The sequence below is a fragment of the Anomaloglossus baeobatrachus genome, chromosome 4 (genome assembly GCF_048569485.1).
Source record: "Anomaloglossus baeobatrachus isolate aAnoBae1 chromosome 4, aAnoBae1.hap1, whole genome shotgun sequence".
Classification (NCBI taxonomy): domain Eukaryota; kingdom Metazoa; phylum Chordata; class Amphibia; order Anura; family Aromobatidae; genus Anomaloglossus; species Anomaloglossus baeobatrachus.
Window position 1 is genome coordinate 702,611,655 of NC_134356.1, and position 144,179 is coordinate 702,755,833.

General features: G+C 49.2%; 1 protein-coding gene across 2 annotated transcripts; it reads right to left on the reverse strand.

Annotated features, from left to right (window-relative positions):
- Nucleotides 1–28,929: 28,929 nt before the first annotated feature.
- On the reverse strand, nt 28,930–92,676 carry LOC142302197 (lysosome-associated membrane glycoprotein 1-like). Of its 2 annotated transcripts, none has more exons than XM_075343288.1 (7): nt 92,576–92,676; nt 88,936–89,087; nt 37,763–38,385; nt 32,226–32,336; nt 31,985–32,042; nt 29,540–29,704; nt 28,930–29,360 (listed from the first exon to the last, which is right to left on the reverse strand). In XM_075343288.1, the coding sequence occupies exons 1-7, from the start codon at nt 92,659–92,661 to the stop codon at nt 29,221–29,223; spliced, it is 1,335 nt and encodes a 444-aa protein (XP_075199403.1). In that variant the 5' UTR covers nt 92,662–92,676; the 3' UTR covers nt 28,930–29,220. The 2 variants fall into 2 exon arrangements, with proteins under 2 accessions (XP_075199403.1, XP_075199404.1); XM_075343289.1 differs by having other exon boundaries at nt 92,533–92,635.
- Nucleotides 92,677–144,179: the final 51,503 nt, after the last annotated feature.

Sequence of the window (144,179 nt, forward strand, 5' to 3'; positions counted from 1 at the left end):
CTATAATGCTCAGGTAACGTAATATACACCTGGTTATATGGCATATGCGTTCATTTTCCTATTATCTACAGATATTTCATCATCATTCCACACCTATAATGCTCAGGTAACATAATATACACCTGGTTATATGGGATATGTGTTCATTCTTCTATTATCTACAGATATTTCATCATCATTCCACACCTATAATGCTCAGGTAACATAATATACACCTGGTTATATGGGATATGTGTTCATTTTCCTATTATATACATATATTTCATGTTCATTCCACACCTATAATGCTCAGGTAACATAATATACACCTGGTTATATGGGATATGTGTTCATTTTCCTATTATCTACATATATTTCCTGGTTATTCCACACCTATAATGCTCAGGTAACATAATATACACCTGGTTATATGCCATATGCGTTCATTCTCCTATTATCTACATATATTTCATGTTCATTCCACACCTATAATAATGCTCAGGTAACGTAATATACACCTGGTTATATGGGATATGTGTTCATTTTCCTATTATCTACATATATTTCATGTTCATTCCACACCTATAATGCTCAGGTAACATAATATACACCTGGTTATATGGCATATGCGTTCATTCTCCTATTATCTACATATATTTCATGTTCATTCCACACCTATAATGCTCAGGTAACATAATATACACCTGGTTATATGCCATATGCGTTCATTCTCCTATTATCTACATATATTTCATGTTCATTCCACACCTATAATAATGCTCAGGTAACGTAATATACACCTGGTTATATGGGATATGTGTTCATTTTCCTATTATCTACAGATATTTCATGTTCATTCCACACCTATAATGCTCAGGTAACATAAAATACACCTGGTTATATGGCATATGTGTTCATTTTCCTGTAATCTACATATATTTCCTGATCATTCCACACCTAAAATGCTCAGGTAACGTAATATACACCTGGTTATATGGCATATGTGTTCATTCTCCTATTATCTACAGATATTTCATGATCATTCCACACCTATAATGCTCAGGTAACTTAATATACACCTGGTTATATGGGATATGTGTTCATTTTCCTATTATCTATATATATTTCATGTTCATTCCACACCTATAATGCTCAGGTAACATAATATACACCTGGTTATATGGGATATGCATTCATTCTTCTATTATCTACATATATTTCATGTTCATTCCACACCTATAATGCTCAGGTAACGTAATATACACCTGGTTATATGGGATATGTGTTCATTTTCCTATTATTTACATATAATTCCTGATTATTCCACACCTATAATGCTCAGGTAACATAATATACACCTGGTTATATGCCATATGCGTTCATTCTCCTATTATCTACATATATTTCATGTTCTTTCCACACCTATAATGCTCAGGTAACGTAATATACACCTGGTTATATGGCATATGTGTTCATTTTCCTGTAATCTACATATATTTCCTGATTATTCCACACCTAAAATGCTCAGGTAACATAATATACACCTGGTTATATGGGATATGTGTTCATTCTCCTATTATCTACAGATATTTCATGATCATTCCACAGCTATAATGCTCAGGTAACTTAATATACACCTGGTTATATGGGATATGTGTTCATTTTCCTATTATCTACATATATTTCATGTTCATTCCACACCTATAATGCTCAGGTAACATAATATACACCTGGTTATATGCCATATGCGTTCATTCTCCTATTATCTACATATATTTCATGTTCTTTCCACACCTATAATGCTCAGGTAACATAATATACACCTGGTTATATGGCATATGTGTTCATTTTCCTGTAATCTACATTTATTTCCTGATTATTCCACACCTATAATGCTCAGGTAACATAATATACACCTGGTTATATGCCATATGCGTTCATTCTCCTATTATATACATATATTTCATGTTCTTTCCACACCTATAATGCTCAGGTAACGTAATATACACCTGGTTATATGGGATATGCGTTCATTTTCCTATTATCTACATATATTTCCTGATTATTCCACACCTATAATGCTCAGGTAACATAATATACACCTGGTTATATGGGATATGTGTTCATGAAATATATGTAGATAATAGGAGAATGAACACATATCCCATATAACCAGGTGTATAATATGTTACCTGAGCATTATAGGTTTGGAATGATCATGAAATATCTGTAGATAATAGGAAAATGATCATTCCACACCTATAATGCTCAGGTAACATATTATACACCTGGTTATATGGGATATGTGTTCATTCTCCTATTATCTACAGATATTTCCTGATCATTCCACACCTATAATGCTCAGGTAACGTAATATACACCTGGTTATATGGCATATGCGTTCATTCTCCTATTATCTACATATATTTCATGTTCATTCCACACCTATAATGCTCAGGTAACATAATATACACCTGGTTATATGGGATATGTGTTCATTTTCCTATTATTTACAGATATTTCCTGATCATTCCACACCTATAATGCTCAGGTAACATAATATACACCTGGTTATATGGCATATGCGTTCATTTTCCTATTATTTACAGATATTTCCTGATCATTCCACACCTATAATGCTCAGGTAACATAATATACACCTGGTTATATGGGATATGTGTTCATTTTCCTATTATTTACAGATATTTCCTGATCATTCCACACCTATAATGCTCAGGTAACATAATATACACCTGGTTATATGCCATATGTGTTCATTTTCCTATTATCTACAGATATTTCATGATCATTCCACACCTATAATGCTCAGGTAACATAATATACACCTGGTTATATGCCATATGCGTTCATTTTCCTATTATCTACAGATATTTCATGATCATTCCACACCTATAATGCTCAGGTAACATAATATACACCTGGTTATATGCCATATGCGTTCATTCTCCTATTATATACATATACATATATTTCATGTTCATTCCAGACCTATAATGCTCAGGTAACATAATATACACCTGGTTATATGGGATATATGTTCATTTTCCTATTATCTACATATATTTCATGTTCATTCCACACCTATAATGCTCAGGTAACATAATATACACCTGGTTTTATGGGATATGCATTCATTTTCCTATTATCTACAGATATTTCATGATCATTCCACACCTATAATGCTCAGGTAACATAATATACACCTGGTTATATGGGATATGTCTTCATTTTCCTATTATCTACATATATTTCATGATCATTCCACACCTATAATGCTCAGGTAACATAATATACACCTGGTTATATGGCATATGCGTTCATTCTCCTATTATCTACATATATTTCCTGATTATTCCACACCTATAATGCTCAGGTAACATAATATACACCTGGTTATATGGGATATGCGTTCATTTTCCTATTATCTACGTATATTTCATGTTCATTCCACACCTATAATGCTCAGGTAACATAATATACACCTGGTTATATGGGATATGTGTTCATTTTCCTATTATCTACGTATATTTCATGTTCATTCCACACCTATAATACTCAAGTAACATAATATACACCTGGTTATATGGGATATGTGTTCATTTTTCTATTATCTACATATATTTCCTGATTATTCCACACCTATAATGATCAGGTAACATAATATACACCTGGTTATATGCCATATGTGTTCATTTTCCTAATATCTACATATATTTCATGTTCATTCTCCACCTATAATGCTCAGGTAACATAATATACACCTGGTTATATGCCATATGCGTTCATTCTCCTATTATCTACATATATTTCATGTTCATTCCACACCTATAATGCTCATGTAACATAATATACACCTGGTTATATGCCATATGCGTTCATTCTCCTATTATCTACATATATTTCATGTTCATTCCACACCTATAATGCTGAAGTAACATAAAATACACCTGGTTATATGCCATATGCGTTCATTTTTCTATTATCTACAGATATTTCCTAATTATTCCACACCTATAATGCTGAAGTAACATAAAATACACCTGGTTATATGCCATATGCGTTCATTCTCCTATTATCTACAGATATTTCATGTTCATTCCACACCTATAATGCTCAGGTAATGTACTATACACCTGGTTATATGGGATATGCGTTCATTCTCCTATTATCTATATATATTTCATGTTCATTTTACACCTATAATGCTCAGGTAACGTAATATACACCTGGTTATATGGGATATGCGTTCATTTTCCTATTATCTACATATATTTCATGTTCATTCCACACCTATAATGCTCAGGTAACAATATACACCTGGTTATATGGGATATGTGTTCATTTTCCTATTATCTACATATATTTCATGTTCATTTCACACCTATAATGCTCAGGTAACATAAAATACACCTGGTTATATGGCATATGTGTTCATTTTCCTGTAATCTACATATATTTCCTGATTATTCCACACCTATAATGCTCAGGTAACATAATATACACCTGGTTATATGGCATATGTGTTCATTCTCCTATTATCTACATATATTTCATGTTCATTCCACACCTATAATGCTCAGGTAACGTAATATACACCTGGTTATATGGCATATGTGTTCATTCTCCTATCTACATATATTTCATGTTCATTCCACACCTATAATGCTCAGGTAACATAATATACACCTGGTTATATGGGATATGCGTTCATTCTCCTATTATCTACATATATTTCATGTTCATTCCACACCTATAATGCTCAGGTAAAGTAATATACACCTGGTTATATGGGATATGTGTTCATTTTCCTATTATCTACAGATATTTCATGATCATTCCACACCTATAATGCTCAGGTAACATAATATACACCTGGTTATATGGGATATGCGTTCATTCTCCTATTATCTACAGATATTTCATGTTCATTCCACACCTATAATGCTCAGGTAACATAATATACACCTGGTTATATGCCATATGCATTCATTCTCCTATTATCTACATATATTTCATGTTCATTCCACACCTATAATGCTCAGGTAACATAATATATACCTGGTTATATGGGATATGCGTTCATTTTCCTAATATCTACATATATTTCATGTTCATTCCACACCTATAATGCTCAGGTAACGTAATATACACCTGGTTATATGGGATATGCGTTCATTTTCCTATTATCTACATATATTTCATGTTCATTCCACACCTATAATGCTCAGGTAACAATATACACCTGGTTATATGGGATATGTGTTCATTCTTCTATTATCTACAGATATTTCATGTTCATTCCACACCTATAATGCTCAGGTAACGTAATATACACCTGGTTATATGCCATATGCATTCATTCTCCTATTATCTACATATATTTCATGTTCATTCCACACCTATAATGCTCAGGTAACAATATACACCTGGTTATATGGGATATGTGTTCATTCTTCTATTATCTACAGATATTTCATGTTCATTCCACACCTATAATGCTCAGGTAACGTAATATACACCTGGTTATATGCCATATGCGTTCATTCTCCTATTATCTACATATATTTCATGTTTATTCCACACCTATAATGCTCAGGTAACATAATATACACCTGGTTATATGGGGTATGTGTTCATTTTCCTATTATCTACATATATTTCATGATCATTCCACACCTATAATGCTCAGGTAACGTACTATACACCTGGTTATATGGGATATGTGTTCATTTTCCTATTATCTACAGATATTTCATGATCATTCCACCTATAATGCTCAGGTAACATAAAATACACCTGGTTATATGGCATATGTGTTCATTTTCCTGTAATCTACATATATTTCCTGATTATTCCACACCTATAATGCTCAGGTAACATAATATACACCTGGTTATATGGCATATGTGTTCATTCTCCTATTATCTACATATATTTCATGTTCATTCCACACCTATAATGCTCAGGTAACATAATATACACCTGGTTATATTGGATATGTTTTCATTTTCCTATTATCTACAGATATTTCATGTTCATTTTCCACCTATAATGCTCAGGTAACATAAAATACACCTGGTTATATGGCATATGTGTTCATTTTCCTGTAATCTACATATATTTCCTGATTATTCCACACCTATAATGCTCAGGTAACATAATATACACCTGGTTATATGGCATATGCATTCATTCTCCTATTATCTACATATATTTCATGTTCATTCCACACCTATAATGCTCAGGTAACGTAATATACACCTGGTTATATGGCATCTGTGTTCATTTTCCTATTATCTACAGATATTTCATGATCATTCCACACCTATAATGCTCAGGTAACTTAATATACACCTGGTTATATGGGATATGTGTTCATTTTTCTATTATCTACATATATTTCATGTTCATTCCACACCTATAATGCTCAGGTAACATAATATACACCTGGTTATATGCCATATGCGTTCATTCTCCTATTATCTACATATATTTCATGATCATTCCACACCTATAATGCTCAGGTAACGTAATATACACCTGGTTATATGCCATATGCGTTCATTCTCCTATTATCTACAGATATTTCATGATCATTCCACACCTATAATGCTCAGGTAACATAATATACACCTGGTTATATGCCATATGCGTTCATTCTCCTATTATCTACAGATATTTCATGATCATTCCACACCTATAATGCTCAGGTAACATAATATACACCTGGTTATATGGCATATGCATTCATTCTCCTATTATCTACAGATATTTCATGATCATTCCACACCTATAATGCTCAGGTAACATAATATACACCTGGTTATATGCCATATGCATTCATTCTCCTATTATCTACAGATATTTCATGATCATTCCACACCTATAATGCTCAGGTAACATAATATACACTGGGTTATATGGGATATGTGTTCATTCTCCTATTATCTACAGATATTTCATGATCATTCCATACCTATAATGCTCAGGTAACGTAATATACACCTGGTTATATGGGATATGTGTTCATTCTCCTATTATCTACAGATATTTCATGATCATTCCATACCTATAATGCTCAGGTAACGTAATATACACCTGGTTATATGGGATATGTGTTCATTTTTCTATTATCTACATATATTTCATGTTCATTCCACACCTATAATGCTCAGGTAACATAATATACACCTGGTTATATGGCATATGTGTTCATTCTCCTATTATCTACATATATTTCATGATTATTCCACACCTAGAATGCTCAGGTAACGTAATATACACCTGGTTATATGGGATATCCGTTCATTTTCCTCTTATCTACATACAGTTAGGTCCAGAAATCTTTGGCCAGTGACACAATTTTGGCGAGTTGGGCTCTGCATGCCACCACATTGGATTTGAAATGAAACCTCTACAACAGAATTCAAGTGCAGATTGTAACGTTTAATTTGAAGGTTTGAACAAAAATATCTGATAGAAATTGTAGGAATTGTACACATTTCTTTACAAACACTCCACATTTTAGGAGGTCAAAAGTAATTGGACAAATAAACCAAACCCAAACAAAATATTTTTATTTTCAGTATTTTGTTGCGAATCCTTTGGAGGCAATCACTGCCTTAAGTCTGGAACCCATGGACATCACCAAACGCTGGGTTTCCTCCTTCTTAATGCTTTGCCAGGCCTTTACAGCCGCAGCCTTCAGGTCTTGCTTGTTTGTGGGTCTTTCCGTCTTAAGTCTGGATTTGAGCAAGTGAAATGCATGCTCAATTGGGTTAAGATCTGGTGATTGACTTGGCCATTGCAGAATGTTCCACTTTTTTGCACTCATGAACTCCTGGGTAGCTTTGGCTGTATGCTTGGGGTCATTGTCCATCTGTACTATGAAGCGCCGTCCGATCAACTTTGCGGCATTTGGCTGAATCTGGGCTGAAAGTATATCCCGGTACACTTCAGAATTCATCCGGCTACTCTTGTCTGCTGTTATGTCATCAATAAACACAAGTGACCCAGTGCCATTGAAAGCCATGCATGCCCATGCCATCACGTTGCCTCCACCATGTTTTACAGAGGATGTGGTGTGCCTTGGATCATGTGCTGTTCCCTTTCTTCTCCAGTCTTTTTTCTTCCCATCATTCTGGTACAGGTTGATCTTTGTCTCATCTGTCCATAGAATACTTTTCCAGAACTGAGCTGGCTTCATGAGGTGTTTTTCAGCAAATGTAACTCTGGCCTGTCTATTTTTGGAATTGATGAATGGTTTGCATCTAGATGTGAACCCTTTGTATTTACTTTAATGGAGTCTTCTCTTTACTGTTGACTTAGAGACAGATACACCTACTTCACTGAGAGTGTTCTGGACTTCAGTTGATGTTGTGAACGGGTTCTTCTTCACCAAAGAAAGTGTGCGGCGATCATCCACCACTGTTGTCATCCGTGGACGCCCAGGCCTTTTTGAGTTCCCAAGCTCACCAGTCAATTCCTTTTTTCTCAGAATGTACCCGACTGTTGATTTTGCTACTCCAAGCATGTCTGCTATCTCTCTGATGGATTTTTTCTTTTGTTTCAGCCTCAGGATGTTCTGCTTCACCTCAATTGAGAGTTCCTTAGACCGCATGTTGTCTGGTCACAGCAACAGCTTCCAAATGCAAAACCACACACCTGTAATCAACCCCAGACCTTTTTAACTACTTCATTGATTACAGGTTAACGAGGGAGACCCCTTCAGAGTTAATTGCAGCCCTTAGAGTCCCTTGTCCAATTACTTTTGGTCCCGTGAAAAAGAGGAGGCTATGCATTACAGAGCTATGATTCCTAAACCCTTTCTCCGATTTGGATGTGAAAACTCTCATATTGCAGCTGGGAGTGTGCACTTTCAGCCCATATTATATATAGAATTGTATTTCTGAACATGTTTTTGTAAACAGCTAAAATAACAAAACTTGTGTCACTGTCCAAATATTTCTGGACCTAACTGTATATTTCATGATCATTCCACACCTATAATGCTCAGGTAACATAATATACACCTGGTTATATGCCATATGCGTTCATTTTCCTATTATCTACATATATTTCATGTTTATTCCACACCTATAATGCTCAGGTAACGTAATATACACCTGGTTATATGCCATATGCGTTCATTTTCCTATTATCTACATATATTTCATGTTTATTCCACACCTATAATGCTCAGGTAACATAATATACACCTGGTTATATGGGATATGCGTTCATTCTCCTATTATCTACAGATATTTCCTGATCATTCCACACCTATAATGCTCAGGTAACATAATATACACCTGGTTATATGCCATATGCGTTCATTCTCCTATTATCTACAGATATTTCATGACCATTCCACACCTATAATGCTCAGGTAACATAATATACACCTGGTTATATGGGATATGCGTTCATTCTCCTATTATCTACAGATATTTCCTGATCATTCCACACCTATAATGCTCAGGTAACGTAATATACACCTGGTTATATGCCATATGCGTTCATTCTCCTATTATCTACAGATATTTCCTGATTATTCCACACCTATAATGCTCAGGTAACATAATATACACCTGGTTATATGGGATATGCGTTCATTCTATTATTATCTACAGATATTTAATGTTCATTCCATGTGTAACTTGCCAAAGAAACCTTTTATACATCTACATAATATACACCTAATAAGTTATTATCCTCATTCTTTTTATTTATTCCTTTACATTATTCTTTTTAGTATATCCCCTTTTAAACACTGGGGGGGAGAACAGCTACTGAAAACAAAATGTAAATCTAGCCTGGATTACAGCTGCAGTAAAGTGGGCAGAATCTGCTCTCCTGTGTGATGTCACTTCCCCCCCTGTTTTGGGTGTTTTCAAAAGTTTAAGGGAGGATGAAATTTAGGATCAGCGCGGAGCCATTTTGTTGGGGCCTGCAAAGTGCTCCTGATATATTTAAAGTGTCATCATGGACAGTTGGCATAGTGCTGCACTGTATACCGCGCCCCAGGATATACCGTGCGCCGCAATGCCATGCCCCAGGATATACCGTGCTCCGCAATGCCGTGGCCCATGATATACCGCGCTCCACAATGCCGTGGCCCAGGATATACCGTGCTCCGCAATGCCGTGGCCCATGATATACCGCGCTCCACAATGCCGTGGCCCATGATATACCGCTCTCCACAATGCTGTGGCCCAGGATATACCGTGCTCCGATGCCCCAGGATATATCGTGCTCCGCAATGCCGTGGCCCATGATATACCGCGCTCCACAATGCCGTGGCCCAGGATATACCGTGCTCCGCAATGCCGTGGCCCATGATATACCGCGCTCCACAATGCCGTGGCCCATGATATACCGCTCTCCACAATGCTGTGGCCCAGGATATACCGTGCTCCGATGCCCCAGGATATATCGTGCTCCGCAATGCCGTGGCCCATGATATACCGCGCTCCGCAATGCCGTGGCCCATGATATACCGCGCTCCACAATGCCATGCCCCAGGATATATCGTGCTCCGCAATGCCGTGGCCCATGATATACCGCGCTCCGCAATGCCGTGGCCCATGATATACCGCGCTCCACAATGCCATGCCCCAGGATATATCGTGCTCCGCAATGCTGTGGCCCATGATATACTGCGCTCCACAACGCCGTGGCCCATGATGTACAGTGCCCCATAATATAGATCTTTGTGTGTTCCGAGCACAGCAGTGTGTGATTTTTCTGCTTTGCTTTGAACACAGCGGCGGGAAGCAGTGGACTGCAGCCAGGTATTGTACTATAGATGTTAGGCCCCGGTACTCATCCCATCCAGGACCTCCGCTCCCATCACCTTCTGTGAGCCTGGTACCTCCAAAGCTACTCCTGTCACCACTGAGTACAGTGACAGGATAAGCTGCTGGGGGTCAAAGCTAATGTACTCCCCTCATTTTTGGATCTCCTGTCAGAGTTGAACCTAGAATATATGTGGTCCTTACTGCAGCCCATACATTCTAGTGTCTTCATTAGTGAGTCTGTTACAATGTATGGGCTGCAGTCAGGACTTGTAAAGAGCCCGTACATTGTAACAGACTCAATAATGAAGACACCTGGAAGGAACCTGTACATTCTAGGCTCAACCCTCCTGTCAGCCCAATGTCACCGCTTGACTAGCGCTGAACACAGCGGTCACAGGGGGAAAGTGGAATGCACAGCATACGCTGTGGGTTCCACAAAGATGGCGGCGGTCTCTTCCCAGACCTGTGATAGGACACTCGAGGGGGCGTGTCCAGGTCACAGCAGGGAGTAGCCACAGTGCAGGAGATAGGGTCGGACGACAACTATTATCTCTTATGTACGGGGACTGTGGTATTTGAGGTGAGTAACGGTCGTTACAGCAAATCCAAGATGGCAGCCCCCAGGGTTTGAGTAAAAAACAAACAACTAAACAATTTAATTCTGTATTAATAATTGATTCCATAATCACTATTATTAATACAAAAATAAAAAGATGCGGCACCTTCCCTTTAGGTCATCGGGTGCTCTTATTTACTAATTCATGCCAAATTACAGATCTGAGTCCCATAAATGGAAACCCGGGCCCGAGATCACAACAAAGCGATCATTGATGCGTCATGTTTTGGCATCTAAGACGACCACCACAGCAGGGTGTGGATTCATGCATCTGACATCTCTAACGCATGGCCGGCTTTAGGCCAGTTTGGACTGTTTTACTTGTTGAGACATTCATAAGTTGGGATGTAATAACTATGCAGACCTTTAGGAAAGTCTTTGGGGTAGGACTGGTGGTGTTGCGTACGGGATCCTTGTCCCATCCAAAGAATAGGCGGTATATTTATTATAGATGCAGGTCCCGCTGCTGGTACCTGCAATATTTTGAGAACGGGGCCCGGTGCACACCGCTGTCACTGAAAATTTTAGAGTAAGGGTGCTTGTCAATTTTTGGAACTTTTAGTTAAATAAATAGACTATTGAGGTCCACTCCTATTGTCACACACGTTCTTGAGATAGTTGATGTGAAAGTACGGTGGGATCTGCACGTATCCTACATTTATGGCATATCTCCAGGATATGATAGAAAGATACAATATGGAAATACCCCTTTAAACACTGGTACTGCTCAATAGTGCTCGTATGTGTGTGCCTGACAAATCTACTCAAACTACAGTCCGAAGAGCAGCTGCTGTGTCTGCGGATAATAAAGAGGACATCCCACTGCCGCCTTCTGATCCTTTTTTTAAGATCCTTACCAATACACATGGGCAGTTAGTGATTGAAGGGCTTGTCACACCATTAAATTACATCTGGAGCAGATTTTTGGCATTTAGGCTGGTTTCACATCAGCGTTTTTTTGGCCTGTAGGTAAATAACCGCAAACCGCATATGACCGGATCCTATAAATTGAATGTACAACGCATGCAACCGCAATTATTTTACCGGATCCTCCTGCAGTGGGGCACAGAATTTATTGTCCGGCACTGGAGTCAGCTGAACTCCTGACCTCACAGCCCACACACTGCAATGGATGAAGCGGGACATAGAACAAGTAATCATCCGACACTGGAGTCAGCTGAACTCCTGACCTCACAGCCCACACTCTGCAATGGATGCAGCGGGACACAGAACAAGTCGGCCGACACTGGAGTCAGCTGATCTGATTACTTGTTCTTCTGCCTGTATGGTCAGGAGTAGGGATGAGTGAGCAGTAAAATGCTCGATGGGCGAATCCCATGTTGATTTTTTATTTATTTTTTTCAATTCATTAAAAAATTAAAAAAAAAAACAAAAAAAACCCCAAACACATAAACCTAACCCTAGTGTTAGAGAAACACGTGATGGTGTCTCCGCAGTGGTGGATGTTGATCTCCCTAAGGTCAACCATCCTTGCTCACATAACCCTAGTGTTAGGGGTAAAAAAAATGCGTGGGCTCCCGCTGCATTTTCTGTTGCTAAGTGTAACCCAAGCAGCCACTGGCTGCTAACCCCCACTTCTTGGTGTTACCTTCACTTGCAATGGAAAATCCAGGGAAGCCCTTTGTTTTTAAGGTTTTTTTGCCAAAAAGACTAAAAAAAAAAAATGACGTGGGCTTCGACATATTTTTGTATGCTAGTCAGGTACAGCAGGCAGGTACAGGCTGCCCCCGACCCCCAGCTGCCTATTTGTACCCGGCTGGGGACCAAAAATATAAGGAAGTCCTCTTTTTAATTATTTCATGAAATAAAAAAAAAAACCATGTGGGCTTCGCCCAATTTTTGTGTCCAGCCAGGTACAACTAGGCAGCTGGAGATTGGAATCCACAGCGCAGGGTGATCCAAGCTTTCTGGGGCCCCCCCCCGCTGCAAATTGCAGTCCACAGCCGCCCCAAAAAATGGCGCTTTCATAGAAGCGCCATCTTCTGGCGCTGTATCCAACTCTTCAAGTGGCTCTGGTGCTGGGTGGCACGCTGGGTAATAAGGGGTTAATACCAGCTTTGTTTTACCAGCTGTTATAAATCTCGAGATTTTTAATGTCAAGCCAAGTTTGACCCAGCTATTAAGAATCTTCAATAAAGGGTTAAAAAAAGACATCACACGGAGAAAAAATACTTTATTAGAAATAAATACACAGACACACTAAAGGGGGCTTTACACGCTATGACATCGCTAATGCAAAGTCGTTGGGGTCACGGAATTTGTAACGCACATCCGGCCGCATTAGCGATGCCGTTGGGTGTGACACCTATGAACGATTTTGCATTGTCGCAAAAACGTGCAAAATCGCTCATCGGTGACATGGGGGTCCATTCTCAAATATCATTACTGCAGCAGTAACGAGGTTGTTCCTCGTTCCTGCGGCAGCACACATCGGTACATGTGTGTCATGATGTATTTTACCTTCTCACTGTATTTGCTGTAATACTATGTCTTGGGATGTAAGTAACCATACCTTCCCCCCCATCTCCTGTGTCTCTGGGCCCATAATGCAATTATCTCTTGTCCACACAGCCAGGGGAACTTCTCATTGTTTCGTAAGCAGTGGATAACGCCAACTACACAAACCTGTAGACATCTCGGAGCCAACCTTCTAGAATCTTCTAGTGGGCCCAACCATTGCAGAGACCCCTACCCTTGAGGGGCGGGCCCACGAGCTCAGACAATTCACTCCTGTTTCTAAATGCAGTTGGGAGCTGAGTTTTGAAGAGGAAGGGAGTGAGATCTGATTCTGCGGACAGATCTCGCCGTCCAGTGGATTGTGTGGGATTTCTGGGACTCTGAAGAGGACTATTTCGTTGTGATCTGGCACTTTGAATTATCGGGAGGTGCCCCCGAATCTGTTTTATTTGGACTTGTCGTGTGCTGTTCCTGTATTCCTGTTAGTAAACCTGTTGGATCATCCTCGGCCTGTTGTCTCTCTTTTCTCTGATGTACACCCCGTCACAAACTGGTGGCAGCGGCGGGATCAGAGCAAAAGAAATGGAGGACAACGGCCAATCAACGTCTGAAACCAGAACCTCAGGATACAGGAACTGGACTGTGGTGAGCCTACAAACAAAGGCCCGTGAATTAGGTGTCGGCTACAAAGGACTCTCTAAGGAGCAACTAATTGAGGCATTGGAAAACGCTTGCCTGCAAGATGGCACCGAGGAACAATTTCCACAGCAAGGGGAGCAAAGACGGGAGCCGGAGGTAAATACCCAAAAAAGTCAATGGGTTGTGTGGTACGAGGAGGAGATGGCCTTGCTGGGAGAGGAGACCACCATAGAATATAAGATGGAGGTCATGCGTGGAGCTAAAGAGAAGGAGCGCAGGATGGAGGAGATGGCACTGCTGGATAAGCAGCTCGCTGTGGAAGCCGCGAGAGGTTCCAGACAGACTGTAACCCCAGCACCCATCATGAGGGAACTTCCCAGGGTGTCCCGCAAAGACTTCAAGTGGTTTAATGAGGCTGCTGGTGACATTGAGGGCTTCTTCCAGGACTTTGAGCATCAGTGTCGATTAATGGAAGTCCCAGAAAGGGAGCACGTCCGGCATCTGGTTGGGCTCTTAGAGGGTGGAGCTGCTGCAGCCTATAGAGCTATGGACCCTCGGTGGAACTGTGAGTATGCGGATATTAAACAGACTATTCTAGAAAATTATGCTCTAACGCCAGACACAGGACTCCGTTCCGTACTTTAGCATGTGATGAGGAAGTGTCCTTCAAGATGTATGCCCACAAACTCAAACATCTGTGGCATCGTTGGCTGGAGGCAGAGGAGGCCTTAACCTTGGAGACCGTCCTCCAGGTCCTCCTAAAAGAGCAGTTTTACTTCAAGTGCCCCGCTGAGATCCGGGAATGGGTGCGTGAAAGGAGACCAGCCACTGTGGAGGAAGCTGCAGCTCTAGCTGATGAGGCTCTCACCATCAAGCCTCAGTGGAAAAAACTACTACCCAGTGAGAAAAAAACCACCAACCCCCCAACGCTGGCGGCCCCTGGTCCTTCTGGCCCCAATGTTCACCATCACCCTAGACCGTCAACTCATGGGGACCTTCGTGTGACTGTGCCTCGCATTACTCATGCTCCACCTTTGGGAATACGACGTGGAGGAAGAATCCCAGAGCGCAGATGTTATGGGTGTGGGCAGCCTGGGCACATGCAATTCCAATGTCCAGGTGTTCGGAGACAGAACAGCTACAGACCGCCTTTGCCTGTTCATTATCTACAGACACCTTCACCAGGAGAAGAGCTGGATTCTGTGCCTGATGACTTGCCAAGTGACTCAGATATCCTGGCTCCCCTACCCGGAGTCTATGAGGTGCGAGCTCCAGCCACCTGTTCTTCTGATCTTCAGGACAAACATCTACAGGAGGTCGTGCTGGATGGCCAAAAAGTTGTTGGCTTCCGTGACACTGGGGCTTTCCTCACCATAGCCGATCCCCAAGTAAGTCAACCACAAGCAATTCAAAAGGGACCAGGAATTGTCATTGAACTGGCAGGAGGTACCCAGAGATATATTCCAAGAGCGAGTGTGACCCTGGATTATGGCTTTGGGGCAAAACAATGTGTGGTCGGTGTGATGAGCGGCCTCCCTGCAGACGTTCTTCTAGGAAATGATGTGGGGAATCTTCATTGCCACTTTGTCGGTGCGGTAACCAGAAGTCAAGCCAAGAGAGCAGCCCATGTGGACGTGTACAACCCATCCATGGAAATGAGGCCACCAGAACTGCCATTACAGCCGGTGAGTGATTCTTCTTGTGGGGATAATATGAATGTTACTTGGGATAAAGTTCAGTTTAGACAAGAAGTAGAGCCAGACCCCAATCTTGCTAGTTTGAGAGCTCGAGCTGAAATAGGGCAGCTAGGGGAGAACGGAGAAAGAATTATCAGAGAAAATGGACTTCTGTATCGGGTTGCCAATGCCGACTCCCTAGATAAGCCCTGGACTTATAGCAAACAGCTGATTGTTCCTCAGAAGTACAGAATTCCCCTATTACACCTGGCTCATGACATTCCTACGGCTGGCCATCAAGGCAAAACCCACACCGAGAGACGATTGACTCAAACTTTTTATTGGCCGGGGATTTCCCAAGCAGTGGCGCATTTCTGCCGAACTTGTGACATATGTCAGCGTAGAGGGCGACCCGGAGATCACCCAAAGGCACCCCTGCAACCGCTCCCTAGAATAGAAGAACCCTTTCAAAGAGTAGCTGTTGATATCATTGGACCTCTGGCTAAACCAAGTAAATCTGGAAAGCAGTACATTCTCACTGCTGTGGACTATGCCACCCGATATCCAGAAGCCGTGGCCTTGTCAAGTATCTCTGCAGCCAAGGTGGCCGAGGCCTTGGTTATTATTTTTACCAGAGTAGGATTCCCCAGTGAGATCTTGTCGGACCAAGGCTCCCAGTTTATGTCAGAGTTGGTCCAGTGTCTGTGGCGCACCTGTGGAGTACGAGCGATCCGAACGACCCCGTATCATCCCCAAACAAATGGACTTTGTGAACGATTCAACGGCACTCTGAAGAATATGCTGAGGGCCTTCACGGACTGAGATTCAGACTGGTAGAAGTACCTACCCCATCTCTTGTTTGCCTATCGGGAAGTTCCCCAGGAATCCACTGGGTTCTCCCCCTTTGAACTACTCTATGGAAGAAAGGTCCGAGGACCCTTAACCCTGCTCAAGGAATACTGGGAGGGACAAGTTGAAGATACAGGAACCCCTGTTGTCCCTTATGTCCTAAAGCTGCGAGAAACCCTGGCCCAACTTGCTAGTTTTGCCCAGAGTCATTTGCGTATGGCTCAAACCAGACAGAAGACATGGTATGACCGTAAAGCACGCTATCGGGAGTTTGTAGAAGGACAACAAGTTTTAATGATTGTTCCCCATCGGCAGAATAAACTGCAGACCACATGGGAGGGTCCCTTCCGGGTTCTCAGAAAACTGAATGATACCAATTACCTTCTTGCTTTAGATGATCAGGGGCTAAGGCAAAAGACTGTCCATGTGAATATGATTAAGGAGTACCATGACCGGAACATTCCAATGATAGCAAGCTGTCGGTTGGCTTCAGAAGATGGTCAAGAGGATGAGGACTCTCTACCTGATCTCGTGGAAGCAGCGAGAGCCCCATCCACTGTGGAACAGGTTCCCCTGGGAGATTACCTGGACTCCTTACAGAAAATCCAGATGCTGGAAGTGCTTCAACAGAGACGGGCTGCTTTCTCATCCCAACCAGGTCGAACTACCGTCACCCAACATCATGTGGACACTCAGGGCATCCGCCCCATACAACTGGCTCCTTACCGGGTACCTGAATCAGTTCGAAACACCATGCAGCACGAACTGGAGGAGATGTTACAGCTTGGGGTAATCCAGGCCTCCCATAGCCCTTGGGCCTCCCCTGTGGTGTTAGTACCCAAGAAGGATGGGAGTACTCGATTTTTTGTGGACTGTCGGCGACTAAACGACCATACCGTCAGCGATCCTTACCCAATGCCTCGTATTGACGAACTTCTAGACCGACTGGCTGGGTCCCGATATGTCACTACCTTGGATCTCAGTAAGGGATACTGGCAGATCCCTCTAACGGATGAAGGGAGAGAACGGTCCGTTTTTATAACCCCCTTTGGTCTGTATGAATTTCTAAGCATGCCTTTTGGAATGAAAAATGCCCCGGCCACCTTCCAGAGAATGGTGGATCAGATCCTCCGGGGATGTGGTAACTTTGCTTGTGCCTACTTGGATGATATCGCCGTCTTCAGCCACACATGGGAGGAACATCTGAATCAAGTAGCCATTATTTTGGACCTGATTCTTGCAGCCGGCCTAACTATTCGACCCGATAAATGCCAATTGGGGATGGGTGAAGTCCAATATCTAGGGCATAGAGTGGGAAGAGGGAAGCTCCATCCTGAGCCTGCCAAAATCCAGGCTAGAGACTGGCCTGTACCCCAAACTAAGAAACAAGTTATGGCTTTTCTGGGCACTGCCAGTTATTACCGAAAATTTGTTTCTCATTTCAGTACTGTGGCCAAGCCTCTTACCGACCTGACCAAGAAAACAATGCCCCGGCTGGTGATCTGGACTCCAGCCTGTGATGAGGCTTTTAACCGGCTGAAGGACACCTTGGTCTGCGATCCTGTCCTGGCTGCTCCAGACTACAAGCGGAGATTTATTGTGCAAATGGACGCCTCTGCTTATGGACTGGGAGCTGTCCTCAGCCAGGTGAATGCAGCTGGGGACGAACACCCCATCGCCTATCTCAGCCGGAAACTGCTGGACCGAGAAGTGGCCTATGTAACTGTTGGGAAGGAATGTCTGGCTGTAGTGTGGGCCCTTAAGAAACTACGGCCGTATCTGTATGGATGGGAATTCACTGTGGTTACTGATCACAATCCCCTCACCTGGCTGAACAGAGTCTCTGGGGACAACGGACGATTACTACGATGGAGCCTGGCTCTGCAGCCCTATAACTTTACCATACAGTATAGAAGAGGCAGCCAACACCAAAATGCAGATGGACTGTCCAGGCAAGAGGAGCCTTGAGTCCTGTCAGCCATGCCTGCGTGTACTTAACCAGCGACCTGTAGAGGTCCCTAGTACGTACACAAGTTGGGAGGGGAAGGAATTGTCATGATGTATTTTACCTTCTCACTGTATTTGCTGTAATACTATGTCTTGGGATGTAAGTAACCATACCTTCCCCCCCATCTCCTGTGTCTCTGGGCCCATAATGCAATTATCTCTTGTCCACACAGCCAGGGGAACTTCTCATTGTTTCGTAAGCAGTGGATAATGCCAACTACACAAACCTGTAGACATCTCGGAGTCAACCTTCTAGAATCTTCTAGTGGGCCCAACCATTGCATAGACCCCTACCCTTGAGGGGCGGGCCCACGAGCTCAGACAATTCACTCCTGTTTCTAAATGCAGTTGGGAGCTGAGTTTTGAAGAGGAAGGGAGCGAGATCTGATTCTGCGGACAGACCTCGCCGTCCAGTGGATTGTGTGGGATTTCTAGGACTCTGAAGAGGACTATTTCGTCGTGATCTGGCACTTTGGATTATCGGGAGGTGCCCCCGAATCTGTTTTATTTGGACTTGTCGTGTGCTGTTCCTGTATTCCTGTTAGTAAACTTGTTGGATCATCCTCGGCCTGTTGTCTCTCTTTGCTCTGATGTACACCCCGTCACAGTGTGACACCACAGGAATGAGGAAGCTCTCCTTATCTGCCTCCCGGCCACAATGCGGAAGGAAGGAGGTGGGCGGGATGTTACGTCCCGCTCATCTCCGCCCCTCCGCTTCTATTGGGCGGCGGTTCAGTGACACTGCTGTGACGTCGCTGTGACGCTGAACGAACCGCCCCCTTAGAAAGGAGGCGGTTCGCCAGTCACAGCGACGTCGCTAGGCAGGTATGTGTGATAGGTTTGGGCGATGTTATGTGACACGGGCAGCGATTTGCCTGTGTCGCACAACCGATGGGGGCGGGAACGCGCGCTAGCGATATCGGTACCGATATCGCAGCGTGTAAAGCGGCCTTTAGGGACTCCATCTTTATTACTCCCTCTCACCCCTCCACGATCAGAAAACAGTATCCGGTCAATCAGGATCCAGCGACTTCCGGTACAGCAGGATCCGGCGCCCAATGAACTACATTGCAGGTACCGCCGCAATCTAACAGATCCATTGACATGCGGTATTTTGCCCAAGGACAAAAACGCTACTTGCAGCGTTTTTGAAAAAAGGTTAAATACCGCAAAGCAACGGATCCAGTGTATGCCGCACGCAACTGCATGTGACCGCATCTTGCCGCGATTCCATTGCAAATGCATGGAAATGACAACGCAAAAAAAAAACGCTGATGTGAAAGTAGACTTACTGAAGTAGTATGGGTCTTCTGGAGTTCACAGTGTACAGCAATGTACATGGCCACCATTGTTTTTGGTAGCACGTTATCCTGTGTAAACAGGACTTGCACTGCTGAGAACAGTGTCAGCCCATGTGCACTGATCAATGCTACAAATGGCTCTGTGTCTCTGAAGCGTGGTCTGCCTGTGTAGACAATGAAACGACGGGTGATCAGCCGGTGGTCTTTTAGTGCCCTGTATTGACTGGTGTAAAAGGATCCATCATTTTGGTTCCACTGTTCGATAACTATTGTGCCGTCACATTCAATTGTGAGATGGCGACCGGCTACATTGGTAATGGCCGGTAAGTACCACATATGTGGTGTGAACCTGGAGTTCTATGCTGGTACTTGTAGTGCCACATGTTTCTGCTAAAGTACTCTCAGGGCATTTTCAATGGTGGCTGAGGAGGTGGGAGGTTGTGGCCACCTTCATACCCCGTCCATGGGTGTGTTTGACGTGTCTGACAGGCCACATGTTTTTTTTGTTTTTTTTTTTAATGGAGGCTGTTGTTTGGCACATGGCAGATGGTGTGGAGTCTGAGCAGTGTGTGGAGCAGCACTGCAGGAGAAGCAGCCTCTAAGAGGAGAGAGGAGTGAATATCTGATAGGCAGGAGCCTCTGGATGGAACACAGCTGAGGGAAGTCAGGCTGTGTGAGAGACTGTCAGGAGTCAGACTGAGAGACTGCCAGGAGGCAGAGTGTGTGCGCGAGGAAGCTGCCAGGAGGCAAAGTGTGTGCGCGAGGAAGCTGCCAGGAGGCAGAGTGTGTGCGCGAGGAAGCTTCCAGGAGGCAGAGTGTGCGCGAGGAAGCTTCCAGGAGGCAGAGTGTGCGCGAGGAAGCTTCCAGGAGGCAGAGTGTGCGCGAGGAAGCTTCCAGGAGGCAGAGTGTGCGCGCGAGGAAGCTGCCAGGAGGCAGAGTGTGCGCGCGAGGAAGCTGCCAGGAGGCAGAGTGTGCGCGCGAGGAAGCTGCCAGGAGGCAGAGTGTGCGCGCGAGGAAGCTTCCAGGAGGCAGAGTGTGCGCGAGGAAGCTGCCAGGAGGCAGAGTGTGCGCGCGAGGAAGCTGCCAGGAGGCAGAGTGTGCGCGCGAGGAAGCTTCCAGGAGGCAGAGTGTGCGCGAGGAAGCTTCCAGGAGGCAGAGTGTGCGCGAGGAAGCTTCCAGGAGGCAGTGTGTGCGCGAGGAAGCTTCCAGGAGGCAGAGTGTGCGCGCGAGGAAGCTTCCAGGAGGCAAAGTGTGTGCGCGAGGAAGCTGCCAGGAGGCAGAGTGTGTGCGCGAGGAAGCTTCCAGGAGGCAGAGTGTGCGCGAGGAAGCTTCCAGGAGGCAGAGTGTGCGCGAGGAAGCTTCCAGGAGGCAGAGTGTGCGCGAGGAAGCTTCCAGGAGGCAGAGTGTGCGCGCGAGGAAGCTGCCAGGAGGCAAAGTGTGTGCGCGAGGAAGCTGCCAGGAGGCAGAGTGTGTGCGCGAGGAAGCTTCCAGGAGGCAGAGTGTGCGCGAGGAAGCTTCCAGGAGGCAGAGTGTGCGCGAGGAAGCTTCCAGGAGGCAGAGTGTGCGCGAGGAAGCTTCCAGGAGGCAGAGTGTGCGCGCGAGGAAGCTTCCAGGAGGCAGAGTGTGCGCGCGAGGAAGCTGCCAGGAGGCAGAGTGTGCGCGCGAGGAAGCTGCCAGGAGGCAGAGTGTGCGCGCGAGGAAGCTGCCAGGAGGCAGAGTGTGCGCGCGAGGAAGCTGCCAGGAGGCATAGTGTGCGCGCGAGGAAGCTGCCAGGAGGCAGAGTGTGCGCGCGAGGAAGCTGCCAGGAGGCAGAGTGTGCGCGCGAGGAAGCTGCCAGGAGGCAGAGTGTGCGCGCGAGGAAGCTGCCTGGCAGGTAAACGGATTGAAAAACTGTATTTGTTTATCGTGCCTGTAAAGCTGAAGAGGCTGATGTTTGGGTTTGAGGAGCAGTTCATGCAACATGTTTTAAAGGGAACCTGTGACCATTTTTTTCCCTATTAAACCAAAAGTCTCCCCTTCTGCAGCTCCTGGGCTGCTTTCTAGGAAGGTGCACCTTGCTGCAGACCCTAAAAAGAACTTTAATCTCGCATCTAATACAGCATCTTCAGACTTTCCGCTCAGGCCCGCGATAGGGGCACAGCGAATTGCGCCTGCGCGAGACTTCAGCAGCGTGGACGATGACGGGGGCATCGTCATCCATGTAAATCATGACGGGGGACGGCTAACAGGGGCAGAGGGAAGGACACGAGCTGAAAATGCCCATCTGGACAACACAAGTCATTTGCATAGGAAATGATGAGGTTTTATAAAGTTCTTTTGGGGGTCTTCAAGGGGGGGCAGCAACAAGGTGCACCTTCATAGAACGCAGCCCAGGAGCTGCAGAAGGGGAGACTTTTGGTTTAATAGGGAAAAAACTGGTGACAGGTTCCCTTTAATAAACTGCTGGACATTTATTGAACTGTGTGTTCCTATGCTACCTCGCATCGCAGCAAAAGCCAGTAAAACCCCCCAGTTGTGGTGTGTGAACTGGGTGCAACCTCCCACCACCCACAAATAGTGTTCTGCTGCATCTCGTACATCACGAGAATGACATAAGATTCCAACAACACATCCTCAGTGTTTCACTACGGAAACCAGGTTGTGAGCTTCTTCTTTGTGTCCCTGAGGACGCAGGGCTATCTGGCGAAACATGGTTGGATATCGTGGGTCTTTCCACCAGCGATCATCAAACAAATTATTCCCACAACCTCCTCCAAGTATCTTACCTGGGATTTGGGTATTCCATTAGGCATGTGTTCACCGTCCTGGACCCTGCTCTCGTGCGTAGCTGCAGGGTGGACAGGAATAGGGATTTCTCTTGGTTATATATTGGCTATTACACACCGTATAGGTGCGGTGTATACAGGATATGGGTGGACACGCTGTATATAGTTGTGATGTATACAGGATATGGGTGGACACACTGTATATAGGTGCGGTGTATACAGGATATGGGTGGACACGCTGTATATAGGTGCGGTGTATACAGGATATGGGTGGACACACTGTATATAGGTGCGGTGTATACAGGATATGGGTGGACACACTGTATATAGGTGCGGTGTATACAGGATATGGGTGGATACACTGTATATAGGTGTGGTGTATACAGGATATGGGTGGAAACGCTGTATATAGGTATGGTGTATACAGGATATGGGTGGACACACTGTATATAGGTGCAGTGTATACTGGATATGGGTTGACACGCTGTATATAGGTGCGGTGTATACAGGATATGGGTGGACACGCTGTATATAGGTGCGGTGTATACAGGATATGGGTGGACACGCTGTATATAGGTGCGGTGTATACAGGATATGGGTGGACACGCTGTATATAGGTGCGGTGTATACAGGATATGGGTGGACACGCTGTATATAGGTGCGGTGTATACAGGATATGGGTGGACACGCTGTATATAGGTACGGTGTATACAGGATATGGGTGGACACACTGTATATAGGTGCGGTGTATACAGGATATGGGTGGACACACTGTATATAGGTGCGGTGTATACAGGATATGGGTGGACACACTGTATATAGGTGCGGTGTATACAGGATATGGGTGGACACACTGTATATAGGTGCGGTGTATACAGGATACGGGTGAACACGCTGTATATAGGTGCGGTGTATACAGGATACGGGTGGACACGCTGTATATAGGTGCGGTGTATACAGGATACGGGTGGACACGCTGTATATAGGTGCGGTGTATACAGGATATGGGTGGACACGCTGTATATAGGTGCGGTGTATACAAGATATGGGTGGACACGCTGTATATAGGTGAGGTGTATACAGGATATGGGTGGACACGCTGTATATAGGTGCGGTGTATACAGGATACGGGTGGACACGCTGTATATAGGTGCGGTGTATACAGGATACGGGTGAACACGCTGTATATAGGTGTGTATACAGGATATGGGTGGACACACTGTATATAGGTGCGGTGTATACAGGATATGGGTGGACACACTGTATATAGGTGCGGTGTATACAAGATATGGGTGGACACGCTGTATATAGGTGAGGTGTATACAGGATATGGGTGGACACGCTGTATATAGGTGCGGTGTATACAGGATACGGGTGGACACGCTGTATATAGGTGCGGTGTATACAGGATACGGGTGAACACGCTGTATATAGGTGTGTATACAGGATATGGGTGGACACGCTGTATATAGGTGCGGTGTATACAGGATATGGGTGGACACACTGTATATAGGTGCGGTGTATACAGGATATGGGTGGACACACTGTATATAGGTGCGGTGTATACAGGATACGGGTGGACACACTGTATATAGGTGTGGTGTATACAGGATACGGGTGGACACACTGTATGTACAGTGTGTATGTATATATATATATATATATATATACATATATATATACACACACACTTTTAAACACTAGGGGGAGCAGATGCTGACATTTAATATGAAAATCTAGCGCACTGCTAGCGCACATATAACGGCAGCAGTAAGGGTGCGCGGCATCTGCTCACTTGTGTCTGATGTCTTCTCTCCTGGCTGTTTGCAAAAGGAATGAGGAGGATGAAGTTTAGGATCACAGGGCAGCACCAATTTGTTGATGACTGCAATATGATACGGAGATACACTGCTCAGTGGACTGTATCACACAAGGTCATTAGATACACAGATCAGGGGACTATCACACTGTGGACTGCATCTCACTTGATAGGATTAGATACATGGCTCATAAGACAATACTGTGATCAGAGCAGAGCCGACATGTCATTGCGGCTGTCAGATCACAGTAATCACAGGTCCATATACTAGTGCTGTGGCAGTGATTTCATCCAGTGATGTGTACTCGCTTCTGGATGAAGTCATCACCGCAGCCCTGGTGCTTCAACCTGGTGAGTGCTTATCAATAATTACAGAGATCTGAGCGGAGCTGTCATGTTATTGCATCTGCTCTGCTCAAGCACAGGTCTAGGCATCAGGTCTATGGCATGACTTCATGTAGTGGTCTGTACACGTCATTGGATGATGTCAGCGCTGGTGCCAGGACCTGTGCTCACCAATAATTACTGTGATGTGAGTGGAGCAGTTGCAATGATGTGATGGCTCTGCTCAGATCACAGTTATTACAGGTAACAGAGGGAATTCGTGGCCAGTTCATTACACTGTGCTGCAATTACATGAGTCTGGGCTCCACCTACAGTTGTGAACTGGCCATGCCAAGGTGTATGCTCAGTACACAGCTGATACGGCCACATCATAGGAGTTAGGGTAAGACCCTGACCGCAATCTCCTATGGCCTGGGGCTGCCGTATTTGCGGTGTATAAATATTGTGCTCTAACACTTGTACACTAAGAAATAAAACTGGCAGCCCACAATTGCTGAGTTAGAAAGTAATTAAAATAAAAAACCTTGCACTATTTAGTTTTTTATACTAACTTTTTAACATAAAGTCCAAAAACTAAAAAAAAATTGTGACCCATTCCCTTTAGATGAGCCTTTCATGCGACTTAGGATAAGAAACTAAACTAAAACTAGACACTGCATTTGCAGACACGTGTTTTAGGGTCTTTGCTCATCATCAGGGCAAATCGGGAGATCTAATTTGACTTGGCGAGAAGCCTCTCACAGGGAGTGCAAGGGAGGTATTTAGCGCACAGGACAGCGTGGCCAGTAGTGATGGGCGGACTCACAGATAACTGGGACCGGCGGCCCTAACCAGATTTGAAATAAAATCCGATTCCGGCCCAGGATTGATCCCGGGTATCTGGCCGGATTCCAGTCTATGGGAACCAGATTAAAAATGGTGGTAAAAGGGATAAGTAGAAAGGAGCAGGCACGCGATCTTTACCGAGGCTCCGGGTCGGCTGTAACTGCTCCTGCGGCCACCCATTCACTTCCAGGGCTGCGCATTAGCATTCATGCATATGCATTGCTTTCCCTGCACACCGGCGTCTGAGATTGGTTAGTCAGTCGCGCCCCGAAACACTGAGTGACAGTGTGTCAACTGACTGCTTCCAATCAAAGGCATGTGGGTTTTTTGTTTTAATTATTTAATTAAATAATTTAAAAAAAAAAACTATGGCGTGCTGTCCCCCCCCCAATTTTGATAACCAGCCATGATAAAGCTCCACAGCTAGGTGCTGGCATTCTCAGGCTGGGGAGACCCATGGTTATTAGGAGCCCCCTAGCCTAAAAATAGCAGCCTGCAGATGCCCAGGATTGACGCATTCATTAGATGCAACAATCCCAGCACTTTACTCGGCTCTTTAGGCCGCTCATTAGGCTCATCTCATATTCACTGCTTCCCTCGCCCACCAGCAAATATGATTGGTTGCCATCAGACATGCCCCCACGCTGAGTGACAGCTGTCAGACTGGGCGGGTCTATATCGTACAGTACAATAAATAATTTAAAAAAAGGCGTGTGATTCCCCCAATTTTAATACCCAGCCAAGATAAAGCCTCACAGCTTGGGGCTGGTATTCTCAGACTTGGTAGACCCACGTTATTGGGAGTCCCTAAGCCTAAAAATATCAGCCAGCAGCCGCCCGGTATTGCCACATCCATTAGATGCGACAGTCCTGGGACTTTACCAAGCTCATCCCGATTGCCCTGGTGCGGTGGCAATCGGGGTAATAAGGAGTTAATGGAAGCCCACAGCAGCCACTAAGTCCTAGCTTAGTGATGGCAGGCATCTATAAGACACACCCCCCATCACTAATCTGTATGTGAAAGTAAATAAACTCAAAGACCGAAAAATTCTTTATTTGAAATAAAAGACAAAAAATCCCCCTCTTTCACCATTTGATTAACCCCCCAAACATCCCTCAAGGTCCGACGTAATCCACATGAGGTCCCACGATGCTTCCAGTACTGCTACATCTGACACAACAAGTGCATAGAACAGGACTGCTCGCTGTGAGGTCCACGCAGCAACTGAAGTGAGCCGCACGATCAGCAGTGACTTCACTCAGGTTATCCGCGGCCACTGCTGGAGTCCTCCACCTGTGACAGCAATTCACCTGAGTGACTGAAGTGAGCTGCGCGACCAGCGGTGCTGTCACTCAGGTGACCTGTGACCGCAAATCAGGCCGCGACACAGAGACAGAGTCGCGCGATGACAGTGAACTCGGGTGAAGCTCTGACATCATAGCTGCGGGCCCCGCACTACTGCCTGTGTCGTGGCACTGACCTCAGAGGTTCACCAGAGCTCATTCTCATCGTGCAGCTCTGTCTGCTGTCAGCGGCCAGTCATGCTCTATGGTGCTGCTGTGACAGAACAGGGATGTAGCAGAGCTGAATCGCCGTGGCACCTTGTGTGGATTACTTTGTAGCTGCAAGGGTGTGTTGGGGTTAATTAAGTGGTGAATGAGTGTATTTTTGTGTATTTTATTCCAAATAAAGCATTTTTTTGGGTGTATGTGTTTGTTTACTTTCATTTACAGATTAGTGATGAGGTGGGGTCTCATAGACGACTGCCATGACTAATCTAGGACTTAGTGGCTGCTGTGGGCTGCCATTAACTCCTTATTACCCTGATTGCAACGGCACCAGGGCAATGGGAAGAGCTGGATCCAGCGCCAGAATTGGAGCATCTTATGGATGGGCCACTTCTGGGGAGGCTGTGGGCTGTTATTGTTAGGCTGGAAAGGGCCAAATAACGATGGGCTTTTCCACCCTAATAATATCAGCCCCAAGGTGTTTGCTGCACCTTGGCTGGTTTTAGAAAAATAGGGAGGGGACCCCATGTCATTTCTTTTTTTTTTTTTTTTTTTAAAAAAGTGTGTGGGATTCCCTCTAATTTTCAGACATCTGAGAGTCTGAGCCTGCAGCTGCTGCTGTACTTGTGCTGGATATGAAAAGTGTAAGGGACCCCACATCATTTTTTTTTACCCTCTATTGAGCTATTCTGTTACTTCTATCTATTCTATATGTTCTTTCTATTTCTATCTATTTATCTATTGTAGCTATCCATCAATTATCCTTTCCTATCATATTTTATTTCTCCTTTAACAAATGCACTGACAAAAACGCATTGAAAATCCATGCGTTTTTACGGCATTTTTTTTGTCAGAGTGTTTACAGCTTTCAAGTCTGCCAGAGGGTGCACTTTTTTGACAAATGTCAGCTGAACGATCGTCCGGCGGACAAACAACTAAAGTGCATGGAGACCTCTAGTCCTTCCCGTACAGATGATGGTTTGTTAGAATCATCCGGTCGCGGCTATCCTACGCCGTCCATGCTGAAGCGGTGTGAGGCGAAGGACAGGAGGGAAGATACAGCTGAAGATACAGATGAAGATACAGTCAGGACAAGGACCGCTGGCACAAACCCCCAGCTGTGAGAAGTCCGGTGAATGGACAGGTTTTCCATCCCCTGAGTGTAAAGAACAGAGTTTTATAACCGAGCTGTAAAGTATGTGACTCTGTACCCCCCCCCCCCTCCCGTCTCCACAACCCCCCCACGTATTGTGTAACTGCTTTTGTGAAACTGGTCACGAGTGAGTCCACTGAGGAAGTGCAAGGGTCGGATCAGCACTTTACTGATGAGTTTGGCATTTCCAGAATTTGTCACACAAAGCCTTATTAAACCGGAAAAAGTCAGATGATTCCCCACAAAAGATAATGTGCCGTGTTTACGAGAAGCACATTGTACACCGTCAGCTGCCCACCATAGCTTCCTCCAGGCTGAGGGATAGTGACCCTACAAATGGCGCCTTGTGGTCAGCCTGTCCTGCAGTGTGTGGATCCAGTGATCGCCCATCGCGCTCTATGGCCGGTAGGTGGGGACGGTATCTGCTCGATGGCACCTCTCATAGCGATTGGTAGCCTCTGTGACTGCGCTGACGGGCAACAAAGTAAGCAATAACCACAATGAGGATCAGCACCACAAGTACGATCCCAACCACGATCGGAACAGTCATATCCTTGGATCCATCGGAGCATTTCATCTCTGTGGAGATACAAACAAGTGACGTATTTTATATTGGGGATTACTATGTACATCTCAACAAGAAGAGGGCCCCCGTGCTAAATGGACCGAACCCCCGGAAGCTCAATGGCTGAGGAGAACTTTCCCATAGTGGAGCTCTCGTTTTTAGGATGAAATCTATGTCTTGGGAGAAAGCTCACCTGTTCCGTAGTTTCCTCCATCCAGTTTAAAGGCCTGAGCCTTGACGTGCATGATGGCTAAGCTCACATTGGAGGTCACTTCAATGTTCACTTTTTCACAAGAGAAGGAGCGTGCGAGAGGAGTGACCATGGCTTTCAGGCTGGAATTACCAAACTTCTCCGGCTCTGAAAAACAAAACTGGAATTTAGAGATTTCATATTCAGTATTCCAGAACTCGGGCAGCATTATTACACGATGATGATACACCCCAGAACACGGGCAGCATTATTACACAATGACGATACACCCCAGAACTCGGGCAGGATTATTACACGATGATGATACACCCCAGAACTCGGGCAGCATTATTACACGATGATGATACACCCCAGAAAAGGGGCAGGATTATTACACGATGACGATATACCCCAGAACACGGGCAGGATTATTACACGATGACGATATACCCCAGAACACGGGCAGGATTATTACACAATGACGATACACCCCAGAACACGGGCAGGATTATTACACAATGACGATACACCCCAGAACACGGGCAGGATTATTACACGATGACGATATACCCCAGAACACGGGCAGGATTATTACACGATGATGATATACCCCAGAACACGGGCAGGATTATTACACGATGACGATATACCCCAGAACACGGGCAGGATTTTTACACGATGACGATATACCCCAGAACACGGGCAGGATTATTACACAATTACGATACACCCCAGAACACGGGCAGGATTATTACACGATGACGATACACCCCAGAACTCGGGCAGGATTATTACACGATGATGATATACCCCAGAACACGGGCAGCATTATTACACGATGATGATACACCCCAGAACACGGGCAGCATTATTACACGATGATGATACACCCCAGAACACGGACAGGATTATTACACGATGACGATACACCCCAGAACATGGGCAGCATTATTACACGATGACGATATACCCCAGAACACGGGCAGGATTATTACACGATGACGATATACCCCAGAACACGGGCAGGATTATTACACGATGACGATATACCCCAGAACACGGGCAGAATTATTACACGATGATGATATACCCCAGAACACGGGCAGGATTATTACACGATGGCGATATACCCCAGAACACGGGCAGGATTATTACACGATGATGATACACCCCAGAACACGGGCAGGATTATTACACGATGACGATACACCCCAGAACACGGGCAGGATTATTACACAATGATGATACACCCCAGAACATGGGCAGCATTATTACACGATGATGATACACCCCAGAACACGGGCAGGATTATTACACGATGACGATACACCCCAGAACACGGGCAGCATTATTACACGATGACGATACACCCCAGAACACGGGCAGCATTATTACACGATGACGATACACCCCAGAACACGGGCAGCATTATTACCCGATGACGATATACCCCAGAACACGGGCAGGATTATTACACGATGACGATACACCCCAGAACACGGGCAGGATTATTACACGATGACGATACACCCCAGAACACGGGCAGGATTATTACACGATGACGATACACCCCAGAACACGGGCAGGATTATTACACGATGATGATATACCCCAGAACACGGGCAGGATTATTACACGATGATGATACACCCCAAAACACGGGCAGCATTATTACATGATGATGATACACCCCAGAACACGGGCAGCATTATTACACGATGATGATACACCCCAGAACACGGGCAGCATTATTACACGATGATGATACACCCCAGAACACGGGCAGAATTATTACACGATGATGATACACCCCAGAACACGGGCAGGATTATTACACGATGATGATACACCCCAGAACAAGGCAGGATTATTACACAATGACGATACACCCCAGAACACGGGCAGGATTATTACACGATGATGATACACCCCAGAACACGGGCAGGATTATTACACGATGATGATACACCACAGAACACGGGCAGGATTATTACACGATGATGATACACCACAGAACACGGGCAGGATTATTACACGATGATGATACACCACAGAACACGGGCAGGATTATTACACGATGATGATACACCCCAGAACACGGGCAGGATTATTACACGATGATGATACACCCCAGAACATGGGCAGGATTATTACACAATGACGATACACCACAGAACATGGGCAGGATTATTACACGATGACGATACACCCCAGAACACGGGCAGGATTATTACACGATGATGATACACCCCAGAACACGGGCAGGATTATTACACGATGATGATACACCCCAGAACACGGGCAGGATTATTACATGATGATGATATACCCCAGAACAGGGGCAGAATTATTACACAATGACGATACACCCCAGAACATGGGCAGGATTATTACATGATGATACACCCCAGAACATGGTGGTCATTTTGGTGGTCATTCATGTTTTACCTAAACTCTTCAGAGTTATATTAACCTCACTCAGGAAGAAGTTGTTGTCCTTGGTATCCTGTGGAGATATAAAATGTCGTTATCAGCAAATTTCTGTGTTGTTTCCGCCCTTCACCCAGTTTGTGTTCTGGATAGCTGCGTATTGCCAGGTAGTGCCTATATGAGATCGCTCTTCCCCCTTTTTTCCCGGTACGTTACCCTGGTGTCCCACCTACCACACCTTGGTCTTTCACCTCCATACCTGGCTGAATGTGATGGTGACTTGTCCTTGTGGGAAGGTCAGGCTCAGCCAGGCTTTCTCTGCAGAGCAGTTTCCAGAAGCTTCTGTGCCCGGCTCCGGGAGGTTCACAATCTGAGTAGGGAATGGTGCAATTACTGGATAGCGCATTACAACCCAAAGGTCCCGTGAAGCTTCTGCTCCTCTGACACTTCAATTTCCATATTTTTCATTTCTGTTTGATTTTTCTCGTGTCACCCTTGTGTTACATCATGTCTTATAGTCTATCTCGAGCTTAGTGTATCCCCTCCACCAGGGCTCCCCTAGTAATGGCGTATCCCCTCCACCAGGGCTCCCCTAGTTATGGCGTATCCCCTCCACCAGGGCTCCCCTAGTGATGGCGTATCCCCTCCACCAGGGCTCCCCTAGTTATGGCGTATCCCCTCCACCAGGGCTCCCCTAGTGATGGCGTATCCCCTCCACCAGGGCTCCCCTAGTGATGGCGTATCCCCTCCACCAGGGCTCCCCTAGTGATGGCGTATCCCCTCCACCAGGGCTCCCCTGGCTCCCCTAGTGATGGCGTATCCCCTCCACCAGGGCTCCCCTAGTGATGGCGTATCCCCTCCACCAGGGCTCCCCTAGTGATGGCGTATCCCCTCCACCAGGGCTCCCCTAGTGATGGCGTATCCCCTCCACCAGGGCTCCCCTAGTGATGGCGTATCCCCTCCACCAGGGCTCTGCTAGTGATGGCGTATCCCCTCCACCAGGGCTCCCCTAGTGATGGCGTATCCCCTCCACCAGGGCTCTGCTAGTGATGGTGTATCCCCTCCACCAGGGTTCCCCTAGTGATGGCGTAGCCCCTCCACCAGGGCTCCCCTAGTGATGGCATATCCCCTCCACCAGGGTTCCCCTAGTGATGGCGTATCCCCTCCACCAGGGCTCCCCTAGTGATGGCGTATCCCCTCCACCAGGGCTCCCCTAGTGATGGCGTATCCCCTCCACCAGGGCTCCCCTAGTGATGACGTATCCCCTCCACCAGGGATCCCCTAGTGATGGCGTATCCCCTCCACCAGGGTTCCCCTAGTGATGGCGTATCCCCTCCACCGGGCTCCCCTAGTGATGGCGTATCCCCTCCACCAGGGCTCCCCTAGTGATGGCGTATCCCCTCCACCAGGGCTCCCCTAGTGATGACGTATCCCCTCCACCAGGGATCCCCTAGTGATGGCGTATCCCCTCCACCAGGGCTCCCCTAGTGATGGCGTATCCCCTCCACCGGGCTCCCCTAGTGATGGCGTATCCCCTCCACCAGGGCTCCCCTAGTGATGACTCGGGAGCGCTGAGGGGCTCACAAGTACCCACCAGCTTTGTGCATTGGTACCAGGTTTAGCAAACTGCTTTGAGGAGGAGGTCTGCAGATGGTGACGTTGGTGAGACGCTTGGAGACCACTTATACCGGGTCATTAGTGGGGGTCTGCAGCAGGTGTAATCGGCCTATAAATCGGTAACGTTTTCCCTGCCTTGTTATCTTCAGTTTGATCCCGACTTCTCCAGTCACATCCAGAGCTGCCAACTGTTCAGCTCCAACTGTGAAACGTCCCCCTGAGCCCCCACAATGGACTGCAGTTTTGTCATAGACAATAAACAGCTTTGGATGTGATTAGAGGACCAGCTACAATGGTACAAGATAAATAATTCCATCAATTTACATATAAAATTAGGTGTAGATTTAAAGTTGTTTTTCATCCCCTTTTCTTAATATATGTAATAGTAAGAGTATAATCAACCTAAATCTGACTTTTCATCCACTGTATGTACATTGCCTTTGTAGGGTGAGGACGTGGAGACGCCCAGTGGAATAGTCTGAGAGCTGTCTGGTCCAGCCACGTCGCCTGAAGTCTGATAGCCTTTGTGTTGTAGTTTGGCGCATGCGCAATGACGATGGGTGGATTTTGCTCTGTGCTTACACTGGTGGGTTGTCCTGGCTTTATCTACACCAGAGCCCGGCATCCTGCACTGGTGGGTTGTCCTGGCTTTATCTACACCCGAGCCCAGCATCCTACACTGGTGGGTTGTCCTGGCTTTATCTACACTAGAGCCCGTCATCCTTCACTGGTGGGTTGCCCTGGCTTTATCTACACCAGAGCCCGGCATCCTGCACTGGTGGGTTGTCCTGGCTTTATCTACACCAGAGCCTGGCATCCTGCACTGGTGGGTTGTCCTGGCTTTATCTACACCAGAGCCCGGCATCCAGCACTGGTGGGTTATCCTGGCTTTATCTACACCAGAGCCTGGCATCCTGCACTGGTGGGTTGTCCTGGCTTTATCTACACCAGAGCCCGGCATCCTGCACTGGTGGGTTGCCCTGGCTTTATCTACACCAGAGCCCACCATCCTTCACTGGTGTGTTGCCCTGGCTTTATCTAAATCTTTATCTGGCTTTTTATAAAAAGATTATTTTTAATCTTCTCAGATTCCTTAATAACAGGGTCGGTACCGCAGGACTGGCGCATAGCAAATGTGGTGCCAATATTCAAAAAGGGGACAAAAACTGAGCCGGGAAATTATAGGCCGGTAAGTTTAACCTCTATGGTTGGTAAAATCCTTGAGGGTTTCTTGAGAGATGCTATACTGGAGTATCTCAAGAAAAATAACCTTATGACAGAGATCAACATGGGTTTATGAGGGATCGATCCTGTCACACTGATCAGCTTCTATGAAGAGGTAAGTTCAAGCCTGGACCAGGGAAATGCAGTGGATGTTGTGTATATGGACTTTTCAAAAGCTTTTGATACGGTGCCACACAAAAGGTTGGTACATAAAATGAGAATAATGGGGATAGGGGAAAATATGTGTAACTGGGTTAAAAACTGGCTCAGTGATAGGAAACAAAGGGTGGTTATTAATGGTACGTACTCGGACTGGGTCTCAGTTCATAGTGGGGTACCACAGGGGTCAGTATTGGGCCCGCTTCTTTTCAACATATTTATAAATGACCTTGTTGGGGGCATGCGGAGTAGAATTTCAATATTTGCAGATGATACTAAACTCTGCAGGGTAATCAATACAGAGGAGGATAATTTTATATTACAGGGAGATTTATGTAAATTGGAGGATTGGGCTGAGAAGTGGCAATTGAAGTTTAATGTAGATAAATGTAGGGTCATGCACTTGGGTAGAGGAAATAACATTTATGATTATGTACTTAATTGTAGAACACTGGGTAAAACAGGCACAGAAAAAGACTTGGGTGTATGGGTGGATGGTAAACTTCACTTTAGTGGCCAGTGTCAGGCAGCTGCTGCCAGGGCTAATAAAATAATGGGATGTATTAAAAGAGGTATAAGTGTTCATGAAAAAAATATAGTTCTACCTCTGTACAAGTCACTAGTGCGACCGCACTTATATACTGTGTACAATTCTGGTCACCGATATATAAGAAGGACATAGCTGAACTGGAGAGGGTGCAGAGAAGACCACCAAGATTATTAGAGGAATGGGGGGGCTGCAATACCAAGACAGGAAAAACGAAGGCTTAGGGGGGATCTAATCACAATGTATAAATATATGAGGGGACAGTACAGAGACCTTTCCAAAGATCTCTTTACACCTAGGCCTGCGACTGGAACACGGGGGCATCCGCTACGTCTTGAGGAAAGAAGGTTTAATCATAATCACAGACGAGGATTCTTTACTGTACGAGCAGTGAGACTATGGAACTCTCTGCTGCATGATGTTGTAATGAGTGATTCACTACTAACATTAAGCAGAGCCTGGACGCCTTTCCTGAAAAATGTAATATTACCAGTTATGTATATTAGATTTTATGACAGGGTGTTGATCCAGGGAACTAGTCTGATGCCGGATGTGGACGAAGGAAGGACATTTTTCCCCATTAGAACTTGTTTGCCACATTGGGGTTTTTTGCCTTCCTCTGGATCAACATGTTAGGCTACGGGTTGAACTAGATGGACTTAGAGTCTCCCTTCAACCTTAAAAACTATGATACTATGATACACCCGGCATCCTGCACTGGTGGGTTGTCCTGGCTTTATCTACACCAGAGCCCGTCATCCTTCACTGGTGGGTTGCCCTGGCTTTATCTACACCAGAGCCCGGCATCCTGCACTGGTGGGTTGTCCTGGCTTTATCTACACCAGAGCCTGGCATCCTGCACTGGTGGGTTGTCCTGGCTTTATCTACACCAGAGCCCGGCATCCAGCACTGGTGGGTTATCCTGGCTTTATCTACACCAGAGCCTGGCATCCTGCACTGGTGGGTTGTCCTGGCTTTATCTACACCAGAGCCCGGCATCCTGCACTGGTGGGTTGTCCTGGCTTTATCTACACCCGAGCCCAGCATCCTGCACTGGTGGGTTGTCCTGGCTTTATCTACACCAGAGCCCGGCATCCTGCACTGGTGGGTTGTCCTGGCTTTATCTACACCAGAGCCTGGCATCCTGCACTGGTGGGTTGTCCTGGCTTTATCTACACCAGAGCCAGGCATCCTGCACTGGTGGGTTGTCCTGGCTTTATCTACACCAGAGCCCGGCATCCTGCACTGGTGTGTTGTCCTGGCATTATCTACACCAGAGCCCACCATCCTACACTGGTGGGTTGCCCTGGCTTTATCTACACCAGAGCCCGGTATCCTGCACTGGTGGGTTGCACTGGCTTTATGTACACCAGAGCCCGGCATCCTGCACTGGTGGGTTGTCCTGGCTTTATCTAAACCAGAGCCCGGCATCCTGCACAGGTGTGTTGTCCTGGCTTTATCTACACCAGAGCCCGGCATCCTGCACTGGTGGGTTGTCCTGGCTTTATCTACATCAGAGCCCACCATCCTACACTGGTGGGTTGCCCTGGCTTTATCTACACCAGAGCTCGGCATCCTGCACTGGTGGGTTGTCCTAGCTTTATCGACACCATAGCCCGGCATCCTGCACTGGTGTGTTGCCCTGGCTTTATCGACACCCGAGCCCACCATCCTGCAAGAAAAGGATTCCTAGTACAAGAAGACACAGCTTCACCGCGCATGCGCCAGGCAGACAACGGTGCATGTCTGAGTTTTCAGATGGGCTGGAGATGTACCCTACCCTCAGTCATGTGGCTCAAGCCAAACTGGGCACATGTGGAGATCAGTCCTCCTTGTAGCAGCTCCACCTTGAATCCTCCGTGGTAATATACTTACGGCGCATGCTGTTCCTATCTTCAGACCTCCTCACTCTTACAATGACACAACATAAAGTGGAGAAGTTGCAGATGTTCTCACGTAGTTCCCCTTTTCTATTGCTATCGCATTGTACACGACATGGAGGTACATTTTTAAAACACGACTGAGGACTGACGTGATGGCGAGCTGCTGATGTCCGAAAGACGTAACAATATTACTCATTTCCAGCACTTTAGAAGTCGCGTGACTTTCCTCCTATTTCATCTGCAACGACTGTCAGATGCCAAAGGAGGAGAAACAACGGCACAAATAAGCAGATTCTCCGATTCACAACTTTACCCTTACTGCAATATTGTATATGATAATGACCAGTAGAAAAGCCCTCAAGTTACCTCTGACTTTCTTGTATCATTATATGATATTTTGAAGGACGCTGTTATCCTCAAGCATACACCTGCGGTGCCATTGACAAAATATTCAGTAGATGGAGGCATCGTGGTGACGGGAAGTGACGTCTGGTTGGTATGGGCGGTGGGATGAGGCGTGGATGTGTGATTGGTATGGGCGGTGGGATGAGGTGTGGATGTGTGATTGGTGTGGGCGGTGGGATGAGGTGTGGATGTGTGATTGGTGTGGGCGGTGGGATGAGGTGTAGTAGTGTGGACAGTAGTATGAGGCATAGTGGTGTGGTTAGTGTGGATAGTGGTATGAGGCATAGTGGTGTGGTTGGTGTGGACAGTGGTATGAGGCATAGTGGTGTGGTTGGTGTGGACAGTGGTATGAGGCATAGTGGTGTGGTTGGTGTGGACAGTGGTATGAGGCATAGTGGTGTGGTTGGTGTGGACAGTGGTATGAGGCATAGTGGTGTGGTTAGTATGGACAGTAGTTTGCGGTGTAGTTGTGTGTGTTGTTGAGTGTGTTGTGGTGCGGCGTGTAGTCGTTTTCCATGGCCACCACCGATATGGTGCAATCGCGTTTCTTCGAGCAGGTGCAGGATCTTGGTCACTACAAGAAGCTGTAAAACAAGCATAGAAGGAGTTGAGGTTAATGACAGACATAACCCTGAAGTCCATATTTCTCCAGTGGTGGCCCATTCCACGTCTCTCTTTATCCCATATCTATATAATACAGTACTATATACTCCAGCTATTCACATAAGCATAGAGAACAAAAATAGAAGAGAAATGTCTGAGGACTTGAGAACCAAAATTGTTGAAAAATATCAACAGTCTCAAAGATACAAGTCCATCGCCAGAGATCTTGATGTTCCTTTGTCCATAGTGCGCAATATAATCAAAAAGTTTACACCCCATGGTGCTGTAGCTAAACTCCCTGGACATGGACATCAGAGAAAAACAAATGAAAGGTTGCAACGCAGGATAGTCCAGACGATGGATAAGGCTCACTCAAGATCGAGAGAAATTCAAGCTGTCCTGCAGGTTTGAGGGCATCAGTGTCAGCGCGGACTATCCGCGATTCAGGAGGATCCCACTGCTGGCACACAGACAAAAAAAGCCAAAATGTACGTGAGTAACCAAAATCCTTTTGGGACAACATCTTGAGGACAGATGAGACCAAGATAGAGCTTTATGGTAAAGCCATCATTCTACTGGTTACTGAAAATGGAATGAGGCCCACAAAGTAAAGAACACAGCACCTACAGTCATACATGGTGGTCAGAGATGTTCGGCTGCCTCTGGCACTGGGTGCGGTGACTGTGTGCAAGACATTGTGAAATCTGAAGATTCGAGGTGGCAGTATAGTGCCCAGTGTCAGAAAGCTGGGTACAGTCCTAGGTCAGGGGTCTCCAGCAGGACAATAACCCCAAACACTTCCAGATACCCCCGAAATGAAAGGAAATAAAGCGCTGGAGAGTCCTGAATTGGCAGCAATGAGTCCGGACCTAAACCCCATTCACACCTGTGGAGAGATCTGAAAAGTGGGAGACAAGAAGGTGCCTTCTGTGAGGATTATGATGAGGGATATTATGAGAAATATGAGGATTATGATATTCACACATGTCACCTAGTTGTCACATTACATTTGCAGACCCCCAAAGCAGTTCCTGAGCCAGCAAGTCCCCCTGCCGAAGGACTTGTCCCGCTCAGAAGATAGGTGGAGAACTTCAAGTTTACAACCAAGCCTCAAAGGACAAGGCCAGACTGGACCGGGTCAATGAGTTACAATATTGGGGAGTGCGTTGCACCCACAAATTAGGCAGGCATATTTCCAGATTCCTGACAGCAAGATGCACGTCACACATATTTCCGTTAAATTGTGAGACGTGCGTATTCATAAATAATAATTGGCTGTAGAAGGCCCACAGACATCCCGTATTTCCTATCTATGGATAGATAAAATCCTGATGGGAACTATAATATTCATATCTTCCGTGTGAGGCGCTCAGTGGTGGAGATATGGGGAAAACTGAAAATGCATATCCTTTTGGAAGCTAAAAAAGGCACACCGATGCCCAGCACAGTCTTAGGTCACAAGAGGGATGGGACATGGTGGGAACGTAGGTTCTTAAAAACCAGAACGGACATCTTGTGGGTGTTCTCTGAGAGGTCACGTGCGATAAACACGCGAGGAGTCCCAGGAAAACCTATGGCTCCAGAGCACCCCCCTGTGCCAGACAACATCAGGCCTATTCATGAGGAACAAGGTCACTGATCCATCTCTGTATCTGTTTGTAACCACGTCTTATCTATAACTGTACTTAATCAGTAAATCCCATCCTGTATATAGTGTATTATCTAGTGTGCCCTCACGGCCATTACATATAAAATTTAATCTTGAGCTGTTGCTTTTATCTTGATTCCCGAACTCCATGTCCGTGAGCTCGGCTTAGTATTACACGCTACTTGGGCTGGTTTCTGGCTCGATATAGTCCTGCTAAGACCAGGCCTATATCTAACGAGGAACTGGTGGCAGTCTACCACACTGTACCCGACTGGCAGAAGTCTGTTCCACTGGGGCTAGTGGAAAGTGCCTGTTGGGGTTTTGGGAAAGCTAGAGGTCGTGCGGACTACTCAGTTCCCCTTCCCGTGCCTCCCTGTGCCAGCGGGAACAGGAGGTATCAGTGCTGTATTGTGCCAAGAGGACCTTACCTACCACTTGGGGGAGCAGAATGTTGTATGTTGGCGGAAGTGACAAGGTCGTATCGCGTGGCTCCGACGCATTAGAGACATCTGGGTGGGGCAGAAAGGTGCGGTTTCGTCACAGATTGACATGGTCGCGACCAAGGGGAGGGACGTCCAAATGACCCCCCGCTTGGTTTGTGACACCTTCAAATATGAGAGACCTGGAGACGTTTATAAAGAAGAGTCCAAGATTCCAGGTGAGAGGAGGAAGAAGCTGTGGACGGGTGAGGAGGCGACTGATGGAAGGGATTTATTCCAGAGGGTAAAGGGTGAGAAAGAAGGGTTAAGAGGAGGGGGCAAATATTGTGTCCGGACCATTTTGGGGGTATTATGTGAAATTCTGTCCAATTTTTCTTTATTTTGTCTTTGCTTTTCCAAGACACACAAAGAAAATAACCATGTGTATAACAAAATGTGGGTAATTGTAATAATATTCTGGGAGAAATACTTCATTTTCTTGAACAATTTCAAGGTTACCAGCACTTTCGGCCATGAATGTATGTTCCTGTGATGGTGACACTTAAAAATTACTCCAAGGAAGGGAGAAGAGAACGTTACCCAATTTTAGTGGTATCTTTACCCCTCTGTGGACTCTTGTACTGGAGTCCTTTTTAGCGAACACCTTCAAACGTCAGCACACAGAAGATGATTTACCCTGGAATGCGAGAAGTTGGGGGAAGACACTTAGAGAAACGATTATGCTCCAAGACATGGACAGCAGCAGCAAAGCCAAGATGATGGGTGGGACGACAGAGTTATGGTAGCCCCTGACTGCTCCACGGCACCATCTTAGGAGTAAGATGTTCCTGGACAACACCATGAGGGGTGTTCAATACCTTATCTAGGCCACCATGTTCTGTCAGTGTTTGTGAGCTTTCTGTGTATGTGCAGACATGTCTGAGCGAGCCTCAGACACAGGAGAGGTTCAGTGGAATGAAAGCAGCACTGCGTGGCTCTAACAAGAAAGTGAGGGGCTGCCGTCTGCGATTATATTCCTTACAAAGTAAGATAAGCAGCCTAAAGAAATCCATGAAAGCATGATTGCAGTGTGTGAGGATGAAGCACCTTCCTACTATCAAGTAAAGTCTGGGGCCAAGCAGTTGAAATGGGGTAGGGAATCAATCTTAATAGAAGATGACCCCGATTCAAGGTCACCTGTCGAAGCATCTTCAGAGGACATGTGCCGTAAAGACACAGTGTCTTATTCGGGGTGAAGTTGATTTCTTATTTGAGTTCTTATTCGGGGTGAAGTTGGTTTCTTATTCGATTTCTTATTCGGGGTGAAGTTGGTTTCTTATTCGATTTCTTATTCGGGGTGAAGTTGGTTTCTTATTTGATTTCTTATTCGGGGTGAAGTTGGTTTCTTATTTGAGTTCTTATTCGGGGTGAAGTTGGTTTCTTATTCGATTTCTTATTCGGGGTGAAGTTGGTTTCTTATTTGATTTCTTATTCGGGGTGAGGTTGGTTTCTTATTCATTCAGTTTCTTATTCGGGGTGAAGTTGGTTTCTTATTCGATTTCTTATTCGGGGTGAAGTTGGTTTCTTATTTGATTTCTTATTCGGGGTGAGGTTGGTTTCTTATTCATTCAGTTTCTTATTCGGGGTGAAGTTGGTTTCTTATTCATTCAGTTTCTTATTCGGGGTGAAGTTGGCTTCTTATTCGATTTCTTATTCGGGATGAAGTTGGTTTCTTATTCAATTTCTTATTCGGGATGAAGTTGGTTACTAATTCGATTTCTTATTCGGGGTGAAGTTGGTTTCTTATTCGATTTCTTATTCGGGGTGAAGTTGGTTTCTTATTCAATTTCTTATTCGGGATGAAGTTGGTTACTAATTCGATTTCTTATTCGGGGTGAAGTTGGCTTCTTATTCGATTTCTTATTCGGGGTGAAGTTGGCTTCTTATTCGATTTCTTATTCGGGGTGAAGTTGGTTTCTTATTTGATTTCTTATTCGGGGTGAAGTTGGTTTCTTATTCGATTTCTTATTCGGGGTGAAGTTGGTTTCTTATTCATTCAGTTTCTTATTTGGGGTGAAGTTGGTTTCTTATTCGTTCAGTTTCTTATTCGCGGTGAAGTTGGTTTCTTATTTGATTTCTTATTTGGGGTGAAGTTGGTTTCTTATTTGATTTCTTATTTGGGGTGAAGTTGGTTTCTTATTCATTCAGTTTCTTATTCGGGGTGAAGTTGGTTTCTTATTCATTCAGTTTCTTATTCGGGGTGAAGTTGGTTTCTTATTCGTTCAGTTTCTTATTCGGGGTGAAGTTGGTTTCTTATTCGTTCAGTTTCTTATTCGGGGTGAAGTTGGTTTCTTATTCGATTTCTTATTCGGGATGAAGTTGGTTTCTTATTCAATTTCTTATTCGGGATGAAGTTGGTTACTAATTCGATTTCTTATTCGGGGTGAAGTTGGTTTCTTATTCGATTTCTTATTCGGGGTGAAGTTGGTTTCTTATTCAATTTCTTATTCGGGATGAAGTTGGTTACTAATTCGATTTCTTATTCGGGGTGAAGTTGGCTTCTTATTCGATTTCTTATTCGGGGTGAAGTTGGTTTCTTATTCATTCAGTTTCTTATTTGGGGTGAAGTTGGCTTCTTATTCGATTTCTTATTCGGGGTGAAGTTGGTTTCTTATTCGATTTCTTATTCGGGGTGAAGTTGGTTTCTTATTCAATTTCTTATTCGGGGTGAAGTTGGTTTCTTATTTGATTTCTTATTCGGGGTGAAGTTGGTTTCTTATTCGATTTCTTATTCGGGGTGAAGTTGGTTTCTTATTCATTCAGTTTCTTATTTGGGGTGAAGTTGGTTTCTTATTCGTTCAGTTTCTTATTCGCGGTGAAGTTGGTTTCTTATTTGATTTCTTATTTGGGGTGAAGTTGGTTACTAATTCGATTTCTTATTCGGGGTGAAGTTGGCTTCTTATTCGATTTCTTATTCGGGGTGAAGTTGGCTTCTTATTCGATTTCTTATTCGGGGTGAAGTTGGTTTCTTATTTGATTTCTTATTCGGGGTGAAGTTGGTTTCTTATTCGATTTCTTATTCGGGGTGAAGTTGGTTTCTTATTCATTCAGTTTCTTATTTGGGGTGAAGTTGGTTTCTTATTCGTTCAGTTTCTTATTCGCGGTGAAGTTGGTTTCTTATTTGATTTCTTATTCGGGGTGAAGTTGGTTTCTTATTTGATTTCTTATTTGGGGTGAAGTTGGTTTCTTATTTGATTTCTTATTCGGGATGAAGTTGGTTACTAATTCGATTTCTTATTCGGGGTGAAGTTGGTTTCTTATTCGATTTCTTATTCGGGGTGAAGTTGGCTTCTTATTCGATTTCTTATTCGGGGTGAAGTTGGTTTCTTATTTGATTTCTTATTCGGGGTGAAGTTGGTTTCTTATTCGATTTCTTATTCGGGGTGAAGTTGGTTTCTTATTCATTCAGTTTCTTATTTGGGGTGAAGTTGGTTTCTTATTCGTTCAGTTTCTTATTCGCGGTGAAGTTGGTTTCTTATTTGATTTCTTATTTGGGGTGAAGTTGGTTTCTTATTTGATTTCTTATTTGGGGTGAAGTTGGTTTCTTATTCATTCAGTTTCTTATTCGGGGTGAAGTTGGTTTCTTATTCATTCAGTTTCTTATTCGGGGTGAAGTTGGTTTCTTATTCGTTCAGTTTCTTATTCGGGGTGAAGTTGGTTTCTTATTCGTTCAGTTTCTTATTCGGGGTGAAGTTGGTTTCTTATTCGATTTCTTATTCGGGATGAAGTTGGTTTCTTATTCAATTTCTTATTCGGGATGAAGTTGGTTACTAATTCGATTTCTTATTCGGGGTGAAGTTGGTTTCTTATTCGATTTCTTATTCGGGGTGAAGTTGGTTTCTTATTCAATTTCTTATTCGGGATGAAGTTGGTTACTAATTCGATTTCTTATTCGGGGTGAAGTTGGCTTCTTATTCGATTTCTTATTCGGGGTGAAGTTGGTTTCTTATTCATTCAGTTTCTTATTTGGGGTGAAGTTGGCTTCTTATTCGATTTCTTATTCGGGGTGAAGTTGGTTTCTTATTCGATTTCTTATTCGGGGTGAAGTTGGTTTCTTATTCAATTTCTTATTCGGGGTGAAGTTGGTTTCTTATTTGATTTCTTATTCGGGGTGAAGTTGGTTTCTTATTCGATTTCTTATTCGGGGTGAAGTTGGTTTCTTATTCATTCAGTTTCTTATTTGGGGTGAAGTTGGTTTCTTATTCGTTCAGTTTCTTATTCGCGGTGAAGTTGGTTTCTTATTTGATTTCTTATTTGGGGTGAAGTTGGTTACTAATTCGATTTCTTATTCGGGGTGAAGTTGGCTTCTTATTCGATTTCTTATTCGGGGTGAAGTTGGCTTCTTATTCGATTTCTTATTCGGGGTGAAGTTGGTTTCTTATTTGATTTCTTATTCGGGGTGAAGTTGGTTTCTTATTCGATTTCTTATTCGGGGTGAAGTTGGTTTCTTATTCATTCAGTTTCTTATTTGGGGTGAAGTTGGTTTCTTATTCGTTCAGTTTCTTATTCGCGGTGAAGTTGGTTTCTTATTTGATTTCTTATTCGGGGTGAAGTTGGTTTCTTATTTGATTTCTTATTTGGGGTGAAGTTGGTTTCTTATTTGATTTCTTATTCGGGATGAAGTTGGTTACTAATTCGATTTCTTATTCGGGGTGAAGTTGGTTTCTTATTCGATTTCTTATTCGGGGTGAAGTTGGCTTCTTATTCGATTTCTTATTCGGGGTGAAGTTGGTTTCTTATTTGATTTCTTATTCGGGGTGAAGTTGGTTTCTTATTCGATTTCTTATTCGGGGTGAAGTTGGTTTCTTATTCATTCAGTTTCTTATTTGGGGTGAAGTTGGTTTCTTATTCGTTCAGTTTCTTATTCGCGGTGAAGTTGGTTTCTTATTTGATTTCTTATTTGGGGTGAAGTTGGTTTCTTATTTGATTTCTTATTTGGGGTGAAGTTGGTTTCTTATTCATTCAGTTTCTTATTCGGGGTGAAGTTGGTTTCTTATTCATTCAGTTTCTTATTCGGGGTGAAGTTGGTTTCTTATTCGTTCAGTTTCTTATTCGGGGTGAAGTTGGTTTCTTATTCGTTCAGTTTCTTATTCGGGGTGAAGTTGGTTTCTTATTCGTTCAGTTTCTTATTCGGGGTGAAGTTGGTTTCTTATTCGTTCAGTTTCTTATTCGGGGTGAAGCTGGTTTCTTATTCGTTCAGTTTCTTGTTTGGGGTGAAGTTGGTTTCTTATATGTTCAGTTTTCCCCTGCCCATCCTGTGATGTACTGTATGTATGTCAGTGTGCACGGTGTGTGGCCATGTCTGTTAGTGACGGCCATCATGCAGTGCATCCTGCAGAGCTACATGCTGTCTGGAGGAGCTGGATGCAGACAAGCGGGAGGTGAATAAGGCTGGTGCCGACTTCTCCATTTTAAAAATATCTAATGTGTGTGTGTGTTTGTGTATGTGTGTGTGCAGGTATGATGTTTGTCTATGTATGTCAGTATATGTGACTGTGTATACCGTATATTTTTGTCTTTCTATGTATTTTTGTTTATGTTTGTCTTTTTGTGTACTTTTGTGAATTTGTATTCAAATATGTATATGTACGTATGCCTGTATGTGTACGTATCTGTATCTGTGTATATGTACGTATGCCTGTATTTGTACATATGCCTGTATGTGTACGTATGCCTGTATGTGTACATATCTGTGTATGTGTGTGTCTGCGTGTGCTTGGGGTCCACTGAGACTCTATTGCCCGGGGCCCACAAAAACTTGGAGCCGTCCCTGCCTGTGTCTGTTAGTAAATGTTTGGAGTTTTCTCACTCACGTGATGTTTAAGGCCCTGTGCGCACACTCCGTTTTTACCCTTTTATTTTTGCGTTTTTGCTGCAGAAATTTCTTTAGAAAATGGCTGTAACCTTTCTGCAGACATTCCCTACCAAAACCTGTGGAAAAAAATGATCTGTGCGCACGCTGCGTTTCTTTCTCAAGAAAATTCTTCCTGTAGATTTTCTTGATAAAAAGAATTGCGTTTTCCTGCGTTATTTCCGCGGTATTTCACATGTTTCAGGACATAATGTTAATCACTGCCTGAGTTTTGCAAGAAAGTGATGTCATTATGACAGGAAGAGGAAGCGGAGCAGAGAGTAAACACGCACACATTTCACGCTCCCTGGGTCCCGGCACCGCCTGTCACTCACCGCTCCGGTCTCCGGTCCTCCTGCCCGCGGCGGTCCCTCTCACTCCCCCTCCTGTGCGTCCTCCGTGCCTTCGTGTCTTCCATCCGCCGGTTCCGGCGTCTTCCTGCGACCCAGGACTCTCTGCCTGGCTCCCCTGCATCTCCTTCAGCTTCCTCCCAGCTTCCTGCACTGGTCTCTGGCACTCGGGCCTCGCGCATGCGCATTAGGGCGCGGGCGCGCTCACTCACCTCTTCTTAAAGGGCCAGCGTCTCGGGAACAGGAAACGGCTGATACAGGTACAGGGTATATAAGACTTCCCTTTCCAGGTGGGCGGTGCCTGTGCAACGTGTTTCCATATGCTAGGTGTTCAGGTCCCTCTGTGCCTTGTCTCCACAATAATTCTGTCTCTTCCGCAGAGCCCGTCTGCCGTCCTGACCTGGTCCAGGTTGCTGATTCCCCAGGAAGTGTCCCGGTGACTGTCTGCTGTGGATCCCGCCATCATCCGTCAGCCTGATCCCGTCACCGGTCCCCGATTCCACATGGTAACTTCATCCTGCACATCTCGCTGGATCCAGACGGGCAATTTGTTGCCTGTGTCGCACAAAGCCGTAAACCCCGTCACACATAGTTACCTTCCAAACAACCTCGCTGTGGGTGGCGAACATCCTCTTCCTGAAGGGGGAGGGATGTTCAGCATCACAGCGACGTCACACAGCGGCGTGCCAATAGAAGCGGAGGGGCGGAGATGAGTGGGACGTAACATCCCGCCCACCTGCTTCCTTCCGCATTGCTGGCGGGAACCGCAGGACGCAGGTAAGCTGTGTTCATCGTTCCCGGGGTGTCACACGGAGCGATGTGTGCTGCCCCGGGTACGATGAACAACCGGACGTGCGATTTTTAGAAAATGAGCGACGTGTCAACGAGCAACGATAAGGTGAGTATTTTTGCTCGTTCACACTCTTTCGTAGCTGTTACACGCTACGATATCACTAACGATGCTTGATGTGCGTCACTCATGACGTGATCCCGACGACATATCGCCCGATATATCGTAGTGTGTAAAGCCCGCTTAAGAGAGCAACTGCTAAAAAGCCATTACAAAGCAGCAAACAGATATGTGAAGCTGAGGGTGCCTCTGGAGCCCCTCAAACCTCAAGGTGTAGGATCCTTCAGAGGCTTGCTGTGCTGCATAAACCTACTATTCGGCCACCGCTAACCAGTGCTCACAAGCGGAAACGGCTGCAGTGGCCCAGACATACATGAAGACTAATTATCAAACAGTCTTCTTTACTGATGAGTGTGGAGCAACCCTGGATGGTCCAGATGGATGGAGTAGTGGATGGCTGGTGGATGGCCACCATGTCCCAACAAGGCTGTGACGTCAGCAAGGAGGTGGAGGAGTCATGTTTTGGGCCGGAATCATGGGGAGACATCTGGTAGGCCCCTTTAGGGTTCCTGAAGGTGGGAAAATGACCTCTGCAAAGTATATGGAGTTTCTGACTGAAAACTTTCTTCCATGGTACAAAAAGCAGAAACGTGGCTTCAGGAGCAAAATCATCTTCATACATGACAATAACCCCATCTCATGCTGCAAAGAATACCTCTGTGACATTGGCTGCTATGGGCATAAAAGGAGATAAACTCCTAGTGTGGCCACCATCTTCCCCTGACCTCAACCCTATAGAGAACCTTTGGAGCATCATCAAGCAAAAGATCTATGAGGGTGGGAGACAGTTCACACAAAACAGCAGCTCTGGGAGGCGATTCTGCCATCATGCAAAGAAATTCAAGCAGAAACTCTCCAAAAACTCACAAGTTCAATGGATGCAAGAATTGTGAAGGTGACGTCAAAGAAGGGCTCCTGTGTTACATGTAGCTTGGCCTGTTCGGAGGTTGTGGATGTAAATAGCTTTTTATGTCAGTGAATGTGACCTTCTAATGCTGCAGATTCCACAAATCAGCATTTTCAGGTCTTTACAACATATAAAATGTTTAGAAACTCTCCCGTGCCTAATAATGTGGAACAGGAAGATTATACTGTTATCATTGGGAGGTTTCTACAATAAAACTCCATGTATCCTCTAACGGGGGATGACTTTATTAGACGGACGGTCATCTGCACCGAGCATTCAGGAAAATCAGAGAAAAATAACATATGCATAATAATTTGGAACATGGTGTAATACACACACAGATCACACACACACACACACACACACACACAGACACACACGCACACACAGACACAGACACACACACACACACAGACACACACGCACACACACACACACACACACACAGACACAGACACACACACACACAGACACACACACACACACACACACAGATCACACACACAGACATATAAAATACACACACACACAGACACACACACACAGACATATAGAATACACACACAGACATATAGAATACACACACACACAGACACACACACACAGACATATAGAATACACACACAGACATATAGAATACACACACACACACACACACACATATAGAATACACACACACACACACACACAGAATACACACACACACACAGACATATAGAATACACACACACACATATCACACACAGACATATAGAATACACATAGAAATCAAACGTACATATTAAAAATAAAAAACGTGTGCTCCGCCGTATTTTTACCGTCCAGCCAAGGTAAACACACAGCGGTAGCCCAGTATTCTCAGGCTGGGGAGGGCGAGAGCCATGGTTAATGAGCCCCCCCCCTCCCCGCCAAGAATATCAGCCTGCAGCTGCCTCGAGAATGTTGCATTATGCAACAGTCCCGGCGTGTTACCAGCTCTTCCTGATTGCCGTGATGCGGTGGCAATCAGGGTAATAACGAGTTAATAGCAGCACATCGCTGCCACTAAGTCAAGACTTAATCATGGAAGCGTCTATGAGACACCCCCAATGATTAATCTGTAAGTAAAGTGAATAAACATACACACCGAAAAATCCTTTATTTTAAATAAAGTAACAAAAAAGCCCCCTCTTTCACCACTTTATTATCCCTCCCAACACACAGCTCTGGCGTAATCCATACAGGTCTGACACATAGTACTCAATGCAGTCTCATTCAGTGAGTGATGCTGCAGGGGTAACTACAGGTCATTTCTCACGATCGGTGATGTCACCACATTACCGCTCGTGAGAACTGCAGTGTGTCCTTGTGGCGCCCCTGACCTGGTCAGGCACCACAGAGTATTGTACCCATGCGGGAACAATGCTTCCAGGTAATCTCCAAAGGCCAGGATGAGGCGCACACACAAACATACAGTGACCAGGCCTCCCACATCACCAGAGGGGACCCTTGAGTAGCCAGAAGGGGTTAACTTTCAATTCCCAGCTGGGGGTGTGTTCAGGGGCTGGTTGCTAGGAAGCAGGGCAGAGAGAGAGAGAGGAAGAGGGGAGTCTGGAGGAAGAAGTTGAAGTGTGTGGAAGGGAGCAGAGGAGCTCTCGTGTCAGACGGGTCCTGAGGAGTGCAGTAGCTGAAAGCGGGGGAGAAAGGAGTACCGTGGGTCGGCCTGAAAATCATCCAGAGAGAGAAGGGTGGCTGAGTACGGAGATCCCGGTATCCGAGCACACAAGGGGAACTAGGTCCCCAGTACAGGCAGCAGATCATCCAGAGCTGCTTAACCTACAGGTGGGGGGGGGTACTTCATGCCCTCACCACGACTACACAGAGCTTGAGCCAAGCAGCAATCACCAGGCCCATAAGGGGACAGGGCCAGAAGCCATCCCACCAAGGCCACGCTGCCGGCAGACGAGCCAGAGAGAGGGGAGCAGGGTGGTAACAGCTTCCCTGGAGGGGTCCTACCACGCTTCAAGCAAAGGATCCTCCTAAAACAGAAAGAGTGCAAGGAAGGCGAGTGGACAGCTACCCTCAGAACGGCCTCCTGGAATTCCTGGTTCAACCTGGTTATCACAGTGTCGCCCGGGCATCTCACCGTGACCTCCAAACAGTGAGTAAACACGTTGAAAGACTTCTTGGACTGTGTTTGAGTCATTCTGCGACCTGTGGTCCCACACACATACACCGGGGCCTGGGGCTTGCCTCACTCTCAGGGGGCTAATATACTGACTGCACCCACCATCAGCCCCAGGCATCCCTTAATCTGCAGTGGCGGTCCCCGCTGACCGCAATACTGAGAGTGGCGTCACGACAATCCTAAAAGAAGGTTCCCTACCTGTGACCAGACTGTTCCATCCACGTGGAGTCCCTGAAGGTACTGCACCGACACATACTAGTGGGGCTTCACAACTTCTGGCGTCACGAACAGGATAAGGACTAGACCTGTTCAGACAGGTGACCGTGTGCCTCAGAGGTCCGACCGCAAAAAAAATTGAACCGCCGCCATATTGCCATCTTCAAAAGCGCGCGCTGCAGCCCGCGCGAGGGAGAAGAGCACCGCCCACGAAGAGGTGTGGCCGCCCCAGAATCCCCACAATTCGGAGAGCGTACTGACCCCGGAAGTGGAGAGGGAGCGCGCAGATTTTTGAAGAAAAATGGACGCTGCAGGAGGTAATGCCCCTGGTCAGGGTGACGCAGCCCAAGCGATGCCAGCCCCCGTCGCGCTGGACGCAGCAGCGCCTGGTGCCGGTGCCGCGGTCGCAGCCGCGCCGGCCGAAATCTCCCCCATAATGCCAGTTTCCTTGCTGTATGTCCCAGGAGCGCAATGGCTGCCCCAATACGCCGGTAAAATAGACACGTTGACCGGGTTTAAGAAGAAGATCAACACCCTGCTAGACATGCACGCGATGACTGGTAAGCAGAGGGCCGCTGTGGTGCTGGGACAATTGACTGAAGCAGCAGAATTGGAAGCTGAGTCCTGGACCAATGATGACCGGAGCTCTGTTGAGACCATCTTTGCCAAACTAGCAGCTGCTTTTGAACACCGCACCGAGGGAGAGCTGAGGACGGACTTCTATAACTGCCGGCAGAAGCCCCAAGATAGCATAAGAGCCTATGCCCTCAGGCTGCAGGCTGCACTACGGGCTCTCAAGCTGGTGGACCCTGTCAGTGATCAGGAAGGAAACCGGATGATGAAGGAACAATTCTTGCGGGGCCTGCGCTCTCCTGAGGATGGGAAGCAGATGAAGCTGTGGTCCCTGGAACACCCTGACGTGGACTTTGCCATTCTGAAAGACAGGGCAGTGAAAGCACTCCAACCTCCTGTGGACACAGACCCCGTCGCACCAGCATGGCCTGCCAGTTCCACGGCTGCAGGAGCGGAATCCTCCTCGCAGGCCCTGGTAACTGCAAAAGGACTCAACACGCCAGCAGAGACCATAAATACACTATCCTCCCAGGTGCAACAGCTCACTAAGGACGTCGCACAAATCCTGAAAGCAATGCAGTTGCCCTCAGAGACCAAAGTCCCTCATCGGATCCTGCTAGCTGACAACCCAGAGGACGTCCCTTGGATGCGGAGGAGAAGAGGTCCCCCAACCCGAGGCAGGAGCAGTGATCGCTATGACTCATCTGGACAACCCATCTGTCGTCGTTGCCAGGAGGCAGGACACTATGCAAGGGCCTGTCCTTTAAACGAGCCAAACCTGGGGCCGGGGGCCAGTCCTCAGGATTAAGAAGATCAGGCCCAAGTCGCTGCTGTGATCAGTACGTGGGTGGACGTCCTGTCCTGTCCATCGTCCTGGACGGGATCCCTACCCCGGCGTTATTGGACACCGGCTCTCAGGTCACCACGATCCCGTATGTCCTTTATCGGAGGTTTTGGTCGGACGACGATCTCCGACCACCGGACCCCTCCCTCACCATCTATGCTGCCAACGGACAACCTATAGACCAGATCGGGGTCAAAGAGGTAACCATAAAGGTGGGAAGGCAGGAAATGAAGGGACAAGGACTGATTGTTGTGGACACTGATATTAGAGAAAGGAACCCGCAAATGATTTTAGGCACTAATGTCATAGAAAATTGCCTAGGGGAAGTGTTGTTGTTGCTTCACCAGATTGTTGAAGGTGCTGAGGGCAGGTCGCAAAGAGCCTTGCAAAAGGAGATCCGAATCATTCTGAGGAAGCAACAGGTAAAACAGGCTGGCGGTGAGATTGGTAGTGTACGGGTGATGGATGCTAACCCCATTGTGATACCCCCACGGAGTGAAATGATGATGTGGTGTAGAGCAGCGGTAGGTCTCAGAGGACAAGATTACCAGGCTGTACTAGAGCCCACTCATTCAGACCACTGGCCCACGATTCTGACAGCCAGGGGGGTAGTTGATGTACACAAGGGACGAGTGCCTGTACGAGTGCTGAACTGTGGGGAGGAGGAAGCCAGACTACCAAGGTACGCTACCATAGCCAAACTGTTTACATGCTCAGATGACGCCATAACACCTGTAGGTCCCCTGACACAAGCTGACTCAAAAGAGGGCGAGACCTCCCAAAAGCAGTTAGAGGGCTGGTGCCAGAAACTCCACGTGGGGACCGACTCTACACCCGTCTACCAGAAACATGGGGTTTACAGGGTCGTGCAGGAATACGAGCAGGTCTTTAGTAAGAACCCACTAGACTTTGGTAGGATCAAAGGGGTGCAACATCACATACCCACAGGCAGTCATCCTCCCATTAAGGAAAGACATAGGCCTATTCCACCAGCCCATTACCAGCGCACAAAGGACATGCTGAAGGACATGAAGGAGGCAGGCGTCATAAGGGACAGTTGTAGCCCCTGGGCGGCTCCCCTGGTCCTGGTAAGAAAGAAGGATGGCACGATGAGGATGTGTGTGGATTACAGACGGATAAATCAGATAACACACAAGGATGCCTACCCTTTGCCAAGGATAGAGGAATCCCTCGCTGCCTTGAAAACCTCTAACTACTTTTCTACCCTAGATCTTACTAGTGGCTACTGGCAAGTATCTGTAGCAGAAGAAGATCGGGAGAAGACGGCCTTCACCACCCCAATGGGCCTCTGTGAGTTCAACAGCATGCCATTTGGACTCTGCAATGCCCCCGGGACCTTCCAGAGGCTTATGGAATGCTGCCTAGGGCACCTCAACTTTGAAACCGTCCTGCTATACCTGGATGATGTCATCGTGTACTCCAAGACCTACGAGGACCACCTGAAACACCTGGCTGAAGTCTTTGAAGCGCTATCCCGATATGGAATGAAGCTGAAACCATCCAAGTGCCATTTACTGAAGCCAAAGGTCCAGTACCTAGGTCACGTGGTCAGTGCAGAAGGAGTAGCACCGGACCCAGAGAAGGTCACAGTCATCCAGGAATGGCCCACACCTACTACCGTCCGGGAGGTACGTCAGTTCCTTGGCTTGGTAGGCTACTACAGAAGGTTCATCAAGGGCTACACGAAAATGGCAGCGCCTTTGCAAGAGCTCCTGGTAGGCCACCCAAAGAAGAGAGGAAAGATCTCCGGCCCGCCATTTCACTGGGGAGAAGCAGAAGAACACTCCTTCAGACAAATGAAAGGGGCCTTGACGGGTGAAGAGATCCTAGCCTACCCTGACTACGGTCTGCCATTTGTACTGTACACAGATGCCAGTAATGTGGGACTGGGAGCAGTGCTTTCACAGGTGCAGGGAGGCAAAGAGCGTGTGATTGCTTACGCCAGCAGGAAGCTCAGGCCTACTGAAAGAAACCCAGAAAATTATAGCTCATTTAAGCTAGAGTTCCTGGCCATGGTATGGGCTATCACAGAGCGGTTCAAACACTACCTGGCAGCCACCAAATTCACTGTCTTCACGGACAACAACCCCCTGACCCACTTGGATACTGCTAAATTGGGTGCCATGGAGCAGCGTTGGGTAGCCCGACTGGCGAATTATGACTTTACTGTCAAGTATCGAGCTGGCCGCAAGAACGGCAACGCAGATGCTCTGTCCAGGATGCCTCACCTAGCAGACGAGGGTGAAGATGTAGATGATCTTGAAGAGATTGAGCTGCCAGCGTTCCATCGCCATGGAGCAAAACAGTGTCGGCAGTCGCGTGCCAACCGCCAAGAGGTGACCCTGAACCCACTACCTCACTACAACTGGAAGGAGACCCAGGAAAATGATCCAGCGGTAGGCTTGGTAAAGAAACTGATCAGCCAGCCGGGCGCCAGCCTTGACAAAGGAGCCCCACCTGAGGCACAGTACCTATGGAAGGAGAGGGGTCGATTATTCATCTATCAAGACAAACTTTACAGGAGCATCATTGACCCGAGGACGCATGAGAAGGTGTGGCAAGTGATTGTACCACAGAAGGATACGAGGATGGTGCTAGAAGCCTATCACAATGGTGCAGGCCACTTTGGTTGGAAGAAACTGGAGGCCCTACTTAAAGTAAGATTCTACTGGGTGGGCATGAGATCTGCCCTAGAGAAGTGGTGTCGAAACTGCGGGCCCTGCAATCTTAGAAGAAAAGACCAGCACAGCCAGAGAGCACCACTCCAGCCCATCCAAACTAAACGGCCCCTGGAGATCGTGGCCCTGGACCATGTAAAGTTGGCACCCAGCAGACAAGGCTACAACTACGCTCTCACTATGGTTGACCACTACTCCAGATTCCTGGTGGTAGTACCAGTCAAGGACTTGACAGGTCAAACTGCAGCCAAAGCTTTCCAGACACACTTCTGTCGACCACATGGCTATCCAGATCAAGTGCTCACTGACCAAGGACCAGCCTTTGAAGCTGAAGTGTTTAAGGAGTTTTGTAACCTGTACGGCGCCAGAAGATCCGTACTACGCCTTACCATCCTCAGACCAATGGCATGTGTGAGAAGATGAACCACATCATTCTCGACCTTCTGAAGACTCTCCCACTAGAAGAACGAAGTCAGTGGCCAGAAAAACTGCCCGATCTAGTGGACATGTATAACAACATCCCTGTGAGTTCCACGAACTGCACACCGGCATACCTGATGAGGGCCAGACCAGGGAGATTGCCAGTAGATCTGGAAATGGGAGTTGAGACCCCTGAAGACCATCAACAAGGTGCTGATTGGGATTCCAACCGCCAAGCCCAATACAAGAAAGTACAAGAGTGTGTGGAGCGAAGCCTGACTCAGCAACGTGAGAAACAAGAAAAGGCCTACAATCGAAAAGCACCTGCTGTTCCTTTGATGCCAGGAGATATAGTTCTCAAGAGAAAGAGAAGACGTCATAAACTTGACAATCACTGGGAAGAAGAACCCTATACTGTGTTACCATCGACGCTTAGCAATGAAAAGACATGCCTTATCAGCAAAGATGGAGGAAAAACAACAGCTGTCGTTTCTAGAGATCGCCTAAAGAAATGTCCTGAACAACTAAGAACCCCTGAAGAAATTCCCAACCCTTTGCCAGTTCAAGAACCAAAAGAAAAGATGATCCATACTGTACTTGGAGATTTTCCAGCAAGTTGGCCTCAATACAATGGAGCAGTAGTTATTCCGGTTATTACATTCCCTCAATCTGGAGAAGTAAGAGACCCAGAAGAACCTGTTCAGAACCTGGAAGAGCCAAATGTAGCTGAAGCAGAAGACCATGCACTGGTATCAATACCTAGCACACCTATTATTCACATTGAGACACATACATCGGGTGGGAGGACACAACCTCAGACAGATGACAGTATAGTACTGCGTAGATCAACCCGCAGCAACTTTGGTCAGCTCCCATTACGCTATAGAGAAAGTACAGTTTAGTTCAAAGTGACTGTATGAAATGTAATGTTTAACCTGTTTACAGTTAAGTAACGTTTAAGTGAAATGTGCCCACAAGGACTATTGTGAGACCTCCTTAAAATATTAGACCACTGGTTATGAACTGGATTTAACCACAAACTTTTGCATTGTAAAAAGTTGCCTCCTTGGTATCAACCACAGAGTCTGCCTGTTGAGGGGCATGGCTCTGCACCAACAAGGGGGCACGCCTGTTTATGGGGCCTGCCCTCCAACACTCGGAAGCGGGTACGCCTGTTTATGGGGCCTACCTTACACCACTCTCCTCAGGAGAGGAAGATTGGAGGAAAGGTCTGGGGAATGTGATGGCCCAGCCCTGGTCACCAAAAGGACCGGCGACCTACCTCCTGGAGGTTTTTGGGTGGGGTTCGGACATGTGGGTGGTTGGTGGTGGAATGGTACCTGGTATGTTAAATGTAAATAATTGCCCCTGCGTGGGAAAAGTTTGTATTTACCTTTTTCTCTTGTCTTTGCAGCCCGAGGACGTGCTGATGATAACTAAGGGGGAATGTGGCGCCCCTGACCTGGTCAGGCACCACAGAGTATCGTACCCATGCGGGAACAATGCTTCCAGGTAATCTCCAAAGGCCAGGATGAGGCGCACACACAAACATACAGTGACCAGGCCTCCCACATCACCAGAGGGGACCCTTGAGTAGCCAGAAGGGGTTAACTTTCAATTCCCAGCTGGGGGTGTGTTCAGGGGCTGGTTGCTAGGAAGCAGGGCAGAGAGAGAGAGAGGAAGAGGGGAGTCTGGAGGAAGAAGTTGAAGTGTGTGGAAGGGAGCAGAGGAGCTCTCGTGTCAGACAGGTCCTGAGGAGTGCAGTAGCTGAAAGCGGGGGAGAAAGGAGTACCGTGGGTCGGCCTGAAAATCATCCAGAGAGAGAAGGGTGGCTGAGTACGGAGATCCCGGTATCCGAGCACACAAGGGGAACTAGGTCCCCAGTACAGGCAGCAGATCATCCAGAGCTGCTTAACCTACAGGTGGGGGGGGGTACTTCATGCCCTCACCACGACTACACAGAGCTTGAGCCAAGCAGCAATCACCAGGCCCATAAGGGGACAGGGCCAGAAGCCATCCCACCAAGGCCACGCTGCCGGCAGACGAGCCAGAGAGAGGGGAGCAGGGTGGTAACAGCTTCCCTGGAGGGGTCCTACCACGCTTCAAGCAAAGGATCCTCCTAAAACAGAAAGAGTGCAAGGAAGGCGAGTGGACAGCTACCCTCAGAACGGCCTCCTGGAATTCCTGGTTCAACCTGGTTATCACAGTGTCGCCTGGGCATCTCACCGTGACCTCCAAACAGTGAGTAAACACGTTGAAAGACTTCTTGGACTGTGTTTGAGTCATTCTGCGACCTGTGGTCCCACACACATACACCGGGGCCTGGGGCTTGCCTCACTCTCAGGGGGCTAATATACTGACTGCACCCACCATCAGCCCCAGGCATCCCTTAATCTGCAGTGGCGGTCCCCGCTGACCGCAATACTGAGAGTGGCGTCACGACAATCCTAAAAGAAGGTTCCCTACCTGTGACCAGACTGTTCCATCCACGTGGAGTCCCTGAAGGTACTGCACCGACACATACTAGTGGGGCTTCACATCCTCACAGGGACTCTATCTATTGATTGATCTGTCCTCTATCTATTGATTATCTATCCATTATCTTTCTATCTATTGTGAGACTGTGACCGGGATTATCTATGACGGCCGGTATGTCTCGCCCCGGTTGTGCTCACTCCATGATAGAAAGTAAATCCACTCTAGGGTTAATGCTGTTTCCCTACAGGCTGAAGGAAGGGTTAAATGGAAACAGGAACGAGGGGCAGGTGTGCCGGGTGTGAGGGAGTGATCACAACTCCCTGAGTCTCTGCTGGAGAGACATGTATATTGCTGTGGATTTTTGTTTGGACATTAAACACCGTGTGCTGTGAAACTTAATGCCTGGATCCCGTGTCTTCTGCTGCGCAGCCGACCGCGTTACCTCACATATGGTGGAGAATGCGGGCATGCCAGCCCGGTGAGGTGTACTTCCTTTTCTGGTGATCCGGTAGCACATGTCCTGGATTCAAGCAGCTATACTACGGCCCAAACCCAGCGACGCCATGGAGGACATACTAAGGCATTTGGCGCAGGCTAATGCACAGCAGCAGCAGGCTAATGCACAACAACAAGAGGCTAATGCACAGCAACAACAGGTGAATACCCACCTGCTCCGGACGTTGGAGCAACAGCAGCAACAGCACCAGCAATCCTTGAAATTGCAGGAAAAAAGGCACCAAGAACAGATGGTTCTCCTGGCCAAGTCAATCCGTGCCGGACCGGCAGCAACAACCCCGGGACCGGGTGACGACGGCAGCGTCCGGAAAGCGGTGAGACAAGCGTTGCAAAAGATGACCCCGGGGGATGATATGGAAGCGTTCCTGGCAGTGTTTGAGCGGGTGGCCGAGCGGGAAAAGCTGCCGACCCCCCAGTGGGCTGAGGTATTGTCGCCCTATCTGACGGGGGAACCCCAAAAAGCGTACCTGGACCTCGGTACCGAGGACGCCATTGACTATGTGACCCTGAAAGCCGAAATACTGGCTCGGTTGGGGGTGAATACCTATGTACGGGCTCAGCGGGTAAATCGGTGGTTCTATGAGGAAGCCAAACCCGTACGCTCCCAGGCCTATGACTTATTACATCTTGTAAAAAAGTGGTTGCAGCCTGACACTCTGAGCCCGGCGCAAATGGTGGAAAGGGTAGTAGTGGATCGTTTTGTGCGCACTTTACCCGTCACCGTTCAACGGTGGGTAGGACAGGGTGACCCGAGTACCCTGGACCAATTAGTGTCCCTGGTAGAGCGGCATGTGGCTACGCAGGACTTGATACGGGACACTGAGACTTTGCGTACCGCCCGTCGGTCCGGCCCCTCCAAGCCTAGGGCCAAGGACCCACCGCCGACACCGGTACAGGAGTCCGCTACCATCCTGGCTGAGGCCGCGCCCGCCGTTCCTGAGGTCCGGAAGGCCATGTACCCTAAACGACAACTTGTCAAGGGGGTTTCCTTCCCTATTAGATGTTGGCGGTGCCAGCGGGTGGGACATATGGAAGCCCAGTGTCCCCTGACCACGGAGCCCATGGATTGTGGGGTTACCCGGCGGGGTTCAATGTATGCTCAGGTGGTGTGTACCGCTGACCTGGTTCCCCCAGAGACTGAGCCCCACTTGTGCCAAATACAGGTGAATGGATGTCCGGTTACAGGATTGTTGGATTCCGGAAGCTTAGTGACCCTTGTGCGATCCACCTTGAGGGCTAAAGTAAAGGCCACAGGACGTACCGTGGGGGTGGTTTGCATACATGGGGACCGCCGAGACTATCCCACGGGGATTGTCACCATCACAGCACCTTGCGGTCAGGTGCAACATGAGGTGGGACTTCTTAACACTCTTCCTTATGACGTGATCCTAGGAAGGGATCTGCCCTATTTTTGGACTTTATGGAAGGGAACCCCTAGATCCCCTCCGATATTGGTCAGTCCGGGGCCTGAGCCCTACAATCCTGAATCCGGGACACCTGCCGTAGGGGTCCCCATGATAGGGACAGAATGTGAACCCGATAGGTCGCCCCTAGAGGTATTGGCAGGAGAGGCTGAGACGGTCGAGCCCATCCCGGACTTGGAGGCATCCCCGGATGCGTTTGGGACAGCCCAACTCCAGGACCCTACGTTAATACATGCCCGGAATAGGGTGTTAGTAATTGACGGGGTGGCCCAGCTGCCCGGTGCCCAGGTAAGGTACCCCCATTTCGCTCTTAAACAGGATTTACTCTACCGGGTAGATGAAATACGGGGCGTGGGGGTGGAGCAGTTGGTGGTGCCCCAGCCGTATCGCCGGCGGGTCCTCGACTTGGCTCATAAACATCTGATGAGTGGCCACCTAGGGGTCAAGAAAACGCAGGAGCGAATATTGCAAAGGTTCTATTGGCCCGGGGTCTTTGGGGAGGTAAAACGGTTCTGCGAAACCTGCCCGGAGTGTCAGCTTACCGCACCACTGGTCCACTTTCGCAGTCCGTTGGTGCCGTTACCCATTATAGAAGTCCCTTTTGAACGGATAGGGATGGATCTGGTGGGGCCCCTCGTAAAGTCTGCTCGAGGGCACCAACACATCCTAGTGATCGTTGACTATGCCACCCGGTATCCAGAGGCGATACCTCTCAGACATACTGCGGCAAAGCTTATAGCTCGGGAGTTGTTTTCTGTGTTCTGCCGGGTGGGGTTGCCCAAGGAGATCCTTACGGATCAGGGGACCCCATTCATGTCTAAAGTGACCAAAGAACTATGCCGGCTACTCCAGATCAAGCAGTTGCGTACGTCTGTGTATCATCCTCAGACGGATGGGTTAGTAGAACGATTCAATAAAACCCTGAAAACCATGCTAAAAAGGGTGATCTCCAAAGACGGGAAGGACTGGGATATGATGCTTCCCTATTTGATGTTTGCCATCCGAGAGGTGCCACAGGCATCCACGGGGTTTTCGCCTTTTGAATTGTTATACGGGCGACATCCTCGGGGATTGTTGGACCTGGCAAAGGAAACATGGGAGCAAGAGCCCACCCCCCATAAAAGTGTGATTGAACACATTTTAGGAATGCAGAACCGCATAAGCGCGGTCATGCCAATTGTGAAGGAGCATTTACAGGAGGCTCAGGCCGCGCAAAGCGGCCGCTATAATAGACAAGCCACCGTGCGGACCTTTAAACCCGGGGATCGGGTGTTGGTATTAATCCCCACGGCGGAGAGTAAATTCCTGGCTCAGTGGCAAGGCCCCTACGAGATAAAGGAAAAAGTCGGGGTGGTCAACTATAAAGTATTGCAGCCCGGTAGGCGGAAACCTGAACAAATATACCATGTCAACCTATTAAAACCGTGGCAGGAACGGGAAAGCCTGATGGTTGAGTTTCCCCCATCTCCCTCCTCTTCGGGTCGTTCACTCCCGGCTTCAGCGACCTCCGGAGAGGACGAACCGGAAGTAAGGATCGGAGAAGCCCTCACCAAGCAACAGAGGCGAGAGGCCAGACGGCTGGTTCAGCAGAACCCCGATGTCTTCTCCGAGTTGCCGGGTAGGACCAGTCTGATACGACATGACATTGTCACCGAGCCCCACCTGAAGGTACGCCTGAAGTCATACCGCGTGCCGGAGGCTCGAAGACAAGCCATATCAGAAGAAGTGAAGACAATGCTACGCCTGGGGGTCATCGAAAAATCCCGGAGTGAATGGGCTAGTCCCATTGTCCTAATACCAAAACCCGATGGCTCCTTAAGGTTCTGCAATGACTTCCGGAGATTGAACGAAATATCCAAGTTCGATCTCTACCCCATGCCCCGGGTGGATGAGCTGATTGATAGGCTGGGACAGGCGCGATATTTCACCACGCTCGACCTGACCAAGGGGTACTGGCAGGTGCCACTGACGGAGTCCGCCAAGGAGAAAACCGCTTTTGTTACGCCGGAGGGTCTCTTCCACTATGTTGTCTTGCCTTTTGGGTTACATGGCGCTCCGGCCACGTTCCAGAGGTTGATGGACTTGGTGCTGGAACCCCACCAGGCGTATGCATCAGCGTACCTTGATGACATCATTATTTACAGCTCCGATTGGCAGACCCACTTGGAACAGGTACAAGCGGTGGTGGACGCGCTTCGAACAGCCGGATTGACAGCCAATCCCAAGAAATGTGCGTTGGGACTCACGGAAGCCCGCTACTTGGGCTACGTGATAGGCCAAGGAGTGATTAAGCCCCAAATTAACAAGGTTGAGGCGATCCAGAAGTGGCCTAGACCCCTGACCACGAAGCAGGTTAGGGCCTTCCTGGGTATCGTGGGGTACTACAGGAGGTTTGTAAAGGATTTTGCGGGACTATCAGCCCCCTTGACGGACCTTCTCAAAGGCAAGAAGTCCGTCATGGTACGCTGGACTCCGCAGGCCGAGGACTCCTTCCGGGCCCTGAAGGGGGTCCTGTGCGGACAGCCCGTTCTCGTACACCCTGATTTCCGGAAGGAGTTCATAGTACAGACTGACGCCTCAGAGGTCGGCCTGGGGGCAGTGCTGTCTCAGGTGGTTCAGGGGGAGGAACACCCCGTCACCTTCTTAAGTAGGAAGCTCACCCCTCCCGAGCGGAATTATAGCGTAGTGGAGAAGGAGTGCCTGGCGATCAAGTGGGCCTTGGAGTCCCTACGCTATTACCTGCTGGGACGGCAGTTTCGCTTGGTGACGGATCACTCTCCACTGGTCTGGATGAGGTCCGCCAAGGAACGGAATGCCCGGGTTACCCGGTGGTTCCTTTCTCTGCAGAACTTCCGGTTTACGGTTGAACACCGGGCCGGTAGGTTGCAGGGCAACGCCGATGCCTTGTCCCGCGGCCCGTGTTTGCTGGCAGGAGTTCAACCCCGCTCGCTTGAACTGAGGGGGGGGTATGTGAGACTGTGACCGGGATTATCTATGACGGCCGGTATGTCTCGCCCCGGTTGTGCTCACTCCATGATAGAAAGTAAATCCACTCTAGGGTTAATGCTGTTTCCCTACAGGCTGAAGGAAGGGTTAAATGGAAACAGGAACGAGGGGCAGGTGTGCCGGGTGTGAGGGGGTGAACAGAACTCCCTGAGTCTCTGCTGGAGAGACATGTATATTGCTGTGGATTTTTGTTTGGACATTAAACACCGTGTGCTGTGAAACTTAATGCCTGGATCCCGTGTCTTCTGCTGCGCAGCCGACCGCGTTACCTCACACTATTTATCTATCAATTATCTATATTATTTATTGCTGTTAAAGCATTAAAAAATGCAGGGACCAACCTGCAAAAAAAATGCACCAAAACGCGGTAAAAACACATGCGTTTTTCGGTGTGTTATTGGAGCGGGTTTTTTTAACACAGGTGCGCTAATCCTTCACTCAAGAAATTTCTTGAGAAAAATCCTTTTTCTGGTGCGCACAGGGCCTTAGGCTGTGTTCACACAGTGTGTTTTCGCTGGAGCGAAATCTGACCTTTTGACGGTAAAAAGCTGCGTTGTTTTGTGTCATTTGTCGACAGGACATGCTTAAATAAAGCTACTCTCATTTATCACAAATGCAGCTGTTTCTTCAGTCTCGTTGCTTTCAATGGGGCAAAAAAGCAGCAGAATTGCTGATAGGACTGACATCCGGCCTCTCAAAAACGCAGCAGATTCATTCCACTCCAGAAAAACAAGCAGATGTATTTGGATGTATTTGAATAAAATCATTAAAAAAAATGCAGCTAAAACTTGCAGTGTGAACATAGCCTTATGGCCTGCCCAGCATGGGTGCCTGTTTCTTTTGCATACTATCGTCTGCTCTTATCTTTAGTTAACGGTTTAGCAGGTTTTTGCTACCTCATCTGAGAACAGTATAATTTGAGTAAAGGGATCCAGAATCCATCGATGTATCACTTAGATTACTGGCTGCAGCCGATCTGACACAATCAGAATTTGTAGATTTAGCCATGTAGCAGAGCTGAGAGAGCTGGCCCCGCCCCCACCAGGCTCCCAATACAGAAGGCACATTGACAATGAGGTGTCAACCAGAGGAGGAGGCGTGCCGCACTGCCATGAGCGTGACATTGTAGTCCCAGTAATGATAATTCCTGCTGCTTAAACAAACATAACAACTAAACAACAGATTAGACCTTGACAAGACAGTCATCCCTGAAGTCTATGTGTTAACCCTTGCAGCATGCAGTCTTCAGCTTACATAGCAAAAGCCTGCTGACAGATTCCCTTGAGTTATTTCACAAGGTAAATGGGGCGTAGATCTGAGCAGACACGTCCTACGTGCACATCAGTTCATCACGGCAGTTGGACAGGAGGCAGGTAAGCCAGATATTGTAACTGGCCTGCTGCATGTTCACTTGTGTTTTGTTCATATCGTTTTGCCTCCTCCATGTCCTCACTGCTGCTTTCTTTCTTCCACCCTTTTACACATCATTTGACCTCCCTCCACATCAGCCCCTTTCATCTCCTCTCTCTTATGTTGTACAATGCTGAGGTCTTACCGACATTTGTAAAATAAAAACCCCAAACTCCAAACCATCCACTACATCCAGAACACTCCCATAAATCACTGAACTGGCCTTTTCTCTCTTTTTTTATTTCTTCTCCTTTTCCTGGTCACTGGCGACATTTCCCCTAACCCTGGCCCTCCTGCCACTAATACACAGTGACAAGCAAAAGGGTAACAGTGTTTACATCTTGTGAATCTAGGATTCCTTATCTCTCCATCCTCTACAGCTCTGAGCGTGAGACGACCTTCATTTTACAGACAATCATCTTGGCTATCTCGTACATAAATGACATCTGCTCACGCTCGCAGCAGACGATGCTCGGCTCACGCTCGCAGCAGATGACGCTCGGCTCACGCTCACAGCAGATGACGCTCGGCTTACGCTTACAGCAGATGATGCTCGGCTGATGCTCGCAGCAGATGACAATCGGTCATGCACACAGCAGATGACGCTCGGCTCATGCAGCAGCAGATGAGGTTCGGCTCACGCTCGCAGCAGATGACGCTCGGCTCACGCTCGCAGCAGATGAGGTTTGGCTCACGCTCGCAGTAGATGACGCTCGGCTCACGCTCGCAGCAGATGAGGCGCGGCTCACGCTCGCAGCAGATGAGGCTCGGCTCACGCTCGCAGCAGATGAGGCGCGGCTCACGCTCGCAGCAGATGAGGTTTGGCTCACGCTCGCAGCAGATGAGGCGCGGCTCATGCTCGCAGCAGATGAGGCGCGGCTCACGCTCGCAGCAGATGAGGCTCGGCTCACGCTCGCAGCAGATGAGGCGCGGCTCATGCTCGCAGCAGATGACACTCGGCTCACGCTCGCAGCAGATGAGGCGCGGCTCACGCTCGCAGCAGATGACACTCGGCTCACGCTCGCAGCAGATGAGGCGCGGCTCACGCTCGCAGCAGATGAGGCTCGGCTCACGCTCGCAGCAGATGACGCTCGGCTCACGCTCGCAGCAGATGAGGCTCGGCTCATGCTCGCAGCAGATGACACTCGGCTCACGCTCGCAGCAGATGAGGCTCGGCTCACGCTCGCAGCAGATGACACTCGGCTCACGCTTGCAGCAGATGAGGCGCGGCTCACGCTCGCAGCAGATGACGCTCGGCTCACGCTCGCAGCAGATGACACTCAGATCACGCTCGCAGCAGGTGAGGCTCGGCTCATGCACACAGCAGAGTCTGAGAAGAGTGACATTAGCATATTGCATCGGATGCTATACACTAGTCTGACCCCGGCCTTAAGCCCGCTATACACGCTTCAATATATCTCACAATCCGTCGTTGGGGTCAAGTTGTAAGTGACGCATCCGGCATCGTTCGTGACGTATTTGCGTGTGACATCTACGTGTGATCAGGATTGAACGCAAAACCGTTGATCGCAAACACATCGTATCTTTGTCTAGAATTGAGCGTTTTGTTGTATGAACGTAGTGAATTGTAACGTGTGACATCCCTCATACGATTTTGGTGTCTGATGCTATGTGTGCAGGTGTGCGCTCTGCACCGCAGCTTAAAAAAGGTCCGCTTCAGAGCGCAGCAGAAAAGCTGAAGCGCCTCACAATGTCTGTCATTCACTAATCTCTGTCAGTCCGTCACTATCTCTGTCCCTCTCTGTCCATGTCAGTCTATCCCCCTCTCTCATACTCACCGATCCCCGATCCCCGGCGCTGCACGGCATTCACACGGCTGCGGCGGCTTTTACTGTTTTGAAAAAGCCGGCCGCCCATTAAACAATCTGGTATTCCCTGCTTTCCCCGCCCACCGGCGCCTATGATTGGTTACAGTGAGACACGCCCCCACGCTGAGTGACAGGTGTCTAACTGCACCCAATCACAGCAGCCGGTGGGCGTGTCTATACTGTGCAGTGAAATAAATAATTAAATAATTAAAAAAAACGGCGTGCGGTTCCCCCCAATTTTAAAACCAGCCAGATAAAGCCATACAGCTGAAGGCTGGTATTCTCAGGATGGGGAGCTCCACGTTATGGGGAGCCCCCCAGCCTAACAATATCAGTCAGCAGCCGCCCAGAATTGCCGCATACATTAGATGCGACAGTTCTGGGACTGTACCCGGCTCTTCCCGATTTGCCCTGGTGCGTTGGCAAATCGGGGTAATAAGGAGTTAATGGCAGCCCATAGCTGCCAATAAGTCCTAGATTAATCATGTCACGCATCTCCCCGAGATTCCTTCCATGATTAATCTGTAAGTGACAGTAAATAAACACACACCTGAAAAAAATCATTTATTAGAAATAAAAAACACAAACATATACCCTGGTTCACCACTTTAATAAGCCCCAAAAAGCCCTCCATGTCCGGCGTCATCCAGGATGGTCCAGCGTCGCATCCAGCTCTGCCGCATGAAGGTGCCCGGAGCTGCAGAATACACCGCCGCTCCGGTCACCTCCACGCAGCAACTGAGGTGAGTATCGCGATCAGCTGCTGTCACTGAGGTTACCCACTGTCACTGGATACAGCGGTGGCCGCAGGTAACCTCAGTGACAGCTCAGCAGATCGCGCTACTCACCTCAGTTGCTGCATGGAGGTGAGAGGAGCGGCGGTGAGTAGTGCGATCAGCTGAGCTGTCACTGAGGTTACCCTCGGCCACCGCTGCATCCACCGCTGTATCCAGTGACAGCGGGTAACCTCTCTTGATTCTCTTGATTCATATGTTCATGGCAGTAATGCAGATTCCATTTTTCACATATTCACTCTTGCATATAGCTATTGGATTTTTCATGTCAGTATTCACACAGCAGTTTCTGCTATTCCATGTATTCCCCTTACATAGTCACTGGTGTGCATACCTTATCTCCCCATAGTGATGTTTTTTTAGTTTTTTTGCACCCAGTTCAGACTTAGAATGGTGTTCCAAACGTTATTCGTTATTATTTATAGCGGGTAACCTCAGTGACAGCTCAGCTGATCGCACGGCTGTCTTCATTAGCTGTGTGGAGCTGACAGGAGCGGCGGTGTCTTCTGCAGCTCCGGTCACCTCCATGCAGCAGCGCTGGAAGCGACGCTGGACCATCCTGGATTACGCCGGACATGGAGGGCTTTTTCGGGCTTATTAAAGTGGTGAACCAGGGTATATGTTTGTGTTTTTTATTTCTAATAAATGATTTTTTCAGGTGTGTGTGTTTATTTACTGTAACTTACAGATTAATCATGGAAGGTTTCTCGGGGAGACGCGTGACATGATTAATCTAGGACTTATTGTCAGCTATGGGCTGCCATTAACTCCTTATTACCCCGATTTGCCAACGCACCAGGGCAAATCGGGAAGAGCCGGGTACAGTCCCAGAACTGTCGCATCTAATGTATGCGGCAATTCTGGGCAGCTGTTGGCTGATATTGTTAGGCTGGGGGGCTCCCCATAACGTGGAGCTCCCCATCCTGAGAATACTAGCCTTCAGCTGTATGGCTTTATCTGGCTGGTTTTAAAATTGGGGGGACCGCACGCCGTTTTTTTAATTATTTAATTATTTATTTCACTGCACAGTATAGACCCGCCCACCGGCTGCTGTGATTGGGTGCAGTGAGACACCTGTCACTCAGCGTGGGGGCGTGTCTCACTGTAACCAATCATAGGCGCCGGTGGGCGGGGAAAGCAGGGAATACCAGATTGTTTAATGGGCGGCCGGCTTTTTCAAAATAGTAAAAGCCGCCGGAGCAGTGTGAATGCTGTGCAGCGCCGGGGATCGGGGATCGGTGAGTATGAGAGAGGGCTGCTCAATTCAGTTACTCAGGAGTTTAGTGGTCACCGGTGAGTCCTTCACAGGTGACCGCTAATCAGGACGCGACACAGACAGAGCTGCAGCATCACAATGAAGTCGGGTGAGGTTCACCCGAGTTCATTCTGACAGTGCGGCTCTGTCTGTGTCTGCTGTCATCTGCCATTCACCTCTGCTACATGGCTCTGTCTGTGTCTGCTGTCATCTGCCATTCAGCTCTGCTACATGGCTGTCTGTGTCTGCTGTAATCTGCCATTCAGCTCTGCTACATGGCTGTCTGTGTCTGCTGTCATCTGCCATTCAGCTCTGCTACATGGCTGTCTGTGTCTGCTGTCAGCGGCCATTCAGCTCTGCTACATGGCTGTCTGTGTCTGCTGTCATCTGCCATTCAGCTCTGTTACATGGCTGTCTGTGTCTGCTGTCATCTGCCATTCAGCTCTGCTACATGGCTGTCTGTGTCTGCTGTCATCTGCCATTCACCTCTGCTACATGGCTCTGTCTGTGTCTGCTGTCATCTGCCATTCAGCTCTGTTACATGGCTGTCTGTGTCTGCTGTCATCTGCCATTCACCTCTGCTACATGGCTCTGTCTGTGTCTGCTGTCATCTGCCATTCAGCTCTGTTACATGGCTGTCTGTGTCTGCTGTCATCTGCCATTCACCTCTGCTACATGGCTGTCTGTGTCTGCTGTCATCTGCCATTCAGCTCTGCTACATGGCTGTCTGTGTCTGCTGTCATCTGACATTCAGCTCTGCTACATGGCTCTGTCTGTGTCTGCTGTCAACTACCATTCACCTCTGCTACATGGCTGTCTGTGTCTGCTGTCATCTGCCATTCAGCTCTGCTACATGGCTGTCTGTGTCTGCTGTCATCTGCCATTCAGCTCTGCTACATGGCTGTCTGTGTCTGCTGTCATCTGCCATTCAGCTCTGCTACATGGCTGTCTGTGTCTGCTGTCATCTGCTATTCAGCTCTGCTACATGGCTGTCTGTGTCTGCTGTCATCTGCCATTCAGCTCTGCTACATGGCTCTGTTTGTGTCTGCTGTCATCTGCCATTCAGCTCTGCTACATGGCTGTCTGTGTCTGCTGTCATCTGCCATTCAGCTCTGCTACATGGCTGTCTGTGTCTGCTGTCATCTGCCATTCACCTCTGCTACATGGCTCTGTCTGTGTCTGCTGTCATCTGCCATTCAGCTCTGCTACATGGCTGTCTGTGTCTGCTGTCATCTGCCATTCAGCTCTGCTACATGGCTGTCTGTGTCTGCTGTCATCTGCTATTCAGCTCTGCTACATGGCTGTCTGTGTCTGCTGTCATCTGCCATTCAGCTCTGCTACATGGCTGTCTGTGTCTGCTGTCATCTGCCATTCAGCTCTGCTACATGGCTGTCTGTGTCTGCTGTCATCTGCCATTCAGCTCTGCTACATGGCTGTCTGTGTCTGCTGTCATCTGCCATTCAGCTCTGCTACATGGCTGTCTGTGTCTGCTGTCATCTGCCATTCAGCTCTGCTACATGGCTGTCTGTGTCTGCTGTCATCTGCCATTCAGCTCTGCTACATGGCTGTCGGTGTCTGCTGTCATCTGCCATTCAGCTCTGCTACATGGCTGTCTGTGTCTGCTGTCATCTGCCATTCACCGCTGCTACATGGCTGTCTGTGTCTGCTGTCATCTGCCATTCAGCTCTGCTACATGGCTGTCTGTGTCTGCTGTCATCTGCCATTCAGCTCTGCTACATGTCTCTGTCTGTGTCTGCTGTCATCTGCCATTCAGCTCTGCTACATGGCTGTCTGTGTCTGCTGTCAGCGGCCATTCACCGCTGCTACATGGCTGTCTGTGTCTGCTGTCATCTGCCATTCACCGCTGCTACATGGCTGTCTGTGTCTGCTGTCAGCGGCCATTCAGCTCTGCTACATGGCTCTGTCTGTGTCTGCTGTCATCTGCCATTCAGCTCTGCTACATGGCTGTCTGTGTCTGCTGTCATCTGCCATTCAGCTCTGCTACATGTCTCTGTCTGTGTCTGCTGTCATCTGCCATTCAGTTCTGCTACATGGCTGTCTGTGTCTGCTGTCATCTGCCATTCAGCTCTGCTACATGTCTCTGTCTGTGTCTGCTGTCATCTGCCATTCAGCTCTGCTACATGGCTGTCTGTGTCTGCTGTCAGCGGCCATTCAGCTCTGCTACATGGCTCTGTCTGTGTCTGCTGTCATCTGCCATTCAGCTCTGCTACATGGCTGTCTGTGGCTGCTGTCAGCGGCCATTCACCGCTGCTACATGGCTGTCTGTGTCTGCTGTCAGCGGCCATTCAGCTCTGCTACATGGCTGTCTGTGTCTGCTGTCATCTGCCATTCAGCTCTGCTACATGGCTGTCTGTGTCTGCTGTCATCTGCCATTCAGCTCTGCTACATGGCTGTCTGTGTCTGCTGTTAGCGGCTATTCAGCTCTGCTACATGGCTGTCTGTGTCTGCTGTCATCTGCCATTCAGCTCTGCTACATGGCTCTGTCTGTGTCTGCTGTCATCTGCCATTCAGCTCTGCTACATGGCTGTCTGTGTCTGCTGTCAGCGGCCATTCACCTCTGCTACATGGCTGTCTGTGTCTGCTGTCATCTGCCATTCAGCTCTGCTACATGGCTGTCTGTGTCTGCTGTCAGCGGCCATTCAGCTCTGCTACATGGCTGTCTGTGTCTGCTGTCATCTGCCATTCAGCTCTGCTACATGGCTGTCTGTGTCTGCTGTCAGCGGCCATTCAGCTCTGCTACATGGCTGTCTGTGTCTGCTGTCAGCGGCCATTCACCGCTGCTACATGGCTGTCTGTGTCTGCTGTTAGCGGCCATGTAGCAGAGCTGAATGGCAGATGACATAGTAAAAACGCATCCCTACACATTACACACGCTTGGCAAGTCAATAAATAAAAAAAAAAAAAAAGGTGCCCAATGCATATGTCACAGATCATATGATCTAAAGCATCGCACACAAAATTGATCAATTTAACATAGACTACTAACGCTCGTGTGACAGCAAATGAACGACCTACGTGCAATCTCATTAGATCACATATGCGACCTGGGCGTGTCACATCGCAAATGCGATTGTACAACTAATTGCAACGTGTAAAGCGGCCTTAAGGCTGCTTTACACCAGGCAATCTATCGTGCGATAGATCGTCGGGGTCACGGATTTTGTGACGCACATCCGGCATTGCTGGCGATGCCGGCCTGTGTGACACCTCCTAGCGACGCAGTATCGCTCACAAATCGTGAGTCGGGTACTGCTCGCTAGGTTCCATAATATCGTTTAATTTAGTTGACCATCGTTTCCGTGGTAGCACACGCCGCTCCGTGTGACACCACGGGAACGATGAGCAGCTCACCTGCCTCCCGCGGCCGCCGCCGGCTCTATGTGGAAGGAAGGAGGTGGGCGGGATGTTTACATCCTGCTCATCTCCGCCCCTCCGCTTCTATTGGCCGGCGGCCGTGTGACGTCGCTGTGACGCCGAACGTCCCTCCCACTCCAGGAAGTGGACGTTCGCCGCCCACAGCGAGGTCGCACGAGAGGTAAGTGCGTGTGACGGGGGGTTACTAACTTTGTGCGACACGGGCACCGATTTGCCCGTGACGCAAAAAGGACGGGGGCGGGTACGATCGATTGTGAAATTGCACAATCGGTCGTACCGTGTAAAGCAGCCTTTACTCTGTGAGATCTTTATTTTCTGTCCAATTGTAAAACGCTGCAGAATATTAGCACAATAGAAATAAGATTATTAGAAGTATCTGTCTCAGGACACAAATCTCCCCTCCCCCACGTTCTTCTGATCGGCGTTTTCACTGATTGACAAGTTTTAATTATTTTTCAAATACACAAGTTTAAGTTTCCTGGGACATTTACATAGGACTGATTTGGGGACTGATGGTCCTGCACCGTCCTGTGTCTACAGCCACTGGTGAATGTGAACGGCGGCTGAACTGAGCTCTACTTATTAACACAGTGGATGTGACTGTCCTGTGTAAAGTAACATTCTCTGTATAGTGACCCGTGCTCTGCTCACATGGACCCTGTACAGTAACATCCTCTGTCCCATGTCCCATATGCGGAGATGGACCCTGTACTGTAACATCCTCTGTCCCATGTCCCATATGCGGAGATGGACCCTGTACTGTAGCGTCCTCTGTCCCATGTCCCATATGCGGAGATGGACCCTGTGCGGTAACATCCTCTGTCCCATGTCCCATATGCGGAGATGGACCCTGTACTGTAGCGTCCTCTGTCCCATGTCCCATATGCGGAGATGGACCCTGTGCGGTAACATCCTCTGTCCCATGTCCCATATGCGGAGATGGACCCTGTACAGTAACATCCTCTGTCCCATGTCCCATATGCGGAGATGGACCCTGTACTGTAGCGTCCTCTGTCCCATGTCCCATATGCGGAGATGGACCCTGTACTGTAGCATCCTCTGTCCCATGTCCCATATGCAGAGATGGATCCTGTACTGTAGCGTCCTCTGTCCCATGTCCCATATGCGGAGATGGACCCTGTACTGTAGCGTCCTCTGTCCCATGTCCCATATGCAGAGATGGATCCTGTACGGTAACATCCTCTGTCCCATGTCCCATATGCGGAGATGGACCCTGTACTGTAGCGTCCTCTGTCCCATGTCCCATATGCGGAGATGGATCCTGTACGGTAACGTCCTCTGTCCCATGTCCCATATGCAGAGATGGATCCTGTACGGTAACATCCTCTGTCCCATGTCCCATATGCGGAGATGGACCCTGTACTGTAGCGTCCTCTGTCCCATGTCCCATATGCAGAGATGGATCCTGTACAGTAACATCCTCTGTCCCATGTCCCATATGCGGAGATGGATCCTGTACAGTAACGTCCTCTGTCCCATGTCCCATATGCGGAGATGGACCCTGTACTGTAGCGTCCTCTGTCCCATGTCCCATATGCGGAGATGGACCCTGTACTGTAGCGTCCTCTGTCCCATGTCCCATATGCGGAGATGGACCCTGTACTGTAGCGTCCTCTGTCCCATGTCCCATATGCGGAGATGGATCCTGTACGGTAACGTCCTCTGTCCCATGTCCCATATGCGGAGATGGACCCTGTACGGTAACATCCTCTGTCCCATGTCCCATATGCGGAGATGGATCCTGTACGGTAACGTCCTCTGTCCCATGTCCCATATGCGGAGATGGATCCTGTACAGTAACATCCTCTGTCCCATGTCCCATATGCGGAGATGGATCCTGTACGGTAACATCCTCTGTCCCATGTCCCATATGCGGAGATGGACCCTGTACGGTAACATCCTCTGTCCCATGTCCCATATGCGGAGATGGACCCTGTACTGTAGCGTCCTCTGTCCCATGTCCCATATGCGGAGATGGACCCTGTACGGTAACGTCCTCTGTCCCATGTCCCATATGCGGAGATGGACCCTGTACGGTAACGTCCTCTGTCCCATGTCCCATATGCGGAGATGGACCCTGTACGGTAACATCCTCTGTCCCATGTCCCATATGCAGAGATGGATCCTGTACGGTAACGTCCTCTGTCCCATGTCCCATATGCGGAGATGGACCCTGTACTGTAGCGTCCTCTGTCCCATGTCCCATATGCGGAGATGGACCCTGTACTGTAGCGTCCTCTGTCCCATGTCCCATATGCGGAGATGGACCCTGTACGGTAACATCCTCTGTCCCATGTCCCATATGCGGAGATGGATCCTGTACGGTAACGTCCTCTGTCCCATGTCCCATATGCGGAGATGGACCCTGTGCGGTAACGTCCTCTGTCCCATGTCCCATATGCGGAGATGGACCCTGTAGTGGAGCGTCCTCTGTCCCATGTCCCATATGCGGAGATGGACCCTGTACGGTAACGTCCTCTGTCCCATGTCCCATATGCGGAGATGGACCCTGTACGGTAACGTCCTCTGTCCCATGTCCCATATGCGGAGATGGATCCTGTACGGTAACGTCCTCTGTCCCATGTCCCATATGCGGAGATGGATCCTGTACAGTAACATCCTCTGTCCCATGTCCCATATGCAGAGATGGATCCTGTACGGTAACGTCCTCTGTCCCATGTCCCATATGCGGAGATGGACCCTGTACGGTAACATCCTCTGTCCCATGTCCCATATGCGGAGATGGACCCTGTACTGTAGCGTCCTCTGTCCCATGTCCCATATGCGGAGATGGATCCTGTACGGTAACGTCCTCTGTCCCATGTCCCATATGCGGAGATGGACCCTGTACGGTAACATCCTCTGTCCCATGTCCCATATGCGGAGATGGACCCTGTACTGTAGCGTCCTCTGTCCCATGTCCCATATGCGGAGATGGATCCTGTACGGTAACGTCCTCTGTCCCATGTCCCATATGCGGAGATGGATCCTGTACAGTAACATCCTCTGTCCCATGTCCCATATGCGGAGATGGACCCTGTAGTGGAGCGTCCTCTGTCCCATGTCCCATATGCGGAGATGGACCCTGTACTGTAGCGTCCTCTGTCCCATGTCCCATATGCGGAGATGGATCCTGTACGGTAACGTCCTCTGTCCCATGTCCCATATGCAGAGATGGACCCTGTACTGTAGCGTCCTCTGTCCCATGTCCCATATGCGGAGATGGACCCTGTACGGTAACATCCTCTGTCCCATGTCCCATATGCGGAGATGGACCCTGTACGGTAACGTCCTCTGTCCCATGTCCCATATGCGGAGATGGATCCTGTACGGTAACATCCTCTGTCCCATGTCCCATATGCGGAGATGGACCCTGTACTGTAGCGTCCTCTGTCCCATGTCCCATATGCGGAGATGGATCCTGTACAGTAACATCCTCTGTCCCATGTCCCATATGCGGAGATGGATCCTGTACAGTAACATCCTCTGTCCCATGTCCCATATGCGGAGATGGACCCTGTACGGTAACATCCTCTGTCCCATGTCCCATATGCGGAGATGGACCCTGTACTGTAGCGTCCTCTGTCCCATGTCCCATATGCGGAGATGGACCCTGTACTGTAGCGTCCTCTGTCCCATGTCCCATATGCGGAGATGGATCCTGTACGGTAACGTCCTCTGTCCCATGTCCCATATGCAGAGATGGATCCTGTACAGTAACATCCTCTGTCCCATGTCCCATATGCGGAGATGGACCCTGTACTGTAGCGTCCTCTGTCCCATGTCCCATATGCAGAGATGGACCCTGTACTGTAGCGTCCTCTGTCCCATGTCCCATATGCGGAGATGGACCCTGTACTGTAGCGTCCTCTGTCCCATGTCCCATATGCAGAGATGGATCCTGTACGGTAACGTCCTCTGTCCCATGTCCCATATGCGGAGATGGACCCTGTACGGTAACATCCTCTGTCCCATGTCCCATATGCGGAGATGGACCCTGTACTGTAGCGTCCTCTGTCCCATGTCCCATATGCAGAGATGGACCCTGTACTGTAGCGTCCTCTGTCCCATGTCCCATATGCGGAGATGGACCCTGTACTGTAGCGTCCTCTGTCCCATGTCCCATATGCGGAGATGGATCCTGTACGGTAACATCCTCTGTCCCATGTCCCATATGCGGAGATGGACCCTGTACGGTAACATCCTCTGTCCCATGTCCCATATGCAGAGATGGATCCTGTACGGTAACATCCTCTGTCCCATGTCCCATATGCGGAGATGGATCCTGTACGGTAACGTCCTCTGTCCCATGTCCCATATGCGGAGATGGACCCTGTACGGTAACGTCCTCTGTCCCATGTCCCATATGCGGAGATGGACCCTGTACGGTAACATCCTCTGTCCCATGTCCCATATGCAGAGATGGATCTTGTACTGTAGCGTCCTCTGTCCCATGTCCCATATGCAGAGATGGACCCTGTACGGTAACGTCCTCTGTCCCATGTCCCATATGCGGAGATGGACCCTGTACGGTAACATCCTCTGTCCCATGTCCAATATGCGGAGATGGATCCTGTACGGTAACGTCCTCTGTCCCATGTCCCATATGCAGAGATGGATCCTGTACGGTAACGTCCTCTGTCCCATGTCCAATATGCGGAGATGGATCCTGTACGGTAACGTCCTCTGTCCCATGTCCAATATGCGGAGATGGATCCTGTACGGTAACATCCTCTGTCCCATGTCCCATATGCGGAGATGGATCCTGTACTGTAGCGTCCTCTGTCCCATGTCCCATATGCGGAGATGGATCCTGTACGGTAACGTCCTCTGTCCCATGTCCCATATGCGGAGATGGACCCTGTACTGTAGCGTCCTCTGTCCCATGTCCCATATGCGGAGATGGATCCTGTACGGTAACATCCTCTGTCCCATGTCCCATATGCGGAGATGGACCCTGTACGGTAACATCCTCTGTCCCATGTCCCATATGCGGAGATGGATCCTGTACTGTAGCGTCCTCTGTCCCATGTCCCATATGCGGAGATGGACCCTGTACGGTAACGTCCTCTGTCCCATGTCCCATATGCGGAGATGGATCCTGTACTGTAGCGTCCTCTGTCCCATGTCCCATATGCGGAGATGGATCCTGTACGGTAACGTCCTCTGTCCCATGTCCCATATGCGGAGATGGACCCTGTACTGTAGCGTCCTCTGTCCCATGTCCCATATGCGGAGATGGATCCTGTACGGTAACATCCTCTGTCCCATGTCCCATATGCGGAGATGGATCCTGTACGGTAACATCCTCTGTCCCATGTCCCATATGCGGAGATGGATCCTGTACGGTAACGTCCTCTGTCCCATGTCCCATATGGGGAGATGGACCCTGTACGGTAACGTCCTCTGTCCCATGTCCCATATGCGGAGATGGACCCTGTACGGTAACGTCCTTGTTACGTTCTTAAAACAATTCACAAAGGAGTAAAGGTAACACACATAAAACCGCAGCTGACCCTGTCGGTTCCTGTACAGACTAGACTTCCCAGCCCTGCAGGCCCCAGGGGATCCTTTCCAGTTGGAACAGACCTCACCACAAACTAATCGATGGCAACTCGGGCCTGTGCTACCTGATCAGCTGTGGAGCACTTCACATTCCTCCTAAGGAACCGGAGGACAGAGGAGAGGGCAAGCTACCCACAGAAGGGAAGGTGTGAAGAAAGCGACCCCAGAGGGAGTAAGAGAAACAATGAATATAAAGCAACAGAGAAGGTGAATATTGCTAAAGAACATGGCGCCTACTCACTGACAGCTACATAAGAGCAGTGCAAAATGGAGAACAATAACAGCAGAGCGAGGGATCCTGGCCCGTCCATCACCGACTGGCCAGAAACTAACAGCAATATGGCTGGGCTTCATAATGAGAACATCACCAGCAGGAGGATCGTAGCTAAAGCCCCACCCGAAAGAGGACTGGACAGGCAAACGAGTAAATTAATCCACCTGTTACTCTAATGGAACGAAGGCACGTATAGCAGAAACTAAATACCTGAAAAAGGTGAATCTACAGTGGTCCAGAGGACAGAGAAGCCGAGGACAGAGCATAGACTCAAGGGGATGAATCCAGAAGCATGACACATCCTCTGTGTAGTGACCTGTCTCCTGTGTGAGGAGGTGGAAAATGTATGGTAACGTCCTCTGTGTAGTGTCCTGTGTGAAAAGATAGACCCTGTACGGTAATGTCCTCTGTAATCTCCTGTGTGAGGAGATGGACCCTGTACGGTAATGTCCTCTGTGTAGTGTCCTGTGTGAGGAGATGGACCCTGTACGGTAATGTCCTCTGTGTAGTGTCCTGTGTGAGGAGATGGACCCTGTACGGTAATGTCCTCTGTAATCTCCTGTGTGAGGAGATGGACCCTGTATGGTAATGTCCTCTGTGTAGTGTCCTGTGTGAGGAGATGGACCCTGTACGGTAATGTCCTCTGTGTAGTGTCCTGTGTGAGGAGATGGACCCTGTACGGTGATGTCCTCTGTAATCTCCTGTGTGAGGAGATGGACCCTGTATGGTAACATCCTCTGTGTAATGTTCTGTGTGAGATGGACCCTGTACAGTGATGTCCTCTGTAGTCTCCTGTGTGAGGAGATGGACCCTGTACGGTAACGTCCTCTGTGTAGTGTCCGGTGTGATGAGATGGACCCTGTACGGTAATGTCCTCTGTGTAGTGTCCGGTGTGATGAGATGGACCCTGTCTGGTAATGTCCTCTGTGTAGTGTCCTGTGTGAGGAAATGGACCCTGTATAATGACATCCTCTGTGTAGTGTCCTGTGTGAGATGGACCCTGTACGGTAACGTCCTCTGTGTAGTGTCCTGTGTGAGGAGATGGACCCTGTACGGTAACGTCCTCTGTGTAGTGTCCGGTGTGAATGAGATGGACCCTGTCTGGTAATGTCCTCTGTGTAGTGTCCTGTGTGAGGAAATGGACCCTGTATGGTGACATCCTCTGCATAATTCCCTGTATGAGGAAATAGACCCTGTAAGGTAATGTCCTTTATGTAGTGTCCTGTATGAGGAGATAGATCCTGTACAGTGACGTCCTCTGTGCGGTGCCCCGTGTCCTGTGCGAGATGGACCCTGTATCGTGATGTTTTCTGTACGGTGCCCTGTATCCTGTATGAGGAGATGGACCCTGTATGGTGATCTCCTCTGCATGATGTCCTCTGTCCAATGCCCCGTTTCCTGTGTGAGGAGATGTCCTCTGTACAGTGTCATGTGCCCTGTGTGAGGAGATGGACCCTGTATGGAGATGGACCCTGTATGGTGCCTTATGTCCTCTGTGCGGTGCCTTATGTCCTCTGTGCGGGTGATGTCCTCTGTATGGTGCCCCATCTCCCGTGTGAGGAGATGTCCTCTGTACAGTGTCATGTGCCCTGTGTGAGGAGATGGACCCTGTATGGTGAAGTCCTCTGTATGGTGCCTTATGTCCTCTGTGCGGGTGATGTCCTCTGTATGGTGCCCCATCTCCCGTGTGAGGAGATGTCCTCTGTACGGTGCCCCATGTCCTGTGTGAGGAGATGGACCCTGTATGGTGAAGTTGTGGCGCCCTAGGACCTGGTCGCCACAGCAGCATTGCCCTCCCAAAGGGTTAATGCTGAGCCTGGAGGTAATTGGGAGATCCATTGGCCAGCAGGTTTAACACCCAACACAGTTCTCCCTCCGGCCAGCAGGGGGAGCTCTGAACCTGGGATTCCAGGGAGCCTTCCTCTACCTGACCAGAGGGAGGAAGTGCAGCCAGTCTGTAGGGAGTAGTGGAAGTGAACAGACGCAGAGTGAGCTGTCCTGTGAATCTGGGGCCTAGAGCTGGAGCAGCTTGGCCCAGAGAAGCAGGAATAGCTGAGAGGCAGCAGAGAGACTCAGACATCGGAGTCTGTGGTTGCCAGGGTATAAAATCCGCCCCTGGTAGCCGAGTCCGAAGGGCAGGAGAGCTGCAAGCCCCTGGCCCAGAAACATCCAAGGTACAGCTGCAGCATCAGGGCCCGGTGTGGACTCCAGCGGAGAAGCACCAGAGAGAGGGTCTGCGCAGCCACCTACAGAAAGAAGGGACGTGCCATCGGTCCCAGCAGCAAAGAGGGCCATTGCTGGATTCAGAGAAGCAGGGTCCTATCATCACAAAGCAAAGTACAGGAGTAGGCCTCATACTCAGCTGGCCAGAAAGATCATCCCAAGTACTTCCAGGCCGACCGGATCCCCATCACCATCTGTAACGGTCTCCCAGGACTGGACTGTTCCCAGAGTAAAAGAGGAGAAGGTAAAGAGACTGTTGTTTGTGCCTGGTTCTTTCCTCGCCTGTCGGCCCTGCACCGTGTTAGCCACACAACACCATAGACTTTCACGGGCACCAACTGTATCCCGGGGCATCGCTCCACCTGTGGGGAGCCGTAACATCATAGCTGCCATAACATCACCCCGGAGTTCTCCCATAGCAGCGGCGGCTTAATAGCCGCATACCACAGGTGGCGTCACGAACATTAACTTCAACTCATCAGCCACATATTCAACTGACACCCACCAGGGCCACGGAGCCGGGCCCAGCCACCACTGACTACCACCGGACTAGTCCGGCCCGGCACCGGGTGTCCCCTAGCCCTGGGGTGGGCGAGTCAACTTTTGGCGTCACGAACAGGATTTCGTGCCCGGTTCCACCGGGTACTGTGCGCCTGAATAATTGCGCTTTAAAGACTGTATTACTGCGTGTTTCACTGTTTGAAAACTGCCGCCGCCATTATCCTCACTGAGCGCAGGAAGAAGGGGGGCGTGCCTGACAAAGAGCGCGAAGGGAGCGCGCCATCAGAGCAGAGCGCTGTTAACCCCGCGCGACCCGGAAGGAAATTTGAAAAGTGAACGGAGCCTGGTAAGGTTCACTAAGGGGGAGGAAGATGTCCGACGCAGAGGGAGGGCAGGTGGCTGCCATAGCCCGAGACGCCGCAGCGCCCGCTGAAGCGATCCCTGTCGCCGTCGCCCCATCCCCCGCTGTAGCGCCGGTAATGCCGATCACCATGCCGTACATACCGGGCGCAGAATGGCTGCCGCAGTATTCCGGGGAGTCCCATACCTTGAGCGACTTCAGAGAAAGCCTGCACAGCTTATTCCGGGTGTATCCGCTGACTGAGAGCCAGAAGGTGGGCATATTAATGGGACAGCTAGCCGGCGCAGCCCAGCGTGAAGTGAAGTCCTGGCCTGATACAGATAAAGGGACAGTAACCCAGATACTGGCCAAGCTAAAGAGTACTTTTGACACCCGCACCGCAGCAGAGATAAAGATGAGATTCTTTGGGTGCAAGCAGCGGCCCACAGACAGCATAAGGGACTATGCCTTAAACCTGCAGGAGGCCCTGAAAGCGGTTAAACAAGTGGACCCAGAGAGTGTACGTGAAGAACACAAACTCCTAACTGAGCAGTTCATAGAGGGGCTCCTGTCAGATGCCCACAGGACCCAGCTGCGTATCATGGTCCTGCAGAACCCTGCTCTGGACTTTGCAAAGTTTAAGGACCAGGCCATCCGGGTACTGAGAGAATCTACACCGAATGACCCAGTGCCCCTCCGGCCTCTTGCTATCACGTACCCCGGGGTGGTGCCTGCAACACGAGCCACTGCAGGGGCTGAGGCGCAGTCCCTGGATAAGGATCCCACTGCAGAGCTCAGACAGCAGTTCCAGGAGCTGACCAAGACTGTAGCTGCCCTTGCCAAGATCGTGCAGTCCCTACAAGTGACCCCATCGCCTGCAAAAATCGAGTTGGCCTCCAGCCCAGATGACGTCCCATGGATGCGACAGAGGAGGGTTCCGCCGACCCGAGGCAGAGACACAGACCGGTATGATTCAACGGGACAACCGATCTGCCGCCGCTGCAGCCAGGCGGGCCACATTGCACGATACTGTCCTTTAAATGGGCCGAGCCTGGGGCCAGGAGCCGACCCCCAGGTGTAAGGAAGCCCGGCTCAACCCCCAGCCGCAGCAAGTATGTGGGAGGACGACCGGTCCTTCCTATTGTGCTGGATGGGATCCCTTTGAATGCCCTCCTGGATACTGGGTCCCAGGTAACGACCATCCCCTATAAACTGTACAAAAGATATTGGGCTGATTCAGACATTGACCATGGCCCAGATGATGATTTAACAATTGTGGCCAGTAATGGTCAGCCCTTACCTCAAATTGGGTATAAAGAAGTAACCATTAAAGTGGGGCGGGTGGAATTGCCATGTCAGGGGATGATAATTGTAGATATTGATCGCAAAGAATCTGACCCGCTGGTAACCATTGGTACAAATGTGATAGAAAATTGTATTGCCGAAGTGATAATTTTGTTGCAGCAGGCGTCTGAAACTGCCAGCTCCGGGCAGCAGCGTGCCCTACAGAGGGAGATCAGAGCCCTGATGAGGAGGCAGCAGGTGGAGCTGGCCGGAGGAGAAATTGGCAGTGTGAGGGTAAGTGACCCCCTACCCATTGCAATACCCCCAAGAAGTGAAATGTTGATATGGTGTCGGGCAGCAATAGGCCTCAAGGGTCAGGATTACCATGCCTTGGTAGAACCGGTGTATTCAGACAGTAGGCCTGGAGTCCTGATAGCCAGAGGGGTAGCAGACGTCCGCAAGGGGAGAGTGCCCATCCGTGTCCTGAATTGTGGGGAGGAGGAAGCCAAATTGCCCCGGTACGCCACTGTAGCAAAACTGTACACTGTCAGCAACAACACCATCAAAGCAGTGGAACCCTTGATCCCGTCCGACCAGGCGGAAGACAAGGGCTCCAAGGGGCAGCTGGAAGACTGGTGCCAAAACTTACATGTGGGCACCGACTCCACCCCCTCACACCAAAAGAATGGGGTTTACCGGGTGGTACAGGAGTACGAGCGGGTCTTCAGCAAACACCCCCTAGATTTTGGGCAGGTGAAAGGGGTTAAACATCAAATCCCCACGGGTGATCATCCTCCCGTTAAAGAGAGATACCGCCCTGTACCCCCCGCACAGTATCAGCGTGCCAAAGAAATGTTACGGGAAATGAAGGAGGCTGGGGTTATCAGAGATAGTTGTAGCCCCTGGGCAGCTCCACTAGTGCTCGTAAAGAAAAAGGATGGTACAATGAGAATGTGTGTAGATTACAGGCAAATTAACCGCATTACACATAAAGATGCTTATCCCCTACCCAGAATAGAGGAGTCACTAACAGCCTTAAAGTCAGCTAACTATTTCTCCACCTTGGATCTCACCAGTGGGTATTGGCAGGTTCCCGTGGCAGAGGCGGACAAGGAGAAGACTGCATTCACGACGCCGATGGGCCTCTGCGAGTTCAACTGCATGCCATTCGGGCTCTGCAACGCCCCAGGGACATTCCAACGGTTGATGGAGTGCTGCTTGGGCCACCACAACTTCGAAACCGTGCTGTTGTACCTGGATGACGTCATAGTCTACTCCAAGACTTATGAAGACCACCTGAAGCACTTAGCAGAAGTGTTCGAGTCTTTGTCAAAATATGGCCTGAAGATCAAGCCGTCCAAATGTCACCTCTTGAAGCCAAAGGTACAGTACCTGGGTCATGTGGTCAGCGCAGAAGGTGTGGCACCTGATCCGGAGAAAGTCACCGTAATCAAGGACTGGCCAAGACCCACCACGGTAAAGGAGGTGCGGCAGTTCCTTGGGCTGGTGGGCTACTACCGAAGGTTCATTGATGGTTTCACCAAGATAGCAGCGCCCCTTCAAGATCTCCTGGTGGGCCAGCCAAAGCAGGCTAAGAAGCAGAGCCCTCCATTTGAATGGAGCAGCCAACTAGAAACCTCCTTTGTCCAGCTGAAAGGGGCTCTCACGGGAGAAGAAATTCTGGCCTACCCTGACTACAGCCAGCCGTTTGTACTGTATACAGACGCCAGCAACGTGGGCCTGGGAGCCGTTTTGTCCCAGGTGCAGGGAGGCAGGGAGAAGGTGATAGCGTACGCCAGTAGGAAGCTTCGGCCCACAGAAAGGAATCCAGAAAATTACAGTTCCTTCAAGCTGGAGTTCCTCGCTATTGTTTGGGCAGTGACTGAACGCTTCAAACACTATCTGGCGTCGGCCAAGTTCACCATCTTCACGGACAACAATCCGTTGACACACCTGGCAACAGCCAAGTTAGGGGCGTTGGAACAGCGATGGATGGCCCGGCTGTCTAACTTTGACTTTACCATCAAGTACCGGGCTGGCAAGAAGAATAACAATGCTGATGCGCTGTCCAGAATGCCTCACTTACCCGAATCTGGAGAAGACCTGGATGAACTCGAAGAGATAGAGTTACCGGCTTTCCATCATCAGGGCGTTTCCCAGTGTGAGCATGCTGTGGGAGTGAAGCGCTCGAGCCAACACGAGGTCCCGGTTAACCCATTACTCCACCATAATTGGGAAGAGACACAGAACGGTGACCCGGCGGTGCGATTGGTCAAAGAAAAGCTAGCACAAGCTGAGACTCATCTTGGTCCAGATGCTCCAGAAGAAGCCCAGCAGTTGTGGAAAGAGAGGGGACGACTGTTCACCTACCAAGGCAAGCTCTGCAAGAGACACGTCAACTGGCGAACAAATGAACTTGTCTGGCAGATCGTGGTTCCGCAGAGGGATGCTCCAATGGTCCTAGCAGCTTATCATGATAACGCAGGCCACTTTGGGTGGAAGAAGTTGGAGGCCCTACTCCGTGATCGGTTCTATTGGGTGCACATGAGAAAGGTGATCGAGAAGTGGTGCCGAGACTGTGGCCCGTGTAACCTGAGGCGGAAGGATGATGCCAGCCAAAGGTCTCCCCTACAGCCAATTGTTACGAAGCAGCCCCTGGAGTTGGTGGCCCTGGACCACGTGAAGTTAACACCAAGCCGGTCAGGCTATGTGTACGCCCTCACAATTGTGGACCATTACTCTCGTTTCCTGGTAGTAGTGCCTGTGAAGGACCAGACAGCCAGAACAGCAGCTAAAGCGTTCCAGGCATCCTTTTGCCGGCCTCACGGTTATCCGGAAAGGGTACTGACCGATCAAGGCCCTGCGTTCGAGGCGGAGGTGTTCCAAGAGTTTTGTAACATGTACGGTTGTAAGAAAATCAGAACAACACCGTACCACCCCCAAACCAATGGACTGTGCGAGAAAATGAACCATGTGGTTATTGATATGCTGAAGACTCTACCTCTGGAAGAAAGGAACCAATGGCCAGAGAAGCTGCCAGATCTGGTCGACCTGTACAACCATATCCCAGTAAATTCGACCAACTGCAGCCCCGCTTACCTGATGCGAGCCAGACCTGGCAGGTTGCCTGTAGACTTTGAGATGGGGACTGTGTCGCCTGAGGCGGTTCAAGAAATAGAGGATTGGGATACAGAACGGCAGCAGCAGTACCGTAAGGTCCAGGAATGCGTAGAGAGGAGCCTGTCTCAAGCCAGAACAAGACAAGAGCAGCAGTACAATCAAACGGCCCCAGCAACTCCCTTAGCACCTGGAGAACAAGTCCTCAAGAAGAAGCGGAGGACGCATAAATTGGATGATCAGTGGGAGAACGAGCCCTACACCATTATCCCCTCCAACTTTGACAACAGTAAGGTGTGCCTCATAAGCAAGGACGAAGGCAAGACTTGTCAAGCAATATCCAGAGACCGCCTGAAGACGTGCCCTGAGCGGTGCAAAGTTCAAAGGGAAGTGGAGGAAGTTCGAGAAGAAGGGGAAGAGATGATACAAACGATCCTCGGCAAATTCCCCAAGACTTGGACCCGCATAAATGGTGCCGTAGTGGTACCGGTCCTGACGTTCCCACAGTTGGTCGAGCCAGAAACAGAACAGGTTCCGGATCCACCCAAAGAACCGTCCGCCCCGACACACGGTGACACGCCAGCAGTGGAACAGGAGGATCAACCCCCTGTCAGTGGTGAACCTGTCATACCCTTGGCGACTCCTAGACCACATAGGCAATCATCATGCATACCTATTGGGGTTAGGCCTACCGGTAGTGCTGAGATAGGAGACACACTAAGTAGTCAGGGACAAACACCAGAGCTACGCAGGTCTCAACGCAGCACTCGGGGACAACCCCCTCTAAGGTATAGGGAATCAACTATATAAAGAAAGAGTATTTATTAGAATGTAAATAGTTATGTGAAAAGTCTGTAATGTCGTGTACAAAATGTTTTTTTTTGTGATTGCGAAAATGGACAATTGGGCCACTGGACTATGGGTGGCCAACACCTAAATTGTTTATAGTTAGCACCAGTGTGCTCAACACCCCTGAAGAAAAACCCGTCCGGCGTGCATAGAGTGGGGTCATCAATGCTCTGACGCACGCCCAGAGCCTACGTTGGGGGTTTGATCGCGGCGGGTCCCCCATGGAGCGGTGTAATGGACACCCGGCAGGGAGCCACACTGGACTCTTATAGTACTGTCTGAAGTTGTAACGTTAAAAATAATGTGCCTCCCATATTGGGATGAAATGTATGACATGTTATGTTTTGTTTCCACAGTCCGGGAGTACTGAATTTAACTAAGGGGGAGTGTGGCGCCCTAGGACCTGGTCGCCACAGCAGCATTGCCCTCCCAAAGGGTTAATGCTGAGCCTGGAGGTAATTGGGAGATCCATTGGCCAGCAGGTTTAACACCCAACACAGTTCTCCCTCCGGCCAGCAGGGGGAGCTCTGAACCTGGGATTCCAGGGAGCCTTCCTCTACCTGACCAGAGGGAGGAAGTGCAGCCAGTCTGTAGGGAGTAGTGGAAGTGAACAGACGCAGAGTGAGCTGTCCTGTGAATCTGGGGCCTAGAGCTGGAGCAGCTTGGCCCAGAGAAGCAGGAATAGCTGAGAGGCAGCAGAGAGACTCAGACATCGGAGTCTGTGGTTGCCAGGGTATAAAATCCGCCCCTGGTAGCCGAGTCCGAAGGGCAGGAGAGCTGCAAGCCCCTGGCCCAGAAACATCCAAGGTACAGCTGCAGCATCAGGGCCCGGTGTGGACTCCAGCGGAGAAGCACCAGAGAGAGGGTCTGCGCAGCCACCTACAGAAAGAAGGGACGTGCCATCGGTCCCAGCAGCAAAGAGGGCCATTGCTGGATTCAGAGAAGCAGGGTCCTATCATCACAAAGCAAAGTACAGGAGTAGGCCTCATACTCAGCTGGCCAGAAAGATCATCCCAAGTACTTCCAGGCCGACCGGATCCCCATCACCATCTGTAACGGTCTCCCAGGACTGGACTGTTCCCAGAGTAAAAGAGGAGAAGGTAAAGAGACTGTTGTTTGTGCCTGGTTCTTTCCTCGCCTGTCGGCCCTGCACCGTGTTAGCCACACAACACCATAGACTTTCACGGGCACCAACTGTATCCCGGGGCATCGCTCCACCTGTGGGGAGCCGTAACATCATAGCTGCCATAACATCACCCCGGAGTTCTCCCATAGCAGCGGCGGCTTAATAGCCGCATACCACAGGTGGCGTCACGAACATTAACTTCAACTCATCAGCCACATATTCAACTGACACCCACCAGGGCCACGGAGCCGGGCCCAGCCACCACTGACTACCACCGGACTAGTCCGGCCCGGCACCGGGTGTCCCCTAGCCCTGGGGTGGGCGAGTCAAAGTCCTCTGTATGGTGCCTTATGTCCTCTGTGCGGGTGATGTCCTCTGTATGGTGCCCCATCTCCCGTGTGAGGAGATGTCCTCTGTACGGTGCCCCATGTCCTGTGTGAGGAGGTGACCCCTGTACAGTGATGTCCTCTGTACGGTGCCTAGTGTCCTGTGTGAGGAGGTGACCCCTGTATAGTGATGTCCTCTGTACGGTGCCTAGTGTCCTGTGTGAGGAGGTGACCCCTGTACAGTGATGTCCTCTGTACGGTGCCTAGTGTCCTGTGTGAGGAGGTGACCCCTGTACAGTGATGTCCTCTGTACGGTGCCCCATGTCCTGTGTGAGGAGGTGACCCCTGTACAGTGATGTCCTCTGTACGGTGCCTAGTGTCCTGTGTGAGGAGGTGACCCCTGTATAGTGATGTCCTCTGTACGGTGCCTAGTGTCCTGTGTGAGGAGATGACCCCTGTACAGTGACGTCCTCTGTACAGTGCCTAGTGTCCTGTGTGAGGAGGTGACCCCTGTACAGTGATGTCCTCTGTACGGTGCCCCATGTCCTGTGTGAGGAGGTGACCCCTGTATGGTGAAGTCCTCTGTACGGTGCCCCATGTCCTGTGTGAGGAGGTGACCCCTGTACAGTGATGTCCTCTGTACGGTGCCTAGTGTCCTGTGTGAGGAGGTGACCCCTGTACAGTGACGTCCTCTGTACAGTGCCTAGTGTCCTGTGTGAGGAGGTGACCCCTGTACAGTGATGTCCTCTGTACGGTGCCCCATGTCCTGTGTGAGGAGGTGACCCCTGTATAGTGATGTCCTCTGTACGGTGCCCCATGTCCTGTGTGAGGAGGTGACCCCTGTACAGTGATGTCCTCTGTACGGTGCCTAGTGTCCTGTGTGAGGAGATGACCCCTGTACAGTGATGTCCTCTGTACGGTGCCCCATGTCCTGTGTGAGGAGGTGACCCCTGTATGGTGAAGTCCTCTGTACGGTGCCCCATGTCCTGTGTGAGGAGGTGACCCTGTACAGTGATGTCCTCTGTACGGTGCCTAGTGTCCTGTGTGAGGAGGTGACCCCTGTACAGTGATGTCCTCTGTACGGTGCCTAGTGTCCTGTGTGAGGAGATGACCCCTGTACAGTGATGTCCTCTGTACGGTGCCCCATGTCCTGTGTGAGGAGGTGACCCCTGTATGGTGAAGTCCTCTGTACGGTGCCCCATGTCCTGTGTGAGGAGGTGACCCCTGTATGGTGAAGTCCTCTGTACGGTGCCCCATGTCCTGTGTGAGGAGGTGACCCCTGTACAGTGATGTCCTCTGTACGGTGCCCCATGTCCTGTGTGAGGAGGTGACCCCTGTACAGTGATGTCCTCTGTACGGTGCCCCATGTCCTGTGTGAGGAGGTGACCCCTGTATGGTGAAGTCCTCTGTACGGTGCCCCATGTCCTGTGTGAGGAGGTGACCCCTGTATGGTGAAGTCCTCTGTACGGTGCCCCATGTCCTGTGTGAGGAGGTGACCCCTGTACAGTGATGTCCTCTGTACGGTGCCCCATGTCCTGTGTGAGGAGGTGACCCCTGTACAGTGATGTCCTCTGTACGGTGCCTAGTGTCCTGTGTGAGGAGATGACCCCTGTTCGGTGCTCCGTCTTCTGTGTCAGGACCTCTGTGGCTGCTCTCCTTGTATCCCCATGTTGAGTATTACACCCCTCCCTCCATATACAGACGCCCCGTATACAGGTGCTGACAGTCGGTACCTTGTATATAGAGGCAGAAGATGAGGAACTTGCTCAGAGTTTCCATCTTTGTCGGTTTGACCCTGGTTGTTTCTTCACTCCGCGCTGCACCTTCCACCTCGTTCCTCCCCGAGTCCCGTGTGACGTCCCGACATTTACTTCTCTTTTTTATACTGTCAGTAAAAGGAAGCGAGAAGAGGAAGAGTCTGTGATTGATGGCACAAGAAAGGCAGGGGGCCGCCAGTAACCTCCGCGTATACAGCCTACCCCGCGTATACAGCTCCCCCTGTATATACAGCCCACCCCGCGTATACAGCTCCCCCTGTATATACAGCTCCCCCCCGCGTATACAGCTCCCCCTGTATATACAGCCCACCCCGCGTATACAGCCCCCCCTGTATATACAGCCCACCCCGCGTATACAGCCTACCCCGCGTATACAGCCCACCCCGCGTATACAGCTCCCCCTGTATATACAGCTCCCCCCCGCGTATACAGCCCCCCCTGTATATACAGCCCACCCCGCGTATTCAGCCCCCCCGCATATACAGCCCTCCCGCGTATACAGCCTACCCCGCATATACAGCTCCCCCTGTATATACAGCCCACCCCGCGTATTCAGCCCCCCCCGCATATACAGCCCCCCCGCATATATAGCTCCCCCGCGTATACAGCCTACCCCGCATATACAGCTTCCCCTGTATATACAGCCCACCCCGCGTATACAGCTCCCCCTGTATATACAGCTCCCCCCCGCGTATACAGCCCCCCCTGTATATACAGCCCACCCCGCGTATTCAGCCCCCCCGCATATACAGCCCTCCCGCGTATACAGCCTACCCCGCATATACAGCTCCCCCTGTATATACAGCCCACCCCGCGTATTCAGCCCCCCCGCATATACAGCCCCCCCGCATATATAGCTCCCCCGCGTATACAGCCTACCCCGCATATACAGCTTCCCCTGTATATACAGCCCACCCCGCGTATACAGCTCCCCCTGTATATACAGCTCCCCCCCGCGTATACAGCCCCCCCTGTATATACAGCCCACCCCGCGTATACAGCTCCCCCCGCGTATACAGCCCCCCCGCATATATAGCTCCCCCGCGTATACAGCCTACCCCGCATATACAGCTCCCCCTGTATATACAGCCCACCCCGCGTATACAGCTCCCCCCGCGTATACAGCCCCCCCGCATATATAGCTCCCCCGCATATACAGCCCACCCCGCGTATACAGCTCCCCCTGTATATACAGCCCACCCCGCGTATACAGCTCCCCCCGCGTATACAGCCCCCCCGCATATATAGCTCCCCCGCGTATACAGCCTACCCCGCATATACAGCTCCCCCTGTATATACAGCCCACCCCGCGTATACAGCTCCCCCCGCGTATACAGCCCCCCCGCATATATAGCTCCCCCGCGTATACAGGCTACCCCGCGTATACAGCCCACCCCGCGTATACAGCACACCCCGCGTATACAGCTCCCCCTGTATATACAGCCCACCCCGCGTATACAGCTCCCCCCGCGTAAACAGCCCCCCCGCGTATACAGCTCCCCCGCGTATACAGCCTACCCCGCGTATACAGCTCCCCCTGTATATACAGCCCACCCCACGTATACAGCTCCCCCCGCGTATACAGCCCACCCCACGTATACAGCACACCCCGCGTATACAGCTCCCCCCGCGTATACAGCTCCCCCCGCGTATACAGCCCACCCCGCGTATACAGCCCACCCCGCGTATACAGCCCACCCCGCGTATACAACACACCCCGCGTATACAGCTCCCCCCCGCGTATACAGCCCACCCCGCGTATACAGCTCCCCCTGTATATACAGCCCACCCCGCGTATACAGCTCCCCCCGCGTATACAGCCCACCCCGCGTATACAGCCCACCCCGCGTATACAGCTCCCCCTGTATATACAGCTCCCCCCGCGTATACAGCTCCCCCCCACGTATACAGCTCCCCCGCGTATACAGCCCACCCCGCATATACAGCCCACCCTGCGTATACAGCCCACTCCGGACTCAGGCCCAAAGTCCAAGAGTACAAGCCATTAATGGAAATACACAGTGTCCCCACAATAACAGTGATATCCACAGTACCCCCATAATAGCAGTGATATCCACAGTGCCCCCATAATAACAGTGATATCCATAGTGCCCCCATAATAACAGCGACATCCACAGTGCCCCCATAATAACAGTGATATCCACAGTGCCCCCATAATAACAGCAATATCCACAGTGCCCCCATAATAACAGCGATATCCACAGTGCCCCATAATAACAGTGATATCCACAGTGCCTCCATAATAACAGCGATATCCACAGTGCCAGCATAATAACAGTGATATCCACAGTGCCCCCATAATAACAGCGATATCCACAGTGCCCCCATAATAACAGTGATATCCACAGTGTCCCCATAATAACAGCGATATCCACAGTGCCCCCATAATAACAGTGATATCCACAGTGCCCCCATAATAACAGCGATATCCACAGTGCCCCCATAATAACAGTGATATCCACAGTGTCCCTATAATAACAGCGATATCCACAGTGTCCCCATAATAACAGCGATATCCACAGTGCCCCCATAATAACAGCAATATCCACAGTGCCCCCATAATAACAGCAATATCCACAGTGCCCCCATAATAACAGTGATATCCACAGTGCCCCCATAATAACAGCGATATCCACAGTGCCCCATAAGAACAGCGATATCCACAGTGCCTCCATAATAACAGCGATATCCACAGTGCCCCATAATAACAGCAATATCCACAGTGCCCCATAATAACAGTGATATCCACAGTGCCCCATAATAACAGCGATATCCACAGTGCCCCCATAATAACAGCGACATCCACAGTGTCCCCATAATAACAGCGATATCCACAGTGCCCCCATAATAACAGCGACATCCACAGTGCCCCCATAATAACAGCGATATCCACAGTGCCCCCATAATAACAGCGATATCCACAGTGCCTCCATAATAACAGTGATATCCACAGTGCCCCCATAATAACAGCAATATCCACAGTGCCCCCATAATAACAGTGATATCCACAGTGCCCCATAATAACAGTGATATCCACAGTGTCCCCATAATAACAGTGATATCCACAGTGCCCCCATAATAACAGTGATATCCACAGTGCCCCCATAATAACAGCGATATCCACAGTGCCCCATAATAACAGCAATATCCACAGTGCCCCCATAATAACAGTGATATCCACAGTGCCCCCATAATAACAGCGACATCCACAGTGCCCCCATAATAACAGCGATATCCACAGTGCCCCCATAATAACAGCGATATCCACAGTGCCCCCATAATAACAGCGATATCCACAGTGCCCCCATAATAACAGCGATATCCACAGTGCCCCCATAATAACAGCGACATCCACAGTGCCCCCATAATAACAGTGATATCCACAGTGCCCCCATAATAACAGCAATATCCACAGTGCCCCCATAATAACAGCGATATCCACAGTGCCCCCATAATAACAGTGCTATCCACAGTGCCCCCATAATAACAGTGATATCCACAGTGCTGCACGGCCGTCCTCCTCCTCCTCACAGTTCTTTGCGATCCTTATATTAACAGCTGTCCTCCTCCTCACTGGTGACTGCGGTCCCTGTAGTCAGAGCTGTCCTCCTCCTCCTCTCTGGTGACTGCTGTCACTGTAGTCACAGCCGTCCTCTTCATCACTGGTGACTGTGGTCACTGTAGTCAAAGCTGTCCTCCTCCTTTTCCCTGGTGACTCTGATCCTTTTAGTTACTGTCACGCTATACAAAGGGCTAGTAAGACGTAGTACCGCTTATTCCCCACTAGGTGGCAGCAGAGTAGTGAAGGAGAGTCACAGAAAGGCAGCTGAAGTACCGCAGAGAAACGTCAGCAGGCAGTTCACAGGTGAACCACCAGGGGACAATAGAGTAGTCAAGCAGTCAGAGTCTAAGCCAGGAAAGTCTCAGGCTGCCACAAGGGGGAGCTGGAGCCCTGCAGGGAAAGACACTACACGGAGCTGAATAAGCAAAGACGTGGACACACAGTGTGTGCTGGTGCAGTGCCTCGCAGCATCAGCCGGAAAGCAGAAGCCGCGGGAAGTGCGGGGGAAGGTCGGGCAGGCCGGGTCATATGCAGTACGGGGAGAAGGAAGACCGGAGGAATGAGCAGAGACAGGGTCGAAGTCAGGCCGAGGTCAGTACCAGAGGAAGCAACTGAGTGGAGATGTAGGAGAGGGGGGAACAACCGGGGCTATTGAGGGAAGGAAGGAGGTGGGACAAAAGAATGGGGGAACGACTAGGGGACAGAACACAGACAGAGAACGAGGGCACAGAGAGGGGACGGATCAGGATCACACTTACAGGGACCAGCAATCACAGGCAAAGCAGTGCTAAGCTTATAGCCAGCGCTGGTTCACCGGAGATGACAGGCATCCAAGCTCCGGAAGTGAGGCCCGAGAGAAGGCTCTGCCCCCTAGCCATATGGACGGGGAGGCGAAAGCGTGACAGAAAGTCAGTGCAGAGGGAGGATCAAGATCAGGTCAGAAAACAGAACCGAGGTCGGATGCCGGGAGATCAGGTATGCAAAGGGGAACACAAACAACAGACAGGAGCGGGAAGTCAGGGACCGGCACAGATGAACGAACGGGAGAGGGTACAGGTCAGGGTACAATAGCAAGGAGTCAGATCAAACAGGAAATCTCTCCAGAGCCAGTCACAGGCTGCAGAGCAAAACTATAACCGGCACCAGGATGCAGATATAGTGTCTCCTGAAACCAGAACGAGGCTGATGGGAGTTAACCCCTGACATGACCAGGCCGGGTCTGTGAAACTCTGGAGCGGAGAATACCGGTCCTGGATCATGACAGTTACAACTGTCCTCCGCCGTCCTCCTCTTTCTCCCTGGTAACTGCGGTCCTGTATTCACAGCTGTCCTCTTCTTTCTTCCTCCTCCCTTGTTACTGCGGTCCTGTAGTCACAGCTGTCCTCCTCCCAGGTGAGTGCGGTCCTGTAATGCTCCTGTCCTTCTTCAGGGTAGATCACAGTTGCCGTCTGCCTTCTCCTCTGGCGGCAGAGCGGGTACGTCCGAGTGCTGAGTCTCCCGAGGATCCACCAGCCTGGAGTACACATGATTAGGCTTTACCAGGGTTTTTTATTTTTCCAGAAATGTCCTGATGCTGCGTAGAGGCGCTCTGCACAGGTGTCGCCTCTGCTGCTCTGCACAGGTGTCACCTCTGATGCTCTGCACAGGTGTCGCCTCTGCTGCTCTGCACAGATGTCACCTCTGCTGCTCTCATAGGTGTTGCCTCTGTTGCTCTGCACAGGTGTCACCTCTGCTGCTCTCACAGGTGTCGCCTCTGTTGCTCTGCACAGGTGTTACCGCTACTGCTCTGCACAGGTGTCACCTCTGCCGCTCTGCACAGGTGTCGCCTCTGTTGCTCTGCACAGGTGTCGCCTCTGTTGCTCTGCACAGGTGTTGCCTCTACTGCTCTGCACAGGTGTCGCCTCTACTGCTCTGCACAGGTGTCGCCTCTGTTGCTCTGCACAGGTGTCGCCTCTGTTGCTCTGCACAGGTGTCGCCTCTGTTGCTCTGCACAGGTGTCGCCTCTGTTGCTCTGCACAGGTGTCGACTCTACTGCTCTGCCAGGGTGCGGAGCATTGTGGTTCTGCTGTTCGAGTTCCAGAGATGTGCAGTCTACTCAGCACTGAGGAATTTTGACCTCAAACCAGCACCTTTGCCTTCTTCTTCGGTGCCAGACCTCCCTGCCCTGAAGGCCTTGTGCACATTATAGTTGGCCAAACACATCGATTCTGCAGGATCGGCTGAACATCTGATGTGCATGTAAGTCCCCAACTGTCCACCAACGGATGGTATCGAAATAAGGTAATGGATAAGGTTGATAAAGAAGAACTGGATCTTCTGTCTCATGTCGGGTCGGACACCATATCCCAGTGTGCTGTCTGAGGACCATGGGAAGCACCATGGGACCATGGGAAGGACTGACTTCTGTCTCATGTTGGGTCGGACACCATACTGCAGCATGCTACCTGAAGACTATGGGAAGGATTGACTTCTTCTGTCTCATGTTGGGTAAGACACCATACCGCAGCACACTACGTGAGGACCATGGGAAAGACTACCTTCTTCTGTCTCATGTTGGGTTGAACACCATACCCCAGCATGCTGTCTGAGGACCATAGTATTGACTCTTCTGTCTCATGTTAGGTTGGACACCATACCCAAGCTTACCACCTGAGGACCATGAGAAGAACTGACTCTTCTGTCTCATGTTGGGTCAGACATCATACCCCAGCGTGCTGCCTGAGGACCACAAGAACTGACTCTTCTGTCTCATGTTGGGTTGAACACCATACCTCAGCGTGCTGCCTGAGGACCACGAGAATTGACTCTTCTGTCTCATGTTGGGTCGGACACCATATCCCAGTGTGCCGCCTGAGGACCATGGGAAGGACTGACATCTGTCTCATGTTGGTTCAGACACCATACCGCAGCATGCTGAGGACCATGGGAAGGACTGACTAATGTTAGATTGGACACCATATCCCAGCATTCTGCCTGAGGACTGTAAGAATTGACTCTTCCGCCTCATGCGGGGTCGAACACCATACCTCAGCATGATGCCTGAAGACTCCACACTACCTGAGGACCATGGGAAAGACTGAATTCTTCTGTCTAATGTTGGGTGAGACACCATACCCCAGCATGCTCCGGAGGACTATGGCAAGGACTGACCTCTTCTGTCTCATGTTGGGTCGGACACCATACCCCAGCATGCTGTCTGAAGACCATAAGAATTGACTCTTCTGTCTCATGCTGGCTTGAACACCATACCCCAGCAAACAACCTAAGGACCATGAGAAGAACTAACTCTTCTGTCTCATGTTGGGTCGGACACCATATCCCAGTGTGCTGCCTGAGGACCATGGGAAGGACTCACTTCTGCCTCATGTTGGGTCGGACACCATATCCCAGTGTGCTGCCTGAGGACCATGGGAAGGACTCACTTCTGCCTCATGTTGGGTCGGACACGATACCACAGTATACTACCTGAGGACCAAGGGAAGGACTGACTTTTTCAGTCTCATGTTGAGTTGGACACCATACCCCAGCGTGCTGCCTGAGGACCATACGAATTGACTCTTGTCTCATCTTGGGTCGGACATCATATCCCAGCATGCTATCTGAGTACCATGAGAAGAACTTACTCTTCTATCACATGTTGGGTCGGGCATGATACCCCAGCTTGCTGCCTAAGTACCATGGGAAGAACTTACTTCGGTCTCATGTCGGGTCAAACATCATACCCCAGCATGCTGCCTGAGGACCACAAGAATTGACTCTTTTGTCTCATGTTGGGTCGGACACCATATCCCAGTGTGCTGCCTGAGGACCATGGGAAGGACTCACTTCTGTCTCATGTTGGGTCGGACACGATACCACAGCATGCTACCTGAGGACCATGGGAAGGACTGACTTTTTCAGTCTCATGTTGAGTTGGACACCATACCCCAGCATGCTGCCTGAGGACCATAAGAATTCACTCTTCTGCCTCATGTTGGGTCGGACACCAAACCACAGCATACTACCTGAGGACCATGAAAAGAACTGACTCTTCTGTCTCAGGGGGGTTCGGACACCATACATCAGCATGCGGCCTGAAGACCCATGTTGGGTTGAATACCATACCCCAGCATGCTACGTTATTACCATGGGAAGGACTGACTTCTGTCTCATATTGGGTCAGATAAAATACTACAGCACACTACCTGAGGACCATAGGAAAGACTGACTTCTGACTAATGTTGGGTGAGACACCATACCCCAGCATGCTGCCTGAGGACCAAGGGAAAGACTGACTTCTTCTGTCTCATGTTGGGTCGGACACCATACCCCAGCAAACTACCTGAGGACCATGAGAAGAACTAACTCTTCTGTCTCATGTTGGGTCGGACACCATACCCCAGTGTGCCGCCTAAGGACCATAAGAATTGAATTTCTGTCTCATGCTGGGTTGGACACCCTACCCCATTGTGCTGCCTGAGGATCATGGGAAGAATTGACTCTTCTGTCTCATGTTGGGTCGGACACCATACCCCAGCGTACTGCCTGAGGACCATAAGAATTGAATTTCTGTCTCATGCTGGGTTGGACACCATACCCCATTGTGCTGCCTGAGGACCATGGGAAGGACTGATTCTTCTGTCTCATGTTGGGTCGGACACCATACCCCAGCGTGCTGCCTGAGGACCATGGGAAGGACTGACTCTTGTGTCTCATGTTGGGTCAGACACCATACCCCAGCGTGCTGCCTGAGGACCATAAGAAGGACTGACTCTTCTGTCTCATGTCAGGTTGTACATACGTAATGAAGGATGTAGAGGTTGCAGGTAAGAGTGAGGTTAGCACATACATAATGAAGGATGTAGATGTTGGTTGTTTTTGCGTTTCCTATTAAACACAGCACAGTCCGGCTCCACTTCTGGATTTGGCTCCGGTTTTTGTTCCGACTCAGATTCTGGCTTTGGCTCCGGCTTCGGCTCTGGTTTTGACTCTGATTCTAACTATGGTTTTAGCTCCAGTTCTGGTTCCGGCTCTCTTTGGCTCTGGCTTTAGTTACAGCTTTGGGTCTTGTTTTGGCTCCGGATCTGGCTCTGGTTCCAGCTTCAGCTCTAGCTCCGGCTATGGTTTTGGCCCCAGCTCTGGTTCCGGCTTCAGCTCTAGTTTTGACTCCGGTTCCATCTCTGGTTTTGGCTCCGCTTCCAGCATCGGCTCTGGTTTTGGCTCTGGTTTTTGGCTTTGGCTCAGGCTCTGGTTTTGGCTCCAATTCTGGTTCCAGCTGTGGTATTTATTGGCTCTGGCTTTGGTTCCGGATCTGGCTCCAGCTTTGGGCTTGGCTCCGGTTTTGGTCCCGGCTTTGGTTTTGGCTTCGGCTCCGGTTCTGGCTCCAGCTCTGGTTTTGGCTCTGGTTCTGTTTTTGGCTGTGGTTCTGGTCCGACATTGGATTTGGCTTCGGCTCTGGTTACGGCCTCTGCTCTTGTTTTGGCTCTGGTTCTGATTCCGGCTCCGGCTTCGGTCCTGGCTTCACTTCCAGCTTCAGCTTTGGTTCCGGTTTTTGATCTGCTTCCGGCTTCGGCTCTGGTTTTGGCTACGGCTCTGGTTCCAGCTTTGGTTTTTACTCCGGTTCTGGCTTCGGTTCTGGTTTTGGCTCCGGCTCTGGTTCCGGCTTTATTGTGGATTTCAGCAGAAACCTCAGAATCCAAGGAATAGTAAAACTCCTCCAAAGGAGCCTCATTATTCAGGGTTGTGGAGTCCGTGTCCATTTTGGTGGAGTCGGTATAAAATGGATCGACTCCGACTCCTAGAATCTATAATAAATTGGGTCCAGCGTTCAGTGCAGAATGTGATGAATATTTTTTTATAAGAATTTGGGAAAGTTGTGAACTGTAAATGTCTGTTCTGTTCCTGATCTGAGGATCTCGGCTTTTAGTTGAGATGAATCTGTGCTGCACTCTAGCTCTATTATATAAGGAGTGACGCTCCTGCTCTACAGATTAGGGAACAACAAAGACACAAGGAAGCCTGCACTCATCTCAGAGCTGCCGGAGACTCTGGAGTGAGCAGGAAAGTAGGATTAAGGTGAGGACTTCTTACAAGTCTAAACTTTCACTAAACAGAAAAATGATCCTATATGAGTGCAGCGGCTTCACATCTCTCCTATTCATCCCATGCGCTGTGTTGTGCGCACGCTGCAGCCGGCAATAAGAGATCGTCTGCAGGAGGGAGACGCTGGAACTCTGATTGGCAAAGTGAGGAAATTGGGTATTGCTGCCAGAACCCCTAAAATTGATTCCATCTTGAAGAGGCGCTCTGGAAAAGGGGCAATTGTCGTTCAGGTCACTCAATGGGGAAGCCCTTATTTCATGATTGAGCGATTGCGTGGGCTGAAACCTTTTCTTGTAGACATGGCCGACCCCACAGGTAACACTAAATGACGTTCAATGGACACAGGTGGCTAAATTGAAGGAATTGCTTCATCACTCATTTACAGTGACTAAACACTTACAAGCCAAGGAGTTAACTTCCGACATTTCCATAAGGCCCGTTTCACACAAAAGTGAAATACACAGACGTTCTTCACTGGCGTGTAAAACACGCACATGTCCCTGCGTGTGCCGAAAATCCCGGCACACCTGGGTTGTCTAAGTGCAATCCGGGCTCCGTTCTCCGTGGCCCGTGATTGCACTTAGAGATTCACTCACCTGCGCCCGCTCCCGCGACGCAGCATCCGGCCGGCGGTGACCCCTGCAGGAGCTGCTTCCGGGTCGGGATAATGAATATGCGCGACAGTAATCAGCTGGCACAGAAGCAGCAGGGAGAACGGGCTGCAGAGGACATCACTGGACGCCGGGTGAGTTAAAATGTTTATTATTTTAAAAGCACGTTTTTTTCTGGCACGTGTTTCACGGACCACACCACTGCGTGGTCCGTGGAACATCAGTGATGCCAGAAAAAAATGGACATGTCTCCGTGCAGCAATCACGCACACGCGGGTACACCGCATGGAGACACGTGCAGTGACAAATCACTGACGTGTGAGCAGACCCATTCATTATAATGGGTCTGCGTATGTCAGTGATTCTGGTACGTTTAAAAAAAAAAAGCACAAACGTCCCAGAATCACTGACGTGTGAAAGGGGCCTTAGAGTGGAAGAACTTGCTGTTTTGCCTGTCCCAAAGAGGAGGTTTAATCGCAGGTGGCATTGCTGCCTCAATAAAACGGAGAGATACTGCTATTAGAAAATACAATTCTTCCAGCTGCTGTATACAGTGTGTCCACCCATATCCTGTATACACCGCACCTATATACACTGTATCCACCCATATCCTGTATACACCGCACCTATATACAGTGTGTCCACCCATATCCTGTATATACCGCACCTATATACAGCGTGTCCACCCATATCCTGTATACACCGCACCTATATACAGTGTGTCCACCCATATCCTGTATACACCGCACCTATATACAGTGTGTCCACCCATATCCTGTATACACCGCACCTATATACAGTGTGTCCACCCATATCCTGTATACACCGCACCTATATACAGTGTGTCCACCCATATCCTGTATACACCGCACCTATATACAGTGTGTCCACCCATATCCTGTATACACCGCACCTATATACACTGTATCCACCCATATCCTGTATACACCGCACCTATATACAGTGTGTCCACCCATATCCTGTATATACCGCACCTATATACAGCGTGTCCACCCATATCCTGTATACACCGCACCTATATACAGTGTGTCCACCCATATCCTGTATACACCGCACCTATATACAGTGTGTCCACCCATATCCTGTATACACCGCACCTATATACAGTGTGTCCACCCATATCCTGTATACACCGCACCTATATACAGTGTGTCCACCCATATCCTGTATACACCGCACCTATATACAGTGTGTCCACCCATATCCTGTATACACCGCACCTATATACACTGTATCCACCCATATCCTGTATACACCGCACCTATATACAGTGTGTCCACCCATATCCTGTATATACCGCACCTATATACAGCGTGTCCACCCATATCCTGTATACACCGCACCTATATACAGTGTGTCCACCCATATCCTGTATACACCGCACCTATATACAGTGTGTCCACCCATATCCTGTATACACCGCACCTATATACAGTGTGTCCACCCATATCCTGTATACACCGCACCTATATACAGCGTGTCCACCCGTATCCTGTATACACCGCACCTATATACAGCGTGTCCACCCATATCCTGTATACACCGCACCTATATACACTGTATCCACCCATATCCTGTATACACCGCACCTATATACAGTGTGTCCACCCATATCCTGTATACACCGCACCTGTATACAGTGTGTCCACCCATATCCTGTATACACCGCACCTATATACACTGTATCCACCCATATCCTGTATACACCGCACCTATATACAGTGTGTCCACCCATATCCTGTATACACCACACCTCTATACAGTGTGTCCACCCATATCCTGCATACACCGCACCTATATACAGTGTGTCCACCCATATCCTGTATACACCGCACCTATATACAGTGTGTCCACCCATATCCTGTATACACCGCACCTATATACAGTGTGTCCACCCATATCCTGTATACACCGCACCTATATACAGTGTGTCCACCCATATCCTGTATACACCGCACCTATATACAGTGTGTCCACCCACATCCTGTATACACCGCACCTATATACATTGTGTGCACCCATATCCTGTATACACAGCACCTATATACAGTGTGTCCACCAATATCCTGTCCACCGCCAGTAACTTGAGAATGGCGGCAGCTATAGGCATAGAAGTGGTGTCTAGGTATAGTAAAGTAGTCATGCGCTACGCAATGAAACCACCTATAGCGCAACCTGGTGGAAAACAACGGCGTTAGCATTTTTATCTTGAAAACGGAACGAGATAGAGAAAATTCAATCTGAATCCACCCCTTATATACAGAAATGCTGTGATTAGAAGGTGTAACCCTCACAAGGCTGCGGACGAGAAGCCACACCTCATGGAGGCCGCCTACAAGTCATTGGGTGTGGAGGCTGCGTGGCCTCCGCTCACCTGACCTCACCCCATTGCACTTCTGTCTATGAGGTCACATCACACAGCAACGACCCCTCCCCCAACACTGCAGGACCTACCACCACGTATCACAGATGCCTGTGCAAACGTGTCACCTGCCATATTACACAGCGTGCAGCAAGATACAGTATGCTGTGCAGAGGCCAGATGTGCATTGCAGCAAGATACAGTATGCTGTGCAGAGGCCAGAGGTGCATTGCAGCCAGATACAGTATGCTGTGCAGAGGCCAGATGTGCATTGCAGCCAGATACAGTATGCTGTGCAGAGGCCAGATGTGCATTGCAGCCAGATACAGTATGCTGTGCAGAGGCCAGATGTGCATTGCAGCCAGATACAGTATGCTGTGCAGAGGCCAGATGTGCATTGCAGCCAGATACAGTATGCTGTGCAGAGGCCAGATGTGCATTGCAGCCAGATACAGTATGCTGTGCAGAGGCCAGATGTGCATTGTAGCCAGATACAGTATGCTGTGCAGAGGCCAGATGTGCATTGCAGCAAGATACAGTATGCTGTGCAGAGGCCAGATGTGCATTGCAGCCAGATACAGTATGCTGTGCAGAGGCCAGATGTGCATTGCAGCCAGATACAGTATGCTGTGCAGAGGCCAGATGTGCATTGCAGCCAGATACAGTATGCTGTGCAGAGGCCAGATGTGCATTGCAGCCAGATACAGTATGCTGTGCAGAGGCCAGATGTGCATCGCAGCCAGATACAGTATGCTGTGCAGAGGCCAGATGTGCATTGCAGCCAGATACAGTATGCTGTGCAGAGGCCAGATGTGCATTGTAGCCAGATACAGTATGCTGTGCAGAGGCCAGATGTGCATTGCAGCAAGATACAGTATGCTGTGCAGAGGCCAGATGTGCATTGCAGCCAGATACAGTATGCTGTGCAGAGGCCAGATGTGCATTGCAGCCAGATACAGTATGCTGTGCAGAGGCCAGATGTGCATTGCAGCCAGATACAGTATGCTGTGCAGAGTCCAGATGTGCATTGCAGCAAGATACAGTATGCTGTGCAGAGGCCAGATGTGCATTGTAGCCAGATACAGAATGCTGTGCAGAGGCCAGATGTGCATTGCAGCCAGATACAGTATGCTGTGCAGAGTCCAGATGTGCATTGCAGCAAGATACAGTATGCTGTGCAGAGGCCAGATGTGCATTGCAGCCAGATACAGAATGCTGTGCAGAGGCCAGATGTGCATTGCAACCAGATACGGTATGCTGTGCAGAGGCCAGATGTGCATTGCAGCAAGATACAGTATGCTGTGCAGAGGCCAGATGTGCATTGCAGCCAGATACAGTATGCTGTGCAGAGGCCAGATGTGCATTACAGCCAGATACAGTATGCTGTGCAGAGGCCAGATGTGCATTGCAGCCAGATACAGTATGCTGTGCAGAGGCCAGATGTGCATTGCAGTCAGATACAGTATGCTGTGCAGAGGCCAGATGTGCATTGCAGCCAGATATAGTATGCTGTGCAGAGGCCAGATGTGCATTGCAGCAAGATACAGCATGCTGTGCAGAGGCCAGATGTGCATTGCAGTCAGATACAGTATGCTGTGCAGAGGCCAGATGTGCATTGCAGCCAAATACAGTATGCTGTGCAGAGGCCAGATGTGCATTGCAGCAAGATACAGTATGCTGTGCAGAGTCCAGATGTGCATTGCAGCCAGATACAGTATGCTGTGCAGAGGACAGATGTGCATTGCAGCAAGATACAGTATGCTGTGCAGAGGCCAGATGTGCATTGCAGCAAGATACAGTATGCTGTGCAGAGGCCAGATGTGCATTGCAGCCAGATACAGTATGCTGTGCAGAGGCCAGATGTGCATTGCACTCAGATACAGTATGCTGTGCAGAGGCCAGATGTGCATTGCAGTCAGATACAGTATGCTGTGCAGAGGCCAGATGTGCATTGCAGCCAAATACAGTATGCTGTGCAGAGGCCAGATGTGCATTGCAGCCAGATACAGTATGCTGTGCAGAGGCCAGATGTGCATTGCAGCAAGATACAGTATGCTGTGCAGAGTCCAGATGTGCATTGCAGCCAGATACAGTATGCTGTGCAGAGGCCAGATGTGCATTGCAGCAAGATACAGTATGCTGTGCAGAGTCCAGATGTGCATTGCAACCAGATACAGTATGCTGTGCAGAGTCCAGATGTGCATTGCAGCAAGATACAGTATGCTGTGCAGAGTCCAGATGTGCATTGCAGCAAGATACAGTATGCTGTGCAGACTCCAGATGTGCATTGCAGCAAGATACAGTATGCTGTGCAGAGGCCAGATGTGCAATGCAGCCAGATACAGTATGCTGTGCAGAGTCCAGATGTGCATTGCAGCAAGATACAGTATGCTGTGCAGAGGCCAGATGTGCATTGTCGCAAGATACAGTATGCTGTGCAGAGGCCAGATGTGCATTGCAGCAAGATACAGTATGCTGTGCAGAGGCCAGATGTGCATTGCACTCAGATACAGTATGCTGTGCAGAGGCCAGATGTGCATTGCAGTCAGATACAGTATGCTGTGCAGAGGCCAGATGTGCATTGCAGCCAAATACAGTATGCTGTGCAGAGGCCAGATGTGCATTGCAGCCAGATACAGTATGCTGTGCAGAGGCCAGATGTGCATTGCAGCAAGATACAGTATGCTGTGCAGAGTCCAGATGTGCATTGCAGCCAGATACAGTATGCTGTGCAGAGGCCAGATGTGCATTGCAGCAAGATACAGTATGCTGTGCAGAGTCCAGATGTGCATTGCAACCAGATACAGTATGCTGTGCAGAGTCCAGATGTGCATTGCAGCAAGATACAGTATGCTGTGCAGAGTCCAGATGTGCATTGCAGCAAGATACAGTATGCTGTGCAGACTCCAGATGTGCATTGCAGCAAGATACAGTATGCTGTGCAGAGGCCAGATGTGCAATGCAGCCAGATACAGTATGCTGTGCAGAGTCCAGATGTGCATTGCAGCAAGATACAGTATGCTGTGCAGAGGCCAGATGTGCATTGCAGCCAAATACAGTATGCTGTGCAGAGGCCAGATGTGCATTGCAGCCAGATACAGAATGCTGTGCAGAGGCCAGATGTGCATTGCAGCAAGATACAGTATGCTGTGCAGAGTCCAGATGTGCATTGCAGCCAGATACAGTATGCTGTGCAGAGGCCAGATGTGCATTGCAGCAAGATACAGTATGCTGTGCAGAGTCCAGATGTGCATTGCAACCAGATACAGTATGCTGTGCAGAGTCCAGATGTGCATTGCAGCAAGATACAGTATGCTGTGCAGAGTCCAGATGTGCATTGCAGCAAGATACAGTATGCTGTGCAGACTCCAGATGTGCATTGCAGCAAGATACAGTATGCTGTGCAGAGGCCAGATGTGCAATGCAGCCAGATACAGTATGCTGTGCAGAGTCCAGATGTGCATTGCAGCAAGATACAGTATGCTGTGCAGAGGCCAGATGTGCATTGTCGCAAGATACAGTATGCTGTGCAGAGGCCAGATGTGCATTGCAGCAAGATACAGTATGCTGTGCAGAGGCCAGATGTGCATTGCAGCAAGATACAGTATGCTGTGCAGAGGCCAGATGTGCATTGCAGCCAGATACAGTATGCTGCGCACAGTCCAGATGTGCATTGCAACCAGATACAGTATGCTGTGCAGAATGCAGATGTGCATTGCAGCAAGATACAGTACGCTGTGCAGAGGCCAGATGTGCATTGCAGCAAGATACAGTATGCTGTGCAGAGCCCAGATGTGCATTTCAGCAAGATACAGTATGCTGTGCAGAGGCCAAATGTGCATTGCAGCCAGATACAGTATGCTGTGCAGAGAACAGATGTGCATTGCAGCAAGATACAGTATGCTGTGCAGAGGCCAGATGTGCATTGCTGTCAGATACAGTATGCTGTGCAGAGGCCAGATGTGCATTGCAGCCAGAAACAGTATGCTGCGCAGAGTGCAGATGTGCATTGCAGCCAGATACAGTATGCTGTGCAGAGGCCAGATGTGCATTGCAGCCAGATACAGTATGCTGTGCAGAGGCCAGATGTGCATTGCAGCAAGATACAGTATGCTGTGCAGAGGCCAGATGTGCATTGCAGCAAGATACAGTATGCTGTGCAGAGGCCAGATGTGCATTGCAGCAAGATACAGTATGCTGTGCAAAGCCCAGATGTGCATTGCAGCAAGATACAGTATGCTGTGCAGAGGCCAGATGTGCATTGCAGCAAGATACAGTATGCTGTGCAGAGGCCAGATGTGCATTGCAGCAAGATACAGTATGCTGTGCAGAGCCCAGATGTGCATTGCAGCCAGATACAGTATGCTGTGCAGAGGCCAGAAGTGCATTGCAGCAAGATACGGTATGCTGTGCAGAGGCCAGATGTGCATTGCAGCAAGATACAGTATGCTGTGCAGAGCCCAGATGTGCATTGCAGCCAGATATAGTATGCTGTGCAGAGGCCAGATGTGCATTGCAGCCAGATACAGTATGCTGTGCAGAGGCCAGATGTGCATTGCAGCCAGATACAGTATGCGGTGCAGAGGCCAGATGTGCATTTCAGCAAGATACAGTATGCTGTGCAGAGGCCAGATGTGCATTGCAGCAAGATACAGTATGCTGTGCAGAGGCCAGATGTGCATTTCAGCAAGATACAGTATGCTGTGCAGAGGCCAGATGTGCATTGCAGCAAGATACAGTATGCTGCGCAGAGGCCAGATGTGCATTGCAGCAAGATAGAGTATGCTGTGCAGAGCCCAGATGTGCATTTCAGCAGGATACAGTATGCTGTGCAGAGGCCAGATGTGCATTGCAGCAAGATACAGTATGCTGTGCAGAGCCCAGATGTGCATTTCAGCAAGATACAGTATGCTGTGCAGAGGCCAGATGTACATTGCAGCAAGATACAGTATGCTGTGCAGAGGCCAGATGTGCATTACAGCAAGATACAGTATGCGGTGCAGAGGCCAGATGTGCATTTCAGCAAGATACAGTATGCTGTGCAGAGGCCAGATGTGAATTGCAGCAAGATACAGTATGCTGTGCAGAGGCCAGATGTGCATTGCAGCAAGATAGAGTATGCTGGGCAGAGGCCAGATGTGCATTGCAACAAGATACAGTATGCTGTGAAGAGGCAAGATGTGCATTGCCGCAAGATACAGCATGCTGTGCAGAGGCCAGATGTGCATTGCAGCAATATACAGTATGCTGTGCAGAGGCCAGATGTGCATTGTAGCCAGATACAGTATGCTGTGCAGAGTGCAGATGTGCATTGCAGTCAGATACAGTATGCTGTGCAGAGGCCAGATGTGCATTGCAGCCAGATACAGTATGCTGTGCAGAGGCCAGATGTGCATTGCAGCAAGATACAGTATGCTGTGCAGAGGCCAGATGTGCATTGCAGCAAGATACAGTATGCTGTGCAGAGTGCAGATGTGCATTGCAGCAAGATACAGTATGCTGTGCAGAGTGCAGATGTGCATTGCAGCCAGTCACAGTATGCTGTGCAGAGGGCAGATGTGCACTGCAGCAAGATACAGTATGCTGCGTAGAGTCCAGATGTGCATTGCAGCAAGATACAGTATGCTGTGCAGAGGCCAGATGTGCATTGCAGCCAGATACAGCATGCTGTGCAGAGGCCAGATGTGCATTGCAGCCAGATACAGTATGCTGTGCAGAGGCCAGATGTGCATTGCAGCCAGATACAGTATGCTGTGCAGAAGCCAGATGTGCACTGCAGCAAGATACAGTATGCTGCGCAGAAGCCAGATGTGCATTGCAGCAAGATACAGTATGCTGCGCAGAGGCCAGATGTTCATTGCGGCCAGATACAGTATGCTGTGCAGAGGCCAGATGTGCATTGCAGCCAGATACAGTATGCTGCGCAGAGGCCAGATGTGCATTGCAGCCAGATACAGTATGCTGTGCAGAGGCCAGAGGTGCATTGCAGCCAGATACAGTATGCTGTGCAGAGGCCAGATGTGCATTGCAGCAAGATACAGTATGCTGTGCAGAGGCCAGATGTGCATTGCAACAAGATACAGTATGCTGTGAAGAGGCAAGATGTGCATTGCCGCAAGATACAGCATGCTGTGCAGAGGCCAGATGTGCATTGCAGCAAGATACAGTATGCTGTGCAGAGGCCAGATGTGCATTGCAGCCAGATACAGTATGCTGTGCAGAGTCCAGATGTGCATTGCAGCCAGATACAGTATGCTGTGCAGAGGCCAGATGTGCATTGCAGCCAGATACAGTATGCTGTGCAGAGGCCAGATGTGCATTGCAGCAAGATACAGTATGCTGTGCAGAGGCCAGATGTGCATTGCAGCAAGATACAGTATGCTGTGCAGAGTGCAGATGTGCATTGCAGCAAGATACAGTATGCTGTGCAGAGTGCAGATGTGCATTGCAGCCAGTCACAGTATGCTGTGCAGAGGCCAGATGTGCACTGCAGCAAGATACAGTATGCTGCGTAGAGTCCAGATGTGCATTGCAGCAAGATACAGTATGCTGTGCAGAGGCCAGATGTGCATTGCAGCCAGATACAGTATGCTGTGCAGAGGCCAGATGTGCATTGCAGCCAGATACAGTATGCTGTGCAGAGGCCAGATGTGCATTGCAGCCAGATACAGTATGCTGTGCAGAAGCCAGATGTGCACTGCAGCAAGATACAGTATGCTGCGCAGAGGCCAGATGTGCATTGCAGCAAGATACAGTATGCTGCGCAGAGGCCAGATGTGCATTGCAGCCAGATACAGTATGCTGTGCAGAGGCCAGATGTGCATTGCAGCAAGATACAGTATGCTGTGCAGAGCCCAGATGTGCATTGCAGCCAGATACAGTATGCTGTGCAGAGGCCAGATGTGCATTGCAGCAAGATACGGTATGCTGTGCAGAGGCCAGATGTGCATTGCAGCAAGATACAGTATGCTGTGCAGAGCCCAGATGTGCATTGCAGCCAGATATAGTATGCTGTGCAGAGGCCAGATGTGCATTGCAGCCAGATACAGTATGCTGTGCAGAGGCCAGATGTGCATTGCAGCCAGATACAGTATGCGGTGCAGAGGCCAGATGTGCATTTCAGCAAGATACAGTATGCTGTGCAGAGGCCAGATGTGCATTGCAGCAAGATACAGTATGCTGTGCAGAGGCCAGATGTGCATTGCAGCAAGATACAGTATGCTGTGCAGAGGCCAGATGTGCATTTCAGCAAGATACAGTATGCTGTGCAGAGGCCAGATGTGCATTGCAGCAAGATACAGTATGCTGCGCAGAGGCCAGATGTGCATTGCAGCAAGATACAGTATTCTGTGCAGAGCCCAGATGTGCATTTCAGCAGGATACAGTATGCTGTGCAGAGGCCAGATGTGCATTGCAGCAAGATACAGTATGCTGTGCAGAGCCCAGATGTGCATTTCAGCAAGATACAGTATGCTGTGCAGAGGCCAGATGTACATTGCAGCAAGATACAGTATGCTGTGCAGAGGGCAGATGTGCATTACAGCAAGATACAGTATGTGGTGCAGAGGCCAGATGTGCATTTCAGCAAGATACAGTATGCTGTGCAGAGGCCAGATGTGAATTGCAGCAAGATACAGTATGCTGTGCAGAGGCCAGATGTGCATTGCAGCAAGATAGAGTATGCTGTGCAGAGGCCAGATGTGCATTGCAACAAGATACAGTATGCTGTGAAGAGGCAAGATGTGCATTGCCGCAAGATACAGCATGCTGTGCAGAGGCCAGATGTGCATTGCAGCAATATACAGTATGCTGTGCAGAGGCCAGATGTGCATTGTAGCCAGATACAGTATGCTGTGCAGAGTGCAGATGTGCATTGCAGTCAGATACAGTATGCTGTGCAGAGGCCAGATGTGCATTGCAGCCAGATACAGTATGCTGTGCAGAGGCCAGATGTGCATTGCAGCAAGATACAGTATGCTGTGCAGAGGCCAGATGTGCATTTCAGCAAGATACAGTATGCTGTGCAGAGTGCAGATGTGCATTGCAGCAAGATACAGTATGCTGTGCAGAGTGCAGATGTGCATTGCAGCCAGTCACAGTATGCTGTGCAGAGGCCAGATGTGCACTGCAGCAAGATACAGTATGCTGCGTAGAGTCCAGATGTGCATTGCAGCAAGATACAGTATGCTGTGCAGAGGCCAGATGTGCATTGCAGCCAGATACAGCATGCTGTGCAGAGGCCAGATGTGCATTGCAGCCAGATACAGTATGCTGTGCAGAGGCCAGATGTGCATTGCAGCCAGATACAGTATGCTGTGCAGAAGCCAGATGTGCACTGCAGCAAGATACAGTATGCTGCGCAGAGGCCAGATGTGCATTGCAGCAAGATACAGTATGCTGCGCAGAGGCCAGATGTTCATTGCGGCCAGATACAGTATGCTGTGCAGAGGCCAGATGTGCATTGCAGCCAGATACAGTATGCTGCGCAGAGGCCAGATGTGCATTGCAGCCAGATACAGTATGCTGTGCAGAGGCCAGAGGTGCATTGCAGCCAGATACAGTATGCTGTGCAGAGGCCAGATGTGCATTGCAGCAAGATACAGTATGCTGTGCAGAGGCCAGATGTGCATTGCAACAAGATACAGTATGCTGTGAAGAGGCAAGATGTGCATTGCCGCAAGATACAGCATGCTGTGCAGAGGCCAGATGTGCATTGCAGCAAGATACAGTATGCTGTGCAGAGGCCAGATGTGCATTGCAGCCAGATACAGTATGCTGTGCAGAGTCCAGATGTGCATTGCAGCCAGATACAGTATGCTGTGCAGAGGCCAGATGTGCATTGCAGCCAGATACAGTATGCTGTGCAGAGGCCAGATGTGCATTGCAGCAAGATACAGTATGCTGTGCAGAGGCCAGATGTGCATTGCAGCAAGATACAGTATGCTGTGCAGAGTGCAGATGTGCATTGCAGCAAGATACAGTATGCTGTGCAGAGTGCAGATGTGCATTGCAGCCAGTCACAGTATGCTGTGCAGAGGCCAGATGTGCACTGCAGCAAGATACAGTATGCTGCGTAGAGTCCAGATGTGCATTGCAGCAAGATACAGTATGCTGTGCAGAGGCCAGATGTGCATTGCAGCCAGATACAGTATGCTGTGCAGAGGCCAGATGTGCATTGCAGCCAGATACAGTATGCTGTGCAGAGGCCAGATGTGCATTGCAGCCAGATACAGTATGCTGTGCAGAAGCCAGATGTGCACTGCAGCAAGATACAGTATGCTGCGCAGAGGCCAGATGTGCATTGCAGCAAGATACAGTATGCTGCGCAGAGGCCAGATGTGCATTGCAGCCAGATACAGTATGCTGTGCAGAGGCCAGATGTGCATTGCAGCCAGATACAGTATGCTGCGCAGAGGCCAGATGTGCATTGCAGCCAGATACAGTATGCTGTGCAGAGGCCAGATGTGCATTGCAGCCAGATACAGTATGCTGTGCAGAGGCCAGATGTGCATTGCAGCAAGATACAGTATGCTGTGCAGAGGCCAGATGTGCATTGCAGCAAGATACAGTATGCTGTGCAGAGGCCAGATGTGCATTGCAGCAAGATACAGTATGCTGTGCAGAGGCCAGATGTGCATTGCAGCAAGATACAGTATGCTGTGCAGAGGCCAGATGTGCATTGCAGCAAGATACAGTATGCTGTGCAGAGGCCAGATGTGTATTGCAGCAAGATACAGTATGCTGTGCAGAGGCCAGGTGTGGATTGCAGCAAGATACAGTATGCTGTGCAGAGGTCAGATGTGCATTGTTGCAAGATACAGTATGCTGTGCAGAGGCCAGATGTGCATTGCAGCCAGATACAGTATGCTGTGCAGAGGCCAGATGTGAATTGCAGCAAGATACAGTATGCTGTGCAGAGGCCAGATGTGCATTGTAGCAAGATACAGTATGCTGTGCAGAGGCCAGATGTGCATTGCACTCAGATACAGTATGCTGTGCAGAGCCCAGATGTGCATTGCAGCAAGATACAGTATGCTGTGCAGAGGCCAGATGTGCATTGCAGCCAGATACAGTAAGCTGTGCAGAGGCCAGATGTGCATTGCAGCCAGATACAGTATGCTGTGCAGAGGCCAGATGTGCATTGCAGCCAGAAACAGCATGCTGCGCAGAGTGCAGATGTGCATTGCAGCCAGATACAGTATGCTGTGCAGAGGCCAGATGTGCATTGCAGCCAAATACAGTATGCTGTGCAGAGGCCAGATGTGCATTGCAGCAAGATATAGTATGCTGTGCAGAGGCCAGATGTGCATTGCAGCAAGATACAGTATGCTGTGCAGAGCCCAGATGTGCATTTCAGAAAGATACAGTATGCTGTGCAGAACCCAGATGTGCATTGCAGCAAGATACAGTATGCTGTGCAGAGGCCAGATGTGCATTGCAGCAAGATACAGTATGCTGTGCAGAGCCCAGATGCGCATTGCAGCCAGATACAGTATGCTGTGCAGAGGCCAGATGTGCATTGCAGCAAGATACAGTATGCTGTGTAGAGGCCAGATGTGCATTGCAGCAAGATACAGTATGCTGTGCAGAGCCCAGATGTGCATTTCAGAAAGATACAGTATGCTGTGCAGAGGCCAGATGTGCATTTCAGCCAGATACAGTATGCTGTGCAGAGGCCAGATGTGCATTGCAGCAAGATACAGTATGCTGTGCAGAGGCCAGATGTGCATTGCAGCAAGATACAGTATGCGGTGCAGAGGCCAGATGTGAATTTCAGCAAGATACAGTATACTGTGCAGAGGCCAGATGTGCATTTCAGCAAGATACAGTACGCTGTGCAGAGGCCAGATGTGCATTGCAGCAAGATACAGTATGCTGTGCAGAGGCCAGAGGTGCATTGCAGCAAGATACAGTATGCTGTGCAGAGGCCAGATGTGCATTGCAGCAAGATACAGTATGCTGTGAAGAGGCAAGATGTGCATTGCCGCAAGATACAGCATGCTGTGCAGAGGCCAGATGTGCATTGCAGCAAGATACAGTATGCTGTGCAGAGGCCAGATGTGCATTGTAGCAAGATACAGTATGCTGCGCAGAGTGCAGATGTGCATTGCAGCCAGATACAGAATGCCGTGCAGAGGCCAGATGTGCATTGCAGCCAGATACAGTAGGCTGTGCAGAGGCCAGATGTGCATTGCAGCAAGATTCAGTATGCTGTGCAGAGGCCAGATGTGCATTATAGCAAGATACAGTATGCTGTGCAGAGGCCAGATGTGCATTGCAGCAAGATACAGTATGCTGTGCAGAGTCCAGATGTGCATTGCAACCAGATACAGTATGCTGTGCAGAGTCCAGATGTGCATTGCAGCCAGATACAGTATGCTGTGCAGAGGCCAGATGTGCATTGCAGCCAGAAACAGTATGCTGCGCAGAGTGCAGATGTGCATTGCAGCAAGATACAGTATGCTGTGCAGAGGCCAGATGTGCATTGCAGCCAGATACAGTATGCTGTGCAGAGGCCAGATGTGCATTGCAGCCAGATACAGTATGCTGTGCAGAGTCCAGATGTGCATTGCAGCCAGATACAGTATGCTGTGCAGAGGCTAGATGTGCATTGCAGCCAGATACAGTATGCTGTGCAGAGGCCAGATGTGCATTGCAGCCAGATACACTATGCTGTGCAGAGGCCAGATGTGCATTGCAGCAAGATACAGTATGCTGTGCCGAGGCCAGATGTGCATTGCAGCAAGATCCAGTATGCTGTGCAGAGTCCAGATGTGCATTGCAGCAAGATATAGTATGCTGTGCAGAGGCCAGATGTGCATTGCAGCAAGATACAGTATGCTGCGCAGAGGCCAGATGTGCATTGCAGCAAGATACAGTATGCTGTGCAGAGGCCAGATGTGCATTGCAGCAAGATACAATATGCTGCACAGAGGCCAGATGTGCATTGCAGCCAGATACAGCATGGTGCGCATAGGCCAGATGTGCATTGCAGCAAGATACAGTATGCTGTGCAGAGGCCAGATGTGCATTGGAGCAAGATACAGTATGCTGTGCAGAGGCCAGATGTGCATTGCAGCAAGATACAGTATGCTGTGCAGAGGCCAGATGTACATTGCAGCAAGATACAGTATGCTGTGCAGAGGCCAGATGTGCATTGCAGCCAGAAACAGTATGCTGTGCAGAGGCCAGATGTGCATTGCAGCAAGATACAGTATGCTGTGCAGAGGCCAGATGTGCATTGCAGCAAGATACAGTATGCTGTGCAGAGGCCAGATGTGCATTGCAGCAAGATACAGTATGCTGTGCAGAGGCCAGATGTGCATTACAGCAAGATACAGTATGCTGTGCAGAGGCCAGATGTACATTGCAGCAAGATACAGTATGCTGTGCAGAGGCCAGATGTGCATTGCAGCAAGATACTGTATGCTGTGCAGAGCCCAGATGTGCATTGCAGCAAGATACAGTATGCTGTGCCGAGGCCAGATGTGCATTGCAGCCAGATACAGTATGCCGTGCAGAGGCCAGATGTGCATTGCAGCCAGATACAGTATGCTGTGCAGAGGCCAGATGTGCATTGCAGCCAGATACAGTATGCCGTGCAGAGTCCAGATGTGCATTGCAGCCAGATACAGTATGCTGTGCAGAGCCCAGATGTGCATTGCAGCAAGATACAGTATGCTGTGCAGAGGCCAGATGTGTATTGCAGCAAGATACAGTATGCTGTGCAGAGGCCAGATGTGCATTGCAGCCAGATACAGTATGCTGTGCAGAGCCCAGATGTGCATTGCAGCCAGATACAGTATGTTGTGCAGAGTCCAGATGTGCATTGTAGCAAGATACAGTATGCTGTACAGAAGTCAGATGTACATTGCAGCAAGATACAGTATGCTGTGCAGAAGCCAGATGTGCATTTCAGCAAGATACAGTATGCTGTGCAGAGGCCAGATGTGCATTGCAGCCAGATACAGTATGCTGTGCAGAGGCCAGATGTGCATTGCAGCAAGATACAGTATGCTGTGCAGAGGCCAGATGTGCATTGCTGCCAGATACAGTATGCTGTGCAGAGGCCAGATGTGCATTGCAGCCAGAAACAGTATGCTGCGTAGAGTGCAGATGTGCATTGCAGCCAGATACAGTATGCTGTGCAGAGGCCAGATGTGCATTGCAGCCAGATACAGTATGCTGTGCAGAGGCCAGATGTGCATTGCAGCAAGATACAGTATGCTGTGCAGAGGCCAGAGGTGCATTGCAGCAAGATACAGTATGTTGTGCAGAGACCAGATGTGCATTGCAGCAAGATACATGACTGATGGACTAGTGAATTGCGCTCCTGGTAACCTAATAAATAAGACACCACACACTGCGTGACATGGATTAAAATTTTGGCCACAGCAGCCCTTTATTTTTAATAAGAAAAAACATCAACAAGAAAAAACAAGATTATCGGCCCAGAGATGTGGTTGTTATAAATCCCAGCCCCATATCCCCCTCCGCCGTGTACACCTAGCTCAAGGGGGAATCTGGGTATACCCCTTGATCATTTTCCTTGTGTCCGCTGAGCTCCTCCCCAGGGACCCATCTATTCCACTGTCCACTGAGCTCCTCCCCAGGGACCCATATTCCACTGTCCGCTGAGCTCTGGCCCAGGGACCCCATTAAAAACATAATTCTCCAACCAACAAAGAGGGGGTTTAAACAACCACATCCCGCCAAGACTCGCTCTTGTGACACCTTACAAGAGTGAGTTCCTCCACAACTTAATGGCTCGTTCTACTCCTTCTTGTATTCCCAACATCCATATATCAATGCCAATGTCATTAAGATGTACCTTATCATCTCTCCAAAAATGTTCCTTTGTATTTTCCAGCATCTGGTGACGTATGGCCACCCCTCCGTTTTCCAACACAAATTTTGTTATTTTTTTATTAACCTTTATCCTTGTATTATTGATGCGAGCCACTGATCGCGCTGTTCTCCACATTTGTCTAGCTACTATATCCGACCAGACCACCACTGTTTCTGGGTAAGACCTCCATAAATTCAACATATCGAGCTTTATGTTCCTAACTAAATGTCTTGATGTTCTTATTGCTAAATCATTACCACCTAAATGGATAAGTAAGACGTCCGGGGGGCGGTAGAACTCCACATGATACTGGATTTCTCTCAACAGCTGATGCCACTGCATTCCCCTCTTTCCTATCCATGTCACCCGTGCCAAGGAACTGGGCAACCCCAACTGTTTGCCATTAGGCCTGACTGCTGCACGTAAGGCCCCCCAAAAAACAAATGAATGTCCCATGATCCAAACCAGGCATTGCTGTTCAGCTAAAACAAAAAACAAAAAACACAATTATCACACAATTATCTAAATGAAGACACAACTACTATAGGATTACCACAATGTACACATATATATACATGTACGCCATTTATAATAAATGCAATCTAATGTAGCTCTTAAATCTGCTCGATTCCCATCTCCCGATTTTTTTAACTATGTCAGGCTCTAAGCCCCATCTAGCAGCTTCTGTGGCTGCTCCTATCCTAAATGAGTGTGAAGTGAATGCATTTGGAGACTCTCCCAATATTGTCAGGCATTTTTTAAGAACTGCTGTGAATTGAAATTGTGACAATGACTTACAATCCTCATGAATTAGTAATGAACCTTGGATATTTGGCCTTCTTGAGACATAGTTTCTAAAACAGATGACCGGGCCGGCCCTGGAACCGCTTAAAGGAAACAATGTGATCCATTTTCCTCTACCCTGTTGATCAGTTTTTGACTTTGCCAGAAAACATTCCAATCTGTCTGTGTACTGATGCATGTCCTCAGCTTGTAGACCCCCTCTGTCTGTGTACTGATGCATGTCCTCAGCTTGTAGACCCCGTCTGTCTGTGTACTGATGCACGTCCTCGGCTTGTAGACCCCCTCTGTCTGTGTACTGATGCATGTCCTCAGCTTGTAGACCCCCTCTGTCTGTGTACTGATGCACGTCCTCGTCTTGTAGACCCCCACTTCTGGTGGAGCTACTCGCCACCAACTCGCTGATTCTAAAAGCGCCAAAAAAGGCCAGTGTGAATGCACAACTAAAGAGAAACACTTCAAAGGGACTGCTCCAGACTCGGCCTAGTACACTCAGCATCTGCTGCAATAACTGGAAAGAAATCGGACGCCGTTTATCTCTGGTCTTCTTACAACTTTTCCTGTAACCCTTTAGGGCCTGCTTAACTAAAAAATGCTTTGTGTAATCAGTGAAGTCGTGCAACTTAAACCAAAAAGCTAATCCTGACATTTTACTATCAATACTGGACAATGAAGTACCGTCCACAAAGGCCCTGCTAATGTAAAATAACAACAAGGAAACATTGTCATGTACACTGGCATCATGTGCCACTAGAGCACACAAGTCTTCCCATTCCCTCCATGCTGACTGGTACCTCTGCCATGTGCTTACACCCACAGACCGTTCTATCAGAGCGTATGCAGTGTCACTGGCAGTGACCACAGAAAATCCGGACACTTCTTGCCTTGTACCTCTGCCATCGGGGCTAACGAACGGAATCTGTCCCACTGAAAACGAGACAGAGCATCAGCCACAGAATTGCAAACACCGGGGACATGCACAGCTGTAATCTGACAATGTGACTTTACACAGCGCAGCACTAGATGACGCAGCAACGTAACAACAGGCAGGGAAGAAGCTGATTGTTTGTTGATGACTTCTACAACTCCCAAGTTATCACAATGAAATCTCACTTTTCGGTTTTGGAAAATATTGTACCAAATTTCACAAGCAACCACTATGGGGAACAATTCAAGGAGTACTAAGTTTCGTGTTAACCCATTGTTTCTCCAACTCTCTGGCCACCTATCTGCACACCACTGTCCCGAACAATATGCACCAAAACCAGTTGACCCCGCTGCATCAGTGTGGATGTCTAGATCAAAATTTGAAACCGGTGGTCTGATCCACAATGACCTCCCATTAAACTCTATTAAGAACTGTTCCCATACCGCCAGATCGTCCTTTAATGTTCTAGCCAGCCGCACAAAGTGATGTGGAAAGGTTATGCCTGAGGTAGCTGCAGCTAGGCGCCTACAAAAAACTCTACCCATTGGAATAATGCGACACGCAAAGTTCATTTTCCCTAACAGCGATTGTAGATCCTTTAATCTGATCTTACGGTGAGATCTAGCTTCTCTGACTGCCTCCAGCAGATCACTGACCTTGTCATCCGGTAATCTGCACTCCATTGCTTCACTGTCAATCAAAATTCCTAAAAACTTGATAAGTGTAGACGGGCCTTCTGTTTTATCTGATGCTAACGGTACTCCAAAACACTTAAAAACCGACTGAATCGCTGCCAATAATGAAGCACAAACAAATGACTTTGGTGGACCAATACATAGGAAATCATCTAGATAATGCAGGACAGAACGCACGCCGGCTTCCTTCTTTACTACCCACTCCAAAAATGTGCTAAATGATTCAAACAAGGAGCATGAGATGGAGCAGCCCATCGGTAAACACAAGTCTACATAAAACATTCCCTGCCACTGACAACCCAAGAGATGGAAGCTTTCTGGATGGACTGGTAAGAGTCTAAAGGCAGCTTCAATGTCTGTTTTTGCCATTAAAGCTCCTCTGCCGTACTTCTGAACCCATGCAATCGCTGTATCAAATGAAGTATACGAGACTGTGCAAAGTTCCTGATCGATTCCATCATTAACTGAGCTTCCATGAGGGAAGGACAGATGATGGATCAGCCTAGACTTATTGGGTTCCTTCTTTGGGACCACCCCCAATGGAGAGACCCTTAAGTTTTCTATTGGCATTTTGGGGAATGGGCCTGCCATGCGGCCCAGGTCAATTTCTTTGTTTAGTTTTGTGGAGACAATGTGAGAATATGTATAAGCTGAAGCAAGGTTACGAGAACAGGTTAATGGGCCTGAAGTAGATGGGATCTTAAAACCTTCTGAGAAACCCTCCCCCAGCAATTGTGCTGCTTTTCTATCTGGGTACCTGCTTAGATAGCCCGCCATCTCCCCGAGTCTAATTGGGGTTTCCCCCTTTTTGGTTAATCTCTGCTGTTGGGGTTTTATTTCGTGTAAAGCATTTGGATAGGCTATGGTTTCCACTACAGAAGCTGCATTCATGTCTGTACCTGCATGTGTTTCCGAATCTGCACTGGCTATCATTGAACTGCCAGCAGCAACCTTTTCTGTTTGCTGCCGACAATCCGATTGCTGATGATCTGCCGACATAGCCCTGAAAGGGCTGATTAACCCCACGTGGCGCTGTCATGAGACGCATCCATAAACTAATATCTTTGTGATCCCAACGAATCCCTTGGCGACCAGCCTTTCGTTGGCGAAACTGCTCATCATAGCGCAGCCATGCTAAACCTCCATACACACGGTGCGCCTCCCAGATAGAATTCATGTAACAAAATAAGGCAGAGCAATGTTCAGGAGTTTTTTGGCCTATTACACTTGCTAATATGGCAAAAGCCTGGAACCAATTGGCAAATGTTTGGGGGATGAGACAATACCGTCTTTCTTGTTCCTCTCTTTTCCTCTCATCAAACCTGACTCTATCCAAGTTATATTTTTCTAAGGGCAATAATGAAAATATTTCCACATATTCGTCGGCCCAAATCTTCTCCCTAACCTCCTGTTTCAAATGAATTCCTAGAGGACCCTCAAAACATACATATAATTCTCCTTTTGCTGCATCAGATAATGGAACCCCTTGTGAAATTACTGCGTCCTCCTGTGTGTCTGGATCAGCACACGACTGACTTACCACCTCCGATGTCCGGCGACCATTTCCACACCATGCAGCAATAGGAGAAGAAGTTATGGGTAAGCTAGACTGACTCAAAGCCTCCTTAACCCCGGACACTAATTGCTGTACTACTGAATTAAGATCCCATCCTACATTGCCGGGAACTGTACCCCCAACTGCGCCCACTGGATTCATTACAGGTGTTGTTACACTAGATATAGGACAAGAAAAAGTGTTCTCACCAATACCTGGCTGCGTCCTAGGTTGACCAGCCGTCCGTGACGTATTAGTTATAGTCTCTACAGCCCCTCCATTATTGAAGTGCTGCGTGCTGCTGCCCTCTAGTGGGCAGTCGTTATCTGTGTCATAGTCATTGTCTGGAATCTCTTCTGAGTCTTGTAGCTGTAGATTTATTGCTTGACTCACATCCTGAGCCGGCCGAAGAAGTCTTTGTCTGGTTAAAGTACTTTTGCGCAGTTGTCTTTTTGGATTCCTACCACTCCTCGTGTAATGAGAACCCGGATCCGGAAATGTTGTGTGTCCTAAGCCCATCCCCCCGTGTTGGTTCAGTTCCTGGGGTGAGGCCGTATGATGTCCTCTAGAATGATGCAAAGTTTGTTGAGGAAGTTCTAAGGATCCATCGTGGGCTGTCGTCACGTCAGTTGTAGCTTGTGTGGCTGCTTCTCTGGCTGGCACATCAGTAGAGCCGGACTTTCTCCTTGCACTTCTTGGTGTCTCTCTGGTTAGATGGTCGGGCTCTTTTCTCTGTCCCTTGTTATTCTTGTACTGTAGTTTCCTTCCTGGTTTGTAAGAAGGATCAGAGGCCGTGCTGCGCTTTGCTCTTTTCCTAGAAGTAACAGAAGGACTTATGATCCTATTGTGAGTCCTATTGGCCATTTCAGAAGTTAGTCTCTCAGGAGGTCTTGATCTTCTTAGAGTTTGATGTTCAGAAAGTTCAGAAGGGACAGATGCTGTATCCCGGGCACTCTTCAGCAATTCGTCTAGCTGGGCCTGAATCCATTCGGGCCTACACGTCAAAGCCGCGGCCTGAACGCTCTTCAGCAAGGCATCCATACTGCTGGTTCAGTCTTTGAGTCCAGGACAAAGGAATGACACCTTAACATGGGACCTATTTCTTATATGGCCCCTGCCCCCCCCCCCCCCCCCCCCCCCCCGTCTCTCCTCCTGCTCGCTCGCCCACCACCACATTCCTTAGGTAAAACCCCCCATCCCTTACTCCTTAACCCTTTCCTGGATCTATCACTGCCTCAGTCATGTACGTTACGGCTATCTGCCTTCACTCTGCTGTATGCTGTGCAGAGCCCAGATGTGCATTGCTGCAAGATATAGTATGCTGTGCAGAGGCCAGATGTGCATTGCAGCAAGATACAGTATGCTGTGCAGAGCCCAGATGTGCATTGCAGCCAGATACAGTATGCTGTGCAGAGGCCAGATGTGCATTGCAGCAAGATACAGTATGCTGTGCAGAGGCCAGATGTGCATTGCAGCAAGATACAGTATGCTGTGCAGAGCCAAGATGTGCATTGCAGCCAGATACAGTATGCTGTGCAGAGGCCAGATGTGCATTGCAGCCAGATACAGTATGCTGTGCAGAGCCCAGATGTGCATTGCAGCCAGATATAGTATGTTGTGCAGAGTCCAGATGTGCATTGTAGCAAGATACAGTATGCTGTACAGAAGTCAGATGTACATTGCAGCAAGATACAGTATGCTGTGCAGAAGCCAGATGTGCATTTCAGCAAGATACAGTATGCTGTGCAGAGGCCAGATGTGCATTGCTGCCAGATACAGTATGCTGTGCAGAGGCCAGATGTGCATTGCAGCCAGAAACAGTATGCTGCGCAGAGTGCAGATGTGCATTGCAGCCAGATACAGTATGCTGTGCAGAGGCCAGATGTGCATTGCAGCCAGATACAGTATGCTGTGCAGAGGCCAGATGTGCATTGCAGCAAGATACAGTATGCTGTGCAGAGGCCAGATGTGCATTGCAGCAAGATACAGTATGTTGTGCAGAGACCAGATGTGCATTGCAGCAAGATACAGTATGCTGTTCAGAGCCCAGATGTGCATTGCAGCAAGATATAGTATGCTGTGCAGAGGCCAGATGTGCATTGCAGCAAGATACAGTATGCTGTGCAGAGCCCAGATGTGCATTGCAGCCAGATACAGTATGCTGTGCAGAGGCCAGATGTGCATTGCAGCAAGATACAGTATGCTGTGCAGAGGCCAGATGTGCATTGCAGCAAGATACAGTATGCTGTGCAGAGCCAAGATGTGCATTGCAGCCAGATACAGTATGCTGTGCAGAGGCCAGATGTGCATTGCAGCCAGATACAGTATGCGGTGCAGAGGCCAGATGTGCATTGCAGCGAGATACAGTATGCTGTGCAGAGGCCAGATGTGCATTGCAGCAAGATACAGTATGCTGTGCAGAGGCCAGATGTGCATTGCAGCAAGATACAGTATGCTGTGCAGAGGCCAGATGTGCATTGCAGCAAGATACAGTATGCGGTGCAGAGGCCAGATGTGCATTTCAGCAAGATACAGTATGCTGTGCAGAGGCCAGATGTGCATTTCAGCAAGATAAAGTATGCTGTGCAGAGGGCAGATGTGCATTGCTGCCAGATACAGTATGCTGTGCAGAGCCCAGATGTGCATTTCAGCAAGATACAGTATGCTGTGCCGATGCCAGATGTGCATTTCAGCCAGATACAGTATGCTGTGCAGAGGCCAGATGAGCATTGCAGCAAGATACAGTATGCTGTGAAGAGGCAAGATGTGCATTGCCGCAAGATACAGCATGCTGTGCAGAGGCCAGATGTGCATTGCAGCAAGATACAGTATGCTGTGCAGAGGCCAGATGTGCATTGTAGCAAGATACAGTATGCTGCGCAGAGTGCAGATGTGCATTGCAGCAAGATACAGTATGCTGTGCAGAGGCCAGATGTGCATTGCAGCCAGATACAGTATGCTGTGCAGAGGCCAGATGTGCATTGCAGCAAGATACAGTATGCTGTGCAGAGGCCAGATGTGCATTGCAGCAAGATAGAGTATGCTGTGCAGAGGCCAGATGTGCATTGCAGCAAGATACAGTATGCTGTGCAGAGTGCAGATGTGCATTGCAGCCAGTCACAGTATGCTGTTCAGAAGCCAGATGTGCACTGCAGCAAGATACAGTATGCTGCGTAGAGTCCAGATGTGCATTGCAGCAAGATACAGTATGCTGTGCAGAGGCCAGATGTGCATTGCAGCAAGATACAGTATGCTGTGCAGAGGCCAGATGTGCATTGCAGCCAGATACAGTATGCTGTGCACAAGCCAGATGTGCACTGCAGCAAGATACAGTATGCTGTGCAGAGGCCAGATGTGCATTGCAGCAAGATACAGTATGCTGTGCAGAGTGCAGATGTGCATTGCAGCCAGATACAGTATGCTGTGCAGAGGCCAGATGTGCACTGCAGCAAGATACAGTATGCTGCGTAGAGTCCAGATGTGCATTGCAGCAAGATACAGTATGCTGTGCAGAGGCCAGATGTGCATTGCAGCCAGATACAGTATGCTGTGCAGAGGCCAGATGTGCATTGCAGCAAGATACAGTATGCTGCGCAGAGGCCAGATGTGCATTGCAGCAAGATACAGTATGCTGCGCAGAGGCCAGATGTGCATTGCAGCAAGATACAGTATGCTGCGCAGAGGCCAGATGTTCATTGCAGCCAGATACAGTATGCTGTGCAGAGGCCAGATGTGCATTGCAGCCAGATACAGTATGCTGCGCAGAGGCCAGATGTGCATTGCAGCCAGATACAGTATGCTGCGCAGAGGCCAGATGTGCATTGCAGCAAGATACAGTATGCTGTGCAGAGGCCAGATGTGCATTGCAGCAAGATACAGTATGCTGTTCAGAGGCCAGATGTGCATTGCAGCAAGATACAGTATGCTGTGCAGAGGCCAGATGTGCATTGCAGCAAGATACAGTATGCTGTGCAGAGGCCAGATGTGCATTGCAGCAAGATACAGTATGCTGTGCAGAGGCCAGATGTGCATTGCAGCCAGATACAGTATGCTGTGCAGAGGCCAGATGTGCATTGCAGCAAGATACAGTATGCTGTGCAGAGGCCAGATGTGCATTACAGACAGATACAGTATGCTGTGCAGAGGCCAGATGTGCATTGCAGCCAGATACAGTATGCTGTGCAGAGGCCAGATGTGCATTGCTGCAAGATACGGTATGCTGTGCAGAGGCCAGATGTGCATTGCAGCAAGATACAGTATGCTGTGCAGAGGCAAGATGTGCATTACAGCCAGATACAGTATGCTGTGCAGAGGTCAGATGTGCATTGCAGCCAGATACAGTATGCTGTGCAGAGGCCAGATGTGCATTTCAGCAAGATACAGTATGCTGTGCAGAGGCCAGATGTGCATTGTAGCAAGATACAGTATGCTGTACAGAGGCCAGATGTGCATTGCAGCAAGATACAGTATGCTGTGCAGAGGCCAGATGTGCATTGCAGCAAGATACAGTATGCTGTGCAGAGGCCAGATGTGCATTGCAGCAAGATACAGTATGCTGTGCAGAGGCCAGATGTGCATTGCAGCCAGATACAGTATGCTGTGCAGAGGCCAGATGTGCATTGCAGCCAGATGCAGTATGCTGTGCAGAGGCCAGATGTGCATTGCAACAAGATACAGTATGCTGTGCAGAGGCCAGATGTGCATTGCAGCCAGATACAGTATGCTGTGCAGAGGCCAGATGTGCATTGCAGCAAGATACAGTACGCTGTGCAGAGGCCAGATGTGCATTGCAGCCAGATACAGTATGCTGTGCAGAGGCCAGATGTGCATTGCAGCCAGATACAGTATGTTGTGCAGAGGCTAGATGTGCATTGCAGCAAGATCCAGTGTGCTGTGCAGAGTCCAGATGTGCATTGCAGCAAGATACAGTATGCTGTGCAGAGGCCAGATGTGCATTGCAGCAAGATACAGTATGCTGTGCAGAGGCCAGATGTGCATTGCAGCCAGATACAGTATGCTGTGCAGAGGCCAGATGTGCATTGCAGCCAGATACAGTATGCTGTGCAGAGGCCAGATGTGCATTGCAGCAAGATACAGTATGCTGTGCAGAGGCCAAATGTGCATTGCAGCAAGATACAGTATGCTGTGCAGAGTGCAGATGTGCATTGCAGCCAGATACAGTATGCTGTGCAGAGGCCAGATGTGAATTGCAGCAAGATACAGTATGCTGTGCAGAGCCCAGATGTGCATTGCAGCAAGATACAGTATGCTGTGCAGAGGTCAGATGTGCATTGCAGCAAAATACAGTATGCTGTGCAGAGGTTAGATGTGCATTGCAGCCTGATACAGTATGCTGTGCAGAGGCCAGATGTGCATTGCAGCAAGATACAGTATGCTGTGCAGAGGCCAGATGTGCATTGCAGCCAGATACAGTATGCTGTTCAGAGTCCAGATGTGCATTGTAGCCAGATACAGTATGCTGTGCAGAGGCCAGATGTGCATTGCAGCAAGATACAGTATGCTGTGCAGAGGCCAGATGTGCATTGCAGCCAGATACAGTATGCTATGCAAAGGCCAGATGTGCATTGCAGCAAGATACAGTATGCTGTGCAGATGCCAGATATGCATTGCTGCCAGATACAGTATGCTGTGCAGAGGCCAGATGTGCATTGCAGCCAGAAACAGTGTGCTGCGCAGAGTGCAGATGTGTTTTGCAGCCAGATACAGTATGCTGTGCAGAGGCCAGATGTGCATTGCAGCCAGATACAGTATGCTGTGCAGAGGCCAGATGTGCATTGCAGCAAGATACAGTATGCTGTGCAGAGGCCAGATGTGCATTGCAGCCAGATACAGTATGCTGTGCAGAGGCCAGATTTGCATTGCAGCCAGATACAGTATGTTGTGCAGAGGCTAGATGTGCATTGCAGCAAGATCCAGTGTGCTGTGCAGAGTCCAGATGTGCATTGCAGCAAGATACAGTATGCTGTGCAGAGGCCAGATGTGCATTGCAGCAAGATACAGTATGCTGTGCAGAGGCCAGATGTGCATTGCAGCCAGATACAGTATGCTGTGCAGAGGCCAGATGTGCATTGCAGCCAGATACAGTATGCTGTGCAGAGGCCAGATGTGCATTGCAGCAAGATACAGTATGCTGTGCAGAGGCCAAATGTGCATTGCAGCAAGATACAGTATGCTGTGCAGAGGCCAGATGTGCATTGCAGCAAGATACAGTATGCTGTGCAGAGGCCAGATGTGCATTGCAGCAAGATACAGTATGCTGTGCAGAGGCCAGATGTGCATTGCAGCCAGATACAGTATGCTGTGCAGAGGCCAGATGTGCATTGCAGCCAGATGCAGTATGCTGTGCAGAGGCCAGATGTGCATTGCAACAAGATACAGTATGCTGTGCAGAGGCCAGATGTGCATTGCAGCCAGATACAGTATGCTGTGCAGAGGCCAGATGTGCATTGCAGCAAGATACAGTACGCTGTGCAGAGGCCAGATGTGCATTGCAGCCAGATACAGTATGCTGTGCAGAGGCCAGATGTGCATTGCAGCCAGATACAGTATGTTGTGCAGAGGCTAGATGTGCATTGCAGCAAGATCCAGTGTGCTGTGCAGAGTCCAGATGTGCATTGCAGCAAGATACAGTATGCTGTGCAGAGGCCAGATGTGCATTGCAGCAAGATACAGTATGCTGTGCAGAGGCCAGATGTGCATTGCAGCCAGATACAGTATGCTGTGCAGAGGCCAGATGTGCATTGCAGCCAGATACAGTATGCTGTGCAGAGGCCAGATGTGCATTGCAGCAAGATACAGTATGCTGTGCAGAGGCCAAATGTGCATTGCAGCAAGATACAGTATGCTGTGCAGAGTGCAGATGTGCATTGCAGCCAGATACAGTATGCTGTGCAGAGGCCAGATGTGAATTGCAGCAAGATACAGTATGCTGTGCAGAGCCCAGATGTGCATTGCAGCAAGATACAGTATGCTGTGCAGAGGTCAGATGTGCATTGCAGCAAAATACAGTATGCTGTGCAGAGGTTAGATGTGCATTGCAGCCTGATACAGTATGCTGTGCAGAGGCCAGATGTGCATTGCAGCAAGATACAGTATGCTGTGCAGAGGCCAGATGTGCATTGCAGCCAGATACAGTATGCTGTGCAGAGTCCAGGTGTGCATTGCAGCAAGATACAGTATGCTGTGCAGAGGCCAGATGTGCATTGCAGCAAGATACAGTACGCTGTGCAGAGTCCAGATGTGCATTGTAGCCAGATACAGTATGCTGTGCAGAGGCCAGATGTGCATTGCAGCAAGATACAGTATGCTGTGCAGAGGCCAGATGTGCATTTCAGCCAGATACAGTATGCTATGCAAAGGCCAGATGTGCATTGCAGCAAGATACAGTATGCTGTGCAGATGCCAGATATGCATTGCTGCCAGATACAGTATGCTGTGCAGAGGACAGATGTGCATTGCAGCCAGAAACAGTATGCTGCGCAGAGTGCAGATGTGTTTTGCAGCCAGATACAGTATGCTGTGCAGAGGCCAGATGTGCATTGCAGCCAGATACAGTATGCTGTGCAGAGGCCAGATGTGCATTGCAGCAAGATACAGTATGCTGTGCAGAGGCCAGATGTGCATTGCAGCCAGATACAGTATGCTGTGCAGAGGCCAGATGTGCATTGCAGCCAGATACAGTATGTTGTGCAGAGGCTAGATGTGCATTGCAGCAAGATCCAGTATGCTGTGCAGAGTGCAGATGTGCATTGCAGCCAGATACAGTATGCTGTGCAGAATGCAGATGTGCATTTCAGCAAGATACAATACGCTGTGCAGAGGCCAGATGTGCATTGCAGCCAGATACAGTATGCTGTGCAGAGGCCAGATGTGCATTGCAGCAAGATACAGTATGCTGTGCAGAGGCCAGATGTGCATTGCAGCCAGATACAGTATGCTGTGCAGAGGCCAGATGTGCATTGCAGCAAGATACAGTATACTGTGCAGAGGCCAGATGTGCATTGCAGCCAGATACAGTATGCTGTGCAAAGGCCAGATGTGCATTGCATCAAGATACAGTATGCTGTGCAGATGCCAGATATGCATTGCTGCCAGATACAGTATGCTGTGCAGAGGCCAGATGTGCATTGCAGCCAGATACAGTATTCTGTGCAGAGGCCAGATGTGCATTGCAGCCAGATACAGTATGCTGTGCAGAGGCCAGATGTGCATTGCAGCAAGATACAGTATGCTGTGCAGAGGCCAGATGTGCATTGCAGCAAGATACAGCATGCTGTGCAGAGGCCAGATGTGCATTGCAGCAAGATACAGTATGCTGTGCAGAGGCCAGATGTGCATTGCAGCAAGATACAGTATGCTGTGCAGAGGCCAGATGTGCATTTCAGCCATATACAGTATGCTGTGCAGAGGCCAGATGTGCATTGCAGCCAGATACAGTATGCTGTGCAGAGGCCAGATGTGCATTGCAGCAAGATACAGTATGCTGTGCAGAGGCCAGATGTGCATTGCAGCAAGATACAGTATGCTGTGCAGAGGCCAGATGTGCATTGTCGCAAGATATAGTATGCTGTGCAGAGGTCAGATGTGCATTGCAGCAAGATACAGTATGCTGTGCAGAGGCCAGATGTGCATTGCAGCAAGATACAGTATGCTGTGCAGAGGCCAGATGTGCATTGCAGCCAGATACAGTACGCTGTGCAGAGTCCAGATGTGCATTTCAGCAAGATACAGTATGCTGTGCAGAGGCCAGATGTGCATTGCAGCCAGATACAGTATGCTGTGCAGAATGCAGATGTGCATTGCAGCAAGATACAGTACGCTGTGCAGAGGCCAGATGTGCATTGCAGCCAGATACAGTATGTTGTGCAGAGGCCAGATGTGCATTGCAGCAAGATACAGTATGCTGTGCAGAGGCCAGATGTGCATTGCAGCAAGATACAGTATGCTGTGCAGAGCCCAGATGTGCATTTCAGCAAGATACAGTATGCTGTGCAGAGGCCAAATGTGCATTGCAGCCAGATACAGTATGCTGTGCAGAGGCCAGATGTGCATTGCAGCAAGATACAGTATGCTGTGCAGAGGCCAGATGTGCATTGCAGCAAGATACAGTATGCTGTGCAGAGGCCAGATGTGCATTGCAGCCAGATACAGTATGCTGTGCAGAGGCCAGATGTGCATTGCAGCAAGATACAGTATGCTGTGCAGAGGCCAGATGTGCATTACAGACAGATACAGTATGCTGTGCAGAGGCCAGATGTGCATTGCAGCCAGATACAGTATGCTGTGCAGAGGCCAGATGTGCATTGCTGCAAGATACGGTATGCTGTGCAGAGGCCAGATGTGCATTGCAGCAAGATACAGTATGCTGTGCAGAGGCAAGATGTGCATTACAGCCAGATACAGTATGCTGTGCAGAGGTCAGATGTGCATTGCAGCCAGATACAGTATGCTGTGCAGAGGCCAGATGTGCATTTCAGCAAGATACAGTATGCTGTGCAGAGGCCAGATGTGCATTGTAGCAAGATACAGTATGCTGTACAGAGGCCAGATCTGCATTGCAGCAAGATACAGTATGCTGTGCAGAGGCCAGATGTGCATTGCAGCAAGATACAGTATGCTGTGCAGAGGCCAGATGTGCATTGCAGCAAGATACAGTATGCTGTGCAGAGGCCAGATGTGCATTGCAGCCAGATACAGTATGCTGTGCAGAGGCCAGATGTGCATTGCAGCCAGATGCAGTATGCTGTGCAGAGGCCAGATGTGCATTGCAGCAAGATACAGTATGCTGTGCAGAGGCCAGATGTGCATTGCAGCCAGATACAGTATGCTGTGCAGAGGCCAGATGTGCATTGCAGCAAGATACAGTATGCTGTGCAGAGGCCAGATGTGCATTGCAGCCAGATACAGTATGCTGTGCAGAGGCCAGATGTGCATTGCAGCCAGATACAGTATGTTGTGCAGAGGCTAGATGTGCATTGCAGCAAGATCCAGTGTGCTGTGCAGAGTCCAGATGTGCATTGCAGCAAGATACAGTATGCTGTGCAGAGGCCAGATGTGCATTGCAGCAAGATACAGTATGCTGTGCAGAGGCCAGATGTGCATTGCAGCCAGATACAGTATGTTGTGCAGAGGCTAGATGTGCATTGCAGCAAGATCCAGTGTGCTGTGCAGAGTCCAGATGAGCATTGCAGCAAGATACAGTATGCTGTGCAGAGGCCAGATGTGCATTGCAGCCAGATACAGTACGCTGTGCAGAGTCCAGATGTGCATTGTAGCCAGATACAGTATGCTGTGCAGAGGCCAGATGTGCATTGCAGCCAGATACAGTATGCTGTGCAGAGTGCAGATGTGCATTGCAGCCAGATACAGTATGCTGTGCAGAATGCAGATGTGCATTGCAGCAAGATACAGTACGCTGTGCAGAGGCCAGATGTGCATTGCAGCCAGATACAGTATGCTGTGCAGAGGCCAGATGTGCATTGCAGCAAGATACAGTATGCTGTGCAGAGGCCAGATGTGCATTGCAGCCAGATACAGTATGCTGTGCAGAGGCCAGATGTGCATTGCAGCAAGATACAGTATGCTGTGCAGAGGCCAGATGTGCATTGCAGCCAGATACAGTATGCTGTGCAAAGGCCAGATGTGCATTGCAGCAAGATACAGTATGCTGTGCAGATGCCAGATATGCATTGCTGCCAGATACAGTATGCTGTGCAGAGGCCAGATGTGCATTGCAGCCAGAAACAGTATGCTGCGCAGAGTGCAGATGTGCATTGCAGCCAGATACAGTATGCTGTGCAGAGGCCAGATGTGCATTGCAGCCAGATACAGTATGCTGTGCAGAGGCCAGATGTGCATTGCAGCAAGATACAGTATGCTGTGCAGAGGCCAGATGTGCATTGCAGCAAGATACAGCATGCTGTGCAGAGGCCAGATGTGCATTGCAGCAAGATACAGTATGCTGTGCAGAGGCCAGATGTGCATTGCAGCAAGATACAGTATGCTGTGCAGAGGCCAGATGTGCATTTCAGCCATATACAGTATGCTGTGCAGAGGCCAGATGTGCATTGCAGCCAGATACAGTATGCTGTGCAGAGGCCAGATGTGCATTGCAGCAAGATACAGTATGCTGTGTAGAGGCCAGATGTGCATTGCAGCCAGATACAGTATGCTGTGCAGAGGCCAGATGTGCATTGCAGCAAGATACAGTATGCTGCGCAAAGGCCAGATGTGCATTGCAGCAAGATACAGTATGCTGCGCAGAGGCCAGATGTGCTTTGCAGCAAGATACAGTATGCTGCGCAGAGGCCAGATGTACATTGCAGCCAGATACAGTATGCTGTGCAGAGGCCAGATGTGCATTGCTGCAAGATACGGTATGCTGTGCAGAGGACAGATGTGCATTGCAGCAAGATACAGTATGCTGTGCAGAGGCAAGATGTGCATTACAGCCAGATACAGTATGCTGTGCAGAGGTCAGATGTGCATTGCAGCCAGATACAGTATGCTGTGCAGAGGCCAGATGTGCATTTCAGCAAGATACAGTATGCTGTGCAGAGGCCAGATGTGCATTGTAGCAAGATACAGTATGCTGTACAGAGGCCAGATGTGCATTGCAGCAAGATACAGTATGCTGTGCAGAGGCCAGATGTGCATTGCAGCAAGATACAGTATGCTGTGCAGAGGCCAGATGTGCATTGCAGCAAGATACAGTATGCTGTGCAGAGGCCAGATGTGCATTGAAGCCAGATACAGTATGCTGTGCAGAGGCCAGATGTGCATTGCAGTCAGATACAGTATGCTGTGCAGAGGCCAGATGTGCATTGCAACAAGATACAGTATGCTGTGCAGAGGCCAGATGTGCATTGCAGCCAGATACAGTATGCTGTGCAGAGGCCAGATGTGCATTGCAGCAAGATACAGTACGCTGTGCAGAGGCCAGATGTGCATTGCAGCCAGATACAGTATGCTGTGCAGAGGCCAGATGTGCATTGCAGCCAGATACAGTATGTTGTGCAGAGGCTAGATGTGCATTGCAGCAAGATCCAGTGTGCTGTGTAGAGTCCAGATGTGCATTGCAGTAAGATACAGTATGCTGTGCAGAGGCCAGATGTGCATTGCAGCAAGATACAGTATGCTGTGCAGAGGCCAGATGTGCATTGCAGCCAGATACAGTATGCTGTGCAGAGGCCAGATGTGCATTGCAGCCAGATACAGTATGCTGTGCAGAGGCCAGATGTGCATTGCAGCAAGATACAGTATGCTGTGCAGAGGCCAAATGTGCATTGCAGCAAGATACAGTATGCTGTGCAGAGTGCAGATGTGCATTGCAGCCAGATACAGTATGCTGTGCAGAGGCCAGATGTGCATTGCAGCCAGATACAGTATGCTGTGCAGAGGCCAGATGTGCATTGTAGCCAGATACAGTATGCTGTGCAGAGGCCAGATGTACATTGCAGCAAGATACAGTATGCTGTGCAGAGGCCAGATGTGCATTGCAGCCAGATACAGTATGCTGTGCAGAGGCCAGATGTGCATTACAGCAAGATACAGTATGCTGTGCAGAGCCCAGATGTGCATTGCAGCCAGATACAGTATGCTGTGCAGAGGCCAGATGTGTATTGCAGCCAGATACAGTATGCTGTGCAGAGGCCAGATGTGCATTGTAGCCAGATACAGTATGCTGTGCAGAGCCCAGATGTGCATTGCAGCCAGATACAGTATGCTGTGCAGAGGCCAGATGTGTATTGCAGCCAGATAAAGTATGCTGTGCAGAGGCCAGATGTGCATTGCAGCAAGATACAGTATGCTGTGCAGAGACCAGATGTGCATTGCAGCAAGATACAGTATGCTGTGCAGAGCCCAGATGTGCATTGCAGCCAGATACAGTATGCTGTGCAGAGGCCAGATGTGTATTGCAGCCAGATACAGTATGCTGTGCAGAGGCCAGATGTGCATTGCAGCAAGATACAGTATGCTGTGCTGAGCCCAGATGTGCATTGCAGCAAAATACAGTATGCTGTGCAGAGTCCAGATGTGCATTGCAGCCAGATACAGTAAGCTGTGCAGAGGCCAGATGTGCATTGCAGCAAGATACAGTTTGCTGTGCAGAGGCCAGATGTGCATTGCAGCAAGATACAGTATGCTGTGCAGAGGCCAGATGTGCATTGCAGCAAGATAGTTTGCTGTGCAGAGGCCAGATGTGCATTGCAGCCAGATACAGTATGCTGTGCAGAGGCCAGATGTGCATTGCAGCAAGATACAGCATGCTGTGCAGAGGCCAGATGTGCATTGCAGCAAGATACAGTATGCTGTGCAGAGTCCAGATGTGCATTGCAGCAAGATACAGTATGCTGTGCAGAGGCCAGATGTGCATTGCAGCCAGATACAGTATGCTGTGCAGAGGCCAGATGTGCATTGCAGCCAGATACAGTATGCTGTGCAGAGGCCAGATGTCCATTGCAGCAAGATACAGTATGCTGTGCAGAGTCCAGATGTGCATTGCAGCCAGATACAGTATGCTGTGCAGAGGCCAGATGTGCATTGCAGCCAGATACAGTATGCTGTGCAGAGGCCAGATGTGCATTGCAGCCAGATACAGTATGCTGTGCAGAGGCCAGATGTGCATTGCAGCAAGATACAGTATGCTGTGCAGAGGCCAGATGTGCATTGCAGCCAGATACAGTATGCTGTGCAGAGGCCAGATGTGCATTGCAGCAAGATACAGTATGCTGTGCAGAGGCCAGATGTGCATTGCAGCCAGATACAGTATGCTGTGCAGAGGCCAGATGTGCATTGTAGCCAGATACAGTATGCTGTGCAGAGCCCAGATGTGCATTGCAGCAAGATACAGTATGCTGTGCAGAGGCCAGATGTCCATTGCAGCAAGATACAGTATGCTGTGCAGAGGCCAGATGTGTATTGCAGCCAGATACAGTATGCTGTGCAGAGGCCAGATGTGCATTGCAGCAAGATACAGTATGCTGTGCAGAGACCAGATGTGCATTGCAGCAAGATACAGTATCCTGTGCAGAGCCCAGATGTGCATTGCAGCCAGATACAGTATGCTGTGCAGAGGCCAGATGTGTATTGCAGCCAGATACAGTATGCTGTGCAGAGGCCAGATGTGCATTGCAGCAAGATACAGTATGCTGTGCAGAGGCCAGATGTGCATTGCAGCCAGATACAGTAAGCTGTGCAGAGGCCAGATGTGCATTGCAGCAAGATACAGTTTGCTGTGCAGAGGCCAGATGTGCATTGCAGCCAGATACAGTATGCTGTGCAGAGGCCAGATGTGCATTGTAGCAAGATACAGTTTGCTGTGCAGAGGCCAGATGTGCATTGCAGCCAGATACAGTATGCTGTGCAGAGGCCAGATGTGCATTGCAGCAAGATACAGCATGCTGTGCAGAGGCCAGATGTGCATTGCAGCAAGATACAGTATGCTGTGCAGAGTCCAGATGTGCATTGCAGCAAGATACAGTATGCTGTGCAGAGGCCAGATGTGTATTGCAGCCAGATACAGTATGCTGTGCAGAGGCCAGATGTGCATTGCAGCCAGATACAGTATGCTGTGCAGAGGCCAGATGTGCATTGCAGCAAGATACAGTATGCTGTGCAGAGTCAAGATGTGCATTGCAGCAAGATACAGTATGCTGTGCAGAGGCCAGATGTGCATTGCAGCCAGATACAGTATGCTGTGCAGAGGCCAGATGTGCATTGCAGCCAGATACAGTATGCTGTGCAGAGGCCAGATGTGCATTGCAGCCAGATACAGTATGCTGTGCAGAGGCCAGATGTGCATTGTAGCCAGATACAGTATGCTGTGCAGAGCCCAGATGTGCATTGCAGCAAGATACAGTATGCTGTGCAGAGGCCAGATGTCCATTGCAGCCAGATACAGTATGCTGTGCAGAGGCCAGATGTGTATTGCAGCCAGATACAGTATGCTGTGCAGAGGCCAGATGTGCATTGCAGCAAGATACAGTATGCTGTGCAGAGGCCAGATGTGCATTGCAGCAAGATACGGTATGCTGTGCAGAGCCCAGATGTACATTGCAGCCAGATACGGTATGCTGTGCAGAGGCCAGATGTGTATTGCAGCCAGATACGGTATGCTGTGCAGAGGCCAGATGTGCATTGCAGCCAGATACAGTATGCTGTGCAGAGGCCAGATGTGCATTGCAGCCAGATACAGTATGCTGTGCAGAGCCCAGATGTGTATTGCAGCAAGATACAGTATGCTGTGCAGAGGCCAGATGTGCATTGCAGCCAGATACAGTATGCTGTGCAGAGGCCAATGTGCATTGTAGCCAGATACAGTATGCTGTGCAGAGGCCAGATGTACATTGCAGCAAGATACAGTATGCTGTGCAGAGGCCAGATGTGCATTGCAGCAAGATACAGCATGCTGTGCAGAGGCCAGATGTGCATTGCAGCAAGATACAGTATGCTGTGCAGAGTCCAGATGTGCATTGCAGCAAGATACAGTATGCTGTGCAGAGGCCAGATGTGCATTGCAGCCAGATACAGTATGCTGTGCAGAGGCCAGATGTGCATTGCAGCCAGATACAGTATGCTGTGCAGAGGCCAGATGTGCATTGCAGCCAGATACAGTAAGCTGTGCAGAGGCCAGATGTGCATTGCAGCAAGATACAGTTTGCTGTGCAGAGGCCAGATGTGCATTGCAGCCAGATACAGTATGCTGTGCAGAGGCCAGATGTGCATTGTAGCAAGATACAGTTTGCTGTGCAGAGGCCAGATGTGCATTGCAGCCAGATACAGTATGCTGTGCAGAGGCCAGATGTGCATTGCAGCAAGATACAGCATGCTGTGCAGAGGCCAGATGTGCATTGCAGCAAGATACAGTATGCTGTGCAGAGTCCAGATGTGCATTGCAGCAAGATACAGTATGCTGTGCAGAGGCCAGATGTGTATTGCAGCCAGATACAGTATGCTGTGCAGAGGCCAGATGTGCATTGCAGCCAGATACAGTATGCTGTGCAGAGGCCAGATGTGCATTGCAGCAAGATACAGTATGCTGTGCAGAGTCAAGATGTGCATTGCAGCAAGATACAGTATGCTGTGCAGAGGCCAGATGTGCATTGCAGCCAGATACAGTATGCTGTGCAGAGGCCAGATGTGCATTGCAGCCAGATACAGTATGCTGTGCAGAGGCCAGATGTGCATTGCAGCCAGATACAGTATGCTGTGCAGAGGCCAGATGTGCATTGTAGCCAGATACAGTATGCTGTGCAGAGCCCAGATGTGCATTGCAGCAAGATACAGTATGCTGTGCAGAGGCCAGATGTCCATTGCAGCCAGATACAGTATGCTGTGCAGAGGCCAGATGTGTATTGCAGCCAGATACAGTATGCTGTGCAGAGGCCAGATGTGCATTGCAGCAAGATACAGTATGCTGTGCAGAGGCCAGATGTGCATTGCAGCAAGATACGGTATGCTGTGCAGAGCCCAGATGTACATTGCAGCCAGATACGGTATGCTGTGCAGAGGCCAGATGTGTATTGCAGCCAGATACGGTATGCTGTGCAGAGGCCAGATGTGCATTGCAGCCAGATACAGTATGCTGTGCAGAGGCCAGATGTGCATTGCAGCCAGATACAGTATGCTGTGCAGAGCCCAGATGTGTATTGCAGCAAGATACAGTATGCTGTGCAGAGGCCAGATGTGCATTGCAGCCAGATACAGTATGCTGTGCAGAGGCCAATGTGCATTGTAGCCAGATACAGTATGCTGTGCAGAGGCCAGATGTACATTGCAGCAAGATACAGTATGCTGTGCAGAGGCCAGATGTGCATTGCAGCAAGATACAGCATGCTGTGCAGAGGCCAGATGTGCATTGCAGCAAGATACAGTATGCTGTGCAGAGTCCAGATGTGCATTGCAGCAAGATACAGTATGCTGTGCAGAGGCCAGATGTGCATTGCAGCCAGATACAGTATGCTGTGCAGAGGCCAGATGTGCATTGCAGCCAGATACAGTATGCTGTGCAGAGGCCAGATGTGCATTGCAGCCAGATACAGTATGCTGTGCAGAGGCCAGATGTGCATTGCAGCCAGATACAGTATGCTGTGCAGAGGCCAGATGTGCATTGCAGCAAGATACAGTATGCTGTGCAGAGGCCAGATGTGCATTGCAGCAAGATACGGTATGCTGTGCAGAGCCCAGATGTGCATTGCAGCCAGATACGGTATGCTGTGCAGAGGCCAGATGTGTATTGCAGCCAGATACGGTATGCTGTGCAGAGGCCAGATGTGCATTGCAGCCAGATACAGTATGCTGTGCAGAGGCCAGATGTGCATTGCAGCCAGATACAGTATGCTGTGCAGAGCCCAGATGTGTATTGCAGCAAGATACAGTATGCTGTGCAGAGGCCAGATGTGCATTGCAGCCAGATACAGTATGCTGTGCAGAGGCCAGATGTGCATTGTAGCCAGATACAGTATGCTGTGCAGAGGCCAGATGTACATTGCAGCAAGATACAGTATGCTGTGCAGAGGCCAGATGTGCATTGCAGCAAGATACAGTATGCTGTGCTGAGCCCAGATGTGCATTGCAGCAAGATACAGTATGCTGTGCAGAGGCCAGATGTGCATTGCAGCCAGATACAGTATGCTGTGCAGAGGCCAGATGTGCACTGCAGCAAGATACAGTATGCTGTGCAGAGGCCAGATGTGCATATTGCAGCAAGATACAGTATGCTGTGCAGAGGCCAGATGTGCATTGCAGCCAGATACAGTATGCTGTGCAGAGGCCAGATGTGCATATTGCAGCAAGATACAGTATGCTGTGCAGAGGCCAGATGTGCATTGCAGCCAGATACAGTATGCTGTGCAGAGGCCAGATGTGCATTGCAGCCAGATACAGTATGCTGTGCAGAGGCCAGATGTGCATATTGCAGCAAGATACAGTATGCTGTGCACAGGCCAGATGTGCATTGCAGCCAGATACAGTATGCTGTGCAGAGGCCAGATGTGCATTGCAGCCAGATACAGTATGCTGTGCAGAGGCCAGATGTGCATTGCAGCCAGATACAGTATGCCGTGCAGAGGCCAGATGTGCATTGCAGCCAGATACAGTATGCTGTGCAGAGGCCAGATGTACATTGCAGCCAGATACAGTATGTGCAGAGGCCAGATGTGCAGTGCAGCAAGATACAGTATGCTGTGCAGAGGCCAGATGTGCATTGCAGCCAGATACAGTATACTGTGCAGAGGCCAGATGTGCATTGCAGCCAGATACAGTATGCTGTGCAGAGTCCAGATGTGCATTGCAGCAAGATACAGTATGCTGTGCAGAGTCCAGATGTGCATTGCAGCAAGATACAGTATGCTGTGCAGAGTGCAGATGTGCATTGCAGCCAGATACAGTATGCTGTGCAGAGACCAGATGTGCATTGCAGCCAGATACAGTACATGTACTGTACATGGAATCAATGGTGCTCTATAAATAAATAATAATAATAATAATACAGTATGCTGTGCAGAGTCCAGATGTGCATTGCAGCCAGATACGGTATGCTGTGCAGAGGCCAGATGTGCATTGCAGCCAGATACAGTGTGCTGTGCAGAGCCCAGATGTGCATTGCAGCCAGATACAGTATGCTGCGCAGAGGCCAGATGTGCATTGCAGCCAGATACTGTAGACTGTGAGCCCTCGCGGGCAGGGTCCTCTCTCCTCCTATACCAGTCTGTCTTGTATTGTTAATGATTGTTGTACGTATACCCTCTTTCACTTGTAAAGCGCCATGGAATAAATGGCGCTATAATAATAAATAATAATAATACAGTATGCTGTGCAGAGGCCAGATGTGCATTGCAGCCAGATACAGTATGCTGTGCAGAGGCCAGATGTGCATTGCAGCAAGATACAGTATGCTGTGCAGAGGCCAGATGTGCATTACAGCCAGATACAGTATGCTGTGCAGAGACCAGATGTGCATTGCAGCCAGATACAGTATGCTGTGCAGAGGCCAGATGTGCATTACAGCAAGATACAGTATGCTGTGCAGAGGCCAGATGTGCATTGCAGCAAGATACAGTATGCTGTACAGAGGCCAGATGTGCATTGCAGCCAGATACAGTATGCTGTGCAGAGGCCAGATGTGCATTGCAGCCAGATACAGTATGCTGTGCAGAGTCCAGATGTGCATTGCAGCTGACGGGGGCCACTTTGAGCATCAAAGTTACATGAGCGCCATATGCGTGACCAGCATTCAATGTTTTGGGGGGGTCATGGGTTTCATATAATAGCATTTCTGTATATAAGGTGTGGACTCGGATGGAATTGATGAGGCCCAAAACTTTGTAATTCACTTTTTTTCTCTCTCGTTCCGTTTTCGAGATAAAAATGCTAACTCCGTTGTTTTCCACCAGGTGGCGCTATAGGTGGTTTCATTGTGTAGCACATGGCTACTTTACTATACCTAGACACCACTTCTCTGCCTATAGCTGCCGCCGTTCTCAAGTTAATGGTGGTGGACAAACTGTATATAGGTGCGGTGTATACAGGATATGGGTGGACACGCTGTATATAGGTGCGGTGTATACAGGATATGGGTGGACAAACTGTATATAGGTGCGGTGTATACAGGATATGGGTGGACACGCTGTATATAGGTGCGGTGTATACAGGATATGGGTGGACACGCTGTATATAGGTGCGGTGTATACAGGATATGGGTGGACACGCTGTATATAGGTGCGGTGTATACAGGATATGGGTGGACACGCTGTATATAGGTGCGGTGTATACAGGATATGGGTGGACAAACTGTATATAGGTGCGGTGTATACAGGATATGGGTGGACACACTGTATATAGGTGCGGTGTATACAGGATATGGGTGGACACACTGTATATAGGTGCGGTGTATACAGGATATGGGTGGACACACTGTATATAGGTGCGGTGTATACAGGATATGGGTGGACACGCTGTATATAGGTGCGGTGTATACAGGATATGGGTGGACACGCTGTATATAGGTGCGGTGTATACAGGATACGGGTGGACACACTGTATATAGGTGCGGTGTATACAGGATACGGGTGGACACACTGTATATAGGTGCGGTGTATACAGGACATGGGTGGACACGCTGTATATAGGCGCGGTGTATACAGGACATGGGTGGACACGCTGTATATAGGCGCGGTGTATACAGGATATGGGTGGACACGCTGTATATAGGCGCGGTGTATACAGGATATGGGTGGACACGCTGTATATAGGTGCGGTGTATACAGGATATGGGTGGACACGCTGTATGTAGGTGCGGTGTATACAGGACATGGGTGGACACGCTGTATATAGGTGCGGTGTATACAGGACATGGGTGGACACGCTGTATAGAGGTGCGGTGTATACAGGATATGGGTGGACACGCTGTATAGAGGTGCGGTGTATACAGGATAGGGGTGGACACGCTGTATAGAGGTGCGGTGTATACAGGATATGGGTGGACACGCTGTATATAGGTGCGGTGTATACAGGATATGGGTGGACACGCTGTATAGAGGTGCGGTGTATACAGGATAGGGGTGGACACGCTGTATAGAGGTGCGGTGTATACAGGATATGGGTGGACACGCTGTATAGAGGTGCGGTGTATACAGGATATGGGTGGACACGCTGTATAGAGGTGCGGTGTATACAGGATATGGGTGGACACACTGTATATAGGTGCGGTGTATACAGGATATGGGTGGACACTGTATAGAGGTGCGGTGTATACAGGATATGGATGGACACGCTGTATAGAGGTGCGGTGTATACAGGATATGGATGGACACGCTGTATAGAGGTGCGGTGTATACAGGATACGGGTGGTCACACTGTATATAGGTGCGGTGTATACAGGATATGGGTGGATACACTGTATATAGGTGTGGTGTATACAGGATATGGATGGACACGCTGTATATAGGTGCGGTGTATACAGGATACGGGTGGTCACACTGTATATAGGTGCGGTGTATACAGGATACGGGTGGACACGCTGTATATAGGTGCGGTGTATACAGGATACGGGTGGACACACTGTATATAGGTGCGGTGTATACAGGATACGGGTGGACACACTGTATATAGGTGCGGTGTATACAGGATACGGGTGGACACACTGTATATAGGTGCGGTGTATACAGGATACGGGTGGACACACTGTATATAGGTGCGGTGTATACAGGATACGGGTGGACACACTGTATATAGGTGCGGTGTATACAGGATACGGGTGGACACACTGTATATAGGTGCGGTGTATACAGGATACGGGTGGACACACTGTATATAGGTGCGGTGTATACAGGATACGGGTGGACACACTGTATATAGGTGCGGTGTATACAGGATATGGGTGGACACACTGTATGTGGACCCAAGTGTTACACGGGGGAACAGTTAGGCCCTGTGCGCACTGGAAAATTGAATGTTCTCAAGAAAATTCCGCAGGTATTCAAAGATAACCGCGGCAAACCGCACCCGAAAACCGCATGCGGTTTGCCGCGGTATAGTTCGCGGTATTGCCGCGTGCGGGTTGGTACATGTGCTTTATTGCATTCAATGCAATAAAGCACATTGAAGAAGGAAAAAAAAAAGTCATTTAATTCTGAGACAGAGGAACAGACAGAGGAACAGACAGAGGACAGATTGCTGCAGTTCTCACGAGCGGCAGTGATTTCACATTACTGGCCGTGGGAAATGCCCTGTGGTTACCTCTGCTGTCTCGCTGCGAGGCTGCATTCAGCGCTGTGTCTGTGTCAGTCGCGGCTGGATGCAAGCATCGCAGGACGCCGGAGCTGTGGATTACGTCGGAGCTTTGTTTCGGAGGGGGTGGGGGAGTTAATAAAAGGGTGAACAAGGCTTATTTGTGTTTTATTTAAAATAAAGGATTTTTCGGTGTGTGTATTTTTTCACTTTACTTACGGGTTGATCATGTCAGCTGTCACATAGACGCTGCCATGATCAAGCCTGGAGTTAGTGGCGGTGATCCGCCGTCATTAACTCCTTATTACCTGGATCGCCACTGCATCACGGCACCAAGAAGAGCTGGGGACACTCTGGTACTGCCGCATAATGAATGCGACAGTCCCGGGACAGCTGCGGCTGATATTCTCGGCTGCGGGAGTGAGGCGGGGGACATTAACCCTGCCCTCGCTCTCCCCAGCCTGAGAATACCGGACCGCCGCTGTGTGCTTACCTCGGCTGGATGGTAAATATATGGGGGAGCCCACGTATTTTTTTTTCTATTTTTCTGTTTTCTTTGTGTGTGTGTGTGTGTGTGTGTGATCTGTGTGAGTGTGATCTGTGTGAGTGTGATCTGTGTGAGTGTGATCTGTGTGAGTGTGATCTGTGTGAGTGTGATCTGTGTGAGTGTGATCTGTGTGAGTGTGATCTGTGTGTTCTATGTGTCTGTGATGTCGGTGTCTGTGATGTCGGTGTCTGTGATGTCGGTGTCTGTGATGTCGGTGTCTGTGATGTCGGTGTCTGTGATGTCGGTGTCTGTGATGTCGGTGTCTGTGATGTCGGTGTCTGTGATGTCGGTGTCTGTGATGTCGGTGTCTGTGTGTGTGTGATGTGTGTGTGATTACTCTCTGCTCCGCTTCCTCTTCCTGTAATGACATCACTTCCCTGCAAACCGCAAGCAGCGATGTACATTACCGCAGGTAAACCGCAAAATACCGCAGAGAATAACGCAGGAAAACGCAGTGAACCGCACAGAATTTGCTGCCTGCGTTATTCCCTGCGGGATTTCACGATTACATTGCAGTCAATGGAGTGAAATCCCGCAGCGACGTGCGGAAAAGAAGTGACATGCACTTGTTTTTGCTGCGGGAATCCTGCAGCAAAACATGCAGCTGTCAAATTCCGCCCAGTGCGCACAGCATTTTTTTTCCCATAGGTTTTGCTGGTGATTCACTGCACAGATGTTATGAGCATTTCCTGCAGCAAAACATGCAGCAAATCCGCAAAAAATCCGGTAAAGTGCGCACAGGGCTTTAGAGCTGAAAAGAAGGTAAGCTGTAACGTCTCCCGTGGTCTTCTGGGCAGGTGGGAAAGCCACAGATAGACCAGCGCCCGGAATGCACAACTTCTGAGGAACAGAAAAGAAAAACCACAATTGGTGGTGTTAACCGCACACACGCCGAGAGCAGGCCCTCTCTTGTTAGCGGCACAGAGTCCTGAGCAGAGCCGTCTGTGCACGTACGGGGGACACCAGGACAGTAGGCGCAGATCAGCACCACTGAGCTGCCACAGAAGGACTGGCGTGGTACAGCAGAAGCGGGATAACCGGCCCTGACTGTACCTCACCACGAATCTTGGCGTGACAGGTACCAGACGCCTAACCTTGCCTACCGCTTCCAGTATCACACACAGCACTGTCACCCACACTACTGTGCTGTAATGGCGCTGAGGCTGCACTGCTCAGCTGTAGCCACAGAGCTAAAATGACGCATGCACAGCAATGTGCGTCGTCCAGGGTCCTTTAAAGACTAAGCTCTGCCCCAAGCCAAGCACCAGATGGAAATGGCACCAGCCACTCAGGGACCACCACATCACCAATGACATCGTTGACGGCAAATCAGGAGCCGCCGTGTCACTGGTGAGGTCGCGCAGTAGCGCAAATCCCACACTTAGAGCAAGGAAAGGCAGCGGGATCCCGCGTATGCGCAGCAGGGCAAAACAGGGACTTTGCCTCAGAACGAATACAGACCCTGTCCACCAGACACCTAGCAGCCAAGCGCCTGAAGCGGCAGACAGGTGGAGCAGGAGTCAGCCGACACCACAGCAGGGGATGAGGCTGGGGCAGCAGCGGTTCGAGGCCCTGGAGAACCCCGAACTGTAACAGTACCACCCCCCCCTCTTTCCTTCACACACACACACACTCTGATGCTCAAATGCTGCCGAGTCCGGTGCTGAAGCCTCCTTAGCTGGCAGCCAGGTCCGGTACTCCGGACCCAAGCCAGCCCAGTCCACTAGGTAAAACATTCTCCCCCGGACTTTTGTAGATCCAACCACCTGGGAAGTCGGGGATGGACGGAAAGTCCCCAGAAAACCTAGTGAGCCGAACTGGCTTTAGAAGGGACATATGGAATGTGTCAGCAATGTGGAGGTATGCGGGAATGGCGAGCCAATAGTTCAACTACGCCAGGACCTTGTAGGAACCCAGATAACGTGGCGTGAACTTGGCTGACTCAACCCGGAGCTTGATGTTCCACGCTGACAACCAGACCCAATCCCCGGGAGCAAAGGAAGGAACCGAATGGCAAGACCCATCAGCAGTCGCCCTCATCCGTTCTTTGGAGACCCGTATAGCATCTTGTGTATGGTCCCATTCTTCCCGGTCCTGAACTGCCTAATCCTCCACAATAGGGGAGACTGGTATGGGGGACAGGGACATGGGGGTGCTGACCATTGTTCAGGACAAAAGGTGTTTCTCCTGTCGCCTCTGCCACAGAGTTATTGATGACAAATTCTGCCCAGGGCAACAAGGATGACCAATCGTCATGACGCGAGGACACAAAGTGCCATAGATATGTCAGCAACGATTTGTCGAAAGGATGAACCAGACAGTCTCCGGATGGTATGAAGTGGAGATCTTTAGTTCTCTCTAGCAGGGAGCAGAGATCTCTCCAGAATCGGGAGGCAAACTGGGGCCTCCGGTCACT

Excerpts from the sequence above, each read along its gene's own strand:
- LOC142302197 (XM_075343288.1), bottom strand. The coding sequence starts at position 92,661 with ATGAAGAGGACGGCTGTGACTACAGTGACAGCAGTCACCAGAGAGGAG. Across the intron at positions 89,088-92,575 it reads TACAGGGACCGCAGTCACCA|TATAAAAAAGAGAAGTAAAT; the intron begins GTGAGGAGGAGG and ends TTTTACTGACAG. Across the intron at positions 32,337-37,762 it reads ATGATACAAGAAAGTCAGAG|ATTGTGAACCTCCCGGAGCC; the intron begins GTAACTTGAGGG and ends TTCCCTACTCAG.